This window comes from Dysidea avara, chromosome 5 (genome assembly GCF_963678975.1).
Source record: "Dysidea avara chromosome 5, odDysAvar1.4, whole genome shotgun sequence".
In the NCBI taxonomy this organism is placed as follows: domain Eukaryota; kingdom Metazoa; phylum Porifera; class Demospongiae; order Dictyoceratida; family Dysideidae; genus Dysidea; species Dysidea avara.
The window spans coordinates 16790677-16931071 of record NC_089276.1 but is presented as its reverse complement, the minus strand read 5'-3'; the positions used below and the strand labels follow the sequence as shown (position 1 = coordinate 16931071).

The window sequence follows — 140395 nt, the reverse complement described above, 5'->3', positions numbered from 1 at the left end:
CTTTGGGGTATACAAATACAAAAAGAAGTGAAATCTACTCAAAAATAGCCAAGCTGTAAAAAAAGGAGTGCGGCCCTTGAAAAGGCTATGGTGAAAAAAGATGTGAAATCCAAGGTGGCGGCCAAGAAATGGCTGTGATGGTAGGTTAATGGTAAAAATTTTAATAACGACAATTCAGGTGAATTTTGTGCCAATTGACCAAACGGCACCAAATTCACCTGAATTGTCATTATTAAAATTTTTACCATTAACCTACCATCACAGCCATTTCTTGGGTGCCACCTTGGATTACACATCTTTTTTCACCATAGCCTTTTCAAGGGCCGCACTCCTTTTTTTACAGCTTGGCTGTTTTTGATTAGATTGTATTATCTGCTTTGGTTTGTTACTTAACTGCATAATATACTATAAGTACACACAGCATGCTAAGCTGGAGGGGTTAATGGGCATGCTCCCCCAGGGAAACTTTTGAAAATAGATACTCTGAAATGGCATCTTGACTATGCAAAGTCTCTTCTTTTTGTTAACATCAATGGTAATTTTGTGCTACGTTACCAATTAATTGAGTTTCATATCTGACTATTATAGCTAGTAGCTAGTTTTGTTTTCATGATGTATACAAAAAAAATTCCCAATGTGAAAGTTTAGTTTTAGATTGTAACTGCATGCTAATGCATGACATGCATGATCAATTAGCTCAATGCAGTGTGCCATGCAGATAACTCACTTGGTAATTTAAGACAGTTAACACTGATGTCATGGCTTAGACTATAAGTACTGAGTGTTTCATTAGAGTATCACGATGACTGTTCTATTAGAGTGCATTTTGAATGCTGCTCTATTAGAGTATCTCAATCTTTTTTCACTAAAATCAAGTAGCTGAAAAGTGATTGGCCGGACTGTGGGCTCTGGCCCTGACCCATTGCACAGCATTTCGAATCAAGAACTGTTCGTAAAGCACTTCTGCAATCCACACATATACCAATAGAAAGAAATCGTGCTGCACACCCCAATTACCAAGACACACGGTAGTGTGTCGTGCGGCCCAAGAAGCCGGCGCGTAACACCCGTGAGTATATTGACAGGAAGAAAGAAAACGCAATTTTCGCACCTCCGTAGCTCTGTGCTTCCTTGATGAAACAAGACGATTTTTGCTGTGGACATTCCCTCCAACTGCAGCACTCCACATTCCAAATTTGAGCAAAATCGCTTTGCGCGTTCCCCAGATATGCGACTTCAAAAATTGGCTCAGTTTCTTGGTTTTTTTTTTCTTCTTATTTTTCTTTTTCTTGTCGCACACTTACAAAAACTGCTATAAAACGCGAACGCGTTATCCGATTGCCTTGAAATTTGGCACACAGAAGGGGGATATAAAGGCGCATCTCGGTACCAACTTTGGCTGGAATACCATAAACAGGCAAAGAGTTATGAGCGATTATTAATGAAAAATAACACCAATATGTTGTCACGCCTACAGGGTAAACCGCGTATGGGAAGAAGCTGAAAATCGGTGGGTGAATAGGTTAACTATTGAACCTCAAACCTTTTGTGGTTTGAAAGAAATCGAGCTAAAAACCAGGAAGATACAACGAAAAAACAAACAGTGTGTAACAATTACGCAATCGAGATCAGCTAATAAAAAAAACGACTGCTTGCCACGCCTACCAGATAAACCGCTTAGGGTAATGCTTTGAAAATCTTTGTACAGATGGAGTAATCATCTTAGAAAGGCTCATCAATGGTGTAGAAGAATCAGACTTAAAGCCACGGAGTTATAACACGAAATCCAACTTGGTGCGGCAAGTGCGAGATCGAGATACTCTAATAGAGCAGTCATCCTAATAGAGCAGTCACCCTGAAGAGAATTCAAGAGATCAGCTAGAAATAAGAAACCTGTATAGAGATCAGCTACACACAAGTCACCCTGTAGAGAGATCAGCTAGAAGAAGTTACCTTGTAGGGAGTTCATGCAACTATGGAAAGAGATAGTTCAGCTAGAAAAAATCACCTTGTAGAGTTCAGCTACAAAGAAACCACCATGTAGAGAGTTCAGCTACAAACAAATCTCCCTGTAGAGAGATTAGCTAGAAGAAGTTACCTTGTAGAGAGTTCAGCTACAAAGAAACCATCATGTAGAGAATTCAGCTACAAACTAGTGACCCTGTAAAGACATCAGCTAGAAGAAGTTACCTTGGGAGAGTTCAGCTACAAAGAAACCATTATATAAAGAGCTCAGCTGCAAACAAATCATCTATACAGAATTCAGCTACAAACAAATCACCATGTAGAGAGATCAGCTAGAAGAAGTTAACTTGTAGAGAGTTCAGCTACAAAGAAACCATCATTTAGAAAGTTCAGCTTCAAACAAATCACCTGTAGAGAGTTCAGCTACAAACAAATCTCCCTGTAGAGAGATCAGCTAGAAGAAGTTACCTTGTAGATCGTTCAGCTACAAACAAATCACCCTGTAGAGAGATCAGCTAGAAGAAGTTACCTTGTAGAGAGTTCAGCTACAAAGAAACCATTCTGTAAAGAGCTCAGCTGCAAACAAATCACCTGTACAGAATTCAGCTACAAACTAATCACCCTGTATAGAGATCAGCTAGAAGAAATTACTTTGTAGAGAGTTCAGCTACAAAGAAACCACCATGTAGAGAGTTCAGCTGCAAACAAATCACCCTGTAGAAAATACAGCCACAAACAAATTGCCCTGTAGAAAGATCAGTTAGAAGAAGTTACCTTTTAGAGAGTTCAGCTACAAAGAAACCACCCTGTAGAGAGATCAGCTAGAAGAAGTTACCTTGTAGATCGTTCAGCTACAAACAAATCACCCTGTAGAGAGATCAGCTAGAAGAAGTTACCTTGTAGAGAGTTCAGCTACAAAGAAACCATTCTGTAAAGAGCTCAGCTGCAAACAAATCACCTGTACAGAATTCATCTACAAACAAATCACCCTGTAGAGAGATCAGCTAGAAGAAGTTAACTTGTAGAGAGTTCAGCTACAAAGAAACCATCATTTAGAAAGTTCAGCTTCAAACAAATCTCCCTGTAGAGAGATCAGCTAGAAGAAGTTACCTTGTAGAGAGTGAAGCTACAAACAAATCACCCTATTGAAAGATCAGCTAGAAGAAGTCAACTTGTAGAAAGTTCAGTTACAAAGAAACCACCATGTAGAGAGTTCAGCTACAAACTAGCCACCTTGTAGAGACATCAGCTAGAAAAGTTACCTTGTAGAGAGTTCAGCTACAAAGAAACCATTCTGTAAAGAGCTCAGCTGCAAACAAATCACCTGTACAGAATTCAGCTACAAACAAATCACCCTGTAGAGAGATCAGCTAGAAGAAATTACCTTGTAGATAGTTCAGCTACAAACAAATCTCCCTGTAGAGAGATCAGCTAGAAGAAATTACCTTGTAGAGAGTTCAGCTACAAAGAAACCATTCTGTAAAGAGTTCAGCTGCAAACAAATCACCTGTACAGAATTCAGCTATGGACAAATCACCCTGTAGAGAGATCAGCTAGAAGAAATTACCTTGTAGATAGTTCAGCTACAAACAAATCTCCCTGTAGAGAGATCAGCTAGAAGAAATTACCTTGTAGAGAGTTCAGCTACAAAGAAACCATTCTGTAAAGAGTTCAGCTGCAAACAAATCACCTGTACAGAATTCAGCTACAAACAAATCACCCTGTAGAAAGATCAGTTAGAAGAAGTTACCTTTTAGAGAGTTCAGCTACAAAGAAACCATTTTGTAAAGAGCTCAGCTGCAAACAAATCACCTGTACAGAATTCAGCTACAAACAAATCACCCTGTAGAGAGATCAGCTAGAAGAAATTACCTTGTAGATAGTTCAGCTACAAACAAATCACCCTGTAGAAAGATCAGTTAGAAGAATTTACTTTGTAGAGAGTTCAGCTACAAAGAAACCATTTTGTAAAGAGCTCAGCTGCAAACACATCACCTGTACAGAATTCAGCTACGGACAAATCACCCTGTAGAGAGATCAGCTAGAAGAAGTTACCTTGTAGATAGTTCAGCTACAAACAAATCTCCCTGTAGAGAGATCAGCTAGAAGAAATTGCCTTGTAGAGAGTTCAGCTACAAAGAAACCATCATGTGGAGAGTTCAGCTGCAAAGAAATCACCACTGCCCAAATTTCAAGGCAATAGCTCTTTCCAATCTGAAGTTATCAATTGTCAAAGTTGGCAAATTGGATGTGTGTGGAAGGCCCCTTTTTGCAAATCCGGTCACATATGTATTATCTAATCCAAAACAGCCAAGCTGTAAAAAAAGTGTGCGGCCCTCAGAAAGGCTATGGTGAAAAAAGATGTGAAATCCAAGGTGGCGGCCAAGAAATGGCTGTGATGGTAGGTTAATGGTAAAAATTTTAATAATGACAATTTAGGTAAATTTTGTGAAGCGGCACAGAAATTCACCTGAATTGTCATTATTAAAATTTTTACCATTAACCTACCATCACAGCCATTTCTTGGCCGCCACCTTGTATTTCACATCTTTTTTCACCATAGCCTTTCTGAGGGCGCAACACTTTTTTTACAGCTTGGCTGTTTTGGATTAGATTTCATTTCTTTTTGTATTTGTATACCCCAAAGCCGGCCTATGGCCAGCTTTGGGACTTTTTTAACCTATGTTTTTTTCTTTACTACAGGAAGAAGAAAAGATGAAGTAGATGTACTTTAAATATTTTATCAGTAAATGTACAAATTATATATACTGTATAATACATATGTGACCGGATTTGCGAAAAGGGGTCTTCCAAACACATCCAATTTGCCAACTTTGACAATTGATAACTTCAGATTGGAAAGAGCTATTGCCTTGATATTTGGGCAGTGGTGAGCACCACTATAGCTGAATACTTGGTGAAAGTTTCAGGTTAATATGTTACTTGAACACTGAGTTATGGTCTCCAACCTTTACGGAATTGGATGTGTGTGGAAGACCCCTTTTCGCAAATCCGATCACATATATTGATTACAGAAATCTCCATGGTGGTTTCTTTGTAACTGAACACTCTACAAGGTGATTTCTTCTAATTGCTCTCTCTACAGGGTGAATTGTTTGTAGCGGAACGATCTACAAGGTAACTTCTTCTAGCTGATCTCTCTACAGGGTGGTGTGTTTGTAGCTGAATTTTGTATAGGTGATTTGTTTGCAGCTGAGCTCTTTACAGAATGGTTTCTTTGTAGCTGAACTCTCTAAAAGGTAACTTCTTCTAACTGATCTTTCTACAGGGCAATTTGTTTCTGGCAGCATTTTCTACAGGGTGATTTCTTTGCAGCTGAACTCTCTACATGGTGGTTTCTTTGTAGCTGAACTCTCTACAAGGTAATTTCTTCTAGCTGATCTCTCTACAGGGAGATTTGTTTGTAGCTGAACTATCTACAAGGTAACTTCTTATAGCTGATCTCTCTACAGGGTGATTTGTTTGTAGCTGAATTCTGTACAAGTGATTTTTTTGCAGCTGAGCTCTTTACAGAATGGTTTCTTTGTAGCTGAACTCTCTACAGGGTGATTTGTTTGTAGCTGAACTCTCTACAGGTGATTTGTTTGTAGCTGAACTCTCTACAAGGCGATACTTCTAGGTGATCTCTCTACAGGATTCCTTGTTTCTAACTGAACTCTCAACAGGGTGATCTGTTCATAGCTGAACTTTCTACTGGGTGATTTGTTTGCAGCTGAACTCTCTAAATGGTGGTTTCTTTGTAGCTGAACTCTCTACAATGTGACTTCTTCTAGCTGAACTCTTTACAAGGTGACTTGTTTCTAGCTGATCTCTCTACAGGGTGACTTGTTTCTAGCTGAACTCTCTACAGGTGATTTGTTTGTAGCTGAACTCTCTACATGGTGGTTTAATTGTAGCTGAACTCTCTACAAGGTAACTTCTTCTAGCTGATCTTTTTACACTGCATATTTGTTTGTACCTGAGTTCTCTACAGGGTGATTTGTTTGCAGCTGAACTCTCTACATGGGAGTTTCATTGTAGCTGAACTCTCTACAATGTGACTTCTTCTAGCTGAACTCTTTACAGGGTGACTTGTTTCTAGCTGAACTCTCTACAGGTGATTTGTTTGCAGCTGAACTCTCTACATGGTGGTTTCTTTGTAGCTGAACTCTCTACAAGGTAACTTCTTCTAGCCGATCTTTCTACAAGGTGATTGAGTTTTTTGCAGCTGAACTCTTTACATGGTGGTTGCTTTGTAGCTGAACTCTCTAAAAGGTGACTTCGTCTAGCTGAACTCTCTACAGGATGATTTGTTTGCAGCTGAACTCTCTACATGGTGGTTTCTTTGTAGCTGAACTCTCTACAAGGTAACTTCTTCTAGCCGATCTTTCTACAAGGTGATTGAGTTTTTTGCAGCTGAACTCTTTACATGGTGGTTGCTTTGTAGCTGAACTCCCTATAAGGTAACTTCTTCTAGCTAATCTTTCTACAGGGCGATTTGTTTGTAGCTGAGTTCTCTACAGGGTGATTTGTTTGCAGCTGAACTCTACATGGTAGTTTCTTTGTAGCTCTACAATGTGACTTCTTCTAGCTGAACTCTCTACAAGGTGACTTATTTCTAGCTGATCTCTCTACAGGGTGACTTGTTTCTAGCTGAACTCTCTACAGGTGATTTGTTTGCAGCTGAACTCTCTACATGGTTTATTTCTTTGTAACTTAACTCCCTGCAAGGTGACTTCTTCTAGCTGATCTCTCTACAGGGAGATTTGTTTGTAGCTTAACTCTCTACAGGTGATTTGTTTGCAGCTGAACTCTCTACATGATGGTTTCTTTGTAGCTGAACTCTCTACAAGGTAATTTCTTCTAGCTGATCTCTCTACAGGCCGATTTGTTTGTAGCTGAACTCTCTACATGATGGTTTCTTTGTAGCTGAACTCTCTACAAGGTGATTTCTTCTATAGCTGATCTTTCTACAGGGTGATTTGTTTGTGGTTGAACTCTCTACATGATAGATTCTTTGTAGCTGAACTCTCTACAAGGTGATTTCTTCTATAGCTGATCTGTCTACAGGGTGATTTGTTTGTACCTGAACTATCTACGTGATGGTTTCTTTGTAGCTGAACTCTCTACAAGGTAACTTCTTCTAGCTGATGTCTCTACAGGACTATTTGTTTGCACCTGAACTCTCACATGATTGTTTCTTTGAAGCTGAACTCTCTACAAGGTGATTTCTTCTGGCTGATCTTTCTACAGGGTGATTTGTTTGTAGCAGAACTCTCTACAAGGAAACTTCTTCTAGCTGATCTCTCTACAGGGAGATTTGTTTGTAGCTGAACGCTCTATACATGATTTGTTTGCGGCTGAATTCTCTACATGATGGTTTCTTTGTAGCTGAACTCTCTACAAGGTAACTTCTTCTAGCTGATCTCTTTACAGGGTGAATTGTTTGTAGCTGAACGATCTACAAGGTAACTTCTTCTTACTTATCTCTCTACAGGGTGATTTGTTTGTAGCTGAACTTTCTACAAGGAAACCTCTTTTAACTGAGCTCTGTACAGGGTGAATTGTTTGTAGCTGAACTATCTACAAGGTAACTTCTTCTAGCTGATCTCTCTACAGGATGATTTGTTTGCAGCTGAACTATCTACAAGTTAACTTCTTCTAGCTGATCTCTCTACAGGGTGATTTGTTTGTAGCTGAATTCTGTATAGGTGATTTGTTTGCAGCTGAGCTCTTTACAGAATGGTTTCTTTGTAGCTGAACTCTCTACAAGGTAACTTCTTCTAGCTGATGTATCTACAGGGTCACTAGTTTGTAGCTGAATTCTCTACATGGTGGTTTCTTTGTAACTGAACTATCTACAAGGTGACATCTTCTAGCTGATCTTTCAACAGGGTGATTTGTTTGTAACTGAACTCTCTACAAGAAAACTTCTTCTAACTGATGTCTGAACAGGGTGAATTGTTTGTAGCTGAACTCTCTACAGGGTGATTTGTTTGTAGCTGATCTCTATACAGGTTACTTATTTCTAACTGATCTCTTGAATTCAGTTTCAGGGTGACTGCTCTATTAGGATGACTGCTCTATTAGAGTATCTCGATCTCGCACTTGCTACACCAAGTTGGATTTCGTGTTATAACTCCGTGGCTTTAAGTCTGATTCTTCTACACCATTGAAGAGCCTTTCTAAGATGATAACTCCATCTGTACAGCGATTTTCAAAGCATTACCCCAAGTGGTTTATCTGGTAGGCGTGGCAAGCATAATAATAATAATAATAATAATAATAAAAATTAGCTAATCTCGATTGCGTAATTGTTACACACTGTTGATTTTTTCGCTGTATCTTCCTGGTTTTTAGCTCGATTTCTTTCAAACCACAAAAGGTTTGAGGTTCAATAGTTGACCTATTCACCCACCGATTTTCAGCTTCTTCCCATACGCGGTTTACCCTGTAGGCGTGACAACATATTGGTGTTATTTTTCGTGCATAATCGCTCATAACTCTTTGCCTGTTTTTCGTATTCCAGCCAAAGTTGGTACAGAGATGCGCCTTTATACCCCCCTTCTGTGTGCCAAATTTTAAGGCAATCGGATAACGCGTTCGCGTTTTATAGCAGTTTTTGTAAGTGTGCGAAAAGAGGAAGAAAAATAAGAAGAAAAAAAAAAACGAAGAAACTAAGCCAATTTTTGAAGTCGCATATCTCAGAAATGCCTGAAGCGATTTCGCTCAAATTTGGAATGTGGAGTACTGAAGTTGGAGGGAATGTACACAGCAAAATTTGTCTTGTTTCATCAAGGCAGCACAGAGCTACGGAGGTGCGAAAATTGCGTTTTGTTTCTTCCTGTCAATATACTCACGGGGTTGCGCGCCGGCTTCTTGTGCAGCACGACACACTACCGTGTGTCTTGATATATATAATTTGTACATTTACTGATAAAATATTTAAAGTATATCTACTTCATCTTTACTTCTTCCTGTAGTAAAGAAAAAAAACATAGGTTAAAAAAGTCCCAAAGCTGGCCATAGGCCGGCTTTGGGGTATACAAATACAAAAAGAAATGAAATCTAATCCAAAACAGTCAAGCTGTAAAAAAAGTGTGCGGCCCTCAGAAAGGCTATGGTGAAAAAAGATGTGAAATCCAAGCTGGCGGCCAAGAAATGGCTGTGATGGTAGGTTAATGGTAAAAATTTTAATAATGACAATTCAGGTAAATTTTGTGAAGCGGCACAAAAATTCACCTGAATTGTCGTTATTAAAATTTTTACCATTAACCTACCATCACAGCCATTTCTTGGCCGCCACCTTGTATTTCACATCTTTTTTCACCATAGCCTTTCTGAGGGCCGCACACTTTCTTTACAGCTTGGCTGTTTTGGATTAGATAATAATTATCATCAGAAAAATGAAGTATCCATTACGCTTCGCTGTTAGCTATGTTCAACCTGTTACACAGCAGTACAAACCAAGAACTGTTTGAAAAGCACCTCCACTTTCAAAACAGTCACTATGAAAAATACGGACGATTTCCGTTACGAAGGGAAGCCATCACGTGCTATCACCAAATTGACACTTTTCGCTGTCAGCAAAGATGAATGGAACACAAAAGAGCTCACTGGTAAGTCCATGAAGAATGCACTGTATGTACTGCGGTATGCCAAAAAGCACCTGTCGGGCTGCAGCAATGTCAAACAGTGAAAAAATCAAGCCCGTAGCCTTAGCCGTTATCGAGTTATGCTTGTCTGAGTCAGTTACTCAGTCAGTCAGTAGAAAATTCTGCTGCATAAAAAAAATTAAATTTCATAGCAACTTGTTGAAAGTGTTTTGGGTCGATCTGAAAGCTTTTTTGGGCTTTGTTTTACCTAACCAATACTGCTTCATCATCGTCTGGGAAAATTGAGGTTGGTTTTCGGGTGATATTATTTCGTGGGTAACACCTACTCTTTGTGGTCCCTACTATATAGTACTGTCATACTGTATGATGTGACAGGATTTGCAAAAACCCTACATAATTGTGCATTTTTTGAATTCTTGATTATTACTGTACATAATTATAATCTACTTTAGCCAAGTGTATGAGAGTAAATCTGCATGGCAGATATGATGTCCTTTGTAGATTCTCGAATACATTATTGCTGTTGCTAAAGAGTCCAAGGACACATGGTACATACAAAATAGACAATTTAGTGACTGAAGACTTTTAAAAACAGATATATAGTCCTTCAACCTTAATGACTATGACTAATGTTACTGAGCAATCTTTCACTACCATTCCATTCCATATTCCTTTCCATTCCACATTCCATGTTTTACAGCTACCCACATCATCACAGGAAGTCATTATACCAGGCTAAGGATTTGGCCAATACATCAAGCTAATGTACTGCTCTGGGATGAATATTGATATTCACAGCTTACTTGTCTGAATGAATAAGAAGCAGTACAACCACTGGGCCAAATCGGTATCCATATACCACATGCTTGTTCATCAATAAACTAAGCAACTCCACCTGGGCCTGCAGCCCTCGGGTGTCTTGTTTACAAATCACAACCATTGCAACTATAACTTGTAAACAATCTGCCTTCAGGTGTTGTGTTTTAATATAGATTTCATGAGTGTGTTATAACTATTACTAACATGCTGTAATAATTAATATAGATTTTTGATATGTTCCAACTGCAGTTTTGTATGTTTAAATTTACTTCTTATAGGCAACAATTACTACATTGGATTTTTTCAGAATTACAATGGTGGTTCAACAATATCTCTCTATTTAATCAATACTGGATCATTAGATTTGTTTTATACCATAGAAGCTCCTGGAGTAGGATATTATACTAGTGGTTCTATTTCAGGTACACAGTCAACAATTGTAAGTCTTTCTTCAAGTCTCATTACTGATTCATATGATGATCAAAATAAGGGGATTTACCTTGAGACCAACAGTACTAATGTAGTTGTGATTGGTCAAAATGATGTATCTCAGAGTAGTGATACATTCCTTGCCTTACCCACTGTAAAAGTGTGCTGCACTCAGTACATTTATTATGGAATTTCAGTATCCTCTGGTGTATCATATTATGATAATGCAGTTATGATTGTTGGCACAGAGGATAGCACATTGATGAATTTAACAGTAACACAATCTGTTAATGTCAAGATTAATGATACTGTTAGCTCCTTAACACGTGGTAGTCAATACTCCTTCATAGTCAGCAGGTTACAAACAGTGTATATTGGATCATCAAGTGACTTGACTGGGACCAGAATTATCACAGACAAGCCAGTGTCTGTGTTTAGTGGTCATGAGTGTGGATATGTACCATCATTGAGTTCTGGCTATTGTGATCACTTAATAGAACAGATTCCACCTACCACATACTGGGGTAAAACATATTACATTGCACCACTACAAGGTAGAAGTGGTTACACCATTAGAGTTTTAGCATCATATAACTCAACTGAAGTCATTACAGACTGTAACAATACAAGGAATTCCTATACTATTAATGCAGGTAATAGTTTTACAGTAACTCAACAATACTATTGTGTAATCCACTCTAACAAGGAAATCTTAGTAGCTCAGTATAGTCCTGGTTATGGTTATGATAGGAGAACTGGTGATCCAATGATGATGCTTGTGCCAGCTACAGTTCGTTACAGTAATGAAATCAACCTATCCACAATATCATCAGGTTACAGTAACTATATCAACATTATAGTATTGAAGGAGTATTACCAGCCTAGTATGATGTATTGGATAACAGGAGGAGTGAAGAGGTCATTACAGTCACAATCTTGGAACACAATAACATTCAACCAGGTCACTGAGGCATATTATACACAACTATCTGTATCAAATGGTCCAGTAACAATTATGCACACAACAACCAATGCATTGATGTCAGCTGTAGTGTATGGATTTGAATACGACAAAGCTTATGGTCACCCTGGAGGATTCAGTGTTCAGAAAAATATTCAAGGTTAGAAATTCATGGAAAGCAATCTAAATATAACTAGTTTATTAATTCAACTACTTTACTAATTCAGAATTCATGTAATGATCCAAGTATAATGAAACGGTATATGAATGATGGTATTACAGCATAGCTGTTTGGGAAAATTCTGTTGAATACCAAAGTACATAGAGATCTCTCAGATAGTTCATATGATACAACAGCTATAGGGATTTCTGATATGATGCAACAGCCTAATTAATTACTTATGAAACAATGAGGAATGTTTGGACAGAGCTTCCAATCCCATGTTATTAGTATCTAATCCAAAACAGCCAAGCTGTAAAAAAAGAGTGCAGCCTTGATAAAGGCTATGGTGAAATAAAAGTGAAATCCAAGGTGGCGGCCAAGAAATGGCTGTGATGGTAAGTTAATGTAAAAATTTTTAATAACAACAATTCAGGTGAATTTTGTGCCGCTTGGTCTTGGCACCAAATTCACCTGAATTGTCGTTGTTGAAATTTTTACCATTAACCTACCATCACAGCCAGCTCTTGGCCGCCACCTTGGATTTCACATCTTTTTTCACCATAGCCTTTCTCAGGGCCGCACTCTTTTTTTACAGCTTGGCTGTTTTGGATTAGATTTCACTTCTTTTTGTATATGTATAATCTATCTTTTTTTCTTTACCCCAGGAAGGAGAAAAGATGAAGCAGATGTTAAATACTTTAAATGTTTCTGATTTATCAGTAAATGTACAAATTATATATGTATATGTTAAAGCATAGCCTTGCTCGTGCTATATGAAAAATAAAGTACAAGACATGCAGCCGAGTACTTTATTTTTCATATAGCACGAGCAAGGCTATGCTTTAAATGATTTATGGAACTTTCTAGTCGTGTAGCTTCACCATACACTAGGACTCGTAATTAACAAGCGTTGCACGAACTATTAGCAGCCTGAATGCACACAAACTAGTTTAACAAAGTAACTCACGTGTATTTCACCATAGTTTGGCATAGTAGACGTTCATTGTGTCTTTTGGCAGGTTTTGCTCGCAACCCACAATCGATTCTATTGTGAGTCACATGGTGAAGTATTTCCGTGATATCTCCAGGACTTGTCCGTTTACATTAACAAACATAACAGCAACGTTACCTTCTCCCACCCATCATCGAAGCATTTAGGTATGTCTATAAAAGCAATCCAGTGGTGGAACTCGTATTGGCTGGGGGTGATTGATCACTCAGCGCAGCAAGGCTATCAGCCTTCACCGGCTTGAGTGCTTTATTGAACGAATAAAGCACTCTTTGCGGTGCAATAAAGCACTCTTTGTGGTCGATGAAGCAGTTGGCTGGCTGAGAGTGTACTTTATGAAATTTAAAGTATATTTTTCCTTTGATCTCGCTCACGTAAATTTCTATAAAATATATAATACATGTATTTATTACAGAACTCTCTAAATGATGGTTTCTTTGTAACTGAACACTCTACAAGGTGACTTCTAGCTGATGTTTCTACAGGGTGAATTGTTTGTAGCTGTACTATCTACAAGATAACTTCTTCTAGCTGATCTCTCTACAGGGTGGTTTGTTTGTACAGCTGAACTATTTACAAGGTAACTTCTTCTAGCTGATCTCTCTACAGGGTAACTTGTGTGTAGCTGAACTATCTTCAGGGTGATTTGTTTGCTCTCTACAAGGTGATCCTTCTAGCTGATTCCTCTACAGGGCGATTTGTTTGTAGCTGAATTCTCTACAGGGTGATTTGTTTGAGGCTGAACTCTCTACATGGCGGTTTCTTTGTAGCTAAGCTCTCTACAAGGTGACTTCTTCTAGCTGAACTCTCTACAGAGTGATTTGTTTGCAGCTGAACTCTCTACATGATGGTTTCTTTGTAGCTGAACTCTCTACAAGGTGACTTCTTCTAGCTGAACTCTCTACAGGGTGATCTTTTTGTAGCTGAACTCTCTACAGGGTTATTTGTTTGCAGCTGAACTCTCTACATGATGGTTTCTTTGTAGCTGAACTCTGTACAAGGTGACCTCTTCCAGCTGATCTCTCTACAGGATGATTTGTTTTTAGCTGCATGAACTCTCTACAGGTGATTTGTTTGTAGCTGAACTCTCTACAAGGTGGTTTCTTTGTAGCTGAAATCTCTACATGATGGTTTCTTTGTACCTGAACTCTCTACAAGGTAACTTCTTCTAGGTGATCCCTCTACAGGGCAATTTGTTTATAGCTGAATTCTCTACAGGGTGATTTGTTTGTAGCTGAACTCCTTACATTGTGTGTAGTTTCTAGCTGATCTCTCTACAGGGTGATTTGATTGAAGCTGAACTCTCTACATGGTGGTTTCTTTGTAGCTGAACTTTCTACAAGGTGACTTCATCTAGCTGAACTCTCTACAGAGTGATCTTTTCGTAGCTGAACTCTCTACAGGGTGATATGTTTGCAGCTGAATTCTCTACATGATGGTTTCTTTGTAGCCAATCTTTCTGCAAGGTGATTTGTTTGTAGCTGAACTCTCTACAGGATGATTTGTTTGTAGCTGAACCCTCCACAGGATAGTTTCTTTGTAGCTGAACTCTCTGCAAGGTGACTTGCTTGTAGCTGAACTGTCTAAAATATTAACTGGTTGCTGCTGAACTCCCTACAGCATAACATGCTATCTATAATGGAGTAAGTCATGAACTGGGTGAATGGTCTATTAGGGTGACTGTTGTATTAGAGTATCTCGATCTCGCATTTGCTACCCGGAGTTGGCTTTGGAATCATAAGTCAGTGGTTTGTAACTGATTGTTCTGTACTACTGCAAGGACTTTCTAAGATGACTATTGCAGGTACATACCAATTTTCAGCTCACTGCTCTAAGTGGTTTTCCTGGTAGGCGTACACGAATCTCGATCGTGTAATTATTACACACCTTCGGTTTCATATCAAATCTCCATGATCTTAATTTAGATTGTTTTCAAACCATCAAAAGGCACTCCTACAATGGTTGATCTATCCGCAAACCGATTTTCAACTCATTCCATGAAGCGGTTTACCCTGTAGGCGTGACAGCAAATCGATCTTGTTTTACGTGAATAAGCGATCATAACTCCTGAACCATTCACCAAATTTGCACCAAATTTGATACTAGGATTCGCCGTAGAACTCCTTTTATGTGTACCAAATTTTAAGGTGATCGGAACACTATTTGTGTTTAATAGCAATTTTTAAAAGTGTGCGAAAAGACGAAGAATAAGGAGAAAAAAAATGAAGAAATAAAATCGAACTTTTGGGCGCTCATAACTCGGAAATGGCTAAGGCGATTTTTTTCAATTTGGTATGTGGGGTGGCCTACCTGGCGGGCACCTCTGCAGTAAAACTGGTTCCAATCGGATGAAGGATCACGGAGCTACAAAGGTATGAAATCATGTTTTCTTTCTTCCTGTCAATATACTCACGGTGTGGCTCACCAGCTTCTTGGGCTGCACGACACACTACGTGTGTCTCGATATAGAGTTAATATTATGAGAGGAAGGGGTTATACCTTCCAGATGCTATAGACATTTAGTTGTCATTTTGTGTAGTGATTTCTATAAGTAGTAAATTAATTTGTGGTGTACAGTTATGGTATGCACAAACAGCCTCTGCTCTGTATTTATTGTACTGGAATATTTAGCCTCCTAAGAATTTTTATAACTAAATAGACCAGTTTATTTAAGGACCTTAAAATGCAATGAGTGTTAATTGCATATAATGTGACAACTGGATGCTGTGTATTCCCAAAATACATTGAAGTCATTGGGAAAACGATGATAATCTGATGGTTAAATCTCCGTTACTTACAAAATATACTGTATGTTCGAATTCTTTGTACATAGAAAGAAACTGCATCATACAGAACTATTGTACTGTATAGTAGGGACCACAAAGGTGTGATCATGGTCAAGAGTTCATAATAATTATATATATAATATGTACTAGTAATAGCATGGGTAGCAGTGAAATTTGGGATAAATACCACGAGTATTATACTGGAAATTTACCATTTCCAATACAACAAGAGTGGTATTTATCCCAAATTTCACTGCTACCCATGCTATTCCCAGTTAATACCATACTCATACGCATGTTGTGTATAATTAGTGTTGCCATGTACACAATTTGTCACTATGTACTAAACACGCGTCAACACTAATTGGCGCTGCATTGTTAACATAAATTCTAGCCAATGAAATTGCAATTACAACTTTTTCACTGCTACCAGTGAAATACAGGATAAATTTCACTTTTGTATGGGCAGTGAAACAGGTATGGTATATATATATATATATATATATCTAATCAAAAACAGCCAAGCTGTATAAAAAGGAATGCGGCCCTTGAAAAGGCTATGGTGAAAAAAGATGTGAAATCCAAGGTGGCGGCCAAGAAATGGCTGTGATGGTAGGTTAATGGTAAAAATTTTAATAACGACAATTCAGGTGAATTTGGTGCCGCTTGGTCAATTGGCACAAAATTCACCTGAATTGTTGTTATTAAAATTTTTACCATTAACCTACCATCACAGCCATTTCTTGGCCTCCACCTTGGATTTCACATCTTTTTTCACCATAGCCTTTTCAAGGGCCGCACTCCTTTTTATACAGCTTGGCTGTTTTTGATTAGATTTCACTTCTTTTTGTATTTGTATACCCCAAAGCTGGCCTATGGCCAGCTTTGGGGCTTTTTAACCTATATATGTTTCTTTACCACAAGAAAAAGAAAAAGATGAAGCAGATTTTATAAACACTTTAACTCATTCTGATTTTATCAGTAAATGTACAAATTATATATATAATGCATATATCAAAAGTTCATAATATAAAAAGAGAGCATATATTTATTACATGTCAATTAATCTCCACAGGATAATTTGCAGCTGATCTCCCTACTGGGTGACTTGAAATGTAGCTGAAATCTTTACAGGGTGATCTGCTTGTACGTAGATGAACTCTTTACAGGATTCTCTCTACAGGGTGACTTGACTCTAGCTGAACTCTCTGCAGGGTTATCTGTTTGTAGTTGAATTCTCTAGAGGGTGACTTGTTTGCAGCTGAACTCTCTACAAGGTAACTTCTTCTAGCTGATCTGTCTACAGGGTGACTTGTTTCTAGCTGGTCTCTCTACAGGACGATTTGTTTGTAGCTGAATTATCTACAGGGTGATGTGTTTGCAGCTGAACTCTCTACATGGTGGTTGCTTTGTAGCTGAACTCTCTAAAAAAGGTGACTTCTTCTAGCTGAACTCTCTACAGTGTGATCTTTTCATAGCTGCATGAACTCTCTACAGGATGATTTGTTTGCAGCTGAACTCTCTACATGATGATTTCTTTGTAGCTGAACTCTCTACAGGGTGATTTGTTTGTAGCTGAACTCTCTACAGGTGATTTGTTTGTAGCTGAACTCTCTACAAGGTGATACTTCTAGGTGATCTCTCTACAGGATGACTTGTTCCTAACTGAACTCTCAACAGGGTGATCTGTTCATAGCTGAACTTTCTACTGGGTGATTTGTTTGCAGCTAAACTCTCTACATGGTGGTTTCTTTGTAGCTGAACTCTCTACAAGGTAACTTATACTACCTGATCTCTCTACAGTGTGACTTGTTTCCAGCTGATCTGTGATTTGTTTGTATCTGAACTCTGTACAGGCTGATTTGTTTGCAGCTGAACTATCTACATGGCGGTTTCTTTGTAGCTGAATTCTCTACATGGTGACTTCTTCTAGCTGATCTCTCTACAGGGTGACTTGTTTCTAGCTGAACTCTCTACAGGTGATTTGTTTGCAGCTGAACTCTCTACATGGTGGTTTCTTTGTAGCTGAACTCTCTACAAGGTAACTTCTTCTAGCTGATCTTTCTACAGGGTGATTTGTTTGTAGCTGAATTCTCTACAGAGTGATTTATTTGCAGCTGAACTCTCTACAAGGTGACTTCTTCTAGCTGAACTCTCTACAGAGTGATTGATTTTTTTGCAGCTGAACTCTCTACATGGTGGTTTCTTTGTAACTTAGCTCTCTACAGTGTGATTTGTTTGTAGCTGAACTCTCTACAGGGTGATCTGTTCGTAGCTGAACTCCCTACAAGGTAACTTCTTCTAGCTGATCTTTCTACAGGGCGATTTGTTCGTAGCTGAATTCTCTACAGAGTGATTTATTTGCAGCTGAACTCTCTACAAGGTGACTTCTTCTAGCTGAACTCTCTACAGAGTGATTGATTTTTTTGCAGCTGAACTCTCTACATGGTGGTTTCTTTGTAACTTAGCTCTCTACAGGGTGATTTGTTTGCAGCTGAACTTTCTACATGGTAGTTTCTTTGTAGCTGAACTCTCTACAATGTGACTTCTTCTAGCTGAACTCTCTACAGGATGACTTGTTTCTAGCTGATCTCTCTACAGGGTGACTTGTTTCTAGCTGAACTCTCTACAGGGGATTTGTTTACAGCTGAACTCTCTACATGGTGGTTTCTTTATAGCTGAACTCTCTACAATGTGACTTCTTCTAGCTGATCTCTCTGCAGGGTAATTTGTTTGTAGCTGAACTCTCTACAGGTGATTTGTTTGTAGCTGAATTTTCTACAAGGTGATACTTCTAGCTGATCTCTCTACAGGATTACTTGTTCCTAACTGAACTCTCAATAGGGTGATCTGTTCATAGCTGAACTTTCTACTGGGTGATTTGTTTGCAGCTTAACTCTCTAAATGGTGATTTCTTTGTAGCTGAACTCTCTACAAGGTAACTTCTTCTAGCTGATCTTTCTACAGGGTGATTTGTTTGTAGCTGAATTCTCTACAGGGTGACTTGTTTCTAGCTGATCTCTGTACAGGGTGACTTGTTCCTAGCTGAACTCTCTACAGGTTATTTGTTTGCAGCTGAACTCTCTTACATGGTGGTTTCTTTGTAGCTGAACTCTCTACAAGGTGACTTCTTCTAGCTGATCTCTCTACAAGATGACTTGTTTCTAACTGAACTCTCTACAGTGTGATATGTTCATGATTTGTTTGCAGCTGAACTCTTTGCATGATTGTTTCTTTGTAACTGAACTCTCTACAAGGTAACTCCTTCTAGCTGATCTCTCTACAGGGCAATTTGTTTGAGCTGAACTCTCTACATGATGGTTTCTTTGTAGCTGAACTCTCTATTAGGTACCTTCTTCTGGCTGATCTGACTACAGGGTGACTTATTTGTAGCTGAATTCCCTACAGAATAACTTACAATGTAATATAATTGAGTAAATTATAAATGCAGCTGAATGCTTTATTAGGGTGACTGTTCTATTAGAGTATCTCGATCTCGCATTTGCTACACGTAGTTGCGTTTCGAATCATAACTCAGTGGTTTGTAATCCGATTCTTCTGTACTACTGCAAGGACTTTCTATGATAATTATTCCAGCTACATACTGATTTTCAGCTCATTGCTCTAAGCGGTTTGCCTGATAGACACGAAAACTAATAGTATTTTTATTCATAAAAATCGATCGCGTAATTTTGACACAGGTTTGATTTTGTGTCATATCTCCCCGGTCTTTATCCCGATTCCTTTCAAACTACAAAAAGGCACTCCTACGATGGTTGCTCCATCTACATAGCAATTTTCAACTGATTCCTCAAAGGAGTTTACCCTGTAGGCGTAACAGACCTTCGACCTTATTTTACGCAAATAATAGGTCATAACTTCGTGAATGTTCATTGGATTCCTACCAAAGTTGGTACAAAGATCCGCCTTAATGAGCCCTTTAAGTGTGCCAAATTTCAGCCCGATCCTAGCACACATTCGTGTTTTATGGCGGATTTTGCGAAGTGTGCGAAATGAAGAAGTAGAAGAAGAAAACGAAGAAATTAAAACGAAATTTTGTTCGCTCGTATCTCGGAAATGGCTGGTGCGATGTTCTTCAAATTTGGTGTGTAGACACCCCTTGCTGGCCGGCACCTCTCTAGCAAATTTGGTTCCAATCGGATAAGAGATCACAGAGCTACATAAGTGTGAAAATTGCGTTTTCTTTCTTCCTGTTAATATACTCACGGGTGGCACGCCGGCTTCTTGGGCCGCACGACATACCGTGTGTCTTGATATATATATATATATATATATATATATATATATATATATATATATATGTATGTGACCGGATTTCACATAACAAGGCTCCACGCACGCAAAATCAAACTTACATTTTTACCAGAAATGGATTGCTGGCCTAATACACTATCATATTCCACACTGTACTTCCTTCAGGACTGGCAAGTCTGGTTTCTGTGGCAGCTTTCTTCCAATCCTATCAAAGCCATGAGTGGGAGATTGGCGCCATGGCCTTGTGATAATGGTACGTAGTGAGCTGGGACTTCACAGAGAGCTCGCCAATAGTGTTCTCAGTCAATTTGGAGTGATTTGAGGGCCATGGAGGGCCATGAAACTTGGCCTCTGGATTCCAATCTTCTTCTTGCTTCATTTTATACCCCTATATTAAGCCCACCCCCCACCCTCCCACCCTATTACTACCACCTGTGATATTACACCTGTGATTATTACCCGCTCAAGGAAAGCTGCCCAAAACAGGGCTAATTTTGGGTATCAGAAATGTATACACCCACTCAGTGATAGCTAGTAAATAGATGCATACTTGGTGCAAATTTTGTTTGCACATCTGTGGGCACTGGGAAGTTATTACACAATGATTACTTAAAATCGCCATATCTCCAAACGAAGCTTTGTGCGTCGAAGCCTGGTTTTGTCAAATTCAGTCACATATATAATTATCTAATCCAAAACAGCCAAGCTTTAAAGAAACAGTGCGGCCCTCGAAAATGCTATGGTGAAAAAAGATATAAAATCCAAGGTGGCGGCCAAGAAATGGCTGTGATGGTAGGTTAATGGTAAAAATTTAAATAACAACAATTCAGGTGAATTTTTGTGCCGCTTGGTCTTGGCACAAAATTCACCTAAATTGCCGTTATTAAAATTTATACCATTAACCTACCATCACAGCCATTTCTTGGCCGCCACCTTGGATTTCATATCTTTTTTCACCATAGCCTTTTTGAGGGCTGCACTGTTTTTTTTACAGCTTGGCTGTTTTGGATTAGATTTCATTTCTTTTTGTATTTGTATACCCCAAAGCCTTTGAAACCTGTGTTTTTTTCTTTACTACAGGAAGAAGAAAAGATGAAGCAAACGTACTTTCTGATTTTATCAGTAAATGTACAAATTATATTTAAATAATACATTTATTTATTACAGAACTCTCCATGGTGGTTTCTTTGTAACTGAACACTCTACAAGGAGACTTCTTCTAGCTGCTCTCTCTACAGGGTGAATTGTTTGTAGCTGAACGATCTACAAGGTAACTTCTTCTAGCTGATCTCTCTACAGGATGATTTGTTTGTAGCTGAATTATCTATGAGGTAACTTCTTCTAGCTGATCACTATACAGGGTGATTTGTTTGTAGCTGAATTCTGTGCAGGTGATTTGTTTGCAGTTGAGCTCTTTACAGAATGGTTTCTTTGTAGCTGAACTCTCTACAAGGTAACTTCTTCTAGCTGATGTCTCTACAAGGTCACTAGTTTGTAGCTGAACTCTCTACATGGTGGTTTCTTTGTAACTGAACTCTCTACAAGGTAACTTCTTCTAACTGATCTTTCTACAGAGCAATTTGTTTGTGGCTGAATTTTCTACAGGGGGATTTCTCTGCAGCTGAACTCTCTACATGGTGGTTTCATTGTAGCTGAACTCTCTACAAGGTAATTTCTTCTAGCTGATCTCTCTACAGGGTGATTTGTTTGTAGCTGAACTCTCTACAGGTGATGTGTTTGCAGCTGAACACTCTACATGATGTTTTCTTTGTAGCTGAATTCTCTACAAGGTAACTTCTTCTAGCTGATATTTCTACAGGGTGATTTGTTTGTAGCTGAACTTTCTACATGATAGTTTCTCTGTAGCTGAACTGTCTATAAGGTAACTTCTTTTAGCTGATGTCCCTACAAGGTCACTAGTTTGTAGCTGAACTTTCTACATGATGGTTTCTTTGTAACTCTCTCTGCAAGGTGACTTCTTCTAGCTGATCTCTCTAAAGGGTGATTTGTTTGTAGCTGAACTCTCTACAAGGAAATTTCTTCTGGCTGATCTTTCTACAGGGAGATTTGTTTGTAGCTGAACTCTCTACAAGGTGACTCCTTCTAGCTGATCTCTCTACAGGGTGATTTGTTTGTAGCTGAACTCTCTACATTGTGGTTTCTTTGTAGCTGAACTCTACAAGGTGATTTCTTCTAGCTGAATTATCTCTTTCTATAGTTGCATGACTTCCCTACAAGGTAACTTCTTCTAGCTCATCTCTCTACAGGGTGAATTGTTTGTGGCTGATCTCTCTACAGGGTGACTTGTTTGTAGCTGATCTCTATACAGGTTACTTGTTTCTAGCTGATCTCTTGAATTCTCTTCGGGTGACTGCTCTATTGGGATGACTGCTCTATTAGGATGACTGCTCTATTAGAGTATCTCGATCTCGCACTTGCTACACCAAGTTGGATTTCGTGTTATAACTCCGTGGCTTTAAGTCTGATTCTTCTACACCATTGAAGAGCCTTTCTAAGATGATTATTCCATCTGTACAGCGAATTTCAAAACATTACCCCAAGCGGTTTATCTGGTAGGCGCGGCAAATAGTCGTTTTTTATTAGCTAATCTCGGCTGCGTAATTGTTACACACTGTTGGTTTTTTCGTTGTATCTTCCTGGTTTTTAGCTCAATTTCTTTCATACCACAAAAGGTTTGGGGATCAATAGTTAACCTATTCACCCACCGATTTTCAGCTTCTTCCCACACGCGGTTTACCCTGCAGGCGTGACAACATATTGGTGTTATTTTTTCGTGAATAATCACTCATAACTCTTTGCCTGTTTATCGAATTCCAGCCAAAGTTCGTACAGAGATGCGCCTTTATACTCCCCTTCTGTGTGCCAAATTTCAAGGTTATCGGATGTGGCGTTCACATTTTATAGCAGTTTTTGTAAGTGTGTGAAAAGAGGAAGAAAAATAAGAAGTAAAAAACGAAGAAACTAAGCGAATTATTGAAGTCACATATCTTGGGAACGCTTGAAGCGATTTTGCTCAAATTTGGAATGTGGAGTGCTGAAGGTGGAGGAAGTGTCCACAGCAAAAATCGTCTTGTTTCATCATGGCAGCACAGAGCTACAGAGGTGCGAATATTGCATTTTCTGTCTTCCTGTCAATATACTCACGGGTGTTACGCGCCGGCTTCTTGGGCCGCACGACACACTACCGTGTGTCTTGATATGCCTATCCGCCTATAATTACATATGTAGTAGTAATAGTATGGGTAGCAGTGAAATTTGAAATAAATACCATTAGTGTTGTATTGGAAATTTACCATTTCCAATACAACAAGAGTGGTATTTATCCCAAATTTCACTGCTATACCCATGCTATTCCCAGTTAATACCATACTCGCTGCATATACGCATGCTGTGCATTAGCATTGCTATGTATGCAATTTGTCACTATGTACTAAACATGCATAAACACTAATTGGCACTACATTGTTAACATAAATTCTAGCCAATGAAATTGCAATTACAACTTTTTCACTGCTACCAGTGAAATACGGGATAAATTTCTCTGCTACTATTGAGACTTTTGTATGGACAGTGAAACAGGTATGGTATTAATATATGTGACCCTATTTTGGAAAACCACACATCTGGGCACATGCTAAATTTGTGGGAACTCTCAATTGAAAATTTCAGTTATTTTTTTATATTTAAGTTTTTTTGCATATTCTGATAAAGCAACTATTAGGCCTTCTTGCTGTGAAATTTCACACCTATAGCTTCTTTTATCTAGGAGATATACTCAATTATATCAGACCATGTAGTAGTTTCAAAATGCATGGGACAACAATTAACTTACAAATTGGGTGATTTGTTCATTCCCAAAACCAAACATTTTCTTGCCTTTAGACAATAATACAAGTGATTTAATTGAGAAAAAGCACAAAGAACACATGAATGATTAAACTCTAAAAGATCTTTTTTCATTAATTTTAGATTGTAAGAATGGTGATCTTTGTCAAGAAAGTGATTTGTTATCAATTTGTCACATCTGATCACTATACAGTTCTATTAACTGATAATGAAAAGTTAGTTTGTAATGCATTAGACAGTAAATTGGCCATATCTTTGGAATGCTTCAACGTATCACCACAAAATTTTCACACAAGGTAGACAACCATTCAGCGCTTCATTGTAGCTATAAAAAGAAAAATTAGCCAATGTGCCCAAATGTATGGTTTTCCAAAATAGAGTCACGCACATATATATATATATATATTCACACACACATATATATATGTGTGTATATGTAATAGGATGGATGGCTGTGGTATTCGGGATTAATAGTGCGAGCATTGTAAACAGGAAGGAGTAAAATGGTATGAGGTGAAGGCGAGCACTATTTCCTTCCTGTTTACAATGCGAGAACTATTAATCCCGAATACTACAGCCATCCGTATTATTGCAAATTAATCTGACAACCATAGCAACTGTTACTAGGCAACAGAAATTCGAAAAATAACCGCTGCAAAAGACCAGTCACACATAGCAACCGTTGCCTAGCAACCATTGCTAAAATCTCAATGTGATGTTTATCCTAGCAACTGATACTTAGCAACCATTGCTAAGCAACCATATCATTGCTATGCCATGTTCATCTATCACTGTGGTAACACTAGTTGTCAAGTCGGACATCTACTTCTAATAGAAACACACCACACTATTTTAGCCAATCAAATTGTGACCGGATCTGCGAAAACAGGACATAATTGTATATTCTTCAAACTCCTGGTTTATAAATATTTATAATCTACTTAGCCAAGTGTACCTACTGGCAACGTTTCAGCTTCATATGCCAATAGATTTGGGAGTTACAGCCCTACAAAGTAGCAACAACAGAAAAATCGATTTGTACAGCAAGTATAGGGAAAATAAATTACATGCACTTACAAAAACGGTTGTAACTTACCAACGGATTGAGGTATGGAGTTACACTTTTAACCATCGTGTTTGCCATGAACAGGGGAGTCAATTACTGGTTAAGTTTGTCCTTTACTCACCCTTCTTCACTGAATACAAAGGCTAAATTTGTGAAGAAAAATCGATCACGTACGATCACTTCGACATGATGTAAACAAATGCTCCTAACTTACGTATCCTTGGGTCTACTGCAACAAAACAAAGATTTTCCAACTCCTCTTGGGCAGGTGAATAAGATGATATATAGGTATTTATTGTTAGTCCCTTCCTTCACTAAGAGACAGGGGTAAATAAAAGGTTTGGAATTTTTTTCAATAATATGCAAGTATTTCACCCAATGTATTCAATGCTTTATACTGTAAATTTAGGCTTCTGTGATTATGTCCCTTTTTCGCAGATCCGGTCACAATTAGTATTACAGGTTGTTGTTAAGGGACATTGATAAACAAGTGTAATACTAATTCTATTGGCTAATCGCTTGACGTATTTTAAAACAATACGTCAAGTTGCCATTGAGAGTATTATACAGTAACACATTCAGTTGTTGGATTAGTATGTGTTATATTACAGATATCATGGTGTCCTAAAGATATACATATTTAGGAAAGGGTGCCATAGTGTGAGGCTTTGCCTCGCACTATAACATCTTTTCTAAGTTTGTATATCATTTGGTATATATTTTGAATACCATGATATCTGTAGTATAATATGTGACCTGATTTGCGAAAAGGGGTCTTCCACACACATCCAATTCTATGAACTTGAGAGACCATAACTTGGTATTCAAGAAAGATACAAAGCTGAAATTTTCTATAACCATTAACCTATGATGGTGCTCACTACTGACCAAATTTCAGGTTAATAACATTATCCAATCTTAAAGTATGGATTGTCAAAGTTCATAAATTGGATGTGTGTTAAAGACCCCTTTTTGCAAATCGGGTCACATATGTTAATACAACATCTCGTCTCCCGCTTGGAAGCAGTAACAGCAATTTCTACAGTTTTTGTACCATTATTAGGACTGGTAAGTAATTCTTTGTGATTAGCATGTTGAAGGAGTATGCACATGTGTTGCAGCCTGTAATCTTCTTGAAAATTGGTCCAACAATTCATAGCAACTGTTGGTAGGCAACAAAATTTGAACCTGACATAGTTACTTGCTTTTTGGTGGTTGTTTAGCAACCATTGCTATGGTGTCAAAATCATTTTTAGAATTAGTAGTGGTTGCCTAGCAACTAGGCAACAATGTTGTTGCTATGTAACAGGTGTTGGTTACTATGGTACCAGTAGTTGTCAAGTCGGACATGCCTAACTGGTAAAACAACCAAACACTGTCAAAAAATTAAGCCAATCATATGGGTATATCAACTGTACAAGTGATTATACTGATTCTATTGGCTAGTTTGCTGTAGTGTATAAAAATATACCACAAGCTGATATTGGAGTTTTTGTACAGGACACGATATTGATGTTGTATTAATATATGTGACCCAGTCTGAGAAAACCGGTCTTATCGCCCATGTCAGCATATTCGATTTTTCACCCAGGACACACAGCTACATGAATAAACTATCTAATTCCACATTCAAAATCAGCTAGACTTGAGTGGTCTGGTTTTGCTGGCTGCTTTTCCCAAACCCAGTGGCGATCCATACGTGTGTTGTAGGGCCTTACTGGAGCTCTGGTCAGCCTGGGAACAACTGTATGTAGCTGTACAGCTCTGTGGTGTTGAATAACTACCTCTGCTGTGAATTGCCTAACATTTTAGCCAGTTTTGAGACCTCAGTGGCTCAAAACTTGGCCTAATTCATCCCTTGGCCTTCCTTTTCAATTTTTGAACACCATCTTGCCCGCCTTCCAGGGCCCCCACCTCCCACTCAATTTGCAGCTCGGCTGATACAGTCAACCTCGGTTTAAAAACTATCGAAGATGGCGAGGAACTTAGTTGTTGCTACTTGCACAGTGGATGCTCTGGAAGGTAAGGAATTGGTGTAAAATGTGTGAAAATTTGGTACACATAGCTTCAACCATTGGCGAGCTACAACACACTAAATACTTAAAACCGGCATTTCTTGATACTTTTAAATAGGCGATAAGCCCGGTTTTGTCAGACTGGGTCACATATATCTAATCGAAAACAGCCAAGCTGTAAAAAGGTGTGTGGCCCTCAAAAAGGCTATGGTGAAAAAAGATGTGAAATCCAAGGTGGCGGCCAAGAAATGGCTGTGATGGTAGGTTAATGGTAAAAAATTTAATAACGACAATTCAGGTGAATTTTTGTGCTGCTTGGTCTTGGCACAAAATTCATCTGAGTTGTCATTACTAAAATTTTTACCATTAACCTACCATCACAGCCATTTCTTGGCCGCCACCTTGGATTTCACATCTTTTTTCACCATAGCCTTTTTGAGGGCCACACATTTTTTTACAGCTTGGCTGTTTTGGATTAGATTTCACTTCTTTATGTATTTGTATACCCCAAAACCGGCCTATGGCCGGCTTTGGGACTTTTTTAACCTATCTTTTTTTCTTTACAACGGGAAGAAGAAAAGATGAAGCAGATGTACCTTAAATATTTCTGATTTTTTTTCAGTAAATTTACAAATTATATATATAATACATATATTTATTAAAGAACTCTCCATGGTGGTTTCTTTGTAACTGAACACTCTACAAGGTAACTTCTTTTAACTGATCTCCCTACAGGGTGATTTGTTTGTAGCTAAACTATCAACAAGGTAACTTCTTCTAGCTGATCTCTCTACAGGGTGATTTGTTTGTAGCTGAATTCTGTACAGGTGATTTGTTTGCTGCTGAGCTCTTTACAGAATGGTTTCTTTATAGCTGAACTCTCTACAAGGTAACTTCTTCTAACTGATCTCTCTACAGGTGATTTGTCTGCAGCTGAACTATCTAGATGATGGTTTCTTTGTAGCTGAACTCTCTACAAGGTAATTTCGTCTAGATGAACTCTCTACATGGTGGTTTCTTTGTAGCTGAACTTTCTACAAGATAACTTCTTCTAACTGATCTTTCTACAGGGCAATTTGTTTGTGACATAATTTTCTACATGGTAATTTCTGTGCAGCTGAACTCTCTACATGGTGGTTTCTTTGTAGCTGAACTCTCTACAAGGTAATTGCTTCTAGCTGATCTCTCTACAGGTGATTTGTTTGTAGCTAAATTCTTTGTAGGTGATTTGTTTGCAGCTGAGCTCTTTACAGAATGGTTTCTTTGTAGCTGAACTCTCTACAAGGTAACTTTTTCTAACTGAACTCTCTACAGGGAGATTTGTTTGCAGCTGAACTCTCTTCATGATGGTTTCTTTGTAGCTGAACGCTCTACCGGATAACTTCTTCTAGCTGAACTCCCTACATGGTGGTTTCTTTGTAGCTGAACTCTCTACAAGGTGACTTCTTCTAGCTGATCTTTCTAGTGGGTGATTTGTTTGTGGCTGAACTCTCTACAATGAAACTTCTTCTAGCTGATCTCTCTACAGGGAGATTGGTTTGTAGCTGAACTCTCCACAGGTGATTTGTTTGCAGCTGAACTCTCCACATGATGGTTTCTTTGTAGTTGAACTGTCTACAAGATAACTTCTTCTAGCTGATCTCTATACAGGGAGATTTGTTTGTAGCTGAACTATCTACAAGATAACTTCTTCTAGCTGATCTCTCTACAGGATGATTTGTTTGTAGCTGAATTCTGTACAGGTGATTTGTTTGCAGTTGAGCTCTTTACAGAATGGTTTCTTTGTAGCTGAACTCTCTACAAGGTAACGTCTTCTAGCTGATGTCTCTACAAGGTCACTAGTTTGTAGCTGAACTCTCTACATGGTGGTTTCTTTGTAACTTAACTCTCTACAAGGTAACTTCTTCTAGCTGATCTCTCTACAGGGCTATTTGTTTGTAGCTGAACTTTTTTTTCTTTGTAGCTGAACTCTCTGCAAGGTGACTTCCTTTATTGATCTCTCTACAGGGCAATTTGTTTCTAGCTGAACTTTCTACAAGGTAACTTCTTCTAGCTGATCTCTCTACAGGGTAATTTGTTTGTAGCTGAATTCTGTACAAGTGATTTGTTTGCAGCTGAGCTCTTTACAGAATGGTTTCTTTGTAGCTGAACTCTCTACAAGGTAACTTCTTCTAGCTGATGTCTCTACAAGGTCAATAGTTTGTAGCTGAACTTTCTACATGGTGGTTTCTTTGTAACTAAACTCTCTACAAGGTAACTTCTTCTAGCTGATCTCTCTATAGGGCTATTTGTTTGTAGCTGAACTTTGATTTCTTTGTAACTGAACTCTCTGCAAGGTAACTTCCTTTATTGATCTCTCTACAGGGCGATTTGTTTCTAGCTAAACTTTCTACAAGGTAACTTCTTCTAGCTGATCTCTCTACAGGATGATTTGTTTGTAGCTGAACTATCTACAAGGTAACTTCTTCTAGCTGATCTCTCTACAGGGCGATTTGTTTGTAGCTGAGCTTTGATTTCTTTGTAGCTGAACTCTCTGCAAGGTAACTTCTTTTATTGATCTCTGTACAGGGCGATATGTTTGTAGCTGAACTCTCTACATGGTGGTTTCTTTGTAACTGAACTCTACAAGGTGATTTCTTCTAGCTGAACTATCTCTTTCTATAGTTCCATGAACTCCTTACAAGGTAACTTCTTCTAGCTGATCTCGTTACAGGGTAAATTGTTTGTGGCTGATCTCTCTACAGGGTGACTTGTTTGTAGCTGATCTCTATACAGGTTACTTGTTTCTAGCTGATCTCTTGAATTCTCTTCAGGGTGACTGCTCTATTAGGATGACTGCTCTATTAGGTTGACTGCTCTATTAGAGTATCTCGATCTCGCATTTGCTACACCAAGTTGGATTTCGTGTTATAACTCCGTAGCTTTAATTCTGATTCTTGTACACTATTGAAGAGCCTTTCTAAGACGATAACTCCATCTGTACAGGGATTTTCAAAGCATTACCCTTAGTGGTTTATCTGGTAGGCGTGGCAAGCAGTCGTTTTTTATTACCTAATCTCGATTGCATAATTGTTACACACTGTTGGTTTTTTCGTTGTATCTTCCTGGTTTTTAGCTCGATTTCTTTCAAACCACAAAAGGTGTGAGGTTCAATAGTTAACCTATTCACTCAACGATTTTCAGCTTCTTCCCATACACGTTTTACACGGTAGGCGTGACAACATATTGGTGCTATTTTTCGTGAATAATCGCTCATAACTCTTTGCATGTTTATCGTATTCCAGCCAGAGTTGGTACAGAGATGCGCCTTTATACCCTCCTTTTTGTGCCAAATTTCAAGGCGATCGGATATGGCGTTCGCGTTTTATAGCAGTTTTTGTAAGTGTGCAAAAAGAGGAAGAAAAATAAGAAGAAAAAGAACGAAGAAACTAAACCAATTTTTGAAGTCACATATCTCGGGAAAGCTTGAAGCGATTTCACTCAAATTTGGAATGTGGAGTGCTGAAGTTGGAGGGCGTGTCCACAGCAAAAATCGTCTAGTTTTATCAAGGCAGCACAGAGCTACGGAGGTGCGAAAATTACATTTTCTTTCCTCCTGTCAATATACTCATGGGTGTTGCGCGACGGCTTCTTGGGCCGCACTACACACTACCGTGTGTCTTGATTGTATATCCACCTTACTTACTTTACGAAGGAACCGTAGTAGCGTGCACGCAGACAGCCAATTTGACAACCAACACGCGCACGCGTGATGTATATGGTGCACGGGCGTTGAAAAATCTACACGTGTGCACTAGCGTATTAACGCGTGGCGTGTAACGTGTAATTTATTCTCCACGCGTGTAATGTTAAGCTGCACGCGTTTAGGTGTTCAGTACCACGCGTTTTTACTCCACGCGTGCATGAAGTTGTATTTGAGCTGTACTGTAGGCTACAATTGACTTATCAGGCCAAAAAGCAAACACCATGTTTAACGAGTCAGCAAACTCTATCCAGGTGATCCTAACACTTGTTTTAGTGTTGTTATTCCATATAGGTGAAGTTACTGCGCTCTTGTGTTACGATCAAATAATCACAGAATTGTAGAAATATCAAATAAACAAACTATATGCTTATATCCTGCCCAGCTTAACCCTTAAACCCACAGAGAATGTTTGAAGATTGAGTGTTTAAACAATATGGGCATGCATGGAGACATTAGGTAGGGTAACTTAATTCTTACAGCTTACAACTACACAACGATTAATAGTGTGTTAACTGCACTACGGTACAGCTCAACTATAACTTCATCATATCACGTGTGAACATGCATGATTCCACGCCATGTTAGTACGTGGCTCACGTCTGTGTACTCACCTCACTTCTAGTGGAAGCACGCACGTAGAGCAGAAAGTCTCGTGGAAACACGCAATATTCTTTTGGAGTATACAGTGGAAAACCAGTAAACCATGTAGTGAAACGGGCTCGCAGTGAAAGATAAGATACGCATACCACAATTTAATGACTAGTACTCAGTTAATCTTTGTATGTAAGTACAGTAGCAGACAAAAAATGTTCCGTTCCACCAGTGTTTAACGTTTTGCGCAACACCTCCTGTTGGCGTAGCGTCTCCGTTTTGGCTGGCATTTTACAAGCGTTTTCGTTTTGGCTAACATTTATCATGTGTTTGTGCATTCCTACTGTATGTGCGATTAACTAATAGAGTCTTCAAGAGCATCATCAGTGGGACTGGCCTGCCAGAAAAGGCTCCTAGCTACGTACACAGAAGACAAGGCTACCAAAGACGTTGGACTGAAAGCCAACACGCGTACAGTGTACAAGCATAACATAATACACTATAAAATAATTTGTGTAGTATATTTTTAACTTTCCAGGTTGTCTATATGAGCGATTTGCGCCGAGCGAGTTGGCACTGGCAAGCGCTGCTCAAGTACGTACTACTTACTAGACTATCCACAAAGTTGTATGAGATACAGAATGAGTAAAGCTAACCTTTAAAAGCCCAAGAGAATGAGCCGTTCTGTCCGAGCTCTGATTCAGGCAGCTGAATGGGGGTTTAAACGGTAAGTAGACTACTACAATTTGCTGAAATCAGCGGATAACCATAGTTTCAAGAGATTTTATCTCGGGTTTTATGTGAAGTGTGTAGCTACTGATATGAGCTGAGCTACGAACAAGGAACTGTTCTGAGACACTAAATGTGATGCATACAAATAATATTATTCTACATAAAATAAAGGCTTGATCTCTGTTTTTATTGTCTTCATCAATGTCAGTAGCTAGCCAGTGGGCTCCGGCGCTGCTCTGCTGCTGGCAAAGTAAGTTGTGGTTATCTAGCTGGATAAAACGAAATGGACACACACGGGTAAAAAACAAGTATACTGTGTAGGCTGCACCGTGCGCCTGTAATAAGGTATAGGCTACAGCTACGTAGCTAATTAATAACAATAATTATAATAATCTTTGCTACTGCCTAAACCAACATTGTACTGCTGTAGTGTAACAGGATATAATTCTTTTTGCTAGTGTTGTGCTTTGTTTTTGCCGGTGTTATTTAATTGTTTTTGTTTTGCTTGGCGTTCTTCAAGCGTTTCCCCAAGCGTTGTGCCTTAGCTAATGCCATAGCTACAGTAAGGATAAATCATGAAATACGTAGCCCCGCAACTGATGTCTCAGTCGTAGAAGGTATCTCGCGAGTTGACAACATACAATGTATTATCACTGAAGTTTGCATGGATATTTTTACGTGGAAATTATATTTTAATGAGTGGTTAATTGCAGTTCCACGCGAAATCACGCGTGTTATGCGTGGGGTACCATGCATGTGTGAAGTTATAGTTGAGCTGTACCGTACTTGGAGAAGGTTAAATCAATATTGTAACTACAGTGACTTACTTGTTATGAACCAATGAACATCGATAAGTCATGTATCCGTGTTTCAAAATTCTTGCCACATGTGTAATATTGATTGTATTTTAGCTCATGTAAGTTATGGTCTGATAGAAAATTTAGTGGTGAATCGAACAGAAGTTGTTGTAAGGTGATAGGAGTAACCACCATCAAGTTATGGACCATTTTATAAAGATATGTAATGGGTTTGCATGTTTCCTTACTAAAAAGTTACTTTCATGGCTAGTTTTTGCCTTACTATTTAGCATTATGTTAAAATCTAGGTATCATTTAATCCTTGTCACATCACAAGTACAATGACGTGAATTGCATAGCCTTAGGACAGACGTTTTGAAAATTACAGAGCTTTGTGCAAGTCATACATATTTATTAAATTTAAATCCAATTATCTGGATTATGCGGTTTAAGGGTTAATGTAATAGCTATCTATGCTGTTATTATAATGTACATCTACATATTGTTTATTGTTACTTGTTTTATTTCTATTTTGTACCCAGGGGAGAATGTCACAACTCCAATCTGTATTATTATTCCACTCAACCCCTATATTCCTGCTGATGGTTCAAATGTGATTATCAAATGTAAATGTCTTAATGTTGACTATCAACAGATCAGGTGGTATTCTCCATTTCAGAGAAAAGTTCCTTTTAGTTATACAGAGACAGAAGATCTACCCTATGTCATAAATGGAACTTTGATTATTCCCATATTCAATGACTCATATCAAGGAACCTACTATTGTGGAGTTGGAAATGACTCAGTATTTGGTGCTAATATTAGTCTTACACTCTGGACTGGTATGTGTGTGTATTTGTGTGAGTGTGTGTGTGTAGTGTGTGTGTGTAGTGTGTGTGTGTGTGTGTGTGTGTGTGTGTGTGTGTGTGTGTGTGTGTGTGTGTGTGTGTGTGTGTGTGTGTGTGTGTGTGTGTGTGTGTGTGCGTAGTGTGTGTGTGTGTATGTAGCTGAACTTTTCATGCAGTCTACTGAATGACTTGTTTGCAGCTGAACGCTCTATGGGTGACTTCTCGGTAGCTAAATTCTCTATCAGGTGACCTGTTTGTAGTTAAATTCTCTACCAGATGACTTGTTTGTAGCTGAACTTTTTACTGGGTGATTTGTGTGTAGCCGAACTCTCAACAGGTGACTTGTTTGTAACCGAATTCTCTACTGGGTGACTTGCTTGTAAAAAACTATCAATTTGTAGTTGAGCTCTCTACAGAGTTACTTGTTTGTAGCTGAACTCTCTACAGGGTGACTTGTTTTGTAGCTGAATTCTCTGTTGGGTGACTTGTTTGTAGCTGAATTCCCTACTTCTTAAAAATGGCTTGGGTGATTTTCTTCAAATATGGTATCTACCAGGCAGGCTTCTCTGCTGTAAACTACGTTGCAATGGATAAAAGATCACAGAGCTACATAAGAATGTGTGAAAATTGCATTTATTTTCTTCCTGTCAGTATACTCATGGTATAGTGTGCGGCTTCATGGGCTGCACAACACACTTGATAACCATCATACATAGTAGTACGGTTTGTACCTTTCCATGAAAAATATTGACCAGAAACAACCTCACGATACCATCATGCCACCTTGGCAGTATTAGCTAGTTATAATAAAACCCAAAAGTTCAAATACTTTCAAATGAAATTTTATAATTTGTAATGAAATTTTAAATTTTAACCCTCTCACCACCACAACCGCCATATGGCAGCTTTTATATATGTACCATGAAGCCACCTAAATTCAAAGGCAAATTTCAGGGTACATATCTTATAAACCCTGGCTGGCCATGGCACATTTAAGTGAAACCATGGCACGCGTACATTAATGTACCATGGCCTTGATGTGGGAGCACTACTGCCAAATTCTTTATATAAAAACTCAAGCCGAAATCGATTGTGGGAATGTATTATTAGTCATGTGATGAAAACCATGCTTATGACTTTGTATCCTATAGCAATTATACCGAAGCAGTTTGTCACCCTTGCCATCCTATGAGTTGAGAAACGTTGGTTTAAGGTGAGAACTAGTTCTATAGCATATTCATATGTGATTCGCCGCATTTTCGAATATGGACAAGCCTGCTTTTCGAGTAACACAAGATAAACACTCTACAGTGAAGCTTACCCCTCTGGATGTTTAGTAAATGTTGTAAACAGTCTGTAAAACAATGCAGCGGGTTTTAAATACTTGCAAAATTGCTACATTGAATTTTTCAGTGATACTTTTAGGACTTGCCCGTTCATGTTAACAAACGTAATCACAACGTTGGTTGCTACTGTCCCATAATCGAATTTCATGAGTTGGTCTATAATGAATTTGGTGGTCGGTCTTGTATTGGTTTGGGTGATTAATTGCCCACAGGCTCTTAGCCTACATTGGAATAGTACATATCAGTTGTATGTGATTTGCCTGATATGCGTGATATGCATGATTTGCCTATGTACACCCACGCTCTTGGGCCTGACAGCCCTTGAGCTTAAGTGTACATAGCAGGCAAATCACTCGGGTACATGATACAACTATTACATAAACACTCATAGCAACACATTCTAAGTGCTCTGTAACTGCAGTCCAGCATTTTAGTAGCTCCTGCACTTATCCTGTAGTGGTCACACCATTAAGTGAATGGGAACAGGGATATCTGGTCTCTTGTGCACTATTGCACGGTTAGATGATGCAATCGCCTACTTTCGGAATGTACATTGTAGACAATTCTTCGAAGTGATAATTGTACTATACCAATGAAGAGAAACAGTACAGAGAAGGATTATATGTGACCATCTTAGTGAAAATCTGTCTAGTTTGCACAACTTCTGAATTTCCTTTAATTCTCTTAGCATTATCTGCATAGTCCAAGAAATGTTTTACCTAAGTTTCAGTTGATTATGGTGACTAGGTTTGGAATTACAGTGCTAGAAAGTAGGAAAAGAAAGGAAATTGATTTGTATAGTGACTATACTAAAAATAAACTACAAGTGCTTACATTACCAGCCATAACTTCCATTTGGATTGGTCTGAAAAGCGGGGATTTAGCATATAATGTTCACCATAGATTGGCAGATCAGCCAAGGTGTAGTTTTAGCCCTGCAGTCATTGCACATAGGAGTATGAAAGCAGTTTTATTGAAGAAACAGTGACAATTTTGTTTACATCTACCGCATTGTAAACAAACATACATGACACACAAACCATTAGGGTTACAGTGTGAAACAAAGACTTATGAACTCCCCATAAGTTGGTGAATAAGATGGTATATAGGTTTAAATGATTTAGCACTTCCTTTCCTGAGTAATGGCTTGATTAAAACTTGTGTAAAATTTTCATTGTAATGTGTAATTTCACCAATTTTTTTTAATTTTGTTTTTCTCAATACATATGATTGTGCGAACTAGACAGGTTTTGGTCACATATAGGTTGAAGTTACGTGTTGCTACTTTTTATGGCTCGAAACAGTGACCTCGTGTCTGTATGTGCATGTGCACTTGCTCAAATGCTGGAAAGCAAGACTTGGTACTCATCACTTCAGCTGTAAACAGGTTAGCGATGTTTGTTGTGTTATTATAAACAGTCCTAGCCTGTAAAGTAGTGAAATTTCATGTTTGGTTTCTCTTGGGCCTATCTTAGCACTTTAAAGTTATATAATGGCTTTGTGGTTGCTCTTGTGTAAACCACAAAGGGTAGGGCTTCAATTAAACAGTAATCCATCAGTTGAGTGAGTCAATGTCACTAATTGCAATTACATCACGAGCACACGTGTGTGCACTTATTGGAATTATATGTGTGATAAGTAGCACCATGTGTCATAGCAGGGGCGTGGACAGCTTGTAATCTCCCTTATTGGAATTATAAGTATGATAAGTAGCACCACGTGTCATAGCAGTGGCCGTGTGGAGTGAAGACAGCAGCCGTCTGCGAACGCGCCAACATATTTTGAATCCGGTGAGCCCATTCCATGTAGCTATGTCAGTTTTATGATAGTGTGAATGCATGCCCATGCGAGTGTGCATGGGACAATCATTGGTACATTGGTAGGCCTCTAAAGCGCTGTGTAAATTAAAGTTGTGACCAAGGTTGTTGCGAACAAGCTAGATAAATAGCCACCTGTACACGTATATAAGGTGAAAGAGCCACCTTTAACCCTTAAACCCGCAGAAAACTTTTCAGAAATGCGTGTTTACACAATATAGGCATGCATGGCGACACTAGGTGGGGTAACTTAATTCTTACAGCCTACAAATACACATAGATTAAAAGTGTGTTTACTGGGCTACTTGGAGAGGGTTAAATGAACACTGTAACTACAGTGGCTTACTTTGTTATGAAGTGGTGAACAGCGACGAGTCACGTCTCCGTGTTTCTAAATTCTTGCCACGTGTTTAATTTTGATTGTGGGTTTACTCACATGAATCATACATGGCCTGATGCAGAATTTCACGAAGAGTTGAATGAAAGTTGTTGCAAAGCGATAGGATCAACTACCATCATGTTATCGACCATTTTATAAAGGTATGTAAATGGTTTGCATGCTTCCTTACCGAAAAGTTATTTTCACAGCTAGTTTTGGCTTCACCATTTAGCGTTAGGGTAAAACTCTAGGTATCATTTTGATCCTTGCTACATCATGAGTAGAATGACATAAATTGCATAGCCGTAGGATGGACGCTTCGAAAATTACAGTGGTTTGTGCAAAGCGTGCATATTTATTAAGTGTAAATCCAGTTTTCTGGATTATGCAAGTTTAAGGGTTACAAGTGCTATGGGAAGCCATAAAATGTACATATGGTTGCTTTTAGTATTCAGGGTTTACCATCAGCACAGCAAACACGTGCATCCTTGGTCAGTCTTGAGAAGTGCCACGGGAGAAACAAGTGAACACAACATGAAATCACTAGACAATCTAAACTAGTTATCACAGTAATCTGAACTAATATTAGCAGGGAATCTAATGAAATATTTGTGGGGACTTTGTTGTCTATGGTGTTAATACAGGCCACATCCTCATTGGCAACCAACCACAGTGGCATTAAGTTGTCCTAAGTGCAATATAAATCAACAACCCATTTAGCTCCTTTAAACTGCTTGGCTACAAGTAGGGTTGCTAGTATATCAGTCTAACTATCAGTTTTTTCTATGTTCTCTTACTACACTGATTTGATTCAACATTGCCAAACTTGTTGGCACTTTACACTATGGGTGCTATCATGTGATGCCAGTGGCTAATAAAAAAGGAGGTGGATATCATCTTGTTCTTTTCAGGCAACCAATAAACAAAACAACAACAGCAAAAAATGCTGTACCAAAAGGATATACTTCTAACTATTAAGCAGATTTCTTCTGCTAAAGGTGCTATCTGGAATGTGCTGAGTTGCATAGGTGAGCTTGGTGTCGTCTGGAATGGGCTGAGTGTACAGGGATGATCAATGATACAACTGTGCAATCATGGAATGCATTAAGTGTGAGCATGACATAATGATATGTGTGAGGAATGTGTTGAGTGTATACGTTTATTTGGTGGTCACCATCCATGCATAAGATACTGTTTACTTGCTGAAGAACGTGGGAAAGTGCTGGTATAGTGTTCTCTCTCCAAATTTGTTGCTGCAAACTGCTCAATAGTATGAAAACCAGCTACTGTTACTGCCTACTTAGTGCTCAATGGGTAATCATGAACCACGATAGTGGGTTCATAATAGGGATCGCCCATGTTTTTTGCAAAAGTCCTAATAGAATGCACACCTCAAAACCACCTTGAAAAGCATCTTTCAACTCAAAACAGCCTTCTGGTGGTTCTTTGCAATGAGTATTGGTCCACTAGTAAGTATCAAGTGAAAAAGAAACAGTATGTGTATTTCAGACAAAACTGAAATATGCCCGTTTGTTAATATCAAGACAACTCAGTACTCCACAGTCCAAATTTGAGCGAAATTGCTTCAAGCATTCCCGAGATATGCAACTTCAATAATTGGCTTAGTTTCTTCGGGTTTTTTTCTTCTTATTGTTCTTCCTCTTTTCTCACACTTACAAAATCTGCTATAAAACACGAACGCAATATTCAGTTGCCTTGAACTTTGGCACACAGAAGGGGGGTATAGGCTAAAGGTGCATCTCTGTACCAACTTTGGCTAAAATACGATAAACAGGCAGAGTTATTAGCGTTTATTCACGAAAAATAACACCAATATGTTGTCACACCTACAAGGTAAACCACTTATGGGAAGAAGCTGAAAATCAGTGGGTGAATAGGTTAACTATTAAGCCACAAACGTTCGTGGTTTGAAAGAAATCGAGCTAAAAACCAGGAAGATACAGCGAAAAAACCAACAGTGTGTAACAATTATGAAATCGAGATTAACTAATAAAAAAATGACTACTTTCCACGCCCAGCAGAAAAACCGCTTGGGGTAATGCTTTGAAATTCACTGTACAGGTGGAGTAATCATCTTAGAAAGGATTGTCAATGGTGTAGAAGAATCAGACTTAAAGCCACGGAGTTATAATACAAAATCAAACTTGGTGTAGCAGGTGCGAGATCGAGATACTCTAATAGAGCAGTCACCCTAATAGAGCAGTCACCCTGAAAACATTCAAGAGATCAGCCAGAAACTAGTGAACTGTATAGAGACAGCTACAAAAAAATCGCCCTGTAGAGAGTTCAGCTACAAACAATTCACTTTGTAGTGAGATCAGCTAGAAGAAGTTACCTTGTAGAGAGTTCAGCTACAAAGAAACCGCCATGTAGAGAGTTCAGGTACAAACAAATCGCTCTGTAGAGGGATCAGCTAGAAGAAGTTACCTTTTACAGAGTTCAGCTACAAAGAAACCATCATGTAGAGAGTTCAGCTGCAAACAAATTACCCTGTAGAAAGGTCAGCTAGAAGAAGTTACCTTGTAGAGAGTTCAGCTACAAATAAATCATCCTGTAGAGAGATCAGCTAGAAGGACTCATCTTGTAGGGTGTTCAGTTACAAAGAAACCATCATATAGAGTTCTGTAATAAATATATGTATTATATATATATATATAATTTGTACATTTATTGATAAATCAGAAACATTTAAAGTATTCATCTGCTTCATCTTTTCTTCCTATAGAAAAAAAAAGAAAGTTAAAAAAGCCCCAAAGTTGGCCATAGGCCAGCTTTGGGGTATACAAATACAAAAAGAATTGAAATCTAATCCAAAACAGCCAAGCTGTGAAAAAAGAGTGCGGCCCTCAAAAAGGCTATGGTGAAAAAAGATGTGGAATCCAAGGTGGCAGCCATGAAATGGCTGTGATGGTAGGTTAATGGTAAAAATTTTAAAACAACAATTCAGGTGAATTTTGTGCCAAGACCAAGCGGCACCAAAATTCACCTGAATTGTTATTAAATTTTTTACCATTAACCTACCATCACAGCCATTTCTTGGCCACCACCTTGGATTTCACATCTTTTTTCACCATAGCCTTTTTGAGAGCTGCACTTTTTTTTACAGCTTGGCTGTTTTGGATTAGATTATTATTATTATTCATAATATTATTATCTAATCCAAAACAGCCAAGCTGTAAAAAAAGTGTGCGGCCCTCAGAAAGGCTATGGTGAAAAAAGATGTGAAATCCAAGGTGGCGGCCAAGAAATGGCTGTGATGGTAGGTTAATGGTAAAAATTTTAATAATGACAATTCAGGTGAATTTTGGTGCCGCTTGGTCTTGGCACAAAATTCACCTAAATTGTCGTTATTAAAATTTTTACCATTAACCTACCATCACAGCCATTTCTTGGCCACCACCTTGGATTTCACATCTTTTTTCACCATAGCCTTTCTGAGGGCCGCACACTTTTTTTACAGCTTGGCTCTTTTGGATTAGATTTCATTTCTTTTTGCATTTGTATACCCCAAAGCCGGCCTATGGCCAGCTTTGGGACTTTTTTAACCTATGTTTTTTTTCTTTACTACAGGAAGAAGTAAAGATGAAGTAGATATACTTTAAATATTTTATCAGTAAATGTACAAATTATATATATAATACATATGTGACCGGATTTGCAAAAAGGGGCCTTCCACACACATCCAATTTGCCAACTTTGACAATTGATAACTTCAGATTGGAAAGAGCTATTGCCTTGAAATTTGGGCAGTGGTGATTTCTTTGCAGCTGAACTCTCCACATGATGGTTTCTTTGTAGCTGAACTCTCTACAAGGCAATTTCTTCTAGCTGATCTCTCTACAGGGTGATTTGTTTGTAGCTGAATTCTGTACAGGTGATTTGTTTGCAGCTGAGCACTTTACAGAATGGTTTCTTTGTAGCTGAACTCTCTACAAGGTAACTTTTCTAGCTGATGTCTCTACAAGGTGGCTAGTTTGTAGCTGAACTCTCTACATGGTGGTTTCTTTGTAACTGAACTTTCTACAAGTTGACTTCTTCTAGCTGATCTTTCAATAGGGTGATTTGTTTGTAGCTTCACTCTCTACATGGTAACTTCTTCTAGCTGATCTCTCTACAGGGAGATTTGTTTGTAACTGAACTCTCTACAGGTGATTTGTTTGAAGCTGAACTTTCTAAATGATGGTTTCTTTGTAGCTGAACTCTCTACAAGTTAACTTCTTCTAGCTGATCTCTCTACAGGGTGATTTGTTTGTAGATGAATTCTGTACAGGTGATTTGTTTGCAGCTGAGCTCTTTACAGAATGGTTTCTTTGTAGCTGAACTCTCTAAAAGGTAACTTCTTCTAACTGATCTTTCTACAGGGCAATTTGTTTTTGGCAGAATTTTCTACAGGGTGATTTCTTTGCAGCTGAACTCTCTACATGGTGGTTTCTTTGTAGCTGAACTCTCTACAAGGTAACTTCTTCTAGCTGATCTCTCTACAGGGTGATTTGTTTGTAGCTGAACGATCTACAAGGTAACTTCTTCTAGCTGATCTCTCTACAGGGTGGTTTCTTTGTAGCTGAACTCTCTAAAAGGTAACTTCTTCTAGCTGATCTCTCTACAGGGTGATTTGTTTGTAGCTGAACGATCTACAAGGTAACTTCTTCTAGCTGATCTCTCTACAGGGAGATTTGTTTGTAGCTGAACTCTCTACAGGTGATTTGTTTGAAACTGAACTCTCTAAATGATGGTTTCTTTGTAGCTGAACTCTCTACAAGTTAACTTCTTCTAGCTGATCTCTCTACATGGCGATTTGTTTGTAGCTGAATTCTGTATAGGTGATTTGTTTGCAGCTGAGCTCTTTAAATAATGGTTTCTTTGTAGCTGAACTCTCTCAAGGTAACTTCTTCTAGTTGATGTCTTTACAGGGTCACTAGTTTGTAGCTGAATTCTCTACATGGTGGTTTCTTTGTAACTGAACTCTCTACAAGGTAACTTTTTCTAGCTCATCTTTCTACAGGGTGATTTATTTGTAGCTGAATTCTTTACAGGTGATTTGTTTGCAGCTGAGCTCTTTAAAGAATGGTTTCTTTGTAGCTGAACTCTCTACAAGGTACCTTCTTCTAGCTGATGTCTCTACAAGGTCACTAGTTTGTAGCTGAGCTCTCTACATGGTGGTTTTTTTGTAACTGAACTCTCTCCAAGGTGACCTCTTCTAGCTGATCTTTCTACAGTGTGATTTGTTTGAAACCGAACTCTCTACAAGGTAACTTCTTCTAGCTGATCTCTCTACAGGGAGATTTGTTTGTAGCTGACTCTCTACATGATGGTTTCTTTGTAGCTGAACTCTCTACAAGGTAACTTCTTCTAGCTAATCTCTCTACAGGGAGATTTGTTTGTATCTGAACTCTCTACATGATGATTTCTTTGTAGCTGAACTCTTTGCAAGGTAACTTCTTCTATTGATCTCTCCACAGGGCGATTTGTTTGTAGCTGAACTCTCTACATGGTGGTTTCTTTGTAGCTGAACTCTACAAGGTGATTTTTTCTAGCTGAACTATCTCTTTCCATAGTTGCATGAACTCCCTACAAGGTAACTTCTTCTAGCTGATCTCTCTACAGGGTGACTTGTGTGTAGCTGATCTCTATACAGGTTTCTTATTTCTAGCTGATCTCTTGAATTCTCTTCAGGGTGACTGCTCTATTAGGATGACTGCTCTATTAGAGTATCTCGATCTCGCACTTGCCGCACCAAGTTGGATTTCGTGTTATAACTCCGTGGCTTTAAGTCTGATTCTTCTACACCATTGATGAGCCTTTCTAAGATGATTACTCCATCTGTACAAAGATTTTCAAAGCATTACCCTAAGCGGTTTATCTGGTAGGCGTGGCAAGCAGTCGTTTTTTTTATTAGCTGATCTCGATTGCGTAATTGTTACACACTGTTGGTTTTTTCGCTGTATCTTCCTGGTTTTTAGCTCGATTTCTTTCAAACCACAAAAGGTTTGAGGTTCAATAGTTAACCTATTCACCCACCGATTTTCAGCTTCTTCCCATACGCGGTTTACCCTGTAGGCGTGACAACATATTGGTGTTATTTTTCGTTAATAATCGCTCATAACTCTTTGTCTGTTTATCGTATTCCAGCCAAAGTTGGTACCAAGATGCGCCTTTATATCCCCCTTCTGTGTGCCAAATTTCAAGGTAATCGGATAACGCATTCGCGTTTTATAGCAGTTTTTGTAAGTGTGCGACAAGAAAAAGAAAAATAAGAAGAAGAAAAAGAAGAAAAAAAAACCGAAGAAACTGAGCCAATTTTTGAAGTCGCATATCTCGGGAACGCGCGAAGCGATTTCGCTCAAATTTGGAATGTGGAGTGCTGCAGTTGGAGGGAATGTCCACAGCAAAAATCGTCTTGTTTCATCAAGGAAGCACAGAGCTACGGAGGTGCGAAAATTGCGTTTTCTTTCTTCCTGTCAATATACTCACGGGTGTTACGCGCCGGCTTCTTGGGCCGCACGACACACTACCGTGTGTCTTGATTCTTTCACAGGCATAGCAAAGTTTACGAGGAGAATTCTGGGATAAAAAGTAGCAAGGCTTGCTGAATGGATCATTGCGCATGTCCATGACCTATTTTTGATTTCATTTTATGGAAACAGTTCAAACCAGGCCATTTTCCTTCTTGCCTAAATGCCATTACGTTCAAGAAGCCATACTAGATCACACTCAGTTAGGTTTTTGGTGTGTGCTGCTTGTGGCTAATAGAATCTGTCTTTATTAAGGCCAGGAAGCTTAATCTGGGATGATGACTTGGTTGCAAGGTGTTTTTTTTTTCGCTCCGTGATTTTTGTACATGGGCGGAATATCCAGATCAAATGCTCTAATAGAGCAGTCATGTAAATACTCTAATAATACAGTCAAATGTATAACAACAATCCTTGCACTGAATTGACAGCTATTAAAGGCACCAGTAATGTGAATTGTAGTTCATATTGACAGACTCTCAGTCTGTATGCACATTCAGTTTCATGTTTGTACTGAAACGTTGATGGTGTTACTATGCAGAATGCAAAATTACACTATTCACCACAGTCTTCATTATCAATCAAAGAAATCCATGTTAATTTGCATTTCTTGTATACTGGTGTTACATATGCCCTCTTCCAGTCTGAAAGGAGTTCACCCTGATGTATATTGCAGTTAAGTGTATAACAACAATCCTTGTCCTGAATTTGACAGCTAGAAAGCTTACAGCATGAGGAATCTGAAAATCAATGTTTACATTTGCACAGATTCCTGCAAGGTTAGCATTTTATAATTTTAAGGTGACAAATAATAATATAAGAAAATTCTAGCAGATCAAGTTTAATTTGAGATAAATGAACTCAACAAATTCTTTAGTTCTCTAGTGACATTTTTACACCTCTATTCATTAGAGGTGAGACAGTTAATCACGAATAATTGAAAAGTTTTACAAAGGGAATAGAAGAACATCTATTATAGTGCAATAATTCAGGAATAATATATAGTGAACAAATATTCTGAATTATTTGGGTATAACTGGTGCAAAGTAGCTATAACTAGTGCAAAGTATAATTTGACTTCTGCTAAAAAAGTTCATACCTAAAAAAAGCTGAAAATTTAGATACTCTAATAAAGCAGTCACTTATAAGCAGTCAAATTTTGAGCCCATTTTTTTTGCTAATGTGCTTACGTATGTTTAGCATAATTAACACTAGATGAATTTTGAAACTATTTCATTTTAAAATTACAGTAATTGGAATTAGCTCTCCCCTAAAAAGGAAGTTTCCTTTTTACATAAACAATAGACAACAGTGAATTTACTCTGATCACCAAGAGCAATTTTATGCACCAGATAGACATGCATTGGCAAGTTAAAATTGATACACAATCTTTGAAAATTATTTTACCTAACTGTTAATCCAGTGACAGAATGATTGCATAATTCCGGAATAATAGGATGGTTACAGGCGTAATTTTTAGAATTATCGGACATCCATGGGAATAATCAGTTAAATCAAGGGCGTGTCTATTCTTGATTAGCTAGAAAAAAAAATCCGTGACGTTGATGACAGCTTCATCGAGTCTTCTTATCCCTAACCGTAAATACTGTTGTACCGTGGTAATTTGGACTCGTCTAACGGTACAAACAAAGGTCAACCACTCTATACTGTCAGTATTGTTGTTTTTGTGCGTCTTTCCATCGACCCGTAGACTGGACGTGGAGCATTAATTGGAAGAATGCCCCTCAAGCGTGGTGCAGCTTCTCCCCTAGAGAAAGATAATAAAAAACCAAAGGATGAAAATTGCGTGGTTTGCTGCGAGCCTGCCAATGACGATGTATTAGAATGTACATGGTGCGAAGGACGTCTACATGGGAAATGTGTTAAGTTGAGTAAGGAACAGTGTATTATATTGGGTAATACTATTAGAAACGTTGTGTTCTTTTGTACTCCTTGCTTGGAAATGCTTCCTACTGCCCTGAAATTTCATGACGGCCTTTCATCTATGAATTCACGTGTTACCTCTATTGAAAATTCAATAAATGAGACACAGCATACTGAAAATCATCTGAGTACAGTTAGTGAAGAGGTTAAAACAATTTTCAAAGCAACACCATGAAGTAGTTAGCCAAATGTCCGACCTAACAGCAAGAATCAATCAACTAGTTTCACATAATAACAAAATACCGAATCAGATAGAAGATATCAACACAGCCATACATAAAAAGTCTCTTGCAGAAGTAGCTCAGCAATCTGTTTCAGAGGTGAATGCCAACTCACCTACTTCTGAAATACCTTCAACCAGCACAACACTAACTATCCTTGACGAACTTGCTGATAGAGAGCATAGACGAAAAAACCTAATTGTATACAATATGCCAGAGTCTTCTGATTCTCAATCAGATCAACAGAAATTCAAAGAACTATGCTCAACTGTTTTCAGTAATGTTATGACTACAAACCTAAGCAAAACAGTTTGTCTTGGTCGGAAAACTGATACCAAGCACAGACCATTGTTGGTCTGTCTTGATGATATGTCTGTTCGAGATGCAATCCTGTATCAATCTGGAAAGCTCCGTAACCATGATCAATTTAAAAATGTGTATGTTGCACCTGATTGGACTAAATTTGAAAGAGACAAGCACCAAAAACTTGTTAATGAATTGAAGCAGAGAAGATCAAATGGCGAACAAAATCTGGCCATCCGTAATGGTAGTATTGTTGTTATAAATCGTCGTTCACAACCTACTGGTCCTGTTTCAGATAAATCTGCTAAACATTCCTGACAACCCTACTGAATTAATGAACAATGTAAATGTAATGAATGATTCCTCTATTAATTTACCTTCAAATCCCACTATAACAATACCCACTAAAACTCAATGTAATAATCTTAAGTGTCTTAGTTTAAACTGTTGCAGCCTCAGAAGCTCAAGTAAGAAGGCTTGCCTTCTAGCACTGATTGACGAATCCAACCCAGACATCATCTGTGGCTGTGAATCCCACCTTAACCAGTCCTATTACTCCTCAAGAAATTTTTCCTGATTTGTACATTGTAATAAGAAAGGATCGGGATGAGGGAGTTGGGGGGGTCTTCATTGCTGTGAAAAGGCAATTTAATGTTTCAGGAGAATGTGAACTAAATACTAATGCAGAGCTAGTTTGGGCTAAGGTATCAATTCCTAATACACAACCTATCTATGTTTGTTCATATTATCGTTCACCTGACAACAATTTAAATCCTATTTTACAACTTCAGATATCTCTAAACAAATTAGTAGAAAAGTCACACAGCATACCATCAATTTTACTTATGGGCGACTTTAATTTTCCTAGTGTTGTGTGGTCAGATGGTTATGGTCTACTAAACCCTAATCCAACTTATGGCAGTGAACTTAATAATGTATTTCTTGAGACCATGAATGATGCTAGTTTAGAGCAGTATGTCACTGAACCCACCCGCCAGAACAACATATTAGACTTGGTCTTATCTAACAATAACAATATTCATAATTTAAATGTAGTTCCAGGAATCTCTGATCATGATGCTATTCAGTTTCAACTCTCAGTAACACATAAATCAGCCATACACAAGCCTCCACACAAGGTAGCATTATACCATAGATGTGATCTCACCAATATTAAAAGGGACCTACAGGATTTTGCGAACTATTTCCTACAAAGTGACTCAACTTCCAAATCCGTTGATACAATGTGGTCGGAATTTAAAGACGCTATTCATGAATGCATAGACAAACATGTACCACATAGAACAGTTCGATCTAACAAGAGTCTACCTTGGATTAACCATGAGATTAAAAAGGATATGAAAACTAGAAAACATCTATATAATGCTGCTAAGAAGAATAATAGGCAAGATGACTGGAATGCTTATAAAAAAATAAAGAATTTGATTAATGTAAAGTTAAAAGATGTCCACAATAATTACTATGGAAGACTATTTGACAACTCCTTTGGTGGGAACAAAAGACAATTCTGGAAGTATATAAAAGCAAAAAGAAAAGACACTAATGCAATCTCCACAATCATGATTGATGGGTCTCCCCACACAGATACGTTAAGCAAGGCTGAAGCACTCAACAAACAATTTAAGTCAGTTTTACTCATGAAGATATCGACAATATTCCAACAATGGCCACATCTTCTGATACTGGAAATTCATTTCCCATCATGTCTGATATCACATTCTCCTTAAATGGAATACAGCAAGCACTCTGTAATCTTCAAGTAAATAAAGCAAGTTGTCCTGATCGTATTCCTCCCTATATTCTTAGAAACTGTGCTGAAGAAATCTCTCCAGTGCTAAAAGTGATATTCACCAAATCATTCACAACAGGTATTTTACCTAAAGACTGGCTTACAGCTAACATATGTCCAGTTCACAAAAAAGGAAGACGTGATGATGCTTCTAACTATAGGCCCATCTCTCTGACATCTATTTGCTCCAAAGTCCTTGAGCACATCATATATCACAACATCATGAATCACTTAAACAACAACAATATTCTCATAGAGAATCAACATGGGTTCATTCCTGTGTCACCCAGTTACATCACCGGAAGCAAGTTGATGTAATCCTTCTCAACTTTGCTAAAGCTTTCGATACTGTTCCCCATCAACGACTCCTTACCAAACTTCATTTTTATGGAATTCAGAATGACACTTATAACTGGATTAAGGCATGGCTTTCCAACCGCACCCAGCAAATCCTTCTTGATGGTATAACATCTAGCTCAGTAGCTGTAACATCTGGTGTCCCTCAGGGCACAGTCCTCGGTCCTCTTATGTTCCTGTTGTACATAAATGACATCACCACCAACATAAAGTCGCCTTTACGAATATTTGCAGACGACTGTCTTTTGTACAGAGTTATTAACTCTCCAGAAGACACCATCATTCTCCAACAAGACCTAGATCAAATCTCACATTGTGTCAAAATATGGCAGCTTAGACTAAATGTTACAAAATGTGCACTAATTTGATGTAGCAGATCCCTAACACCAATAGTTCATCACTATACACTTAATAATTCTTTCCTAAAAGAAACTGACCAGCATCTCTACCTGGGGATCATGTTGAATAAGACATTGTCATGGTCGTCACACATATCAAACATAGCTAAGAAAGCATCTAATACTTTAAATTTTATAAAGCGTAATCTGAGTGATTGTTCAAGAGAAGTAAAAACACAAGCATATCTTACCATGGTAAGACCCCAAATGGAGTTTGCCTCAGTTGTTTGGGACCCCTGTTATAATGTTGATGTAGACAAATTGGAAAAAATCCAGCGTAGAGCAGCCAGGTGGGTCATCAGTGATTACAACAGAACTAGCTCCGTGACACAAATATTAAATCAACTATCCAGGCCTACCCTACGGACATGACGAAAGATATCTAGACTGCAACTGCTCCACAAAATCCTCCATCAAGACAAATCCCTATCAATTCCCCCATATTATCAATCTGTAGAGAGACAAACAAGACACTATCATCCCTTGCATTTTATCCTGCCCACACCATCAACAACATCTTATCAACAATCATTTTACTCAAGATCAATCAAAGAATGGAATGAACTGCCTGTATTTATTATAGAGATGACAAACTATGATGAGTTTACAACTAACTTGATATCACACTTTACAAACAATCAACACCACATTAGTTAGTATATAATTGTACCTAATACTGTGATTCCCTTTTTTTTTCCTGGGCACACCAGCTGTGCTGGCTGCCCAGTAATCATAAATAAAAAATAAAAAAATAAAAGAACAAAACTACTAAGAATGATAGATAGCTGGCATTATTATACGAGTGCTGGCTGAAAGGAGCTGAAAAACCGCTAAAAGATCGATATACTCTAATAGAACATTCAAATACTCTAATAGAGCAGTCAGATTGTTTCATGTTAACAATCTGCAGACAGCATCAGGGATTTAACTGCATGATTATCAGCAATTCTGAAACTTGCACATCTTATACCAGTGTATCTTCTTTAAGTTTTTCAACAAACATATTGATATACACTGATAATTGAAAACTCTTTTGTTATACTCCTGATAACTATTTTACATCTGTTGTAATGGCAAAACAGCCAAGCTGTAAAAAAAAGTGCAGCCCTCAAAAAGGCTATGGTGAAAAAAGATGTGAAATCCAAGGTGGCGGCCAAGAAATGGCTGTGATGGTAGTTTAATGGTAAAAATTTTAATAACGACAATTCAGATGAATTTTGATGCCGCTTGGTCAATTGGCACAAAATTCACCTGAATTGTCGTTATTAAAATTTTTACCATTAACCTACCATCACAGCCATTTCTTGGCCGCCACCTTGGATTTCACATCTTTTTTCACCATAGCCTTTCTGAGGGCCGCACACTTTTTTTACAGCTTGGCTGTTTTGGATTAGATTTCATTTCTTTTTGTATTTGTATACCCCAAAGCCGGCCTATGGCCAGCTTTGGGACTTTTTTAACCTATGTTTTTTTCTTTACTACAGGAAGAAGAAAAGATGAAGTAGATGTACTTTAAATATTTTATCAGTAAATGTACAAATTATACATATAATACATATGTGACCGGATTTGCAAAAACGGGTCTTCCACACACATCCAATTTGCCAAATTTGACAATTGATAACTTCAGATTGGAAAGAGCTATTGCCTTGAATTTTGGGCAGTGGTGAGCACCACTATAGCTGAATACATGGTGAAATTTTCAGGTTAATATGTTACTTGAACACTGAGTTATGGTCTCCAACGTTTACGGAATTGGATGTGTGTGGAAGACCCCTTTTCGCAAATCCGGTCACATAATATTATATTGATTACAGAAATCTCCATGGTGGTTTCTTTGTAACTGAACACTCTACAAGGTGACTTCTTCTAATTGCTCTCTCTACAGGGTGAATTGTTTGTAGCTGAACGATCTACAAGGTAACTTCTTCTAGCTGATCTCTCTACAGCGTGATGTGTTTGTAGCTGAATTCTGTATAGGTGATTTGTTTGCAACTGAGCTCTTACAGAATGGTTTCTTTGTAGCTGAACTCTCTAAAAGGTAACTTCTTCTAACTGATCTTTCTACAGGACAATTTGTTTCTGGCAGAATTTTCTACAGGGTGATTTCTTTGCAGCTGAACTCTCTACATGGTGGTTTCTTTGTAGCTGAACTCTCTACAAGGTAATTTCTTCTAGCTGATCTCTCTACAGGGAGATTTGTTTGTAGCTGAACTATCTACAAGGTAACTTCTTATAGCTGATCTCTCTACAGGGTGATTTGTTCGTAGTTGAATTCTGTACAGGTGATTTGTTTGCAGCTGAGCTCTTTACAAAATGGTTTCTTTGTAGCTGAACTTTCTCCAAGGTAACTTCTTCTAACTGATCTTTCTACAGGGTGATTTGTTTGTAGCTGAACTATCTACAAGGTAATTTCTTCTAGCTGATCTCTCTACAGGGTGATTTGTTTGTAGCTGAATTCTGTACAATTGATTTGTTTGCAGCTGAGCTCTTTACAGAATGGTTTCTTTGTAGCTGAACTCTCTACAGGGTGATTTGTTTGTAGCTGAAATCCCTACAAGGTAACTTCTTCTAGCTGATCTTTCTACAGGGCGATTTGTTTGTAGCTGAGTTCTCTACAGGGTGTTTGTTTGCAGCTGAATTCTCTACATGGTGGTTTCTTTATAGCTGAACTCTCTACAAGGTGACTTCTTCTAGCTGATCTCTCTACAGGTTGATTTGTTTGTAGATGAACTCTCTACAGGTGATTTGTTTGTAGCTGAACTCTCTACAAGGCGATACTTCTAGGTGATCTCTCTACAGGATTCCTTGTTTCTAACTGAACTCTCAACAGGGTGATCTGTTCATAGCTGAACTTTCTACTTGGTGATTTGTTTGCAGCTGAACTCTCTAAATGGTGGTTTCTTTGTAGCTGAACTCTCTACAATGTGACTTGTTTCTAGCTGATCTCTCTACAGGGTGACTTGTTTCTAGCTGAACTCTCTACAGGTGATTTGTTTGTAGCTTAACCATATACATGGTGGTTTCGTTGTAGCTGAACTCTCTACAAGGTAACTTCTTCTGGCTGATCTTTTTACACTGCATATTTGTTTGTAGCTGAGTTCTGTACAGGTGATTTGTTTGCAGCTGAACTCTCTACATGGGAGTTTCATTGTAGCTGAACTCTCTACAATGTGACTTCTTCTAGCTGAACTCTCTACAGGGTGACTTGTTTCTAGCTGAACTCTCTACAGGTGATTTGTTTCCAGCTGAACTCTCTACATGGTGGTTTCTTTGTAGCTGAACTCTCTACAAGGTAACTTCTTCTAGCCGATCTTTCTACAAGGTGATTGAGTTTTTTGCAGCTGAACTCTTTACATGGTGGTTGCTTTGTAGCTGAACTCTCTAAAAGGTGACTTCTTCTAGCTGAACTCTCTACAGGATGATTTGTTTGCAGCTGAACTCTCTACGTGGTAGTTTCTTTGTAGCTGAACTCTGTACAATGTGACTTCTTCTAGCTGAACTCTCTACAGGGTGACTTGTTTTTAGCTGATCTCTCTACAGGGTGGCTTGTTTCTAGCTGAACTCTCTACAGGTGATTTGTTTGCAGCTGAACTCTCTACATGGTGGTTTCTTTGTAGCTGAACTCTCTACAAGGTAACTTCTTCTAGCTGATCTTTCTACAGGGTGATTTGTTTGTAGCTGAATTCTCTACAGGGTGATTTATTTGCAGCTTAACTCTCTTCAAGGTGACTTCTTCTAGCTGAACTCTCAACAGAGTGATTGATTTTTTTTGCAGCTGAACTCTCTACATGGTGATTTGTTTGTAGCTGAACTCTCTACAGGGTGATCTGTTCATAGCTGAACTCCCTATAAGGTAACTTCTTCTAGTCAATCTTTCTACAGGGCGATTTGTTTGTAGCTGAGTTCTCTACAGGGTGATTTGTTTGCAGCTGAACTCTACATGGTAGTTTCTTTGTAGCTCTACAATGTGACTTCTTCTAGCTGAACTCTCTACAAGGTGACTTGTTTCTAGCTGATCTCTCTACAGGGTGACTTGTTTCTAGCTGAACTCTCTACAGGTGATTTGTTTGCAGCTGAACTCTCTACATGGTGGTTTCTTTGTAGCTGAACTCTCTACAAGGTAACTTCTTCTAGCCGATCTTTCTACAAGGTGATTGAGTTTTTTGCAGCTGAACTCTTTACATGGTGGTTGCTTTGTAGCTGAACTCTCTAAAAGGTGACTTCTTCTAGCTGAACTCTCTACAGGATGATTTGTTTGCAGCTGGATTCTCTACGTGGTAGTTTCTTTGTAGCTGAACTCTCTACAATGTGACTTCTTCTAGCTGAACTCTCTACAGGGTGACTTGTTTCTAGCTGATCTCTCTACAGGGTGACTTGTTTCTAGCTGAGCTCTCTACAGGTGATTTGTTTGCAGCTGAACTCTCTACATGGTGGTTTCTTTGTAGCTGAACTCTCTACAAGGTAACTTCTTCTAGCTGATCTTTCTACAGGGTGATTTGTTTGTAGCTGAATTCTCTACAGGGTGATTTATTTGCAGCTTAACTCTCTACAAGGTGACTTCTTCTAGCTGAACTCTCTACAGAGTGATTGATTTTTTTTGCAGCTGAACTCTCTACATGGTGGTTTCTTTGTAACTTAACTCTCTACAGGGTGATTTGTTTGTAGCTGAACTCTCTACAGGGTGATCTGTTCATAGCTGAACTCCCTATAAGGTAACTTCTTCTAGCTAATCTTTCTACAGGGCGATTTGTTTGTAGCTGAGTTCTCTACAGGGTGATTTGTTTGCAGCTGAACTCTACATGGTAGCTTCTTTGTAGCTCTACAATGTTACTTCTTCTAGCTGAACTCTCTACAAGGTGACTTGTTTCTAGCTGATCTCTCTACAGGGTGACTTGTTTCTAGCTGAACTCTCTACAGGTGATTTGTTTGCAGCTGAGCTCTCTACATGATTGTTTCTTTGTAGCTGAACTCTCTACAAGGTAATTTCTTCTAGCTGATCTCTCTACAGGCCGATTTGTTTGTAGCTGAACTCTCTACATGATTGTTTCTTTGTAGCTGAACTCTCTATAAGGTGATTTCTTCTATAGCTGATCTTTCTACAGGGTGATTTGTTTGTACCTGAACTATCTACATGATGGTTTCTTTGTAGCTGAACTCTCTACAAGGTAACTTCTTCTAGCTGATCTCTCTACAGGACAATTTGTTTGTACCTGAACTCTCACATGATTGTTTCTTTGAAGCTGAATTCTCTACGAGGTGATTTCTTCTAGCTGATCTTTCTACAGGGTGATTTGTTTGTAGCAGAACTCTCTACAAGGAAACTTCTTCTAGCTGATCTCTCTACAGGGAGATTTGTTTGTAGCTGAACTCTCTATACATGATTTGTTTGCGGCTGAATTCTCTACATGATGGTTTCTTTGTAGCTGAACTCTCTACAAGGTAACTTCTTCTAGCTGATCTCTTTACAGGGTGAATTGTTTGTAGCAGAACGATCTACAAGGTAACTTCTTCTTACTTATCTCTCTACAGGGTGATTTGTTTGTAGCTGAACTTTTTACAAGGAAACCTCTTTTAACTGAGCTCTGTACAGGGTGAATTGTTTGTAGCTGAACTATCTACAAGGTAACTTCTTCTAGCTGATCTCTCTACAGGATGATTTGTTTGTAGCTGAACTATCTACAAGGTAACTTCTTCTAGCTGATCTCTCTACAGGGTGATTTGTTTGTAGCTGAATTCTGTATAGGTGATTTGTTTGCAGCTGAGCTCTTTACAGAATGGTTTCTTTGTAGCTGAACTCTCTACAAGGTAACTTCTTCTAGCTGATGTATCTACAGGGTCACTAGTTTGTAGCTGAATTCTCTACATGGTGGTTTCTTTGTAACTGAAGTATCTACAAGGTGACATCTTCTAGCTGATCTTTCAACAGGGTGATTTGTTTGTATCTGAACTCTCTACAAGAAATCTTCTTCTAACTGATGTTTTAACAGGGTGAATTGTTTGTAGCTGAACTCTCTACAGGGTGATTTGTTTGTAGTTGATCTCTATACAGGTTACTATTTCTAACTGATCTCTTGAATTCTGTTCAGGGTGACTGCTCTATTAGGATGACTGCTCTATTAGAGTATCTCGATCTCGCACTTGCTACATCAAGTTGGATTTCGTGTTATAACTCCGTGGCTTTAAGTCTGATTCTTCTACACCATTGAAGAGCCTTTCTAAGATGATAACTCCATCTGTACAGCGATTTTGAAAGCATTACCCCAAGCGGTTTACCTGGTAGGCGTGGCAAGCATAATAATAATAATAATAATAAAATAAAAATATTAAAAATTAGCTAATCTCGATTGCGTAATTGTTACACACTGTTGATTTTTTCGCTGTATCTTCCTGGGTTTTAGCTCGATTTCTTTCAAACCACAAAAGGTTTGAGGTTCAATAGTTAACCTATTCACCCACCGATTTTCAGCTTCTTCCCATACGCGGTTTACCCTGTAGGCGTGACAACATATTGGTGTTATTTTTCGTGCATAATCGCTCATAACTCTTTGTCTGTTTATGGTATTCCAGCCAAAGTTGGTACCGAGATGCGCCTTTATACCCCCCTTCTGTGTGCCTAATTTCAAGGCAATCGGATTACGCGTTCGAGTTTTATAGCAGTTTTTGTAAGTGTGCGACAAGAAAAAGAAAAATAAGAAGAAGAAAAAAAACGAAGAAACTCAGCCAATTTTTGAAGTCGCATATCTCGGGAACGCGCGAAGCGATTTCGCTCAAATTTGGAATGTAGAGTGCTGCAGTTGGGGGACATGTCCACAGCAAAAATCGTCTTGTTTCATCAAGGAAGCACAGAGCTACGGAGGTGCGAAAATTGCGTTTTCTTTCTTCCTGTCAATATACTCACGGGTGTTACGCGCCGGCTTCTTGGGCCGCACGACACACTACCGTGTGTCTTGATATAATACATAATTATATTTCTTACAGAACTCTCCATGGTGGTTTCTTTGTAACTGAACATTCTACAAGGTGACTTCTTCTAGCTTCTCTCTCTACAGGGTGAATTGTTTGTAGTTGAACAATCTACAAGGTAACTTCTTCTAGCTAATCTCTCTACAGGATGATTTGTTTGTAGCTGAACTATCTACAAGGTAACTTCTTCTAGCTGATCTCTCTACAGGGTAATTTGTTTGTAGCTGAATTCTGTACAGGTGATTTGTTTGCAGCTGAGCTTTTTACAGAATGGCTTCTTTGTAGCTGAACTCTCTACATGTGGTTTGTTTGCAGCTGAACTCTCTACATGATAGTTTCTTTGTAGCTGAACTCTCTACAAGGTAACTTCTTCTAGCTGACCGCTGAACTCTCTACATGATGATTTCTTTGTAGCTGAACTCTCTACAAGGTAGCTTCTTCTAGCTGATCTCTCTACAGGGCGATTTGTTTGTAGCTGAACTCACTACATGGTGGTTTCTTTGTAGCTGATCTCTATACAGGTTACTTGTTTCTAGCTGATCTCTTGAATTCTCTTCAGGGTGACTGCTCTATTAGGATGACTGCTCTATTAGAGGATCTCGATCTCGCACTTGCTACACCAAGTTGGATTTCGTGTTATAACTCCGTGGCTTTATGTCTGATTCTTCTACACCATTGAAGAGCCTTTCTAAGATAATTACTCCATCTATACAGTGATTTTCAAAGCATTACCCCAAGCGGTTTATATGGTAGACGTGGCAAGCAGTTGTATTTTATTAGCTAATCTCAATTGCATAATTGTTACCCACTGTTGGTTTTTTCGTTGTATCTTCTTGGTTTTTAGCTCAATTTCTTTCAAACCACAAAAGGTTTGAAGTTCAATAGTTGACCTATTCACCCACCGATTTTCAGCTTCTTCCCATACGCGGTTTACCCAGTAGGCGTGACAACATATTCAGTGGTGGATCTAGGAATTTATAAAGGGGGTTTCCAGTTTAGAAGGTGGAGACATGAGATGTGCAAAAGTCTGCACTGCATTGTCTGGTTTGGTAAGGTGAGACCAAAAAAAAAGAAAGGTCTCAGCCTATTGACAGACCTTCTACACACTGTATAATAGCTACTGTGACTGCTTTATTAGAGTATCTCAATCGAGGTGCACGCCGCATTAATTAAAACATTAAATTGTTATATAATCATTTTTCAAAGGGGGTTTCCATGGAAACCTTGAAACCCCCCTAAATCCGCCACTGGTATTGGTGTTATTTTTCGTAAATAATCACTCATAACTCTTTGTCTGTTTATTGTATTCCTGCCAAAGTTGGTACCGAGATGCGTCTTTATACCCCCCTTCTGTGTGCCAAATTTCAAGGCAATCGGATATGGCATTCACATTTTATAGCAGGTTTTGTAAGTGTGTGAAAAGAGGAAGAAACATAAGAAGAAAAAAAATGAAGAAACTAAGCCAATTTGTGAAGTTGCATATCTCGAGAACGCTTGAAGCAATTTCGCTCAAATTTGGATTGTGGAGTGCTGAAGTTGGAGGAAGTATCCACAGCAACAATCGTCTTGTTTCATCAAGGCAGCACAGAACTACAGAGGTGCGAAAATTGCATTTTTTTCTTCCTGTCAATATACTCAAGGGTGTTGCACGCCGGCTTCTTGGGCCGCATGACACACTACCGTGTGTCTCGATAACCATTTTGTGTAAGGTGGAATGCTTCATTTATGGCTAGCTATTAATTGATTAATTAATTCTGACAAAACTACTTATATCAGCATCTTGAGAATTAAGTGACTATAGCTACAGAAACTAAGTGAGTATTATTATGGAATAATGGCTAGATATAAGAATAAAAGAAAGTATAATAACAGAAAATTTTGGGAAATTCTGGAAAGAATAATAGGTAAAATTTAGAGCATATTAGGCTCAGGCTTAGTCTATAACCAAATAGATCTAATTTTATTAGATTTCTCAAAAGCTTTTGACTCAGTTCCTCATAAACGATTATTACAGAAACTATCACACTATGGAATACAAGGAGACCTTCATCAATGGATTAAGGCTTGGCTAACACAACGCAAACAAAGAGTAGTGCTAAATAATGTAACTTCCAGGTTTGTTCCAGTAAAGTCAGGTGTCCCACAAGGCACTGTACTTGGGCCATTAATGTTCCTACTTTACATCAATGACATATCTACAAATATCAACTCCTCGATTCGTCTCTTTGCCGATGACTGTATTATTTACAGAATTATTGATTCAGAAGAAGACAATAGCATCCTACAACAAGATCTAAATAAAGTCTTCCACTGGGCTAAAACTTGGCAAATGAAACTAAATGTTGAAAAGTGTGTTTTTCTACGTTGTTCAAGAAGCAAAACTCCCATGCTCACCACCTACAGCATTGACAATAAAGCTCTGGAACTGAAGAGTCAGCATCCATATCTAGGGGTCATATTCCACCAATCAATGTCTTGGTCCCACCACATCGATCATCTTTGCGGCAAAGCAACTAAAAGTCTCAACTTTCTTAAACGTAATATAAGTAAATGCTCCAAAGAAGTTAAGATAACAGCCTATTTAACATCAATACGTCCTCTGCTGGAATATGCTAGTTGTGTCTGGGACCCTCACCAGCTATACTTAATCAATACTTTAGAGAAGGTACAACGTCGTGCTGCAAGATGGGTAGCATCGGATTACAATCCAATGAGTAGTGTCACTTACCTGTTGGATCAACTGCATTGGAAGAGCCTACAGAGCAGAAGATGTATTGATCGTTTGAACTTACTATATAGAGTATTACATCACGCTTTGCCATCTATCCAGCTCCCTGAGTATTTCAAGCCTACTTCATATCCAACTAGATTGCATCACCAATACAGATATATAATTCCTCCAACTAGAACACTTGCTTACCAACAGAGTTACTTTCCAAGAACTATCAAGCAATGGAATAACCTCCCTAATCACATCATCGATACAGAGTCACTAGAACAGTTTAATAATTGTATTTTTGGACTAGATTTGTTGTAATTAACCCCCTTTTTGTTTTGAGGGTCCCCCCCCCTCCTGGATGTAACCAGCACTGAGTGCTGTCTTTCCAGTATCTAATCATAATCATAATCATAATCATAACCACGACTGAATTAGGGCTTAAATGTCCACTGCAGCATATATGCAATCTCTCTTTTTTTCACTACTGTATTAGACTGAAGTATGGGGATTAAATGTAGGATTGTTGTTGTAACATAATTATGACTAGTGAACTTGCGCATATACTGCATCAAAAGGAAGGAGGGCACCTGACAAAATATATGTCTGGTCGCATGCCCCAACTATCAATTATGAAGCAAAAATGATGGTAGCTATTACATTTCATGTTCAGCTATGCTTTTACCATTACACAGCATTGCAAACAGAGAACAGCATAAGAAGTGTCTCAACTATCAATCATATTGCTATGGAAAATACCGGCGATAAGCTTACACAGCCACAGTTGAGCTGTACCACACTATATAGTGTGAATTGACACCTTGCATTGTCAACAAAGAGAACTAGAACACAAAGACAAAGGCAAGCCCATGATGTATGCATTGTATGTTTGCGGTTGGAAAAATCAATTCTGTATGTTAAGTTATATTTGGTTGTCAGTCAGTGTAAAATTCTGTTAAATAGAAAAAAATTTAAATGCTATAGAATGAGTTTGGGGTTAGTCTGAAGACATTTTTGAGCTTGGCTGTGTCTAACCAATGCTGCTAAGCTGTCATGAAGGGAAATTGAGACTGGTTTAGGGTGATACTTTGAACTGGAAAGCTCCTGCATGATCCCTAATATATAGTACTATCGCACTGTATATTGCGTCGAAAATGACAAAGTAACAGTGCTAATCATTTGTAAGCTCAAATTTTTGAATTAACTGTATTAGATATTATATATATGTATGTAGATACATAGCTGTGATGTTTCTATATGTAGCTATACCCTACATATTAATGTTAATAATTCACTTTGTTTCATGCAATAACTATCTGCCAAATTAAGTTTCTTAGCACTATTGAGGCTATCAATGGATTCTATATGGGCATGAGAACATAGAAATAGTGCTAATTTGTTGCAAATAAGAGGCTGACATATGGAGAAATTTGCACTATATGGACTGATATTTCAAACCGCTAATGGACTAACATGTAGGCATCTGTATAAATGTAAGCAATGATTTTCACTGATTTGCTTGCTCTCAGCTTTCTAATAATAATCATGAAGGCCCATAAATTTTGAGCAAAGTTAGCTTTGACATAATTAACTGTGTCAATGCGTGCCATCAACTGGTGCAAAAGTACTCTTGGATCTAGTCAAGGTAAATCATAGTAGCCAATTGCTAATTTTCAAAGTTACCTTTTAATGGAGCATGTTTTATGCAAATTACAATTTTTCTTTCAAACCTAGTATTAGCTAATCTCCTGAAATATATGCCTAACATAAGCACACTAGCTAGGATTTTCACAAAAGTGACTGCTACATTAGAAATATGGACTCAAAATTGACTACTTCATTGGAATATCTGAATGCTCTATTAGAGTGACTCAATCTTTTGTGCTGTTTTTTAGGCTTGAATTGTTTCAGTGGAATCCAACTTATACTTTGCACCAGTTATACATAGATCTCATCCATCATACAGTACGATAGTAACTGTATAGTAGGGACCACAAAGCAGTAGGCGTGGCCCACGAAATAAAATCACCAAAAAACCAGCTTTAATTTTCTCTGACGACGATGAGGCAGTATTGGTGAGGTAAAACTAAGCCCAAACAAGCTTTCAGTTTTATTCAACGGAGTTTTCTACTGACTGAGTAAGTAGGTAACTGACTGATGCCTTCAGACAAGTGTGACTCAATATCGGGTAAGGCTACGAGCTTGATTTTTTCACTGTTCGACATCGCTTCGGCCCAACAGGTGCCTTTTGGCATACCGCAGTACGTACAATGCATTCTTCATGGACTTACCAGTGTCCTCCTTTGTGTCCCCATTCATCTTTGCTGACAGGGAAAGGTGTCGATTTGGCACGAGCACATAATGGCTTCCCTTCGAAACGGAAATCGTCCGTATTTTTCATAGTGGTTATTTTGATTGCAAAGGCGCTTTTCAAGAAGTTCTTGATTCGTATTGCTGTGTAATGGGTTGAACATAGCCGACAGCGAAGCGTAATGGATACTTCACTTTTCAGACGATAATTGATATAGCTGGGATGCGCGGCGCCATTTCAGATGAGGTATGCGTGGATTCACCAGTCATAATAAAATTATTTACAAAAAAAGTTAACAAACAAGTACATAAAATAATTTGGAATCAAGACACACGGTAGTGTGTCGTGCGGCCCAAGAAGCCGGCGCACCACACCGTGAGTATATTGACAGGAAGAACGAAAACGTCATTTTCACACCTTTGTATCTCGGTGATCACTTATCTGATTGGAACCAAATTTGCTACACAGTTGCCCGCCAGCCAAGGGAGTCTACATTCCAAATTTGAAGGAAATCACTCCAGCCATTTCCGAGATACGAGCTGCCAAAGTTTCGTTTTTTTTTCTTCTTCTTCTTCGTCTTTTCGCACACTTGCAAAAATTGCTATAACAAGCAAACGCGTACTCCGATCGCCTTGAAATTTGGCACACCGAAAGGGAGTCCAAAGGCGAATCCTAGCATCAAATTTGGTACAAATCCGATGAATGGTTCAGGAGTTATGACCGATTATTCGCGTAAAACAAGATCGATTTGTTGTCACGCCTACAGGGCAAACCGCTTCATGGAATGAGTTGAAAATTGCTATGTAGATGGAGTAACCATCGTAGGAGTGCCTTTTGGTGGTTTGAAAGGAATCGAGATAAAGACCACGGAGATATGACACAAAACCCAACCTGTGTCACAATTACGCGATCGATTTTTATGAATAAAAAAGTATTAGTTTTCACCCCTACTAGGCAAACCGCTTAGAGCAATGAGCTGAAAATCGGTGTATAGCTGGAATAATCTTCATAGAAAGTCCTTGCAGTAGTACAGAAGAATCGGATTACAAACCACTGAGTTATGATTCGAAAGCCAACTCCGTGTAGCAAATGCGAGATCGAGATACTCTAATAGAACAGTCACCCTAATAGAGCATCCAGCTAATTTATTTACTCCATTATAGAATTTTATTACATCACAAGTTATTCTGTAGGGAGTTCAGCTGCAAACAGTTAATCTTATAGACAGTTCAGCAAGAAGACAGTCACCATGTGGAGAGTTAAGCAAATATACCACTATAGAGATTCAGAACATTACAAGTCACACTGAAGAAAGTTCAGCTATAAACAAGTCATGCACTGTGTAGAGAATTCAGCTACAATTAAGTCACTCTCTAGAGAATTCAGTTACACAGAATTCTGCTACACACAAGTCACTGTGGAGAGAGTTCAGCTACAAACAAATTACCCTTTAGAGTGATCAGCTACAAACAAAACACTTTGCAGGGTGTTCAACTGCAACAAATCAATTACCTTTAGAGCGATCAGCAATGAACAAATCAACACAAATCTACCTGTAGAGAGATCAGCTAGAAACAAACCACCTTGAAGAGAGTTCAGCTACAAAAAATCACCCTGTAGAGACATCAGCTAGAAACTAGACACAATGTAAGGAGTTCAGCTACAAGCAATCACCCTGTAGAGAGTTCAGCTAAAACAAATCAACCTGCAGTGAGATCAGCTACAAACAAATCACCTTATAGAGAGTTCAGCTACAAACAGATTACCTGTAGAGAGATCGGCTACAAACAAATCAACCTGCAGAGAGATCAGCTATATACACACAAATCAACTAGTAGAGAGATCAGCTACAAACAAATCACCCTGTAGAGAGATCAGCTAGAAACTACACACAATGTAAGGAGTTCAGCTACAAACAAATCACCCTGTAGAGAGATCAGCTACAAACTAGACACAAAGTAAGGAGTTCAGCTACAAGCAAATCACCCTGTAGAGAGTTCATCTACAAACAAATCAACCTGTAGAGCAATCAGCTAGAAACAAATCACCCTGAAGAGAGGTCAGCTACAAAAAATCACCCTGTAGAGAGTTCATCTACAAACAAATCAACCTGTAGAGCAATCAGCTAGAAACAAATCACCCTGAAGAGAGGTCAGCTACAAAAAATCACCCTGTAGAGAGATCGGCTACAAACAAATCAACCTGTAGAGAGTTCAGCTAAAACAAATCAACCTGCAGAGAGATCAACTACAAACAAATTACCTTATAGAGAGTTCATCTACAAACAAATTACCCTATAGAGAGATCGGCTACAAACAAATCAACCTGCAGAGAGATCAGCTACACACAAATCAACTTGTAGAGAGATCAATTACAAACAAATCACCCTGTAGAGAGATCAGCTAGAAACTGGACACAATGTAAGGAGTTCAGCTACAAGCAAATCACCCTTTAGTGAGTTCAACTACAAACAAATCAACCTGCAGTGAGATCACCTACAAAAAAGCACCTTGTACAGAGTTCAGCTACAAACAAGTTACCCTGTAGAGAGATCGGCTACAAACAAATCAACCAGTAGAAAGATCAGCTACACACAAATCAACTTGTAGAGAGATCAGCTACAAACAAATCACCCTGTAGAGAGATCAGCTAGAAACTAGTCACAATGTAAGGAGTTCAGCTACAAGTAAATCACCCTGTAGAGAGTTCAGCGAAAACAAATCAACCTGCAGAGAGATCAGCTACAGATAAATCACTTTATAGACAGTTCAGCTACAAACAAATCACTCTGTAGAGAGATCAGCTAGAAACTAGATACAATGCAAGGAGTTCAGCTACAAGCAAAATCACCCTTTAGTGAGTTCAGCTACAAACAAATCAACCTGCAGTGAGATCACCCACAAAAACGCACTTGTACAGAGTTCAGTTACAAACAAATCACCCTGTAGAGAGATCAGGTAGAAGAATTCACCTTGTAGAGAGTTCATTTACAAAGAAACCATCATATAGAGAATTCAGCTACAAAGAAATTACCCCGTAGAGAGTTCAGCTAGAAGAAGTCACCTTGTAAAGAGTTTAACTACAAAGAAACCATCATGTACAGAGTTCAGCTACAAAGAAACCACCTGTACAGAATTCAACTACAAACAAATCACCCTGTATAGAGATCAGCTAGAAGAAGATACCTTGTAGATAGTTCAGCTACAACAATTCACCCTGTAGAAAGATCATGCTAGAAGAAGTCACCTTGTAGAGTGTTCAGTTACAAAGAAACCATCATGTAGAGAGTTCAGCTGCAAACAAATCACTCTGTAGAGAGTTCAGCTACAAAGAAACCGCCATGTAGAGAGTTCAGCCTCATACAAACCACCTAGTAGAGAATTCAACTACAACAAATCACCCTGTAGAGAAGAAGTTACCTTGTAGAGAGTTCAGCTACAAAGAAACCACCATGTAGAGAGTTTAGCTGCAAACAATTCACCTGTAGAGAGTTCAGCTAGAAACAAATCACCCCGTAGAGAGATCAACTGGACGAAGTCACCTTGTAGAGAGTTCAGCTACAAAGAAACCATCATGTAGAGAGTTCAGCTGTAAACAAATCACCCTGCAGAGAGTTCAGCTACAAAAAAATCACCCTGTAGAGATTTCAGCTAGACGAAGTCACCTTATAGAGAGTTCAGCTACAAAGAAACCATCATGTAGAGAGTTCGGCTATAAAGACACCACCATGTAGAGAGTTTAGCTGCAAACAAATCACCTGTTACAGAGAGTTCAGCTACAAAGAAACCATCCTGTATATAGTTCAGCTACATTTCAAGTCACCCAGTAGAGAGATCAGCTGCAAAAAAAATCCTGTGGGGAATAATGAGCATGTAATAAATATATGTATATAATTTGTATAATTACTAATAAAATCAAAAATAATTGAAGTACTAAAATTCTTCTTTAAGTTCTTTTCTTCTTCCTGTAGTAAAGAAAAAAACACATGGGTTAAAAAAGCCCCAAAGCCAGCCATAGGCTGCTTTGCAGTATACAAATACAAAAAGAAGTGATATCTAATCAAAAACAGCCAAGCTGTAAAAAAAAGGTGCGGCCCCCATAAAGGCCATGGTGAAAAAAGATGTGAAATCCAAGGTGGCGGCCAAGAAATGGCTGTGATGGTAGGTTAATGGTTACATTTTAATAACGGCAATTCAGGTGAATTTTGTGCCGCTTGGTCTTGGCACCAAATTTACCTGAATTGTTGTTATTAAAATGTAACCATTAACCTACCATCACAGCCATTTCTTGGCCGCCACCTTGGATTTCACATCTTTTTTCACCATGGCCTTTATGGGGGCGCACCTTTTTTTTACAGCTTGGCTGTTTTTGATTAGATTTTAATTTTCAACTAGAGTAGGGACCATAGCACATCGATAAAAAGTACTGAAACAAGTTGGAGTAGTCCATGATATTAAATCACAGTAAAACAGTAAGAAGTGTTATATCCCTACTGTGCATTTCCGTTATAGTATCTTGAGCACAGTAAGGATATAACACTTCTTATTGTTTTACTGCGATTTAATATCATGGACTACTCCAACTTGTTTCAGTACTTTTTATCGATGTGCTATAGTCCCTACTCTAGTTGAAAATTCCAAAAATTTTTATGTACTTGTTTAATCTGGAATATTTCCCAATACTTTTTTGCTAAAAAATTATTGCTACATTATTAAAGCATAATGGATGCTCTTCTATTCTGTTTGTAAAAAATTCTAATTATTCATGATTAACTATCACCTATAGTGAATAGGGATGTGAAAAATGTCACCAAAGAATCCGTTGAGTTCATTAATGAACTTTTATGTTAAATTATAATTGATATCTAATCCAAAACAGCTTTGGTCTTGGCACCAAATTCACCTGAATTGTCGTTATTAACATTTTTACCATTAACCTACCATCACAGCCATTTCTTGGCTGCCACCTTGGATTTCACATCTTTTTCACCATAGCCTTTTTGAGGGCCGCACTGCTTTTTTACAGCTTGGCTGTTTTGGATTAGATCTCACTTCTTTTTGTATTTGTATACCCCAAAGCTGACCATAGGCTTACTTTGGGGCTTTTTAAACCTATCCTATTTCTTTACCGCAGGAAGAATAAAAAGACAGAGCAGATTTTTAATACTTCAATTGTTTTTGATTTTATCAGTAATTATATAAATATATTTATTACATGTCTATTATTCCCTACTGGATAATTTGTTCGCAGCTGATCTTTCTATTAAGGGACTTGAAATGTAGCTAAACTCTCTACAGGTTGATTTGTTTGTAGCTGCACTCTCTACAGGGTGATTTGTTTGCATCTGAACTCTTTACAGGGCAATTTGTTTGTAGAAGAACTCTCTACAGGATAGTTTCTTTGTCACTGAACTCTCTACAAGGTGACTTGTTTCTAGCTGGCTCTCTACAAGATGACTTCCTCTAGCTGATTTCTCTACAAGGTGACTTGTATCTAGCTGAACTATCTACAGGATGATCTGTTTGTAACTGAAATCTCTACAGGGTGACTTGTTTCTAGCTGATCTCTCTATAGGGTAACTTATTTCTAGCTGATCTCTCTATAGGGTGACCTGATCTCTCTGTAGGGTGACTTTTATCTAGCGGAACACTCTACAGGGTGATTTGTTTGTGGCTGAACTCTCTACAGGGTAATTTATTTGCAGCTGAACTCTATGCAGGATGATTTGTTTGTAGCTGAACTCTCTACAGGATGGTTTCTTTGTAGCTGAACTCTCTACAAGGTGACTTGCTTCTAGCTGACCTCTCTACAGGGTGACTTGTATAGCTGAACTCTCTACAGGGTGATCTGTTCATAGCTGAACTCTCTGTGGGTGATTTGTTTCTTGCTGAACTCTCTACAGTATGGTTTCTTTGTAGCTAGTCTCTACAAGCTGACTTGTTTCTAGCTGATCTCTCTACAAGGTGACTTCTCCTACTACAGGATGACTTGTATCTATAGCTGAACTATCTACAGGATGATGATCTGTTTGTAGCTGAAATCTCTACAGGGTGATGTGTTTGTAGCTGAATTCTCTACAGGTTGACTTGTTTCGACATATAGCTGATCTCTGTATAGGGTAACTAGTTTCTAGTTGAACTCTCTACAGAGTGGGTTCTTTGTTGCTGAACTCTCTACAAGGTGACTTCTTCTAGCTGACCTCTCTATAGGGTAACCTGATGTCTCTGCAGGGTGATTGTTATCTTGCTGAACACTCTACAGGGTGATTTATTTGTATCAAAACTATCTATAGGGTGATTCTTTTACACCTGAACTTTCTACAGGGTGATTTGTTTGTAGCTGAACTCTCTACAGGGTGATCTGATCTCTCTACAGGGGGTGATTTGTTTGTAACTGATATCTCTATGGGTAGATTTGTTTGTAAGTGAACTCTCTACAAGGTGATTTGTTTGTAGCTGATTTCTGTACAGGGTAATTTGTTTGTAGCTTAACTCTCTACAAGGTAATTTGTTTGTAGCTGAACTCTCTACAGGGTGATTTGCTTGTAACCGAATTCCCTATATTGTGTCTAGTGTCTATATAGCTGATCTCTTTACAGGTTGATTTGTTTGTAGCTGAACTCTCTACAGGGTGATTTGTTTGTAGCTGATCTCTCTACAGGGTGATTGTTTGTAGCTGATCTCTCTACAGGGTGATTTGGTTGTAGCTGATCTCTCTATAGTGGGTGATTCGTTTGTAACTGAAGTCTCTACATGGTGTTTTGTTTGTAGCTGATCTCTCTACAGTGTAATTTGTTTGTAGCTGATCTCTCTACAGGGTGGTGTGTTTGTAGCTTAACTCTCTACAAGGTGATTTGTTTGTAGCTGAACTTTCTACAGGGTGATTTGTTTGTAGCTGAACTCTCTACAGGGTGATTTGTTTGTAGCTGAACTCTCTATAGGGTGATAGCTGAACTCTCTACAGGGCGATTGTTTGTAGCTGATCTCTCTACAGTGTGATTTGTTTGTAGCTGATCTCTCTACAGGTTGATTTGTTTGTAACTGAAGTCTCTACATGGTGTTTTGTTTGTAGCTGATCTCTCTACAAGGTAATTTGTTTGTAGCTGAACTCACTGCAAGGTGATTTGATTGTAGCTGATCTCTCTACAGGGTAATTTGTTTGTAGCTGAACTCACTGCAAGGTGATTTGTTTGTAGCTGATCTCTCTACAGGGTGATGTGTTTGTAGCTTAACTCTCTACAAGGTGATTTGTTTGTAGCTGAACTCTCTACAGGGTGATTTGTTTGTAGCTGAACTCTCTACAGGGTGATTTGTTTGTAGCTGAACTCTCTACAGGGTGATTTGTTTGTAGCTGAACTCTGTACAGGGTGATTTGTTTGTAGCTGATCTCTCTAGAGGGTGATTTGTTTGTAGCTGATCTCTCTACAGGGTGATTTAGTTGTAACTGATCTCTCTACAGTGGGTGATTTGTTTGTAACTGAAATCTCTACAGGTTGATTTGTTTGTAGCTGAAGTCTCTACACGGTGTTTTGTTTGTAGCTGATCTCTCTACAGGGGAATTTGTTTGTAGCTGAACTCACTGCAAGGTGATTTGTTTGTAGCTGATCTCTTTGCAGGGTGATTTGCTTGTAACCGAATTCCCTATATTGTGTCTAGTTTCTAGCTGATCTCTCTACAGGTTGATTTATTTGTAACTGAACTCTCTACAGGGTGATTGCTTTGTAGCTGAACTCTCTACAGGATTGTTTCTTTTTCACTGAACTCTCTACAAGGTGACTTGCTTCTAGCTGATCTCTGTAGACGATGACTTCTTCTAGCTGATCTCTCTACAAGGTGACTTGTATAGCTGAACTCTCTACAGGGTGATCTGTTCATAGCTGAACTCTCTGCAGGTTGATTTGTTTGTAGCTGAAATCTCTTGTTTCAAACTGATTTCACTGTACGGTAACTTTGTAGCTGAACTCTCTACAGGATGGTTTCTTTGTAGCTGAACTCTCTACAGAGTGATTTTTTTTTGTAGCTGAACTCTATATAGAGTGATTTGTATGTACCTGAACTTTCTACAGGGTGATTTGTTTATAGCTGAACACTCTGCAGGGTGATTTGTTTGTAGTTGATCTCTCTACAGGGTTTTTTTTGCAGCTGAGATCTCTACAGGGCAACTTCTTCTAACTGAGCTCTCTCTTGTTTCTAGCTGTTCTCTCTACAGAGTAACTTGTTTGTATAGCTGAACTCTTTACAGGTGGTTTTTTGGTTGCTGAACTCTCTACACTGTGACTTGTTTGTAGCAAAATTCTCTACAGAGTGACTTGTATGTAGCTGAATTCTCTACAGAATGACTTACTTGTAGCTGAACATTGTATAAACTATAAAGTGACTTGTCTGTAGCTGAAATCTCTACAGGGTTATTGTTTGCAGCTGGTCTCTATAGGTTAACTTGTTTGTATAGATGAACTCTCTACAGGGTAGTTTCTTTGTAGCTGAACTCTCTCCACAGTGACTTGTTTGTAGCTGAACTCTCTAGAGAGTGTAGCCAAACTCTCCACAGGGTGCATGACTTGTTTATAGCTGAACTCTCTTCAGTGTGACTTGTAATGTTCTGATTCTTCTGAATCACTACAGCGATATATCTGTAGCTGAACTCTCTATAGGGTGACTTGCTTCTTGCTGAACTGTCTATAAGATTAACTGTTTGCAGCTGAACTCCCTATAGAATAACTTGCAATGTAATAGAATTCTATAATGGAGTAAATAAATTAGCTGAATGCTCTATTAGGGTGACTGATCTATTAGAGTATCTCGATCTCGCATATGCTACATGTAATTGGCTTTGGAATCATAACTCAGTGGTTTGTAATCCGATTCTTCTGTACTACTGCATGGACTTTCTATGATAATTATTACAGCCACACACCGATTTTCAGCTCACTGCTCTAAGCGGTTTGCCTGGTAGGCGTGAAAACTATTAGTTTTTTATTTATAAAAATCGATCGCGTAATTGTGACACAGGTTGGGTTTTGTGTTATATCTCGATGGCCTTTAACTGGATTCCTTTCAAACCACAGAAAGGCACTCCTACGATAGTTACTTCATCTACATAGCAATTTTCAGCTCATTCCTTCAAGTGGTTTACCCTGTGGGCGTGACAAACCTTCGGCCTTATTTTACGCAAATAATCGGTCATAACTCCGTGAATGTTCATCGGATTCCTACCAAACTTGGTACTGAGATTCGCCTTAATGATCCCTTTAAGTGTGCAAAATTTCAGCCCGATTGGAGCACGCATCCGTGTTTTATTGCGGATTTTGCAAAGTGTGCAAAAAGAAGAAGAAGAAGTAGAACATTCAAGAAGAAAAGAACGAAGAAAAAAAACCCAAACTTTGGCCGCTCGTATCTCGGAAATGGCTGGAGCGATTTTCTTCAAATTTGGAATGTGGACTCCCCTACCTAGCCGGCAATTCTTTAGCAACTTTGGTTGCAATCGAATAAGGAATCACGGAGCTACAAAGGTGTGAAAATCGCGTTTACTTTCTTCCTGTAAATATACTCACATTGTGGCACGCCGGCTTCTTGGGCTGCACGACACACTACCGTGTGTCTTAACACAGGAGCTTTTTACTTTATTAGCTACCATTTGAAATATAAAAATTCTGACCTTGCAGAAATCTGTGCAAATGTAAATATTGATTTTCAGATTCCTCATGCTCTAAGCTTTCCAAAAATGTATAGGTTTGCTAATCCCCATAAAATTTGAACAAAAGTACACAGTGAACTTGGCTAGAATGCAAAATTACACTATTCACAATAGTCTTCTTCATAATCCATTACTGGATTAATAAAAAGTACACAAACTACATGAATAAAAAATTGGAAATTTTAAAACGGGAATAGGGATCACTGAAAAAAGCGCAAAACAAGAAGGGATCACTGGGTGGTAATGTAAACCACAAATCCCTATTTTGACTCTGTCGGTGGTAATGTAATCTACAAATCCCTATTTTGACTCACTTCAAAATGACAGAGCATGTAACTAAAGATTTATGACAGAGAGTCAAAATAGGGATTTGTGGCTTACATTACCCCCCAGCGATCCCTTCTTGTTTTGTGGCTTTTTTCAGCAATCCCTATTCCCATTTTAAAGTTTCCAATTTTTTATTCATCTAGTGTCTTTTACATGATTTGACAGACCAACATGTGGTGTGGTCAGATGGTGGTGGGTAATGTACATATGTAGTGTTTATTGGGAGCTTATGTGGTAGGTCATAATGTCAAAGTTTAAATCCAGTTATAGTTGTTGTGACAGGTTGGAAATACCAGTATGCCAACCACATTATTATAACTTATCTTGTGTAGGCATATATTACTCTCCCAATTGCAGAAGTATTGATAACCAAGAAACGCATGTTAGTATGCCAACTTAATAATAATGCAAGTACTGTTATTATAGAGTGCTATGTAGCTTAGTAGGTAGAATACAAAATGGTTAGTCATCTCCCTGTGCCGTAAAACTGTATGCTTGGCTGTAAATTGTACTAATAATTTACTGAGGTAGTAATTGGAATAAGAAGCCACCTAACAGCTAAACATCACCTTTTTAGACCTCCTCTTTCTATTTCCCAAACCTCAATAGGCTACAAACTACGTGCTTTCTAGGACAAAGCCCTGCACACCAGACAACCAAAAACCTAAAGGGTGCAAATGTAACAATCCAAATGCTCTAGTTGAATGTTGTATTAGAGCATTTTACATTGTATACTAAAATATACAGTGGACCTTTTAATCCAGATCTCCGTTATCTAGGCACATCTGTTGTCCATTGACTATGCCAATCACAATATAGAAGCATTCACTTGTCCTCTCATTCTGCTAAATCATGCCTATATGTAAATCTAAATCAAAACAGCCAAGCTGTAAAAAAAGAGTGCAGCCCCCAAAAAGGCCAACGTGAAAAAAAGAAGTGAAATCCAAGGTGGCAGCCTACAAAATTAATGGCTGTGATGGTAGGTTAATGGCAAAAATTTTAATTATGGCAATTCAGGTGAATTTGGTGCCGAATCCAAGTGAAGGAGGCAACGCAAACTTACCTGAATTGTCATAATCAAAATTTTTGCCATTAACCTACCATCACAGCCATTTCCTGGCTGCCACCTTGGATTTCACATCTTTTTCACCTTGGCCTTTTTTCACTCATTTTTTTTACAGCTTGGCTGTTTTGGTTTAGATATCACTTCTTTTTGTATTGCAAACCACGGAGCTGGCCATATGGCTTTAGTGCTTCCTTTTAACTTGTTTTTTTTCTTTACTGCAGGAATTGTGGAACAAAGGAAGTAATTGTGTGTATAGCTTTTGTCTGATGAAATATTTGTATATTTAACATTGAATAATGATCAAGACACATGATAGTGTGTCGTGTGGCCCAAGAAGCCAGCGTGCCACACAGTTGGTATATTGACAGGCAGATAGAAAAAGTCATTTTCACACTTGTGTATCTCAGTGATCCTTTATCGGATTGGCATCAAATTTGCTACAGAGTTGCCTGCCAGCCAGGGGAGTCTACATACCTAATTCGATCCAGCCATTTCTGAGATACGAGCTGCCAAAATTTTGATTTTTTTTCATGTTTTCGCACACTTGCATAAATTACTATAAAATGCAAACTCGTACTCCGATCACCTTAAACTTAGGCACACAGAAAGGGAGTCCTAAAGCAAATTCTATTTGGGGCAAATCCGATGAATGGTTCGGGAGTTATGACCGATTATTTGCATAAAACAAGATCGATTTGTTGTCATGCCTACAGGTAGGCATTCCAGCCTGATTTTTAAATTGTGGAAAAATGGGCTTTTTATATGCTCAATAGATAGAGTATTGATTGCCGACCTCAGAAATATATAGTTTGTTGGGTTGGAATTAGCTACTTTGGAATGCACAGTGCTTAAAAACTAAAATAAGGTACATTTTTTCTCTTGGGCTCCCCTTACATTTTAAAGGGAAAAATGGCACGGTTGAATCAGGAAGCCATCTAGCAATCTGTACTATCTTGAAACTGCAGTTGTTTCTAGCTGCAAGTTTGTACATGTAGTGAGAGTAACTTCAGATTGTATCGGATCTCAGCAATCTTTGTATGCTGTGTGGTGAGAAAATATGTTTCACCTACTGTACACTTCTCAATACAATGGTGTATACCCATAGGCAAGAGGCTATGTCAAGTAAGTAAAAACATCAAGTTAACAACTTATAAAGGTAACAACTAAAGTGGAGGTGTCACAATGATGCAACAATATCTAAGGTGGAGTTGTGGTTTCAATTATGGCATTATGGCATTGTTATGCCAACTTTGAAGTGGTTTATACTTTGGAGCTGATGACACAGCAATCGGAAAATTGCTCTGGAGCTGAAAATCGCTAACCCAAGCGAAGTAACTACGCACTTAAAAGTAAGCACCAGTGACTATCTTCCACCCGACAGTACGTTTTTTAAAGTTTTAAAGTATTCTACATGGATTACAAGGCTTGAAAAGATTACAAAACAACACAAAACTTACTTATATGTAACACGCACGATAAAACTAAGATTTTCATGATGATCAGCGTGTGGACAAACCCCACAGCAATTTTCATCCTCATTGGAGCTCGGACGATGGAGCAATCCCGAGTTAAACACGAGTTGTTATTTTGTGCCAGGGTTCTATTGGGGAATATACGGAGAATTTTTTTATTAAAACATCTTGGATAGTGGAATGTCTACTACAGGGTGAATCGCTTCATGGAATGAGTTGAAAATTGCTATGTAGATGAAGTAACCATTGTAGGAGTGCCTTTTGGTAGTTTGAAAGGAATCGAGATAAAGACCATGGAGATATGACACAAAACCCAACCTGTGTCACAAATACGTGATCGATTTTTATGAATAAAAAAGTAGTAGTTTTTACGCCTACTAGGCAAACCGCTTAGAGCAATGAGCTGAAAATCGGTGTATAGCTGGATTAATCTTCATAGAAAGTCCTCGCAGTAGTACAGAAAAATCGGAGTACAAACCACTGAGTTATGATTCGAAAGCCAACTCCATGTAGCAGATGCGAGATCAAGATACTCTAATAGAACAGTCACCCTAATAGAGCATTCGGCTAATTTATTTACTCCATTATAGAATTCTATGTTATTCTGTAGGGAGTTCAGTTGCAAACAGTTAATCTTATAGACAGTTAAGGTACAAGCAAGTCACCCTATAGAGAGTTCAGCTACAAATATATTGCTGTACTGATTTAGAACATTACAAGTCACACTGAAAGGAGTTCAGCTATAAACAAGTCATGCACCCTGTGGAGAGTTCAGCTACAAACAATTCACTCTGTAGAAGTTCTGCTACAAACAAGTCTTCATGCAGAGAGTTTAACAGCCAAAATCCACCATGTAAAGACTTCAGCTTTACTAAGAAGTTACTGTGTAGAGAGATCAGCCAGAAACTAGAGAGAGCTCAGCTAGAAAATGTCACCTTGTAGAGAGTTCAGCTACAAAAAATCACACTGTAGAGAGATCAGATAGAAGAAGCCACCTTGTAGAGGGTTCAGCTGTGAAGTGATCACCCTTGAGAGAGTTCAGTTAGAAAAAACCACCCTGTAGAGAGTTCAGCTACAAAGAAACTATCCTGTAGAGAGATCAGCTAGAAACAAGTCACCTGTAGCAATATCAGCTACAAAGAAACCATCCTGTAAAGAGTTCAGCTACAAACAAATCACCCTGCAGAGAGTTTGGCTACAAAAAATCACCCTGTAGAGTATTCAGCTACAAAAAATCACCTTGTAGAGTGTACAACTAGACACAAGTCACCCATTAGAGAGATCAGCTACAAGAAGTTACATTGTAGAGAGATCAGCTAGAAAAAATCACCTTGCATAGAGTTCAGCTACAAAGAAACCATCCTGTAGAGAGTTCAGCTACAAACAAATCACCCTGTTTCAGCTACTACTACATCATCCTGCATAGACTTTAGCTACAAATAAATCATCATGTAGAGAGTTCAGCTGCAAGCAAATCATCCTGTAGAGAATTCAGCTACAAACAAATCGTCCTGTAGAGAGATCAGCTAGAAGAATTCACCTTGTAGAGTTCAGCTACAAAAAACCACCCTTTAGAGAGTTCAGCTACAAAGAAACCATCCTGTAGAGAGTTCAGCTATAAACAAGACACCCTGTAGAGAGATCAGCTAGAAGAAGTTACTTTGTAGAGTTCAGCTGCAAACAAATTACCTTGTAGAGAGTTCAGCTATAAACAGTCACCCTGTAGAGAGATCAGCTACAAAGAAACTATCTTGTAGAGAGTTCAGCTACTAACAAGTTACCCTATAGAGATATCAGCTAAAAACAAATCATCTTGTAGAGAGTTCAGCTATGAAAAGATCACTGTGTACAATGGCGGATCCAGGATGGGGCATTAGGGGTAAATTCCCCCTCCCCCATCCCTAACCTTGTGGAGGAGCCAGCTATACTTCTGATTAAAATAGCTACTAAACTTTGTCAGACCAAGAAACTCATGATAATATGCCCATTTTGCTAGCAGTTATTACAAATTCACCTGAAATTAAAGTGAACCAAAGCCAAACTAGCCGTGAAATTATCATTCAGCACCTTCGTACGTACTAAGCTCCTCTAAAAATAATTATCGTATTGCAGTTGTTTAAGACATTCAGGGCCTTTAAAACAGCTTTTAAGAATTTACAACCATCTGAAAACGCCATAATGACAAAAATCAACAGTGAGACTCTACTAAGAGGTGATTATTTGCTACTTCAAAATGCAGCACTGAACTAGAGAATCTGGCTCTCCCCAACCACTTACAACTTAGCCTGTTTGTGCCCCTCCCCTTGCCAACTCCTGGATACGCCCCTGGTGTAGATAGTTCAGCTATAAGAAGTGACCTTGCAGAGAGTTCAGCTACAAAGAAACCACCATGTAGAGAGTTAAGCTGCAAACAAACCACCCTGTAGAGAATTCAGCTACAAATAAATCGCGCTGTAGAAAGATCGGCTAGAAGAAGTTACCATGTAGAAAATTCAGCTACAAAGAACCATCATGTAGAGAGTTCAGCTACAAACAAATCGCCCTGTAGAAAGATCAGCTACAAACAAGTCACCCTGTAGAGATATCAGCTAGATACAAGTTACCTTATAGGGATCAGCTATAAACAAATGTGACCAGATTTTACAAAACCGATCCAAATCGCACATCAGGCAAAATCAAACTAACACCACCAGTGGATAGCTACACTATCGTACTTGTAGTTTTGACACTCAGTACCACTCAAACTACTCGAGGTTGGTTTCAACAGACGTCTTATCTGGGGGGGGGGGGGGGGGGGGGTGTAGAGCTCGAATGACGGTTTTAGGCCTTGTGAAGGACCTGGCTTGGCAAGAATTAGTGGTTTACTGGTGGACAGCCTGATAATGTAGGCCAGACGCTTTTTCTGTGGATTTTGTTACATATCAACCACTAAGGTGCCAGCACAGCCCTGTAATCTCGTATCTGGACTCCAATCTTGGTCTGCCTCCATTTTGAAGTCCAACTCTTGCCCATCCCGCCACCCTCCACCCCTTTGTGAGCATTCGTGACACTACTTCGCTCATCCAATAGCTCAGATTTTCTATCTTATTTGGCAGGAAACTCTACAAGCAGCTGCAAGTACTGGAAGTGGTCTGAAAGGTAACAGATTGATGCATCTTTAGTGTAAGTTTCATACGCGAGCTTGCTATCCTTGGAGAGTTATGCTGGCTTGAATTCTTTAAACCGTTTATCTCGAAACTTCTAATGTGCGATTTGGATCGTTTTTTCCAAAATCCAGTCACAAATCACCCTGTAGAAATATGTGTTGGAAACAAATCACCATGTAGAAAGTTCAGCTAGAAGCAAGTCACTCTGAAAAAAGTTCAGCTACAAACAATGAGAGTTTCAGCTACAGTTCAGTTATGTATAAGAAGTCACCTTATTACCTACAGTATGATCATCTTTCATTTAGGCTCTGGCCTATTATGCCCAAAATTTTACCTAATATGCTTTTGAGTAATGTTCGAAAATTAAGCCTATTATGCTAAAATTTGTGCTTTCAAAATCAAGATTATGCTCTAGAGCTGACTGTTTTATTAGAGTATATTAGCCTTTCCTGACTGCTGTATTAGAGTAAGTGACTGCTGTATTAGACTATCTCGATATTATTTCTGCAAAGGGTGAATAACCAACAAAGAAACGGTTTAGTAAGTTGTATTACGTGTTTTTAAATATGAAATGTACTAGTAATATTATTGGCAGTGAATATTTGCTTTCTTTCAGGCGCGTGTATTGCACATTTTAATTAAATTTTCTAATATCATCCCTATTATGCTGGCATTATGCTTGATGCTTTTGGTCTCATATTATGCTTTAAATTATGCCGGCATAATCAGCCAGTGCCTACTTTCATTGTTAAACATACAAATATTATTAATCAGACAAAAAATTGTACACATTTCTTCTTGTTCCAATATTCCTGCAGAAAAGAAAAAAAACAAGTTAGAAGGAAGCACCAAAGCCAGTTAATGGCCGGCTTTGTGGCTTGCAATACAAAAAGAAGTGATATCTAAACGAAAACAGCCAAGCTGTAAAAAAAGAGTGCGGCTCCCAAAAAGACCAGGATGAAAAAAGATGTAAAATCCAAGGTGGCGGCCAAGAAATGACTGATGGTAGGTTAATGACAAAAATTTTAATTACGACAATTCAGGTGAATTTGTTGCTGAATCCTAGTGGAGGAGGCAATGCAAATTCACCTGAATTGTCGTGATTAAAATTTTTGCCATTAACCTACCATCACAGCCATTTCTTGGCCGCCACCTTGGATTTCACATCTTTTTTCATCCTTGCCTTTTTGGGAGCCGCACTCTTTTTTTACAGCTGTTGTATGGAATGTATTGAATTACATTGTGTAATATGTGTACATAAAGAGGTGTATGTATATATGGGTGCTACTCAAAGGTGAGTACACATAGATCCAGTTTGAGTACACTTGTGTACAGATATGATCAGTGTACATGCATTAATCACAGTGATAAAATGCATATTCTCCATAATAAAAGTACCTTTCACAGTGATTTTTTACTGTAGCTGTCTGCCTATTGTTTGCTGTTACTTCAATAATATGTGTGGTGTGTCATCTGCTGTCATTATGGCATCCACCTTATGACAACAAAAAACCAAAAAAAAAAAACCAACAGCCTCATGCCAATAGACAAACAGCACACTTTCCTTGGTTAGACTTTTAAAATCGATCACATGTTCCTTACCGATAATAGATGTGCAGCTTTGTTTGACAATATAGCTGTACATAGTTACAGGTGTAAATTATACGTATATATGATGCCCGTAAGTAGGTACAAATGACACGGTTTGATCATAATGGGTAGATAACGTGTCTGAATAATTGGACTATCATGTATTGAATTTTATTTGTGATGTTGCTGCTCATTTCTTGCCACTGTGGGCGTGTGTGTTTTTATGCATATGTGTATATTTCTTATCGTTGGTAGATTTACAGCTGCATGACAACATAGTAAAACAGACCTTGTATGCCTATATGCACCTGTGAATGATACATGCAGGCTTATTGAATTGCTGTGTATATTACTTTCTGCTGTGTATTGTTTGCTGCCTCCAAATTCTGTGTGCGCCACTACTGTCAGTTTCTTTCAAAAAAGAATACACAACCTATTCAGCTGCAATGTGCATGACACCACACCTGTATGTATACAGGCACAAATATATATTAATGTCGATGCTACTGCTGTATGAGGCTGCTTGCTGTTGTTCATTGTTTGTTGCAAGGTTACCCAGATATGTGTGTATGTGCTATTAGCTGCTATTGCAGGATTCGCAATGAGAGAATGAAAGACCTTTTATACCTATGCAGCTGCATGGCAACCTAGTTGCAGTTATATGTGTGTGATTTTTGCTGCTATTTAGGTCCTAGCCAGCATTATTTAAAGCATAGTAGTAGCCAAAAGCATCAAGCATAATACTAGTATAATACCAACAATATTTTAAAATTTGATTATAAAGTGCAATGCGCACGCTTAAAAGAAAGCCAATTATCACAGCTGGTACATATTATTAGTGCATTTCATATTAGAAAGAATAAAATTAAAGAAAAAATACATAATATAGCTTAATTAACATTGCTTGGTTGGTGCAAAAATAAGATCAAGATACTCTAATAGAGCAGTCACTCACTCTAATACAGCAGTCAGGAAACACTAATAATAAGACAGTCAATACTTGTGCATAATTTTTATTTTGAATGCATAATTTTGAGCATTACTCAAATGCATAGTAGGTAAAATAGTGAGCAGGGCTTACTCCTATTGCAGGATTATCAATGAAAACTTCTATACCTATGCAGCTGCATGGCAACCTAGCTGCAGTTATGGATGTGTGTTATTTGCTGCTAATTCAGGATTTACAATGAGAGAATGAAAGAACATCTATATCTATGCAGCCGCATGGCAACCTAGCTGCAGTTATGGCTATGTGTTATTTGCTGCTATTGCAGGATTATCAATAAGAGAATGAAAGAACTTCTATACCTATGCAGCTGTATGGCAACCTAGCTGCAAACAGTTGTTCATAATTGTTTAGCTCATTAAAAAACAAAAATAAATAAAAATATAAAATAAAATACTAAAAAATAACAAATAAACAAACAAAAAGTAAAATAAATAAAAATAAAAATTAAGGATTGAGCGAACTTTACAGAACAAATTATATAAGTGAGTTCGCAGCTGCATGGCAACCTACCTGCAAATTACATTCATAATTGTATGCTAACTTGGCCCATAGAATTGTGAATTGAACCTTTACAAAGCAGATTGTAGATAGGTCCGCAGCTGCATGGCAACCCAGTTGCAAATGGCTTGCATAATTGTATACTAACCTGGCACACAGAATTGTAAACTGAACAAACTTTACAAAACAAATTGCTTATAGTATGTAGGTCCGCAGCTGCATGGCAACATAGCTGCAAATGGCTGTACACTTGTTTGGCCCATAGAATAATGTACAAACTAGCTACTAGCTACACAAAAAATGAAATAAATGAATAAATAAAACTGTGTGTAGCTGTGATTCGTAGGACTACAGCTGCATGGCAACATAGCTGCACAAGGCATGGCCGGTAGAGTAAAACAGAAATACAGTCATATGGTCACCCATGTGGCTGTAGTAGGTCTGCAGCTGCATGGCAACATAGCTGCAAACTCGTCCGTTCCCTTGTGGAATGTGACAGTACAGGATCCTAATAGGGTCTTACTGCAGCAATCCTCCTACAATCTATTTGTTCGTATGCACTAGTAAATATGGACAGGTCATCCCCAAGCCATTAGGTTGGTTGGTAAATGAGACCAGTGTGGTACTTAGGTTTGTAGTATTACATCAATAGAAAGGGAGAAAGGACTTTGCGAATACTGGAAGTGCTGCAGTGGGACACTGGGAACTTGTACATTTACCAAACCCAACCACAATCCTAGGACGGGGGTTGTATCCAAGGACCATTAGTCCTACTACTAACATTAAATGGGATTATATTATATGGTGTGTATTTTATAGCAGTTTAGAAGCAGTAGATTGTAAGCCTCTACAAATTTGGCGGTGGGAGGTGGAGGTAAAGCCACTCATTTATGCAAAACTGAGAAATTGTTTACCGATACATTAACAAACTACCAATACAGTAACATAATTACTTGGACAGGGTTATCAGAAATAGCAAATGTAAAGATAGCCTTAATAGCATTCTTTCTCCTATCATGTTACAAATGGGAGTCCTTAATCCATGCATCCCACATCCCACAAAACAATAATACCTTAGTTTGTATTCTAATTAGTAGTATGGTGTGTAGGCGGATCAAAGGCTGCCACCAGTGATACAAATCAGCTATAACAAATGGTTGTAACATAGCTGAGTATGTACTTCCCTTTAGCCACACAATCTGGCAACTAATTAGTTAAATACGTGGCTAATGAATGACGCAAGTTAATGAATGAATATTGCTATCCACAGCTTACTTGTCTGAATGAATGGGAAGTGGTACAACCACTGGATCCATATACCATGTGTCTGCTTGTTTGCCAATAAATTAAGCTGACAAAGTATAGTCTAAACCACTCAGCAGTGACTGTCACGTCAGCTACACATGTGAAGGTGAAGCAGTACAATGGCTGGACTAATTGGCCACATACTTGTTCTTAGGAAACATGCAAATTAGCTACCAATGGATTAACTAATCATCAAGACAGTTATTGAGTAAAATCATTCCTTGTGTACAGCACTCTAGCTTTCTTGTTTCTTCCATGTTACAAATGCATGCCTTGATCTGCACATGCTTCATATCATGAATCAGTTGAACACATCCATTTTGTTTGTATCCGATTTGTAAACAGTCAACCCCAGGCCTGTGGCCCTCAGGTGTCGTAATTACAAATCACAAGCCTCACAACTATAACTTGTAAACACTCTGCATTCAGATGTAATGCAAACCTCATGAGTGTGTTATAATTACTACGGACATACTACTAATAATTACATTTTTATATGTTCTAATCGCAGTTTTGTAGGTTTAAATTTATTTTATTATAGGTAACAGTTACTATATTGGATTTTTTCAGAATTACAATGGTGGTTCAATATCTCTCTATTTAACCAATACTGGATCACTAGAATTGTCTTATACCATAGAAGCTCCTGGAGTAGGATATTACACTAGTGGAGCTATTTCTGGTACAAGTTCAAAAGTTGTAAAACTTTCTTCAAGTCTCATCACTAATTCATACAATGATCAAAATAAGGGGATTCACCTTGAGACCAACAGTACTAATGTAACTGTGATTGGTCAAAATGATGTATCTCAGAGTAGTGATACATTCCTTGCCTTACCCACTGTAAAAGTGTGTTGTACTCATTGCATTTATTATGGAATTTCAGTATCCTCTGGTGTATCTCAGTATGATAATGTAATACTGATTGTTGGCACAGAGGACAACACAATGATGAATTTAACAGTAACACAATCTGTTAATGTCAGTATTAATGATACTATTAGCTCCCTAACACATGGTAGTCAATACTCCTTCATAGTCAGCAGGTTACAAACAGTGTATATTGGATCATCAAGTGACTTGACTGGGACCAGAATTATCACAGACAAGCCAGTGTCTGTGTTTAGTGGTCATGAGTGTGGAAATGTACCATCATTGAGTTATAGATATTGTGATCACTTAGTAGAACAGATTCCACCTACCACATACTGGGGTAAAACATATTACATTGCACCACTACAAGGTAGAAGTGCTTACACCATCAGAGTTTTAGCAGCATATAACTCAACTGAAGTTTTCATGGACTGTAACAATGTGAAGAATTCCTATACTATTAATGCAGGTAATTGTTTTACAGTAACTCATCAATACTATTGTGCAATCCACTCTAACAAGGAAATCTTAGTAGCTCAGTATAGCATTGGTAATCCAATGATGATGCTTGTACCAGCTACAATGCATTACGATAATGAAATCAACCTATCCACAATATCATCAGGTTACAATGACTATATCAACATTATAGTATTGAAGGAGTATTATCAGCCTAGTATGATGTATTGGATAACAGGAGGAGTGAAGAGGTCATTACAGTCACAATCTTGGAACACAATAACATTCAACCAGGTCACTGAGGCATATTATACACAACTATCTGTATCAAATGGTCCAGTAACAATTATACACACAACAGCCAATGCATTGATGTCAGCTGTAGTGTATGGATTTGACTACAGTGACGCTTATGGTCACCCTGGAGGATTCAGTGTTCAGAAAAAGATTCAAGGTTAGAAATTCATGGAAAGCAATCTACATATAACTAGATTATTAATTCCACTACTTTACTAATTCAAAATTAATTATGCCATAATCAAAGTATAATGAAATGATATATGAATGATGGTATTACAGCATAGTTGTTTTGGAAAATCCTGTTGAATACCAAAGTACATAGGGATCTCTCAGATAGTTCATATGATGCAATAGCTATAGAGATTTCTCATATGATGCAACAGCCTAATTAATTACTTATGAAACAACAAGGAATGCTGGTTCCATTTTCATGTTATTAGTATCATAGACCACGGTAGTGGTTCATAATAGAGATCGCCTATGTTTTGTTTCCAAAATCCTAATAGAACACTCAACTAAACACCTTAGAATTTTTTCCAACCTCAAAAGAATCCACAGAAGTTAATTTGCAAGATGTTTAGGTCTACTAGCAAATATGAAGTAAAAAGGACCTGAAAAAAGTACTTTTTAAAAGAACTTTTGCTGTTAGAACCATAAACCGCCAGTCAGATCCTGTTGTGAGTCAGTTGCCACTGTCAGCAGATGGTGGCTGTTTTGGTAAGGTGTGCAGGGCTTCACGGATTCTCCTTTAAGCCTTGTAATAGGTGCATGTTCAGAACACTTTTTCTAAACCCTATTTAATACTGCATGTGTTACTAAGATGGCTTGGAGGTAGGAATTCTTGGGGATTCTAGTAATTCTGTGGAAGCCACAAGAATTGCAACAAGTCCCTAGGTAAAGCACCTGCACTTTCACACCCTGAGCAAATCTCAGGATGGATAATGAGGGAAATGGAATTGCCTATAAGTCTCCCTAATGAGACTTCCTGTGGTGCACTTATTCCCCCACACCCCCATTAGAAATCTGAACTGAGAAATTCCAGGTTACACTTTAAATAATCTATTTTGTTGGGTTCTAAGGTAGTCCCATGTCCAGACCCCTTTGTTATTTAATGTTTTTAATTGCCAGTACCAGGGGTGGATACAGGGGGTCAAAGGGGGCTCTTGACCCCCCTCCAAAAATTTTTAGTATACCAAGATCGAGATACTCTAATAGAGCAGTCACTCTAATAAAGCAGTCACAGTATTAGAACAGTGTGTAGTGAGCTATTTAGGGATTTTTATGTACTTTATCAGCTATAAATACGTGGTTGGTGAGGTGGGCAGCTATTGTCAGCTGGCTGTGACCTTTTTTTTTCTTTTCTTTGGTCTCACCTTATCAAACCAGACACAATGTAGTGCCTCAGTTCATTTTTGACCCCCCCTTTCCATAAGTCTGGATCCGCCCCTGAGTACCAAAGGGAGAGAGTTAGGGAGGGACAAACAGCCTTACCATCCCTTTCCATCCTTGATCACAAATGTTGGTGATACCAGCTGTTCCCGCTAGACTGGAAGTGCCTCACACCTAACCCACTACCATCAGGTCAGTATCACACCATCAAAGAAAACCCCATTGTATACAGTTGCTAGTTTAACTGGCTAAACTTCATAAATCTGCTAGAATCGAATCTGCTATCATGAACCACGGTAGTGATTCATAATAGAGATTACCTATGTTTTTGGCCAAAATCCTAATAGAATACACACCTAAACATCACCTTAGGAAGTTCCCCCAACCATAAAAAAGCCTTAGAAGTTAATTTGGAAGAACTTTAGGTACACTGGAAAATATGAAGTCAAAAGGAGTGAATAAAAGTACTTTTAAAAAACATTTTCATGGATTTTTCCGGCACGATGGTATAAAACACACGCTGAGTGCAATTCCAACATTCTAGCACTTCTTTTGTACATTTCATAGTACGATGTGCTAATCCTGAAGTGGGCATGCCCACAGAAGTCCCATTTCTGGGATAACTGGATAGTTAGTGCACTATTGCAATTTTATTACATAACCCGGTAATACTTTTCTTTTGAAAATAGGGTTGATAGTCACGTTTTTAACAATGATGCATTGTTATAGATAGGCTGAGACATATGATGAATGATTTTTAAGAGGTGTGGCGTGATTCAGTCATGTACATATATGCATGCGTGACACTGGGTTTGTGATAAAACTTGAAGAAACCAGCTGTGAAGACAATGATTCTGTAAGGAGCGATATAAAGTAGTTTCAGACATTGTAACACTTATTTCTAGATAGTGGCCAAATGTTTCTCAAGGCTGCTTTTAGCATATTTTGTAGTTTTGTTTTCTTGTAATTACTTTGTGGTTGTGTTTACATAAACAAAAACAACCTAGAAAAGATTATTAGTACACAGTGTTTGCGTAGAGGTATAGTAACCAAGTGGTTTAGTGTACAGTGAGGCTTACACAGTGTGATTTGGTGTGCCTTGTAAAGTGCAACGGGAAATTCAGCCGTGAATTAATAATTATAAATTTTCTGAAAAATGCCATTTTGTTCATCTTATTATTATTATTATCTAATCCAAAACAGCCAAGCTGTAAAAAAAGTGTACGGCCCTCAGAAAGGCTATGGTGCAAAAAGATGTGAAATCCAAGGTGGTGGCCAAGAATGGCTGTGATGGTAGGTTAATGGTAAAAATTTTAATAACGACAATTCAGGTGAATTTTTGTGCCGCTTCACAAAATTTACCTAAATTGTCATTATTAAATTTTTTACCATTAACCTACCATCACAGCCATTTCTTGGCCGCCACCTTGGATTTCACATCTTTTTGCACCATAGCCTTTCTGAGGGCCGCACACTTTTTTTACAGCTTGGCTGTTTTGGATTAGATTTCATTTCTTTTTGTATTTGTATACCCCAAAGCCGGCCTATGGCCAGCTTTGGGACTTTTTTAACCTATGTTTTTTTCTTTACTACAGGAAGAAGAAAAGATGAAGTAGATGTACTTTAAATATTTTATCAGTAAATGTACAAATTATATATGCTGTATAATACATATGTGACCGGATTTGCGAAAAGGGGTCTTCCACACACATCCAATTTGCCAACTTTGACAATTGATAACTTCATATTGGAAAGAGCTATTGCCTTGAAATTTGGGCAGTGGTGAGCACCACTATATATAGCTGAATACATGGTGAAATTTTCAGGTTAATATGTTACTTGAACACTGAGTTATGGTCTCCAACGTTTATGGAATTGGATGTTTGTGGAAGACCCCTTTTCGCAAATCCGGTCACATATATTGATTACAGAAATCTCCATGGTGGTTTCTTTGTAACTGAACACTCTACAAGGTGACTTCTTCTAATTGCTCTCTCTACAGGGTGAATTGTTTGTAGCTGAACGATCTACAAGGTAACTTCTTCTAGCTGATCTCTCTACAGGGTGATGTGTTTGTAGCTGAATTCTGTATAGGTGATTTGTTTGCAGCTGAGCTCTTTACAGAATGGTTTCTTTGTAGCTGAACTCTCTAAAAGGTAACTTCTTCTAACTGATCTTTCTACAGGGCAATTTGTTTCTGGCAGAATTTTCTACAGGGTGATTTCTTTGCAGCTGAACTCTCTACATGGTGGTTTCTTTGTAGCTGAACTCTCTACTAGGTAACTTCTTCTAACTGATCTTTCTACAGGGTGATTTGTTTGTAGCTGAACTATCTACAAGGTAATTTCTTCTAGCTGATCTCTCTACAGGGTGATTTGTTTGTAGCTGAATTCTGTACAAGTGATTTGTTTGCAGCTAAGCTCTTTACAGAATGGTTTCTTTGTAGCTGAACTCTCTACAGGGTGATTTGTTTGTAGCTGAAATCCCTACAAGGTAACTTCTTCTAGCTGATCTTTCTACAGGGCGATTTGTTTGTAGCTGAGTTCTCTACAGGGTGTTTGTTTGCAGCTGAATTGTCTACATGGTAGTTTCTTTATAGCTGAACTCTCTACAAGGTGATTTCTTCTAGCTGATCTCTCTACAGGGTGATTTTTTTGTAGCTGAACTCTCTACAGGTGATTTGTTTGTAGCTGAACTCTCTACAAGGCGATACTTCTAGGTGATCTCTCTACAGGATTCCTTGTTTCTAACTGAACTCTCAACAGGGTGATCTGTTCATAGCTGAACTTTCTACAGGGTGATATGTTTGCAGCTGAACTCTCTAAATGGTGGTTTCTTTGTAGCTGAACTCTCTACAATGTGACTTGTTTCTAGCTGATCTCTCTACAGGGTGACTTGTTTCTAGCTGAACTCTCTACAGGTGATTTGTTTGTAGCTGAACTCTCTACATGGTGGTTTCGTTGTAGCTGAACTCTCTACAAGGTAACTTCTTCTAGCTGATCTTTTTACACTGCATATTTGTTTGTAGCTGAGTTCTCTACAGGTGATTTGTTTGCAGCTGAACTCTCTACATGGGAGTTTCATTGTAGCTGAACTCTCTACAATGTGACTTCTTCTAGCTGAACTCTCTACAGGGTGACTTGTTTCTAGCTGAACTCTCTACAGGTGATTTGTTTGCAGCTGAACTCTCTACATGGTGGTTTCTTTGTAGCTGAACTCTCTACAAGGTAACTTCTTCTAGCCGATCTTTCTACAAGGTGATTGAGTTTTTTGCAGCTGAACTCTTTACATGGTGGTTGCTTTGTAGCTGAACTCTCTAAAAGGTGATTTCTTCTAGCTGAACTCTCTACAGGATGATTTGTTTGCAGCTGAACTCTCTACGTGGTAGTTTCTTTGTAGCTGAACTCTGTACAATGTGACTTCTTCTAGCTGAACTCTCTACAGGGTGACTTGTTTTTAGCTGATCTCTCTACAGGGTGACTTGTTTCTAGCTGAACTCTCTACAGCCGACTACAGGTGATTTGTTTGCAGCTGAACTCTCTACATGGTGGTTTCTTTGTAGCTGAACTCTCTACAAGGTAACTTCTTCTAGCTGATCTTTCTACAGGGTGATTTGTTTGTAGCTGAATTCTCTACAGGGTGATTTATTTGCACCTTAACTCTCTACAAGGTGACTTCTTCTAGCTGAACTCTCAACAGAGTGATTGATTTTTTTTGCAGCTCAACTCTCTACATGGTGGTTTCTTTGTAACTGAACTCTCTACAGGGTGATTTGTTTGTAGCTGAACTCTCTACAGGGTGATCTGTTCATAGCTGAACTCCCTATAAGGTAACTTCTTCTAGTTAATCTTTCTACAGGGCGATTTGTTTGTAGCTGAGTTCTCTACAGGGTGATTTGTTTGCAGCTGAACTCTACATGGTAGTTTCTTTGTAGCTCTACAATGTGACTTCTTCTAGCTGAACTCTCTACAAGGTGACTTGTTTCTAGCTGATCTCTCTACAGCGTGACTTGTTTCTAGCTGAACTCTCTACAGGTGATTTGTTTGCAGCTGAACTCTCTACATGGTTTATTTCTTTGTAACTGAACTCCCTGCAAGGTGACTTCTTCTAGCTGATCTCTCTACAGGGAGATTTGTTTGTAGCTTAACTCTCTACAGGTGATATGTTTGCAGCTGAACTCTCTACATGATGGTTTCTTTGTAGCTGAACTCTCTACAAGGTGATTTCTTCTAGCTGATCTCTCTACAGGCTGATTTGTTTGTAGCTGAACTCTCTACATGATGGTTTCTTTGTAGCTGAACTCTCTACAAGGTGATTTCTTCTATAGCTGATCTTTCTACAGGGTGATTTGTTTGTAGTTGAACTCTCTACATGGTAGTTTCTTTGTAGCTGAACTCTCTACAAGGTGATTTCTTCTATAGCTGATCTTTCTACAGGGTGATTTGTTTGTACCTGAACTATCTACATGATGGTTTCTTTGTAGCTGAACTCTCTACAAGGTAACTTCTTCTAGCTGATCTCTCTACAGGACAATTTGTTTGTATCTGAACTCTCACATGATTGTTTCTTTGAAGCTGAACTCTCTACAAGGTGATTTCTTCTAGCTGATCTTTCTACAGGGTGATTTGTTTGTAGCAGAACTCTCTACAAGGAAACTTCTTCTAGCTGATCTCTCTACAGGGAGATTTGTTTGTAGCTGAACTTTCTATACATGATTTGTTTGCGGCTGAATTCTCTACATGATGGTTTCTTTGTAGCTGAACTCTCTACAAGGTAACTTCTTCTAGCTGATCTCTTTACAGGGTGAATTGTTTGTAGTTGAACGATCTACAAGGTAACTTCTTCTAATTGATCTCTCTACAGGGTGATTTGTCTGTAGCTGAACTCTCTCCAAGGAAACCTCTTTAACTGAGCTCTGTACAGGGTGAATTGTTTGTAGCTGAACTATCTACAAGGTAACTTCTTCTAGCTGATCTCTCTACAGAATGATTTGTTTGTAGCTGAACTATCTACAAGGTAACTTCTTCTAGCTGATCACTCTACAGGGTGATTTGTTTGTAGCTGAATTCTGTATAGGTGATTTGTTTGCAGCTGAGCTCTTTACAGAATGGTTTCTTTGTAGCTGAACTCTCTACAAGGTAACTTCTTCTAGTTGATGTATCTACAGGGTCACTAGTTTGTAGCTGAATTCTCTACATGGTGGTTTCTTTGTAACTGAACTATCTACAAGGTGACATCTTCTAGCTGATCTTTCAACAGGGTGATTTGTTTGTAACTGAACTCTCTATAAGAAAACTTCTTCTAACTGATGTCTGAACAGGGTGAATTGTTTGTAGCTGAACTCTCTACAGGGTGATTTGTTTGTAGCTGATCTCTATACAGGTTACTTATTTCTAACTGATCTCTTGAATTCTGTTCAGGGTGACTGCTCTATTAGGATGACTGCTCTATTAGAGTATCTCGATCTCGCATTTGCTACACCAAGTTGGATTTCGTGTTATAACTCCGTGGCTTTAAGTCTGATTCTTCTACACCATTGAAGAGCCTTTTTAAGATGATAACTCCATCTGTACAGCGATTTTCAAAGCATTACCCCAAGTGGTTTATCTGGTAGGCGTGGCAAGCACAATAATAATAATAATAATAAAATATAATAATAAAAAATTACCTAATCTCGATTGCGTAATTGTTATACACTGTTGCTATTTTCGCTGTATCTTCCTGGTTTTTAGCTCGATTTCTTTCAAACCACAAAAGGTTTGAGGTTCAATAGATAACCTATTCACCCACCGATTTTCAGCTTCTTCCCATACGCGGTTTACCCTGTAGGCGTGACAACATATTTGTGTTATTTTTCGTGCATAATCGTTCATAACTCTTTGCCTGTTTATGGTATTCCAGCCAAGGTTGGTACCGAGATGCGCCTTTATACCCCCCTTCCGTGTGCCAAATTTCAAGGCAATCGGATAACGCGTTCGCGTTTTATAGCAGTTTTTGTAAGTGTGCAAAAAGAGGAAGAAACATAAGAAGAAGAAGAAAAAAAACGAAGAAACTAAGCCAATTTTTGAAGTCGCATATCTCAGGAATGCCTGAAGTGATTTCGCTCAAATTTGGAATGTGGAGTACTGAAGTTGGAGGGAATCTACACAGCAAAATTTGTCTTGTTTCATCAAGGCAGCACAGAGCTACGGAGGTGCGAAAATTGCGTTTTGTTTCTTCCTGTCAATATACTCACGGGATTGCGCGCCGGCTTCTTGGGCCGCATGACACACTACCGTGTGTCTTGATTTCTAGGCCTGGGGCAAACACAACCAAGTACAATCACCAATGGGACAACCTACTAATGAGGCATGTACAAACAGTACATGGCCAACACAGTGTGTGCAGGCTTGCTTGCAGAAAAAAGTGGAGGGTGAAAGTGAGGATTTCAACACTTGGCTATAGCTTACCCTAGTGAGACAACATAAATGAGTACTAAAGCTTGAGAAGATTCTGAAGTAGGCAAACTTTCCCTCCCCTACATTATCTTTTCCCCGCCCCCACACAAAAGAAGTGGTCTGGCTAAGCGAGACTAATCTACTGCGTGTGGCCGATACAGTTTTATTATGTAGTCCCCGTCCACTTTGTCTGGTAAAGCTTAACAAAACTGATACAAATACATTTGGGTTTCAAGTAAAAATCAGCCCTATAAAACTAGAGTTAAAGTTGTGTTATGCTAGAGTTAAAACCCTCTTTTTGAAACATGATGTATACAGAATATAAAACATAAATGTTAAGCATAGTTACCTTGTTTAATTGTCGAAGCACAATCTGTCAAACCGGAGACTAATAGTGCATTTATATTAGCAGTTGGGCACAACATGGCACAGTACAGCACGGCATGGCATGCTTAATTTTGCTAGTGTAAACGGGTATCAATCTGAGTCAAACCATTACGTGCCGGGCTTGCTGGGCCCTGCTACTTCAACCGTGCTGGCTCGGTATGGCACGGCACGGTAGACAAATTGGAACAAACCTTGCTATATCCTTGGCTGCTGTACGTAAATACGATGGCTTCTACCATGGCCAAACGAGAAACAAAGTCCAGTTACCATGTTCGACTTGAAATAAGCTGTCCATTGTGTAGTGATAGACTTTGACAGAACTTGCACATGCACACACCATGATTGTAACACTGAGGTTATTTTTAGATTGTGCACGTGATGTACGGATTGACACGTTTCCAATTATAACACTATACATGGTGGCAGCGTGCTCTGCAACTCATGGCACAAATCCGTCTCCAGCCTCTCGATCCCTTTGATTTCAAGACGCCCGATGACTGGCCGCGATGGAGAAGGAAATTTGAACAATTTCATTCTGCTTCTGGCCTCCAGGACGCCTCCGCAGCGAAGCAGGTGAACACACTTCTATACTGTCTAGGAGAGGAGGCGGAGTCCATCTTAACTTCCACGAACATTAGTGAAGATGGACAGAAGGACTACGCAGCAGTTCTGGCGAGGTTTGATGGGTTCTTCCAGGTTAGGAGAAACGTTATCTTCGAAAGAGCACGATTTAATCATCGATGTTAACTTCCTGGCGAGTCAGCAGTGCAATATATTGTGGAACTATACAACCTAGCTGAACACTGTAACTATGGAACTTTCACATCTGAAATGATCATTGATAGACTCATTGTGGGCATACAAGATGCTTCATTGTCACAGCGACTCCAGCTAGATCCCGAGCTGACTCTAGAGAAGGCGAAGAAAATTGTCCATCAGCTTGAGGCGGTACAGGAGAAGCAGCAGGTGCTCAAGGGAGCAACATCAGGTGGTCTGGATGAACTGCAATGAGGCTACCATAGAACACCAAGCTATGACACAAGACAACCACAGCAGCAGAACCCAAACAGAGACAATCTGAGGGCAAACCTTGTTTTCGGTGTGGAAAGGGACAACACCCAAGGGAGAAATGTCCTGACAGAGATGCAGTCTGCCATCGCTGTCAGAAAAAAGGCCATTATGGAGCCTGTTGTCTTACGAAAATAGGTGAGGTAGCTTCAGACCATTGTTGCACCTGTGGCAGTAGGAATATGGACATAATCTCAACCATACAAGGCCTTAGCCTAGAATCAGCCTTTTTGGATGCCATTGAGGACACACAGGCCACTACTTGGACAACCACAGTGAAACTAAACAATGTGGATGCACTATTTAAGCTGGATACTGGGGCAGAAGTCTCTGCCATTACAGTTGAAACCTACCGAAAGCTAAATGTCAAGCTGGCAAAGCCATTGAAGACCCTCTATGGACCATCACAGGCCACTCTGACAGTGAACGGACAATTCGAGGGGAAACTTGAGCACCAGGGTAAGCAAACCATTCAATTAGTGTATGTAATACAAAACCTGCAGAGAAACCTACTAGGCTTACCTGCTATCGAGGCTTTAAACCTTGTAGTTAAAGTAGACTCTATGAGTAAAAACACCCAATGTGCAGTAGTAGAGAAATTTCAGTCCCTATTCCAAGGACTAGGGAGCTTTGGTGATGAGTACACAATTACACTGAAAGAGGGAGCCACCCCCTACGCTATATTCACACCACATCACGTCCCTATGCCACTGCATACCAAGGTGAAAGATGTACTTGATAGAATGGAGTCATTGAACGTTATCTCTAAAGTAGAAGAACCATCACCTTGGTGCGCAGGGATGGTGGTTGTACCCAAGAAAACAGGTGCTATCCGAATCTGCGTAGACCTAAAGCCGCTTAATGAAAATGTACAACGTAAGGTGCACCCTCTACCTTCTGTAGACGACACACTGGCTCAGTTGGCTGGCACCAAAATCTTTAGCACACTCGACGCCAATAGGGGCTTTTGGCAAGTCCCCTTAGATCAGTCATCAAGGTCATTGACAACCTTTCTAACCCCATATGGACGGTACTGCTTTAACAAGTTGCCATGTGGGATCTGCAGTGCCCCAGAATATTTCTAGCATCAAATGGACAAAACCTTAGTTGGGGTTAGAAGGCGTGCTTTGTCACATGGACGACATAATTGTTTTTGGCGCCAACTAAGAGGAACATGATACTCGATTAGAACGTATCCTTCAGCGACTTCAATCTGCGGGTGTTACACTTAATGCAGACAAATGTAGGTTTGCTAAAACAGAACTCAGGTTCTTGGGCCACCTAATCACACAGCAAGGGATCCAGCCAGACCCCGAGTAAACGGCCGCTATTGCTAAGATGCCTGCCCCTACAAATGTCACAGAATTGAAACGATTCATGGGGATGGTTAACCACTTAGGAAAATTTTCTAGCTGTCTTGAAAGTCTTAGTCAACCACTTCGCGAGTTAATTAGCAAGAACAATGCATGGACCTGGGATGACGCACAAGTAGCTGCTTTTAACCAAATTAAAGAGGAGTTAACAACGTAAATGCAGACTTAAAAGTCTCTGCTGATGCCTCTTATGGTTTAGGTGCAGTGTTGCTTCAGCGCAGTAACCAGGTGTGGCTCCCAGTAGTCTATGTATCCCGTGCTTGACCGACACGGAACGTCACTATGCACAAGTTGAAAAAGAAGCCCTCGCCATCACCTGGGCTTGTGAAAAATTCTCCTCCTACATTCTGGGCAAGAAGTTCCAGATTGAAACAGACCACAAGCCACTGTTACCTCTTATAGGAAACAAAAGCCTGCATAGCCTTCCACCAAGAATAGTTAGATTTCGATTAAGACTGGCACGTTTCGAATACGACATCTCACATACACCAGGCAAGCAGTTGATCACGGCAGATGCATTGTCTCGTTCTCCACAGGGGTCCACAGCCACTGCAATGGTCTGCTCCCTACAGGAAGAAGCAGAATGTATTTTAGAGAGCTGTGTTGCTATGCTACCAGCCAGCACTCACCGGCTTAATGAATTTTGCGAAGCCCAAGCCAGTGACCCAGTTTGCTCTAACCTGATCGACTGCTGCAAGAATGGTTGGCCATCCAAATGGAATGTCCCACTTGAACTCAAACTATACTGGCAAGCTAGGAGTCATCTTACATTACATAAGAACCTACTACTGTACGGGCCAAGAATAGTGATTCCCAAGTTGCTGCAAAAAGAGATCCTTTCAAAGATTCATGAAGGCCACCAGGGTATACAGAAGTGCCGCCTTAGAGCAAATATATCATTATGGTGGCCTGGTATTACCAAACACGTTAAGTACATGGTAGAAAACTGTCCAACTTGTGTGAGAGTCTCAACACCAAGGAGAGAACCTCTTCTACCAACAGATCTCCCTGACTACCCCTGGCAAAAGATTGGGACAGACCTATTTTTCTTGAACGGAGCCAACTATCTTGTTGCAGTCGACTACTTTTCCAGGTACATTGAGGTTATCAAACTTAAAACTACGACATCACAAACCATTACTGAGGGACTCAAATCCATGTTTTCACGACATGGCATCCCAGAAATGGTTATCAGTGACAATGGGCCTCAGTACTCTTCTCACAAGTTTGCTGAGTTTGTCTCATCGTACAAGTTTCGTCACATCACCAGCAGCCCGCATTACCCGCAAAGCAACGGACAAGCTGAATGTGTTGTTCAAACTGTAAAAAGCTGCTTAAAAGTTCGGATGACCCATATCTGACTTACCGCACTACCCCCCTACCCTGGTGCAACTTGTCCCCAGCACAACTACTGATGGGACGTTCCCTGAGCACCACTTTACCACAGGTGGAGGACCAATACAAACCACACTGGCAATACCTTGAATCATTTAAAGAGCTAAACACCAAATTTAAATTCAAACAGAAGACGGCTTATGGTAGACGCCATCGAGCTCACTCTCTTTCTCCCATCCCGAAAGAGGAGGAGGTGTGGGTAACATCTGGCCAGTCAACAACATCCGGCTAAGTCAGGTCTCAAGCTGACACCCCTCGCTCCTATATTGTAAACACACCTCAGGGGCCAATCAGGCGTAACCGCTGCCATCTTCGTGTGGTCCCAAACAGTAGCAATGCTAATGCTGTACTACAAGATTGCACCAATCCTGTGGGCACAGTAAACCCCACTATGGAGGACACACAACAAGATAGTGGCAATCCCTCATGAACTGTTACCCAATCAATGACTGGAACGGCTATACGTCCACCAGATCGACTACGATTCTGAACCTTAAAGGAGGGGAGATGTAGTGATAGACTTTGACAGAACTTGCACATACACACCATGATTGTAACACTTAGGTTATTTTTAGATTGTGCACGTGATGTACGGATTGACACGTTTCCAATTATAACACTATACACATCGAACGGTAGCCGCTGATATTGTCCCTCAAATGGATTGCTGGTAACTTGTACGACAGCTTGAACGAGCTTGAAAACAGTGAAGACATCTCGTAGAATGATACTTTAGCCATCACGTACTTATGTATAAACTTGCCCAGCATGGTTATTTCCTTACCAGTGTAAACATGCACTTAAATCATAGCATACCGTGCTGTACCGTACCGAGCTGGAGCCACTAGTGTAAACACACTATTATTAGAAGATCCAAATACCAGAAGCACTTTTGAAAATACGAACGGTGAGGTCAATAGTTGCTTCTTTATATTCTAAGTAGCTGGCACCGTTACTTGCACGTGCTAACCATGTTTTATATGAAAGGAGTTATATGGAAAATCATTTTTCTTATTGACGGCATAGATACGTCTACTGATTATACGTTGAAAAGGACATCTATCTGCGATCATGTTTCAGATTAGTGCGTAGTGCTAGGCCTTGTACTTTTCTCAAACATTATTTATTATTTATTAATTATTATTTATTCATGAAGTAATTTTCAACCGCATTTCTTATTATCCTTAGTACTTGGTTGTGTAACTAGGACCGGGTCACATATAACCAAGTACATTCGCTGATTTGACAAACTTTACTTTCACAGTCAAAAAGATGTGCTAATGGAGATGATGTACCATAGCTATCCAGTGACATTCAGTAATAGGCCAAAAGATTATATGAAACAGTACGTAAAGGCAAAGTATGAATGGGAGCAGTAAAAAGTCCTGAATAAAACAGCGATATGTGGGTAGTCTAATATCAAGACACACGGTAGTGTGTCGTGCGGCCCAAGAAGCCGGCGCGCCACACCGTGAGTATATTAACAGGAAGAACGAAAACGTCATTTTCACACCTTTGTATCTCGGTGATCACTTATCTGATTGGAACCAAATTTGCTACACAGTTGCCCGCCAGCCAAGGGAGTCTACATTCCAAATTTGAAGGAAATCGCTCCAGCCATTTCCGAGATACGAGCTGCCAAAGTTTCGTGTTTTTTTCTTCGTTTTTTTTTTTCTTCTTCTTCGTCTTTTCGCACACTTGCAAAAATTGCTATAACAAGCAAACGCGTACTCCGATCTCCTTGAAATTTGGCACACAGAAAGGGAGTCCAAAGGCGAATCCTAGCATCACATTTGGTACAAATCCGATGAATGGTTCAGGAGTTATGACCGATTATTCGCGTAAAACAAGATCGATTTGTTGTCACGCCTACAGGGTAAACCGCTTCATGGAATGAGTTGAAAATTGCTATGTAGATGGAGTAACCATCGTAGGAGTGCCTTTTGGTGGTTTGAAAGGAATCGAGATAAAGACCACGGAGATATGAAACAAAACCCAACCTGTGTCACAATTACGCGATCGATTTTTATGAATAAAAAAGCATTAGTTTTCACGCCTACTAGGCAAACCGCTTAGAGCAATGAGCTGAAAAGCGGTGTATAGCTGGAATAATCTTCATAGAAAGTCCTTGCAGTAGTACAGAAGAATCGGAGTACAAACCACTGAGTTATGATTCGAAAGCCAACTCCGTGTAGCAAATCCGAGATCGAGATACTCTAATAGAACAGTCACCCTAATAGAGCATCCGGCTAATTTATTTACTCCATTATAGAATTTTATTACATCACAAGTTATTCTGTAGGGAGTTCAGCTGCAAACAGGTAATCTTATAGACAGTTCAGCAAGAAGACAGTCACCATGTGGAGAGGTAAGCAAATATATCACTATAGAGATTCAGAACATTACAAGTCACACTGAAGAAAGTTCAGCTATAAAAAAGTCATGCACTGTGTAGAGAATTCAGCTACAATTAAGTCACTCTCTAGAGAATTCAGTTACACAGAATTCAGCTACACACAAGTCACTGTGGAGAGAGTTCAGCTACAAACAAATTACCCTTTAGAGTGATCAGCTACAAACAAAACACTTTGCAGAGTGTTCAGCTACAATAAATCAACCATTAGAGCGATCAGCAATGAACTAATCAACACAAATCTACCTGTAGAGAGATAAGCTAGAAACAAATCACCCTGTAGAGAGTTCAGCTACAAAAAATCACCCTGTAGAGACATCAGCTAGAAACTAGACACAATGTAAGGAGTTCAGCTACAAGCAATCACCCTGTAGAGAGTTCAGCTAAAACAAATCAACCTGCAGTGAGATCAGCTACAAACAAATCACCTTATAGAGAGTTCAGCTACAAACAAATTACCCTGTAGAGAGATTGGCTACAAACAAATCAACCTGTAGAGAGATCAGCTACACACAAGTCAACTTGTAGAGAGATGAGCTACAAACAAATCACCCTGTAGAGAGATCAGCTAGAAACTACACACAATGTAAGGAGTTCAGCTACAAACAAATCACCCTGTAGAGAGATCAGCTACAAACTAGACACAAAGTAAGGAGTTCAGCTACAAGTAAATTACCCTGTAGAGAGTTCATCTACAAACAAATCAACCTGTAGAGCAATCAGCTAGAAACAAATCACCCTGAAGAGAGGTCAGCTACAAAAAAAACACTTTGCAGAGAATTCAGCTGCAAACAAATCAGCTTGTAGAGAGATCAGTTACACACAAATCAACCTGTAGAAAGATAAGCTAGAAACAAATAACCCTGTAGAGAGTAGCTACAAGCAAAACACCCTGTAGAGAGTTCAGCAACAAAGAAACCACCATGTAGAGAGTTCAGCTGCAGACAAATCACCTTATAGAGAGTTCAGCTACAAACAAATCACCCTGTAGAGAGATCAGCTAGAAACTAGACACAATGTAAGGAGTTCAGCTACAAGCAAATCACCCTTTAGTGAGTTCAGCTACAAACAAATCAACCTGCAGTGAGATCACCTACAAAAAAGCACCTTGTGCAGAGTTCAGCTACAAACAAATTACCCTGTAGAGAGATCGGCTACAAACAAATCAACCAGTAGAAAGATCAGCTACACACAAATCAACTTGTAGAGAGATCAGCTACAAACAAATCACCCTGTAGAAAGATCAGCTAGAAACTAGACACAATGTAAGGAGTTCAGCTACAAGTAAATCACCCTGTAGAGAGTTCAGCTAAAACAAATCAACCTGCAGAGAGATCAGCTACAAATAAATCACTTTACAGACAGCTCAGCTACAAACAAATTACTTTGTAGAGAGATCGGCTGAAAATTAATCAACCTGCAGAGAGATCAGCTACACACAAATCAACTTGTAGAGAGGTCAGCTACAAACAAATCACCCTGTAGAGAGATCAGCTAGAAACTAGATACAATGCAAGGAGTTCAGCTACAAGCAAAATCACCCTTTAGTGAGTTCAGCTACAAACAAATCAACCTGCAGTGAGATCACCCACAAAAATGCACTTGTACAGAGTTCAGTTACAAACAAATCACCCTGTAGAGAGATCAGGTAGAAGAATTCACCTTGTAGAGAGTTCAGCAACAAAGAAACCACCATGTAGAGAGTTCAGCTGCAAACAAATCACCCAGTAGAAAGATCAGCTAGAAGAAGTTACCTTGTAGAGAGTTCAGTTACAAAGAATCCATCATATAGAGAGTTCAGCTACAAAGAAATTACCCCGTAGAGAGTTCAGCTAGAAGAAGTCACCTTGTAAAGAGTTCAGCTACAAAGAAACCATCATGTACAGAGTTCAGCTACAAAGAAACCACCTGTACAGAATTCAACTACAAACAAATTACCCTCTATAGAGATCAGCTAGAAGAAGTTACCTTGTAGATAGTTCAGCTACAACAATTCACCCTGTAGAAAGATCAGCTAGAAGAAGTCACCTTGTAGAGTGTTCAGTTACAAAGAAACCATCATGTAGAGAGTTCAGCTGCAAACAAATCACTCTGTAGAGAGTTCAGCTACAAAGAAACCGCCATGTAGAGAGTTCAGCCTCATACAAACCACCTTGTAGAGAATTCAACTACAACAAATCACCCTGTAGAGAAGAAGTTACCTTGTAGAGAGTTCAGCTACAAAGAAACCATCATGTAGAGAGTTCAGCTGCAAGCAAATCACCCTGCAGAGAGTTCAGCTACAAAAAAATCACCCTGTAGAGAGTTCAGCTAGACGAAGTCACCTTATAGAGAGTTCAGCTACAAAGAAACCATCATGTAGAGAGTTCGGCTACAAAGACACCACCATGTAGAGAGTTTAGCTGCAAACAAATCACCTGTAGAGAGTTCAGCTAGAATCAAAATACCCTGTAGAGAGACCAGCTAGAAGAGGTTACCTTGTAGAGAGTGCAGCTACAAAGAAACCATCCTGTATATAGTTTAGCTACATTTCAAGTCACCCAGTAGAGAGATCAGCTTCAAAAAAATATCCTGTGGGGAATAATGGGCATGTAATAAATATATGTATATAATTTGTATAATTACTAATAAAATCAAAAATAATTGAAGTACTAAAATTCTTCTTTAAGTTCTTTTCTTCTTCCTGTAGTAAAGAAAAAAACACATGGGTTAAAAAAGCCCCAAAGCCAGCCATAGGCCGGCTTTGCAGTATACAAATACAAAAAGAAGTGATATCTAATCAAAAACAGCCAAGCTGTAAAAAAAGGTGTGGCCCCCAAAAAGGCCATGGTGAAGAAAGATGTGAAATCCAAGGTGGCGGCCAAGAAATGGCTGTGATGGTAGGTTAATGGTTACATTTTAATAACGACAATTCAGGTGAATTTTGTGCTGCTTGGTCTTGGCACCAAATTCACCTGAATTGTCGTTATTAAAATGTAACCATTAACCTACCGTCACAGCCATTTCTTGGCCGCCACCTTGGATTTCACATCTTTTTTCACCATGGCCTTTTTGGGGCCGCACCTTTTTTTACAGCTTGGCTGTTTTTGATTAGATTACAATATCAAGACACACGATAGTGTGTTGTGTGGCCCAAGAAGCCGGCTCGCCACACCGTGAGTATATTAACAGGAAGAAAGAAAACGCAATTTTCATACCTATGTAGCTCTGCGCTCCCTTATCCGATTGGAACCAAATTTGCTACAGACATGCCGGCCAGTTATGGGAGTCTACATACCAAATTTGAAGAACATCGGTCCAGCCATTTCCGAGATACGAGCAAACAAAATTTTGTCTTAATTTCTTCGTTTTCTTCTTCTTCTACTTCTTCATTTCGCACACTTCGCAAAATCCGAAATAAAACACGAATACGTACTCCAATAGGGCTGAAATTTGGCACACTTGAAGGGCTCATTAAGACGGATCTCAGTACCAACTTTGGTAGGAATCCGATGGACATTCACGGAGTTATGATCGATTATTCGCGTAAAATATGGTCGAAGGTCTGTCACGCCCACAGAGTAAACCCCTTGAAGGAATGAGTTCAAAATTGCTATGTAGATGGAGTAACCATCGTAGGAGTGCCTTTTTGTGGTTTGAAAAGAATCGAGATAAAGACCATGGAGATATGACACAAAACCCAACCTGTGTCACAATTACGCAATCGATTTTTATGAAATAAAAAAAACAACTATTAGTTTTCACGCGTACCAGGCAAACCGCCTAGAGCAATGAGCTGAAAATCGGTGTGTAGCTGGAATAATCATCATAGAAAGTCCTTGCAGTAGTACAGAAGAATCGGATTACAAAACACTGAGTCAGAATTTGAAAGCCAACTACGTGTTGCAAATGCAAGATCGAGATACTCTAATAGAACAGTCACCTTAATCTAATCCTAAAGAGCCAAGCTGTAAAAAAAGTGTGCGGCCCTCAAAAAGGCTATGGTGAAAAAAGATGTGAAATCCAAGGTGGCGGCCAAGAAATGGCTGTGATGGTAGGTTAATGGTAAAAATTTTAATAACAACAATTCAAGTGAATTTGGTGCCGCTTGGTCAATTGGCACAAAATTCACCTGAATTGTCATTATTAAAATTTTTACCATTAACCTACCATCACAGCCATTTCTTGGCCGCCGCCTTGGATTTCACATCTTTTTTCACCATAGCCTTTATGAGGGCCGCACACTTTTTTTACAGCTTGGCTGTTTTGGATTAGATTTCACTTCTTTTTGTATTTGCATACCCCAAGGCCGGCTTTGGGACTTTTTAACCTATATTTTTTTCTTTGCCACAGGAAGAAGAAAAGATGAAGCAGATGTACTTTAGATATTTCTGATTTTATCAGTAAATGTACAAATTATATATATAATACATATATTTATCACATAACTCTCCATGGTGGTTTCTTTGTAACTGAACACTCTACAAGGTGACTTCTTCTAGCTGCTCTCTCTACAGGGTGAATTGTTTGTAGCTGAACGATCTACAAGGTAACTTCTTCTAGCTGATCTCTCTACAGGGTGATTTGTTTGTAGCCGAACTATCTACAAGGTAACTTCTTCTAGCTGATTTCTCTACAGGGTGATTTGTTTGTAGCTGAATTCTGTACAGGTGATTTGTTTGCAGCTGAGCTCTTTACAGAATGGTTTCTTTGTAGCTGAACTCTCTACAAGGTAACTTCTTCTATCTGATCTTACTACAGGGCAATTTGTTTGTGGCTGAATTTTTACAGGGTGATTTCTTTGCAGCTGAACTCTCTACATGGTGGTTTCTTTGTAGCTGAACTCTCTACAAGGTAATTTCTTCTAGCTAATCTTTCTACAGGGTGATTTGTTTGTAGCTGAATTCTGTACAGGTGATTTGTTTGCAGCTGAGCTCTTTACAGAATGGTTTCTTTGTAGCTGAACTCTCTACAAGGTAACTTCTTCTAGCTGAGCTCTCTACATGGTGGTTTGTTTGTAGCTGAACTCTCTACAAGGTGACTTCTTCTAGCTGATCTTTCAACAGGGTGATTTGTTTGTAGCTGAACTATCTACAAGGTAACATCTTCTAGCTGATCTCTCTACAGGGTGATTTGTTTGTAGCTGAACTATCTACAAGATAACTTCTTGTAGCTGATCTCTCTACAGGGTGATTTGTTTGTAGCTAAATTCTGTACAGGTGATTTGTTTGCAGCTGAGCTCTTTACAGAATAGTTTCTTTGTAGCTGAACTCTCTACGAGGTAACTTCTTCTAACTGATCTTTCTACAGGGCAATTTGCTTGTGGCTGAATTTTCTACAGGGTGATTTCTTTGCACCTGAACTCTCTACATGGTAGTTTCTTTGTAGCTGAGCTCTCTACAAGGTAATTTCTTCTAGCTGATCTCTCTACAGGGTGATTTATTTGTAGCTGAATTCTCTACATGGTGGTTTCTTTGTAACTGAACTCTCTACACGGTAACTTCTTCTAGCTTATCTTTCTACAGAGTGATTTGTTTGTAGTTGAATTCTGTACAGGTGATTTGTTTGCAGCTGAGTTCTTTACAGAATGGTTTCTTTGTAGCTGAACTCTCTACAAGGTAACTTCTTCTAGCTGATGTCTCTACAGGTGATTTGTTTGTAGCTGAACTCTCTACATGATGGTTTCTTTGTAGCTGAACTCTCTACAATGTAACCTATTCTAGCTGATCTCTCTACAGGGTGATTTGTTTGTAGCTGAACTATCTACAAGATAGCTGATCTCTCTACAGGGTTATTTGTTGGTAGCTGAACTCTCTACAAGGTAACTTCTTCTAGCTGAACTCTCTACAGGTGATTTGTTTGTAGCTGAACTATCTACAAGATAGCTGATCTCTCTACCGGGTTATTTGTTGGTAGCTGAACTTTCTACAAGGTAACTTCTTCTAGCTGATCTCTCTACAGGGAGATTTGTTTGTAGCTGAACTATCTACAAGGTAATATCTTCTAGCTGATCTCTCTACAGGGTGATTTGTTTGTAGCTGAACTATCTACAAGATAGCTGATCTCTCTACAGGGTTATTTGTTGGTAGCTGAACTCTCTACAAGGTAACTTCTTCTAACTGATCTTTCTACAGGGTGATTTGTTTGTAGCTGAACTATCTACAAGGTAATTTCTTCTAACTGATCTCTCTACAGGGTGATTTGTTTGTAGCTGAATTCTGTACAGGTGATTTGTTTGCAGCTGAGCTCTTTACAGAATGGTTTCTTTGTAGCTGAACTCTCTACAAGGTAATTTCTTCCAGCTGATCTCTCTACAGGGAGATTTGTTTGTAGCTGAACTATCTACAAGGTAACTTCTTCTAGCTGATCTCTCTACAGGGTGATTTGTTCGTAGCTGAATTCTGTACAGGTGATTTCTTTGCAGCTGAGCTCTTTACAAAATGGTTTCTTTGTAGCTGAACTCTCTACAAGGTAACTTCTTCTAACTGATCTTTCTACAGGGTGATTTGTTTGTAGCTGAACTATCTACAAGGTAATTTCTTCTAACTGATCTCTCTACAGGATGATTTGTTTGTAGCTGAATTCTGTACAGGTGATTTGTTTGCAGCTGAGCTCTTTACAGAATGGTTTCTTTGTAGCTGAACTCTCTACAAGGTAACTTTTCTAGCTGATGTCTCTACAAGGTCACTAGTTTGTAGCTGAACTCTCTACATGGTGGTTTATTTGTAACTGAACTTTCTACAAGGTGACTTCTTCTAGCTGATCTTTCTACAGGGTGATTTGTTTGTAGCTGAACTCTCTACAAGGTAACTTCTTCTAGCTGATCTCTCTACAGGGAGATTTGTTTGTAGCTGAACTCTCTACAGGTGATTTGTTTGAAGCTGAACCCTCTAAATGATGGTTTCTTTGTAGCTGAACTCTCTACAAGTTAACTTCTTCTAGCTGATCTCTCTACAGGGAGATTTGTTTGTAGCTGAACTCTCTACAGGTGATTTGTTTGAAGCTGAACCCTCTAAATGATGGTTTGTTTGTAGCTGAACTCTCTACAAGTTAACTTCTTCTAGCTGATCTCTCTACAGGGTGATTTGTTTGTAGCTGAACTATCTACAAGATAACTTCTTCTAGCTGATCTCTCTACATGGTGATTTGTTTGTAGCTGAATTCTGTATAGGTGATTTGTTTGCAGCTGAGCTCTTTAAATAATGGTTTCTTTGTAGCTGAACTCTCTACAAGGTAACTTCTTCTAGCTGATGTCTCTACAAGGTCACTAGTTTGTAGCTGAGCTCTCTACATGGTGGTTTCTTTGTAACTGAACTCTCTACAAGGTGACCTTTTCTAGCCAATCTTTCTACAGGGTGATTTGTTTGAAGCTGAACTCTCTGCACGGTAACTTCTTCTAGCTGATGTCTCTAGAGGGAGATTTGTTTGTAGCTGAACTCTCTACATGATGGTTTCTTTGTAGCTGAACTCTCTACAAGGTAACTTCTTCTAGCTAATCTCTCTACAGGGAGATTTGTTTGTAGCTGAACTGTCTACATGATGGTTTCTTTGTAGCTGAACTCTCTGCAATGTAACTTCTTCTATTGATCTCTCCACAGGGCGATTTGTTTGTAGCTGAACTCTCTACATGGTGGTTTCTTTGTAGCTGAACTCTACAAGGTGATTTCTTCTAGCTGAACTATCTCTTTCCATAGTTGCATGAACTCCCTACAAGGTAACTTCTTCTAGCTGATTTATCTACAGGGTGACTTGTGTGTAGCTGATCTCTATACAGGTTTCTTGTTTCTAGCTGATCTCTTGAATTTTCTTCAGGGTGACTACTCTATTAGGATGACTGCTCTATTAGGGCATCTCGATGTCGCACTTGCTGCACCAAGTTGGATTTCGTGTTATAACTCCGTGGCTTTAAGTCTGATTCTTCTACACCATTGATGAGCCTTTCTAAGATGATTACTCCATCTGTACAACGATTTTCAAAGCATTACCCGAAGCGGTTTATCTGGTAGGCGTGGCAAGCAGTCGTTTTTTTTATTAGCTAATCTCGATTGCGTAATTGTTACACACTGTTGGTTTTTTCGTTGTATCTCCCTGTTTTTTAGCTCGATTTCTTTCAAACCACAAAAGGTTTGAGGTTCAATAGTTAACCTATTCACCCACTGATTTTCAGCTTCTTCCCATACGCGGTTTACCCTGTAGTCGTGACAACATATTGGTGCTATGTCTCGTGAATAATCGCTCATAACTCTTTGCCTGTTTATCGTATTCCAGCCAAAGTTGGTACCAAGATGCGCCTTTATATCCCCCTTCTGTGTGCCAAATTTCAAGGCAATCAGATGTGGCGTTCGCGTTTTATAGCAGTTTTTGTAAGTGTACGACAAGAAAAAGAAAAATAAGAAGAAAAAAAAATGAAGAAACTGAGCCAATTTTTGAAGTCGCATATCTCGAGAGCGTGTGAAGTGATTTCACTCAAATTCGGAATGTGTAGTACTGCAGTTGGAGGGCATGTCCACAGCAAAGCTCGTCTTGTTTCGTCAAGGGAGCACAGAGCTACGGAGGTGCGAAAATTGCGTTTTCTTTCTTCCTGTCAATATACTCACGGGTGTTACGCGCCAGCTTCTTGGGCCGAACGACACACTACCGTGTGTCTTGATAGAGCATTCGGCTACGTTTATAACTTCCTCCATTAAAGAATTATATTACATTGCAAGTTATTCTGTAGGGAATTCAGCTACAACCAGTTAATCTGATAGACAATTCAGCTACAGGCAAGTCACCCTGTAGAGAGTTCACCTAGAAACAAATCACCCTGTAGAGAGATCAACTAGAAGAGGTCACCTTGTACAGAGTTCAGCTACAAAGAAACCATCATGTAGAGAGTTCAGCTGAAAAAAATCACTCTGGAGAGAGTTCAGCTACGAAAAGATCACCCTGTAGAGAGTTCAGCTAGAAGAATTCACCCTATAGAGAGTTCAACTGCAAATCAATCACCCTGTAGAGAATTCAGCTACAAACAAACTGCCCTGTAGAAAGATCAGCTAGAAGAAGTTACCTTGTATATAGTTCAGTTACCAATAAACCATCATGTAGAGAGTTCAGCTGCAAAGAAATCACCCTGTTGAGCTTTTAAATCACCCTGCAGACAGTTCGGCTGCAAACAATTCACCCTGTAGAAAGATCAGCTAGAAGAAGTTACCTTGTAGAACGTTCAGCTACAAAGAAACCATCATGTAGAGAGGTCAGCTGCAAACAAATCATCCTGTAGAGAAATCAGCTACAAACAAATTGCTCTGTAGAAAGATCATCTAGAAGAAGTTACCTTGTAGAGAGTTCAGCTACAAAGAAACTATCTTGTAGAGAGATCAGCTACAAACAATTCACCCTGTAGAGAGTTCAGCAAGAAGAAGTCACCTTGTATAGAGAGTTCAGCTACAAAGAATCCATCATGTAGAGAGTTCAGCTACAAACAAATCACCCTGTAGAGAGTTTCAGCTACGACTCTGTAGAGAGTTCAGCTAGAAGAAGTCACCATGTAGAGAGTTCCGCTTCAACCAAATTTCCTTGTGGAGAATTCAGCTACAAACAAATCACCCTGTAGAAAGATCAGCTAGAAGAAGTTACCTTTTAGAGAATTCAGTTACAAAGAAACCATCATGTAGAGAGTTTAGCTACAAACAAGTCACTCTGTATAGAGATCAGCTAGAAGAAGTTACCTTGTAGAGAGTTCAGCTACAAACAATTCACCCTGTACAGAGATCAGTTTGAAGAAGTTCTTTTTAGAGAGTTCAGTTACAAACAAATCACCCTGTAGAAAGATCAGCTAGAAGAAGTCACCTTGTAGAGAGTTAAGTTACAACGAAACCACCATGTAGAGAGTTCAGCTACAAACAAATCACCTGTAGAGAGTTCAGCTACAAACAAATCACCCTGTATAGAGAGATCAGCTAGAAGAAGCTACCTTGTAGAGTGTTCAGCTAGAAACAAGTCACCCTGTAGAAAGATCAGCTAGAAAAAAGCCACCCGTAGAGAGTTCAGCTAGAAGAAGTCACATTGTAGAGAGTTCAGCAATTTAGCTGCAAACAAATCACCCTGTAGAGAATTCAGCTACAAACAAATCACCCTGTAGAAAAATTAGCTAGAAGAAATTACCTTGTAGAGAGTTCAGCTACAAACAAATCACCCTGTAGAACGATTAGCTAGAAGAAATTACCTTGTAGAGAGTTCAGCTACAAACAAGTTGTCCGGTAGAGAGATCAGCTAGAATGATCACCTTGCAGAGAGGTCAGCTACAAAGAAATCACCCTGCTTCATCTTTTCTTCTTCCTGTATTAAAGAAAAAATGGCACGTTAAAAAGCCCTAAAGCCAGCCATAGGCAGCTTTGGGGTATACAAATACAAAAAGAAGTGAAATCTAATCCAAAACAGCCAAGCTGTAAAAAAAGAGTGCGGCCCTGAGAAAGGCTATGGTGAAAAAAGATGTGAAATCCAAGGTGGCAGCCAAGAAATAACTGTGATGGTAGGTTAATGGTAAAAATTTTAATAACAACAATTCAGGTGAATTTGGTGCCGCTTGGTCTTGGCACAAAATTCATCTGAATTGTTGTTATTAAAATTTTTACCATTAACCTACCATCACAGCCATTTCTTGGCCGCCACCTTGGATTTCACATCTTTTTTCACCATAGTCTTTCTCAGGGCCGCACTCTTTTTTACAGCTTGGCTGTTTTGGATTAGATTAATTTAACTACTACAAAGGATGGTTCTAGTACATAAGGTAACCTAGCTGCTCGACCTCTAAAGCCACCTTGTCCTCTTTGAAGTCGTCGTCTTTGTACGTATGGGTCTCTGTTGATTTGAAGGGAGTCTTCTACCCCTACCAGGAGGGGGCCTGATTGCATTGGTGGCTAGAGGGATCAGCGGTGGATCCAGGGTGGGGGGAACAGGGGGCACGTATCCCCTCCCCCTTTCCTTCATCCCTTTCAAAAAATTCATACAAGATCAAAGATAGTCTAATAGAACAGTCACTGTAATAAAGCAGTCACAGTGTTCATGAGGCAGTGTAGCTTAACTATGAAGCTATAAATAAGGATCTGAATAAGGATCTTTATCAAGACACATGGTAGTGTGTCGTGTGGCCCAAGAAGCCGGCATACCACCCGTGAGTATATTAACAGGAAGAAAGAAAACGCAATTTTCACACCTATGTAGCTCTGTGATCCCTTATCCGATTTGAACTAAATTTGCTAAAGAGATGCCGGCCAGCAAGGGGAGTCTACACACCAAATATGAAGAAAATCGCTCCAGCCATTTCCGAGATACGAGTGAACAAAATTTCATTTTAATTTCTTTGTTTTTTTTCTTCTTCATCTTCATTTTGCACACTTCGCAAAATTCGACATAAAACGTGAATGCATGCTCGGATTGGGCTGAAATTTGGCACACTTAAAGGGCTCATTAAGGAGGATCTCCGTACCAACTTTGGTAAGAATCCGATGAACATTCACGGAGTTATGACCAATTATTTGCGTAAAATAAGGTCGAAGGTCTGTCACGCCTACAGGTAGAGGTTTCCAACTAAATTAAATAATTAACATTCCATACATTCATTGGTATGACAAATATTGTGCATTTTGTCAGGGTCATTTTAGTACAAACCCCACCTCAATCAGTGGTTCCTATCAAAAGATATAAGGAAAAGAAGTTGAAAGTGTGATGATTTTTGTGTACAGCATTTCAATACTTTTTATGTATATTGCATGGCAACAAAAACACAATATACAAAGTGTCATAAATCTAGATAGGAAACTAATAACGACATGAAATTTTCACCACATATCTATTTTATGAAGAACAGCATATGAACTAAGTAAAACCTCTCAAAAGTGACCACTTCTTTGTAGACTGACCACTCAGAATATTACAAGTGATTCACAAATAAAACTGTGTGTATTGTGTAATACTAAGTATACACAGGTACTTAATACAATTTCAAGGATAACTAACTAGACAAATCAGTAATATTTTAAAAATGGCAAGTTTTAAAGGATAACTAACTAGACAAATCAGTAATATTTTATAAATGGCAAGTACTGGCATCACAAGTCACAATTAACACGTACTTCGGAAACATGACAATCACGTAACACTCTGTAAGAGTAACATTATTTTTAAAATAGATTTGTTTGGACACTGCTCAGCTTTATTTGTCACATTGTAAGCACTAAGGATGATAATTATTACATAACACAATGACATCACTATACTACAAAGAGAAATTATAAATAGTTTCTGATCAAAATTACAATTACTGAAGCTGCTATAAAATGGATCAAAACAGCAGTAAATACACCAGAATATAACAACAGGTATGTGTGAAGCCATGTAAGGTTGGTATCACATGCCAGTCTCCACTTTTGAAAAGATTATGCTCAACCTTGAACCTTATTTTGCAATTCCGCGCAAGACAACAAACTGCTCACCTTCAAACTATACTTGCATCGATGCAGGGGGATGCCTTGAAACCCAGGGTGATTGTAATGCTGAATTCTGAGCAGTGTTAGATGGCGATTTACCTTTAAAAGGGCCATATTTCCATCGTAATCCAACATCAATCGTCCTACAATCAAAAAACACATGGCAAAATCGAAATGAGCATATACATTTTGCCCAGAACCACTTTCTTCGTCCTCATCAGCAGCAGATTCACGCGGAAACACTCAGAAACTTCGGCTATCACAGGTGCCACATTCTTCCAATTAGAATTACGTACGCAATTATTTGTATGGGCTCCCTATGGGGATTTTTATTTCTCAAACTTTGATTTGCTGTATTTCAATAAATACCGCATAGATTTTAATCCAGTAAAGTGCAATACAAAGAACGAAGCATTGGCTACTATTTACTGGAACGGCAGCTTGTGAAACGTTTATTGAAGGTGTATAATTTAAGTAGCAAAAATATGTGTGAAAAAATGGTAGGTTGGAAATCGCTACTACAGGGTAAACCCCTTGGAGGAATCAGTTGAAAATTGATATGTAGATGGAGCAACCATCGTAGAATTGCCTTTTTGTAGTTTGAAAGGAATCGAGATAAAGACCATGGAGATATGACACAAAACCCAACCTGTGTCAAAATTACGCGATCGATTTTATGAATAAAAAACTATTAGTTTTCGTGTCTACCAGGTAAACCGCTTAGACCAATGAGCTGAAAATCAGTATGTAGCTGGAATAATCATCATAGAAAGTCCTTGCAGTAGTACAGAAAAATCGGATTACAAATCACTGAGTTATGATTCGAAAGGCAACTACGTGCAGCAATTGCGAGATCGAGATACTCTAATAGAACAGTCACCCTAATAAAGCATTCAGCTGCATTTATAATTTACTCAGTAATATTACATTGCAAGTTATTCTGTAGAGAATTCAGCTACAAACAAGTCACCCTGTAGTAAGATCAGCTAGAAGAAGGTACCTAATAGAGAGTTCAGTTACAAAGGAGCCATCATGTAGAGAGTTCAGCTCAAATATATCACCCTGTAGAGAATTCAGCTACAAACAAATTACCCTGTAGAGAGATCAGCTAGAAGAAGTTACCTTGTAGAGAGTTCAGTTACAAAGAAACAATCATGCAAAGAGTTTAGCTGCAAACAAATCACCCAGTAGAAAGTTCCGCTATGAACAGATCACACTGTAGAGAGTTCAGTTAGAAACAAGTCATCCTGTAGATAGATCAGCTAGAAGAAGTCACTTTGTAGAGAGTTCAGCTACAAAGAAACCACCATGTAAGAGAGTTCAGCTGCAAACAAATCACCTGTAGAGAATTCAGCTAGGAACAAGTCACCCTGTATATAGATCAGCTAGATACAAGTCATCCTGTAGAGAGTTCAGCTAGAAGAAGTTACATTGTAGAGAGTTCAGTTACAAAGAACCACCATGTAGAGAGTTCAGCTGCAAACAAATCGCCCATGTAGAGAATTCAGCTACAAACAAATTACCCTGTAGAAAGATCAGCTAGAAGAAGTTACCTTGTAGAGAGTTCAGCTACAAATAAATCACACTGTAGAGTGATCAGCTAGAAACAAGCCACCCGTAGAGAGTTCAGCTAGAAGTAGTTACATTGTAGAGAGTTCAGTTACAAAGAAACTACCATGTAGATAGTTCAGCTTCAAACAAATTGCCCTGTAGAGAATTCAGCTACAAACAAATGACCCTGTAGAAAGATCAGCTAGAAGAAGTTACCTTGTAGAGAGTTCAGCTACAAACAAATCACCCTGTATAGAGTTCAGCTACAAACAAGTCATCCGGTAGAGAGATCAGCTACAAAGAAACCATTCTGTAAAGAGCTCAGCTGCAAACAAATCACCTGTACAGAATTCAGCTACAAACAAATCACCCTGTAGAGAGATCAGCTAGAAGTAGTTACCTTGTAGATAGTTCAGCTACAAACAAATCACCCTGTAGAGAGATCAGCTAGAAGAAGTCACCTTGTAGAAAGTTCAGCTACAAAGAAACCACCATGTAGAGAGTTCAGCTGCAAAGAAACCATTCTGTAAAGAGCTCAGCTGCAAACAAATCACCTGTACAGAATTCAGCTACAAACAAATCTCCCTGTAGAGAGATCAGCTAGAAGAAGTTACCTTGTAGATCGTTCAGCTATAAACAATTCACCCTGTAGAGAGAGCATCTAGAAGAAGTCACCTTGTAGAGTGTTCAGTCACAAAGAAGGAGATTTCTGTAATCGATATACATGTATGTATTATATATATAATTTGTACATTTACTGATAAAATATTTAAAGTACATCTTCTTCATCTTTTCTTCTTCCTGTGATAAAGAAAAAAAGATAGGTTATAAAGTCTTATAGCCGATAGGCCGGCTTTGGGGTATGCAAATGCATAAAGAAATGAAACCTAATCCAAAACAGCCAAGCTTTAAAAAAAGTGTGCGGCCCTCAAAAAGGCTATGGTGAAAAAAGATGTGAAATCCAAGGTGGTGGCCAAGAAATGGCTGTGATGGTAGGTTAAATAAAGTTTAAGTATTAAACACAGTTAATGTTGTGAAGCGTAGGCTGTGCAAATACCCAAAATATTAGCATGCAACAGTGGGCTCTAATAAGAACAACGCATGCGCAACAAAGTGAGCAGAACACGTTGGCAGTAATTCATACCTGTTGTAACAAATCTTGCCAGTTACAGTGGCTTTAAATCTTCAAGATGAATACTCGTAGTTCTCGCCGGCTGAGGAAAGGGAGGGTCGTCGTCCTTGGGAAGGTCAACTGCTGGATTGAGCAAGTGAAGAGCTTTGTCACGCCGGAGGAAGGGCCGCCTAAAGGAACAAGTATTCCGGACAGGACGACGACGCGACAAGATGCGATACTACAATGCTAGTAGCCGCCTTCAGGGTCGTTTCTACAAGTTGCTTACCTTGGCCCACGCACGGTGTCACTGTCGCCTGGAACAGCTCCGACGCCGCTGGACTCAATACCAACAGTAACTACAGCTCCACCTCATACCATAGCCAGCTCGTCGGACGCCACCTAATCAACAAAAAATGTAGGGAAATCACGTGGTGGGCATCAATCAGAATCTTCGAGGTCAAACACCACGACTATCGCGAAACGGCCTCAGACAAGATGCTGCATCGGCTGTAGTTCTGACTGGATTCCTTCACTGTGCCAGCCTGGATCCCTTCACCGTGCCAGCTGCTACCACAAGTAGAGATTGCTATTGAGGGATGCTCGCAGTTCAAATCTTTGTCAGGAGAGATGCTCTTTTATCCTGCCTGCAGTCACAGAGAAGCCCCTCCAGTTCAGAGTGCCATCAGGAAATTGGGTTGCTAACAGCTTCTTGCTTCTCCCATCCAGATCAGTATCAGGAGACGCTCTCCCAACCAGATTATTAGCTGAAGATACTCTCCCATCCAGATCATTATTAGGAGATGCTCTCCCATTCAAACTGCCAACTAGAGATGCTCTCCCAACCAGATTGCTAGCCGGAGACGCTCTCCCATCCAGATCACTACCAGGAGACGCTCTCCCAACCAGATCACTAGCTGAAGATGCTCTCCCAAACACCACGACTATCGCGAAACGGCCTCAAACAAGATGCTGCATCGGGTAAGCAACAATATAACACCAATTGGTGTACTAGTATAATCTTGCACACTGTCCCCACACACACTGTATATATTTGCATGCAATCAGTGGGGATGTACCGGTACATCGTATTAGTGGCCAATATGGCGATTTTTTTTTTTTGCCAATATCGGTTGGTCTCAATATAGCCGCCAAAATCAATATAATATACCGAAATAGTCTTTGCCATGGTAAAGCCGCATTATACCCTCTGTTATATAGCAAACAAAGCTGGGGAAACAGTAGTTTTATCCTTGAAAAGAAGTGCTACGCTATGAGAAGCCATAGAAATACGCGCATAGCAAACATCCTTTGTTATAACCATACAAAATGATCATAGTGGAGAGCTATAAAAAAAATAATAATAATAAATAAATTTTTTAAAAAAGCAACCATGGGATGAATAAACTAGAAACACAGCTTGAAACAACCAGCCATCTCTACAAACCATTAAAAATACGGAGTGATTTGGAGCACACACTAAATAATAATAATAAATAAACTTGTGGGTGCCTCACGGTCTGGGCTGTTAATTGAGGCCACACCACCACAGGCAATCAACCATTGGCAGCGATTGTTAGGACTTGGAACTACTTACTAAGTGTATCTTATGGCAAGTTAAAGTTTCTCAGTTTCCTCTAATCTAAATCTTTATTATATTGGGTCGGTATCGGTGTTCTGACTCAGTATATCGCTTTATATTGGATCGGTTCAGAAATTTCTCTATTGGTACACCCCCAGTAAAAAGGTCAAATAATAAGAGTTGCTTTGTATAAACAACAACACAAACACATGGTTATCATAAATTGTATGTTGAAAAGCAGCCAAGTACATGTTAGAACTTTGCATAGTAGTTTCACGGTGTTGTGCCAGCTTCTTGCACATCATATCCCTTGAGTCTTATTATAGTCCCAAAGAAAAGTCCATTTTATTGTCATTAAAGGAAACTTCAACCTATACATCTTCAACAGGAATTGTTTCAAAACACAGTGCTTGCTCTAATGTGTACACGATACAGTGTCTTCGTCATATATCTGTAGTTCTATGGTTAGGATCTGTTCCACAACTTTGCCAGGCAATTGGTACGGGGCACACCATTGGATTGTTAGTTGCATGTTAGTTTGCGTGTACGTTATGTCCTCCTAATGTTTATGTTGTCACACTTGCTTGATATGTATGTCGTCACCATTGCTTGTCCGTATACCAACGTATGTCACTGCCACTGCTTGTTTTGTATGTCACCATTGCTCAGCTTGCACATCATCTTCTGTATGCTGCAAGCATAGCTTATCTTGCATATTACTAGATGTTGCCACCATCATCATTTCTGCACATTGCATGGTCTAAATAAATAACCTTGATGCTTGGGGGGGGTAGATCACGATATACATAATACATATCATGACCTACCTATGGCCTCTATTGTAAAGAGTTTAGGACAGAGACGCTTCTCTGCTCTAAACTCTTTCATTACCCAAGCATCAATAAACCAAAAGTACTGCCTACTTTGGCCCCGCTGGAATTACATAACCTTGCCTAGGCCATATACCATGGCAGATGAGGCCCCCTGGCACTTACCACACTCCCTCCTCAATCAATGGATTGCTGGAGGTGAAGAATGAAGATCCGAGGAACAGAGCACGTAAATAGGTAAGTGGTAGCGTAACTAAACATTAAATAAAGTTTAAGTATTAAACACAGTTAATGTTGTGAAGCGTAGGCTGTGCAAATACCCAAAATATTAGCATGCAACAGTGGGCTCTAATAAGAACAACGCATGCGCAACAAAGTGAGCAGAACACGTTGGCAGTAATTCATACCTGTTGTAACAAATCTTCCCACCCTGTCCCTACCCACTGAACAGTTCACAAACTTCACTACACACAGGTACTCTATTTTAATTGGCATGGTATGCTGGCAGTTAAAAAATTCTAGTCAGTATCCCATTGTCAATAGTGGTACTTACATACATATGTAGTGTAAGCAGTGGAGCAAGCTAAGTAGACACATAATGTTGTTGTTGTTGTACTCTAAACATTTACATGAAAGACTGTACTATCATACGCATTTTGTTGCGAGTTCTTCAGCTGTAGGTCTTACTGGATTCCTTCACTGTGCCAGCCTGGATTCATTCACCGTGCCAGCTGCTACCACAAGTAGAGATTGCTATTGAGGGATGCTCGCAGTTCAAATCGTTGTCAGGAGAGACGCTCTTTTATCCTGCCTGCAGTCACAGAGAAGCCCCTCCAGTTCAGAGTGCCATCAGGAAATAGGGTTGCTAACAGCTGCTTACCTCTCCCATCCAGATCAGTATCAGGAGACGCTCTCCCAACCAGATTACTAGCGGAAGATACTCTCCCATCCAGATCATTATTAGGAGACGCTCTCCCATTCAAACTGCCAACTAGAGATGCTCTCCCAACCAGATCGCTAGCCGGAGACGCTCTCCCATCCAGATCACTACCAGGAGACGCTCTCCCAACCAGATCACTAGCTGAAGATGCTCTCCCACCCAGATCATTATTAGGAGACACTCTCCCATTCAAATCGCCAACTAGAGACTCTCTCCCAACCAGATCACTAGCTGAAGATGTTCTCCCATCCAGATCAGTATTAGGAGAAGCTCTCTCATTCAAATTGCTAACTAGAGATGCACTCCCAACCAGATTGCTAGCTGGAGACGCTTTCCCATCCAGATCAGTGTTAGGAGACACTCTCCCATCCACAAGAAGACACTCTCTGTCATGAGCACTATCAAACATTTCCCAGCTATAGAGTACCAACCAGCTAACCACCATAGAGAGACCTCAGTGCTACTATCACGGGTCAATGCTATTTCACACAGTGCCACTCTCAACAGTGGATATTGACAACTCTGAAAAAAAAAACCGTCACGTCCTAACCATTGTACCACCTGCGCACAGGTGTTGATGCTGTCATCACAATCTGGCACCTACACATAGGTGTTGATGCTGTCATCACAATCTGGCACCTGCACACAGGTGTTTGATGCTGTCATCACAATCTGGCACCTGCACACAGGTGTTGATGCTGTCATCACAATCTGGCACCTGCGCACAGGTGTTGATGCTGTCACAATCTGGCTAAAGCCACGTGACACAAATTAGTGGTGACCCGCAGGTCAACACATCATCTACTGCTGCTATAAGCAGTTCGTCCATTCTCCTTAGAGGAGTCTGAGACAGCCAGGGGGCCTCACTTAGGATATCTGCCTTATCCACTAGGTTCTCCCGTTTGCCTCTATTGTAAAGAGTTTAGGACAGAGACGCTTCTCTGCTCTAAACTCTTTCATTACCCAAGCATCAATAAACCAAAAGTACTTCCTACTTTGGCCCCGCTGGAATTACATAACCTTGCCTAGGCCATATACCATGGCAGATGAGGCCCCCTGGCACTTACCACACCCCCTCCTCAATCAATGGATTGCTGGAGGTGAAGAATGAAGATCCGAGGAACAGAGCACGTAAATAGGTGAGTGGTAGCGTAACTAAACATTAATGGTAAATAATTTAATAACGCAATTCAGGTGAATTTTGTGCCAAGACCAAGCGGCACCAAATTCACCTGAATTTTCATTATTAAAATTTTTACCATTAACCTACCATCACAGCCATTTCTTGGCCGTCACCTTGGATTTCACATCTTTTTTCACCATAGCCTTTTTGAGGGCCGCACACTTTTTTTACAGCTTGGCTGTTTTGGATTAGATATACTTTACAGTAAATACATTTGGTAAAGGGCAGCTATTATTGCTGTGACCTTTTTTTTTTTTTGGTCTTCAACTTTTCAGCAAAGTGCACCCCCCTTTCCAAAGTCTGGATCCGCCCATGGTGTTATGTGGGTGGGAGTACTCCTGGGTGGTGGATTAGGTGCCCTTATTACTCTACGCTGATGGGATGGCAGGGGGAGGGGGGTAGGTTGCAGCATTCTACGCTGTGGTGGGATAGGTGGCCTTATTACCCTACACTCAGGTGGGGTTGGTGCTCTTCTCTTCCTGTTGGGCAGTGGAGTAGGAGGTGTTGCTCGAGAAGTTGCTGTTTTTCTGTTGTTAGATGCGGCTGCTAGCAAAAGCAGTTTGGATGTAGCTTGAGGTGATACCTCCATGTTCAAGAGTTCTTCTTCAAACTCAGTCATATCTTGCTGTAGAGAGACAAAATAATGGTAGGCTAACTCTATGCGCGTATTACCAGAGGCACAGGAACGGACAAGAAACAGCAAACTCTAGCTCAGTAAGTCGTTTGTATCAAAACCAATTTAGCAGGTTTATATTAACCAATGGAATTAAACATAGCATCTCTTGTTGGCGGTACAAGCAACTTAGGCGGTCTCTGAGTGCGGGAAGAAATGCGTCACGTATGTACTACCATAATAGAGTACATGGGGATGCATGTAGCTGTTTAGTCTGTTTATCATATGTGACCCTATTTTGGAAAACCATACATTTGGGCACATTGGATAATTTTCTTTTTTATAGCTACAATGAAGCACTGAGTGGTTGTCTACCTTGTATGAAAATTTTTGATGATACATTGAAGCATTCCAAAGATAAGGCCAATTTACTGTCTAATACATTATAAACTAACTTTTAATTATCAGTTTATAGAACTGTATAGTGATCAGATGTGACAAATTGATGGCATATCACTTTGTTGACAAAGATCACCATTCTTACAATCTAAAATTAATGAAAAGAGATCCTTGAGAGTTTAATCATGTGTTCTTTGTGCTTTTTCTCAATTAAATCACTTGTATTATTGTCTAAAGACAAGAAAATGTTTGGTTTGGGAATGAACAAATCACCCAATTTGTAAGTTAATTGTTGTCCCACGCACTGTGAAACTACTACATGACAGAGTGGATTATAATGGTTGGCCATCGGACATTTACCAACCAATTAGCTCCAAGACCGCCCAATTACCTACTAAACCGGTCAAGGATGACCGACCAATTTCCACTAAAAAAGATTGATATACTCTAATAGAACAGTCAGTTACTCTAATAGAACAGTCAAACAGCTTTTTAAAAGGTGTACCTAAAAGGCTCAAAAAAGTGCAAATAAAATTAACTGTCTGACTCAGGGAATCGAACCTGCACCTTTCAATGAAGTGCAATCTGCACCATTCTACCACATGCTCACACACTGTTTTAGTGGTTTCTAAAGGGGTTTTAAATGTCCTGCAGTTAAAACCATGACTGATTAAGACTCACGGTAGTGAGGCGCGTGGCCAAAAAACTACAAAGCGCACGCCCAATTAAAATACGCGCGGCCACTACTGTGAGTTATTTACGTGTAGGGACGGTTTTGCAATATTAACCCTGAATTATGCAATATCTCTCAATAGGTTTGTATTGGTTACGTAATAAAAAAATCTTTTTTCGTGGTAGTAGTAGTAGTTTTCTTGCGATCAGTATTAAACGCATATGTAGACATATTTCGCTTCATTTCTCAACCTTGTGTTACACCTAGTGTCACCTTATACCAGTCAGCTTACTACCAGTCAGCTTACCCATGTTTGTACAGTCCATCTAGCACTGACATTATCTAATCCTGGTTTGTTCTTACGCATATTTTCTTCGATCAAAACTCTAATCCATACAATAACTTTTAAAGTCACGATGTGGACGAAAGCTCTAATGTCTGATAAACAAGTTGTAAAAGCGTGTAGAACTGTAAGTTCCCTAGGGAAGGTGTTTTAAGCAGAAATCTTTTAAACTCCATTTGTGACCGGATTTCACATAACAAGGCTTCCACACACAAAAAATCAAACTTACGATTTTACCAGAAATGGATTGCTGGTCTAATACACTATCATATTTCACACTGTACTTCCTTCAGCACTGACAAGTCTGGTTTCAGTAGCAGCTTTCTTCCGACCCTGTCAAAGCCACGAGTGTGAGATTGGCACCATTAAATGGCCATGGCTTTGTGATAATGGTGTGTAGTGAGCTGGGACTTCACAGAGAGCTCGCCAATAGTGTTCTCAGTAAATTTGGAGTGATTTGAGGGCCATGGAGGGCCATGGAGAGCCCAAACTTGGCCTCTGGATTCCAATTGTCTTCTTACTTCATTTTATACCCGTATATTAATACCACCGTCCACCCCCACCCTCCCACCCTATTACTACCGCCTGTGACATTATTACCCGCTCGAAAAAAGCTGCTCAAAACAGGGCAAATTTTGGGTATCAGAAATGTATACACCCACTCAGTGATAGCTAGTGAATAGATGAACAATTGGTGCAAATTTTGTTTGCACAGCTGTAGGCACTGGGAAGTTATCACACAATGATTCCTTAAAATCGCCATATCTCCTAACAAAGCTTTGTGCATCGAAGCCTTGTTTTGTCAAATTCAGTCACATTTAATGCCACACCTCATGAGAGGCAGAAACAAGGTGTGGAAGCGTAAAGAACGTATGATCACTAGAGAAGGTGTTCCAAGCATAATTCTTGTTGCCACACCACACATGGTGTATTGTGTGTTCTGGTGGTGCTCAAATTAGCTTGTTACATAGCATTACCCACCCTAACAGCAAGTAGCTAGTCACTCCCATTGTGGCTTTCATCATGCATGTCATTTAATTAATACACATGTTACATAACAAAATATATCACAGTAATTGTTTGTGACATTAACAATAAAATTCTGACAACAAAATGGGATACAGTGGAAACTGTCTAAGCCGATCACCTTTGGGCCACGATTTCTTGGCCTTAATAGGCAGGTGGCTGCTTTAAACAGGTAAATTGGTGTATAAACTTCTCACTAGGGGAATTTAAAGCTGGTCTTTTTAAAGACATGGCCTTTCTATACAGGTGGCCACTAAGACAGGTTCCACTGTAGTTAGTCCCATTGCAACTGTACGCCTCATCCTGGAAATTCAGAAGATTGTAATCAACTGAGGTATAATGCCAAGATCTTATCAGGCCTCATCGTCCATGTACACTTGACAATTGAGAACTAAAGAACACACATAACATTATATAATTCCTCTGTCTATATAAATTACTCCCCAAACCTTGATCTTTACATATGTACCACTGCTAGTGAGAGAACCACATTCTATGACCAAGTACCCTGTACCTGTAAAATTGACAGGGCATTAAATACAATACAGCTAAAAATCTGTCACTTTTTATGCAAATGACAGATTTGGGGATCTGAAAATTCATCACACCCTTGAGGTAATACAAAAATTTCTTAGTATACACACAGACAGACCTGAAGATCCACAATGTCCGCACACTTGACAATTGAGAACCAAAGAACACATAACATTATAAAATTCCTTTGTCTACTTACCCCCCCAAACCTTGATATTAGTTGCCAAGTTTAGAGCAGGTTACGTATGTAGCACTACTGACCTGAAGATCCACAACATCCTTGACGTTACTACAGTCCACGCACACTTGGTGTACAGTCCACGTACACTTGGTGTACAGTCCACGTACACTTGACAATTGAGAACTAAAGAACACAAATAACATTATAAAATTCCTTTGTCTACTTACCCCCCGAACCTTGATCTTAGTTGCCAAGTTTAGAGCAGCTCTAGCCAAGTTATGTATGTAGCACTGCTAGATAGAGAACCGCATGCTATGACCAAGTACCCTGTACCTGTAAAATCGACAGGCGGGCATTAAATACAATACAGCTAAAAATCTGTCACTTTATGTAAATGACAGATTTTGGGAAATGAAAATTCATCACATCTTGAGGTAATACAAAATTTGAGGACCTGAAAATTCATCACACCCTTGAGGTAATACGTTTGAGGATTCACAAGTTGGCCCAGCAGTGACCTTACTACACAGTGTCCTGATTAGACAGGTTTCACTGTACATAAAGACCAGTATGCAATGTGAAAGAGTATTTTTTTTGTACAAGCATCATGTAGATTACCTTACTTCTTCCACCTAGTTCTGGGACTTCTAAATTGGCACTACAGTGACAATACTGAAAGCTGTTTGATCTGTATGAGTACACCTTGTTGACAATCCATCCATGAGATATAATTTCAAGTTGGAAAATATTGGTATTTGCTGCTACTCAACTTGGTACCATCACAGAAGTTTTCAGTTTGGTCTCAGTGAGCTTGCACTAGTCAGTGCAGACGTCTGACAGTCTAAAAACCAATCACATACACGCGGTTAATCAGTGTGAATAGATGTGGCACTTTGTACACTAGCCTCATTTCTTTCACTGCTCCTTTCGTTACTGAACCTCCACTCCTCGTTTCATTACTGAACTTACACTCCTCATTTCATTACTGAACGTCCACTCTTCTTTTCGTTACTGAACCTCCATGAAGAGCTGAGGACATCAGTATTCTCGTTGGCGACTCTTTAATATCCACTCAACGTTCTTCTTCAATTGGTGTAGTCTCTACGTATCTTAGTTTCAAATCAGTTAAGTACGCTACGCCACTCCAATGAAATCCAATTACAATATTACAAATATTAGTAGTATTCAGTCCTCTCAAGACATGGACTGCTATCAATAGTTAATGTAAACTGTGTATCACGTGTATTCACTTGAGGTGTTACAGGGACTTTCCAAGAAATTTCCCCTAAATAGGCCACGTGATCATTGTCAGTCAAGTGGAACTTGTTCTTGGTTATGGCTCTACAATGTAGTACTCGTACTTTAATGTATTTTAGTGTTTAATAATATTATTCTTCTTTCTCAAGAGATGGACTGCCATCAATAATAATATAAATTGCGTATCAAGTGTCAATCACTTTTCACTTGAAGTGTTACTGTCCAGGGTCTTTCCAAGGGATATTCCCTAAATAGGTCACGTGATAATTGTCAGTTAGGTGGAACTTATTTATTTCCATTAATGCACCATGGAGCTTGTGTTGTGGCTTTCACATACCATGGTGCAACAAAGTTTGAACCAAATTGCTTGAATGTGGTTCATGGTTTGCTGGTATGAGCTTGTGTTGTGGCTTTCAAATTTTGTAACAGATTGCTTGAATGTACATATGCATGTAGTTTGTGGTTGCCAATGATTGTGTATATGAGTTGGAGTTGTTCCACACAGCTTGCACAATATTCAGATGTCTGCATGACGACACAAGGTTAAGTGAGACCTGTAAAAGAAGAAGCAGGCACTGAATTTAACCTTAAAATTAAACACACATACAACTAACCTGGAACATCAGTCGCAACACCAAAGACACTTGCTTGGATATCCTCATGGCTTAACTATGGAGTGACGTGTTTAATTAACTGGCACTAAACAGTATCTACAACACAATTTTCTTTTCTGCAGGAACTTTTTAGCACAACGTAAGGGCACTACCATCTCTCCTACAAGAGCATTTCACAAGAGATGTGATATTAACTTGAGTACAACCAATATGTGGTGTATGTTTGTGAACATGTGTGTATAGTGCTTGCACATTTTGTGTGCGTCTTGTGCTTGTATATGATGTAAGCATGTGTTTGTATGTAGTGAAATAAAAATAATAGTACGATGTTTGTGATCTCTTTCATAACCCTTAGCAAAGCATCTAGCTCTATGAGTGGGAAACCAAGTTGATAGGTTGTCCTCAGGGCACTATGGTAGTGGTCATAGCAGGTTTTATTCATTGACAAGTACAGAATGATTGATATATTCCAATAGAACAGTCAAGCAATAAATACTCTAATAGAACAGTCAGGCAATAAAATACTCTAATAGAACAGTAATTGAACAATATAGCTGAATATTTACATCTCTGTCTGAAAACACTCCCAGATCCCAGATGCAATCTCAGAGTTGCTATTTCAAGATGGTGGTATTCCCCAAGATCACCTAGAGAAGCATGCTTTGCAAATAAGTGATTTACACACATCTTTGGTTACCCTGACTGTAGCCATTATTGTTTGGCATGACCAGTAATATCCACTGGCCCTTGTCCTAATAAAAAATTAATAGCTACTAGATCTAGAGGAATGTATGTTATATTCACACCACCTATTAGCAGATTTCTGTTTGGTTGCAACACCTCTACAAGGCAGAATTCATCATACATCCCCCATGGCTTGAACATTGGGTCTGTAAATTATATAACTGACACAAATTAGTGATATCCCCCCAAAAACACCTTTGCTGTAAAAAAAGGTGCGTCCAAGAAACTACAAGTATCTGTAATCCCATGTAAAACAGATAAGCTGTAGAAAAACACTCCATGAAATTAATGGGTAACTGAAAGAGCTGATGCGGCCAAGAATCAATAATGTTACTACCACTTGATATGATTACCAAAGAACACCTTGGCTGTAGAACAGGTAAATAAAAGAACTGGCAACCAAAACAGCTGATATCTGAAGCGGCCAAAAATAAAATTTAAGTTGATACAACTTACTACAATTATAAACTTGCAACATTGAATCCTAATCATTCAACTGTGTTCTATACATTCACCCTTGCTACATTCTAAATTAATTCTTTGTAACTCTAATTGGCTGGTAATTTGGCCACATTTTTTCCTTTACTCTGACTATTGAAAAACGGTGGCCAAATTACCAGCCAATTAGAGTTACAAAGAATTAATTTAGGATGCAGCAATGGTGAATATATAGAACACAGTTGAATGATTAGGACTCAATGTTGCAAGTTTATAATTGTAGTAAGTTGTATCAACTTAACTTTTATTCTTGGCCGCTTCAGATTTCAGCTGTTTTGATTGCCAGTTCTTTTATTTACCTGTTCTACAGCCAAGGTGTTCTTTGGTAATCATAGTCAGTTGTAGTAACATTATTGATATCTTGGCCGCTCTAGATATCAGCTCTTTCAGTTGCCCATTAATTTCATGGAGTGTTTTTCTACAGCTTATCTGTTTTACATGGGGTTACAAATACTTGTAGTTTCTTGGACACACCTTTTTTTACAGCAAAGGTGTTTTTGGGGGTATAGATACATGTCACAAAACATCACATTGGATAATTTCATACCAAATCATCATAATGTTTTTATTACAGACTTATATGTATGTGGTTTATCAATGTAACAGTGCATGGCTGCTGAAAGAGTTTTGGGTATCAAAATACTCTTTGAAAATCCTTTTTTTCATGGGGTATGACACAACTTGGCATGGATATGCATGCTGCTAAGCATTGCCATACAATGTCAGATCATGTCAGATCAACTTTGACTTTGATCTGACATAATGTCAGATCAACGAAGACTAGTTATAATCCTCTCTGCTACATGATCTGATATAATTCAGTATATCTCCTAGATAAAAGAAGCTATGGATGTGAAATTTCACAGCAAGAAGGCTTAATAGTTGCTTTATCAGAATATACAAAAAAAAAATCAATTTTGAAAAAATCACTGAAATTTTCAATTGAGAATTCCCACAAATTTTGCATGTGCCCAGATGTATGGTTTTCCAAAATAGGGTCACATATATATAGTCAAGCTCGTTTGTAGGGTAAATTCTAACAATAGAGTTTATGATCATGAAGAGCAAACAGCTAGAACGCTATTCTAGGTTTGGTACAAAATGCACTTGAGATTTACCTGGGGTTTTCCCTTAAACACATTATTAATTAATTAACCAGTATGCTATGGTTTTTTGATTGGAACAACAGATTCCATTCATGTACAACACTAAAGTCCATCAATATTTTTGCACTCGGTTTTGCAAATATTAACATGTCTCAATTACACGTGTGCATAATAATTTCTATCTTGTACAATCCTACAGAGGAAAATTTTTCCTGTAATTCAATGTCACTTCAATGGATTAAACTCACTTTCTCTAGTTTTTTAACATCTCACAGCCATCCTCACACATATAATATCCATCTTGTACAACACTACAGTGGAGTACTACATAGGAAAAATTTATCCTATAATTCAATGTCACTTCAATGGATTAAACTCAATTTTCTCTTGTTTGTTTTGTTAACATCTCACAACTTTCCTCACATGTGTAATTTCTATCTTATACAAGACTACAATGGAGTGTTACATATGAATTAAAATTTTGTAATTCAATGTCACTTCAAAGGATTAAAACTCACTTTTCTCTAGTTAGTTAACATCTCACAACCATCCTCACACATGTAATTTCTATCTTGTACAACACTACAGTGGAGTCTTAAATGTGAAAACTTTTTCAGTAACTAAATGTCACTTCAATGGATTAAACTCACTTTTCTCTAGTTTGTTAACATCTCACAACTGTCTTCACACATATAATTTCTATCTAAACCAAAACAGCCAAGCTGTAAAAAAAAGAGTGCAGCCCCCAAAAAGGCCAGGATGAAAAAAGATGTGAAATCCAAGGTGGCGGCCAAGAAATGGCTGTGATGATAGATTAATGGCAAAAATTTTAATTGCAACAATTCAGGTGAATTTGGGTTGCCTCCTCCACTAGGATTCAGCACCAAATTCACCTGACTTGTCGTTTGCCATTAACCTACCATCATGGCCATTTCTTGGCCGCCACCTTGGATTTCACATCTTTTTTCATCCTGTCCTTTTTGGGGTCGCACTCTTCTTATAGCTTAGCTGTTTTGGTTTAGATATCACTTTTTGTATTGCAAGCCACAAAGTCGGCCATTAACTGGCTTTGGTGCTTCCTTCTAACTTGTTTTTTTTCTTTTCTGCAGGAATTGTGGAACAAAGGAAGAAATGTTGAGTACAGCTTTTTGTCTGATTAAAAATATTTGTATATTTAACAATGAAAGATAATCATACTGTAGGTAAAAAGGTGACTTCTTATACATAACTGAACTGTAGCTGAAACTTGCATTGTTTGTAGCTGAACTCTTTTCAGAGTGACTTGTTTCTAGCAGAACTCTCTACATGGTGATTTGTTTCCAACACATATTTCTACAGGGTGATTTGTTTGTAGCTGATCCCTATAGGGTAACTTCTATTTAGCTGATATCTCTACCCGGTGACTTGTTTGTAGCTGATCTCTCTACAGGGTGATTTGTTTGTAGCTGAACTCTCTCTAGGTTGATCACTTCACAGCTGAACCCTCTGCAAGGTGGCTTCTTCTATCTGATCTCTCTACATTGTGATTTGTTTGTAGCTGAACTCTCTACAAGGTGATGTTTCCTAGCTGAGCTATCTCTTGTTTCTAGCTGATCTCTCTACAGAGTAACTTGTTTGTAAAGCTGAAGTCTTTACATGGTGGATTTTGGTTGTTAAACTCTCTGCATGAAGACTTATTTGTAGCAGAACTTCTACAGTGTGAATTGTTTGTAGCTGAATTCTCTACAGGGTGCATGACTTTTTTATAGCTGAACTCTCTTCAGTGTGACTTGTAATGTTCTGAATCACTACAGCAATATATTTGTAGATGAACTCTCTATAGGGTGACTTGCTTCTTGCTGGACTGTTTATAAGTTAACTGTTTGCAAATGAACTCCGTACAGAATAACTTGTAATAGAATTCTATAATGGAGTAAGTAAATTAGCAGAATGCTCTATTAGTTTGACTGTTCTATTAGAGTATCTCGATCTCGCATATGCTACAAGGAGTTAGCTTTAGAATCATAACTCAGTGGTTTGTAATCCGATTCTTCTGTACTACTGCAAGGAATGTTACTTAGCAACCATTGTTAAGCAACCATATTGTTGCTATGCCATGGGGAATCTATCACTATGGTAGCACTAGTTGTCAAGTCAGACATTTACTTCTAATAGAAACACACCACACTATTTTAGCCAATCAAATTAGTATTACAGGTTTTTGTTAAAGGACCTTGACAAACAAGCATAGGACAATGTAGGCCCTGAAAATGGTACAAAAATCACCTGTAAAATGCTACCATTAAACAAATTATGGTGCACTAATCGGCGAACCCGTTGGCAGTGAAACGGGTTTTTCAAAATTTCCGTAGTGGGACTTTTTTGCGAATGGAAACCCGTAACGTTACCCACATTCAGACTTATCGTCCCTCGTTATATACCTGGCAATCTAGTAACTAATAACCCCCTTGCCCTCTACAATGTTCCCAATACGCCTTCCAAGCCTCCCATCGCATTAAAAGATTGTTTCGAATAAATGCGCATCATTAAATATTCATATGTGACCAGATTTTACAGAACCGATCCAAATCGCACATCAGGCAAAATCAAACTAACACCACCAGTGGATAGCTACGCTATCGTACTACAAGTTTTGACCCTCAGCACTTCTCAAACTACACGAGGCTGGTTTTTACACACGTCTTTTCTGGGTGGTGTGGAGTGCTCAAATGGCGGTTTCAGGCCTTGTGAAGGACCTGGCTTGGCAAGAATCAGTGGTTTACTGGTGGACAGCCTTATAATGTTGGCCAGACGTGTTCTCTGTTGATTTTGCTACATATCAGCCACTAAGGAGCCAGCACAGCCCTGTAATCTCGTGTCTGGACTCCAATCGTGGTCTGCCTCCATTTTGAGGTCTATCTCTTGCCCTCCCCGCCACCCCCCAGCCTCCACCCCTTTGTGAGCACTCGTGATACTACTTTGCTCGTCCAACTGCTCAGATTTTCTATCTTATTTGGCGGGAAACTGTACAAGCAGCTACAAGTACTGGAAGTGGCTTGAAAGGTAACAGATTGATGCATCTTTTGTGTAAATTTCATACGCGTGCTTGCTATCCTTGGAGAGTTATGTTGGCTTCAGTTCTTTAAAACCGTTTATCTCGAAACTTCTAATGTGCGATTTGGATCGTTTTTCCAAAATCCAGTCACATATGATCATGTGCATAAATTTATTAATAAAATCAATTGTTTTCCAGTTTCTTTACCACTACCACCATCACAGTGACTCAACAAGGAGGTCAAAGGGATCAACACTGCAATGGTATTATGATAGATGACAAAACAGTTTCAAAAACACCACTGCTTACTTCTACAAAAAACTATCCAACTACTTTTTATTCTGTCATCATTTCACTGCTCCTGTCCAGCCTCATTTGTTTCAAACAAAAGTGACTACAGAATTTTATTTGATTAAAAAACAGTTTACATAAGCCTACAAAATGCTTACATTTCCACTTGCTCACTATTCTGCCTGTAGTTACTGCACCATTTGTTAGTTATTTCAAGGGAGTACAGAATTACGGCACATTAAAACAGTTAGATAAGCACACCGATACTTACATTTCCACTTGTTCACAACAGAATCTATTCTACTGAAGTTTTGTTATTCCACTGCTCAGTTATTTCAAACAAAAACGGACTAAATAAATATGGCAATTAAAACAGTTAAGATAAGCACGCTTATACTTACATTTCTACTTGTTCACTATTCTGCCTGTAGTTACTGCTCCATTCATCAGTTATTTCACACACAAAAAGCACTACAGAATTACGGCACATTATAAAACTGTTAGATAATCACACCAATACTTACATTTCCAACAGAATCCATTCTACTGGCAGTTTTGTTATTCCACTGTTCAGTTATTTCAAACAAAAAGGGACTACACATTTACGGCAGATTAAAACAGTTAAGATGAGCACACCCATATACTTACATTTCACTATTCTGCCTGTAGCTTCAATATTTCACTGTTCCTGTGCTTAAACGATGACAGACTAATTCTACAACAGAATTATGGTCGGTAACAACACAGTTACATAATCATGCCACCACTTGCGCACATTTCACAACTGTAATCATAGTCGCTGCTCTGTTCTCAGTTCCTCCAAATATTCTACAACAGAATTATGGTCGATTACAAAACAGTTACATGGCACGAGAACACTTACAATTCCACTTGTTCACAACCATTTCTATTCTGGCATTATTTCACTGCCCCACCCTCAGTTACTCCAAACAAACAAGCTTATAGTCTATAACAAACAGTTAGATAAGCATGACAGCACTTATTCTCGCATGTCCAGACTACTATCTTACTTCTTCATTGGTTGGCAAGATAGGGTCTGGTGAACTACTGTTGACAAAATGCATACGTAGACAAACAGTTACCACAGTTTCTTGCTGGGAAAATGCTATGTAGCAATGGTATTAGCTCTGTTACAAGTTTTGCTGTAGCGTTTATGTCCACCATACTAACATACAGCTGGCCAATGAATTAATTTCACTGGATATTGGTTGAAAGTCACCACTACACTTCACCAGGCTCTAGGCTCTATCTCGCTGACAAACAATGCGACAAAGAAAGAGAGGAGGCGGAAGGCAGTCTAGCCACACGAGACTAAACAACACTTACAATCCACTTTTTCGCAACTGTTGCTATGCTTGTAGTTTACTGCTCCCATCCTCTGTGATTCCAAACAATGAAGAAGTGATTCTACAACAGAATTACGGTTGATAACAAAACAGATACATTCACATTTTGGAGATACACATAGGGATTTGACAATATGCCGTGGTTTCAGTTAATGTCTGTACCCTCAGGAATAAATTTAAATCCCTTCATAATGCTGAAAATGTCCTTTACTGGGGGAGATGGGGAATAACATTGATAGCTGCAGGTAAGCACACAGATGATCTAATTTATATAAGCTAAATAATGATGTCAAACAAAGCAGAATTTACTGCACTACAAAAATATTATTATTATAATGGCCATGTCAGTAAGGTGGACTTCATGACCTCTTCACTGAGACCACGTCACTATCAAATCTGCATTATTTTTCTCCAGAGGTGGTTCCATTAATAAAGTTTGTGTATGTAAGTTAACTGCACAAAAATACTATGCACCTTGTGATCACTTTTCTTGAAATTCAGCTACAACATAACGGCAACATAAAAAAATAACTAGTAGTGTGACATCTCTCTCCATACGCACTTCATCAATATTCTTCATCCATTTAAATTATTAACCACTTGCGGTACAAAAAGGTAGATAGTCAGTTTCGGAGGTAAATCTTGTGGAACGTATCTTTGCAGCTACATAGGTCATCAATTTGACTGATGGAGTTTTGCACAGTTGTCCTAAAAATCATGTCAATTATAATATTGTTACATACTACATACAGGATTTCTATATAAAACACAGACATTGCATACATGTCCCCCCAACAAGACCGCTCAAGACTGATCGCTGGTTGGGAAACACAGATACATGAATACAAGTCTAACAGCAAGACCGCTCAAGGTTGACCGCTGGTTGGGAAATACAGACACATGAACACATAACCAACAGCTAGACCGCTCAAGGCTGATCGCTGGTTGGGAAACACAGATACATGAATACATAACCAACAGCTAGACCGCTCAAGGCTGATCGTTGGTTGGGAAACACAGATACATGAACACATAACCAACAGCTAGACCGCTCAAGGCTGATCGTTGGTTGGGAAACACAGATACATGAACACATAACCAACAGCTAGACCGCTCAAGGCTGATCGCTGGTTGGGAAACACATTCATACACTACAAGCACGCCTTGTGTACAAGACCATACAAGCATGAACAATAATATCATCATACATCATGGTCCATTATGTAGTTTTGGGCTCTTCATTTTCTTATTCCATCTTTTTCTTCTTGGATTAGCCATGTCTTATGCACCTAGAAGGAAACAAATCTGGCTAATACTAGTTCACTCTATGCATCAAACAGAATGACTATCTAATAAATGCTCACCATGTAATAAAGTAGACTTCCCAGAGTCGCGTAAATCATGTAGTTCTGTGTAAATCGTAGAATTAGGCCTGGATGACTTGCGTACTTACAAACGATTCTTCCTTCGTGCAGTAGTCCTTTGCTCATGTAAAACTTGCTGAAAACAAAAATGCTGTTCAGTCGATTTGATGGCACATCTTTCTTTATACAATCCGTTCTTTTGTTACTGCGCCTAGCTGAACACTCGTAACTGACCACTCGTAAACACTCCAGCACGTGCTCTGTTCAGCACGCCATTATTTTCTAGTGCAGCTAGTCATACCTGTGGTTACGCGCACGTGTACGAAATCACTTACCGTATATTGCGAACTGGGGTAGCCGCGTTTTGATATATGGAATTGTCTCGTGATTTGGATAATTAACGGTAACTCGTTAACAACTGTTTAGAGGCCTTCAATCTCCTGTGAAGTGTACAAGTCTATTGGCTAATCACTAGACGTATTTCAAACTAATACGTCAAGGTGATATTGAGAGTATTATAATGTAACACAATCAGTTATATATTGGATTAGTATATGTGACCAGATCTGCGAAAACCTGACACAATCGTGCAAGCCTAAATTTCCAGTATAGAGCATTGAATAGAGCATTGAATTCCGTAAAGAATAGAGCATTGAATTCCGTAATAGAGCATTGAATTCCGTAAAGTTTTTGAACACTTCTTTCTTAGTGAAAGAAGGAAGTAACAATAATACCCTGGATATCATCTTATTCGCCTGCTAAAGAGGAATTGGAAAATCTTTGTTGCGTTGCAGTAGACCCAAGGATACGGAAGTTATCAGCATTTGTTTATGTCATGTCGAAGCAATCGTACGCTATCAATTTTTCTTTACGAATTCTGCCTTTGTATGCAGTGAAGATGGGTGAGTAAAGGAAAACCCTACCCAATAATTGATTCTTCTATTCATGGCGAACTCGATGGTGAAAATTGTAGCTCCGTACCGTGATTCGTTGGTAAGTTACATCCGTTTTTGTAGGTTCCTGTAATTTATTTTTCCTATACTTGCTGTACAAATCGATTTTTCTGTTGTTGCTACTTTGTAGGGCTGTAACTCCTAAAGCTATTAGCATATGAGGCTGAAATCTTGCCAGAGGGTACACTTTGCTACGTAGATTATAAATATTCACTAAATAGGAATTTGAATGCGCAATTGTGTCTAGTTTTTGCAGATGCGGTCACATATGATGGATGGCTGTGGCATTCGGGATTAACAGTGCGAGCATTGTAAAAAGGAAGGAGTAAAATAGTGCGAGGCAAAGCCGAGCACTATTTCCTTCCTGTTTACAATGCGAGAACTATTAATCCCGAATATCACAGCCATCCGTCCTATTCTAATTAATCCGACAACCATAGCAACTGTTATTAGGCAACAGAAATTCAAGAAATAACGGCTAAAAAAGACCAATCACACTTAGCAACCGTTGCTATGGTTTCACAGTGAGATTTACCTAAGCAACAATTATTTAGCAACCGTTGCTAAGTGACCATATTGTTGCTATACCATGGGGCATCTATCACCATGGTAACACTAGTTGTCAAGTCGGATCAAGACACACGATAGTGTGTCGTGCGGCCTAAGATTCCGGCGCGCCACACCGTGAGTATATTAACAGGAAGAAAGAAAATGCAATTTTCACACCTATGTAGCTCTGTGATTCCTTATCCGATTGGAACCACATTTGCTAGAGACGTGCCGCCCAGTTAGGGGAGTCTACATACCAAATTTGAAGAAAATCGCTCCAGCCATTTCCGAGATACGAGCGAACAAAGTTTCGTTTTAATTTCTTCGTTTTTTTCTTCTTCATCTTCTTCATTTCGCGCCATAAAAACATGAATGCGTGCTCGGAGTGGGCTGAAATTTGGCACACTTAAAGGGCTCATTAAGGCGGATCTCCGTACCAACTTTGGTAGGACTCCGATGAACATTCACGGAGTTATTACCGATTGTTTGCGTAAAATAAGGTCGAAGGTCTGTCACGCCTACAGGGTAAACCCCTTGGAGGAATCAGTTCAAAATTGATATGTAGATGGAGCAACCATCGTAGGAGTGCCTTTTTGTGGTTTGAAAAGAATCGGGATAAAGACCATGGAGATATTACACAAAACCCAACCTGTGTCAAAATTACGCGATCGATTTTAATGAATAAAAAAACTATTAGTTTTCGTGTCTACCAGGCAAACCGCTTAGAGCAACGAGCTGAAAATCAGTATGTAGCTGGAATAATCATCATAGAAAGTTCTTGCAGTAGTACAGAAGAATCGGATTACAAATCACTGAGTTATGATTCGAAAGGAAACTACGTGCAGCAAATGCGAGATCGAGATACTCTAATAGAACAGTGACACTAATAAAGCATTCAGCTGCATGTATAATTTACACAGTTATATTACATTGCAAGTTATTCTGTAGGGAATTCAGCTACAAACAAGTCACCCTGTAGTCAGATCAGCTAGAAGAAGGTGCCTACTAGAGAGTTCAGCTACAAAGAAGCCATCATGTAGAGAGTTCAGCTCAAATAAATCACCCTGTAGAGAATTCAGCTACAAACAAATTGCCCTGTAGAGAGATCAGCTAGAAGAAGTTACTTTGTAGAGAGTTCAGTTACAAAGAAACAATCATGCAAAGAGTTTAAATCACCCAGTAGAAAGTTCAGATCACACTATAGAGAGTTCAGTTAGAAATAAGTCATCCTGTAGAGAGATCAGCTAGAAGAAGTCACATTGTAGAGAGTTCAGTTACAAAGAAACCATCATGCAAAGAGTTTAGCTGCAAACAAATCACTCAGTAGAAAGTTCCGCTATGAACAGATCACACTGTAGAGAGTTCAGGTAGAAACAAGTCATCCTGTAGAGAGATCAGCTAGAAGAAGTTACCTTGTAGAGAGTTCAGTTACAAAGAAACAATCATGCAAATAGTTTAGCTGCAAACAAATCACCCAGTAGAAAGTTCCTCTATGAACAGATAACACTGTAGAGAGTTCAGTTAGAAACAAGTCATCCTGTAGATAGATCAGCTAGAAGAAGTCACTTTGTAGAGAGTTCAGCTACAAAGAAACCACCATGTAAGAGAGTTCAGATGCAAACAAATCACCTGTAGAGAGTTCAGCTAGGAACAAGCCACCCTGTACAGAGATCAGCTAGAAACAAGTCACCCTGTAGAGAGTTCGGCTAGAAGAAGTTATATTGTAGAGAGTTCAGCTACAAAGAAACTACCATGTAGGGAGTTCAGCTGCAAACAAATCGCCCTGTAGAGAATTCAGCTACAAACAAATCACCCTGTAGAAAGATCAGCTACCTTGTAGAGAGTTCAGCTACAAACAAATCACCCTGTAGAGAGATCAGCTAGAAGAAGTTACATTGTAGAGAGTTCAGCTACAAAGAAACTACCATGTAGAGAGTTCAGCTACAAACAAGTCACCCTGTAGAGAGTTCAGCTAGAAGAAGTTACATTGTAGAGAGTTCAGCTACAGAGAAACTACCATGTAGAGAATTCAGCTACAAACAAATCACCCTGAAGAAATGAAGAAGTTACCTTGTAGAGAGTTCAGCTACAAACAAATCACCCTGTAGAGAGTTCAGCTACAAACAAGTCACCCTGTAGAGAATTCAGCTGGAAGAAGTTACATTGTAGAGAGTTCAGCTACAAAGAAACTACCATGTAGAGAGTTCAGCTACAAACAAGTCACCCTGTAGAGAGTTCAGCTAGAAGAAGTTACATTGTAGAGAGTTCAGCTACAGAGAAACTACCGGGTAGAGAGTTCAGCTGCAAACAAATTGCCCTGTAGAGAATTCAGCTACAAACAAATCACCCTGTAGAAAGATCAGCTTGAAGAAGTTACGTTGTAGAGAGTTCAGCTACAAACAAATCACCCTGTAGAGGGTTCAGCTACAAACAAGTCACCCTGTAGAGAATTCAGCTAGAAGAAGTTACATTGTAGAGAGTTCAGCTACAAAGAAACTACCATGTAGAGAGTTCAGCTGCAAACAGATTTCCCTGTAGAGACGAACAAATCACCCTGTAGAAAGATCAGCTAGAAGACGTTACCTTGTAGAGAGTTCAGCTACAAACAAGTCACCCTGTAGAGAGTTCAGCTAGAAGAAGTTACATTGTAGAGAGTTCAGCTACAAAGAAACTACCATGTAGAGAGTTCAGCAGCAAACAAATCGCCCTGTAGAGAATTCAGCTACAAACAAATCACCCTGTAGAAAGATCAGCTAGAAGAACTTACCTTGTAGAGAGTTCAGCTACAAACAAATCACCCTGTAGAGAGTTCAGCTAGAAACAAGTTACCCTGTATAGAGTTCAGCTAGAAGAAGTTACATTGTAGAGAGTTCAGCTACAAAGAAACTACAATGTAGAGAGTTCAGCTGCAAACAAATTGCCCTGTAGAGACAAACAAATCACCCTGTAGAAAGATCAGCTAGAAGAAGTTACCTTGTAGAGAGTTCAGCTACAAACAAATCACCCTGTAGAGAGTTCAGCTAGAAACAAGTCACCCTGTAGAGAGTTCAGCTAGAAGAAGTTACATTGTAGAGAGTTCAGCTACAAAGAAACTACAATGTAGAGAGTTCAGCTGCAAACAAATTGCCCTGTAGAGACAAACAAATCACCCTGTAGAAAGATCAGCTAGAAGAAGTTACCTTGTAGAGAATTCAGTTACAAACAAATCACCCTGTAGAGAGTTCAGCTAGAAACAAGTTACACTGTATAGAGATCAGCTAGAAACAAGTTACCCTGTAGAGAGTTCAGCTAGAAGAAGTCACATTGTAGAGAGTTCAGCTACAAACAAGTCACCCTGTAGAGAATTCAGCTGGAAGAAGTTACATTGTAGAGAGTTCAGCTACAAAGAAACTACCATGTAGAGAGTTCAGCTACAAACAAGTCACCCTGTAGAGAGTTCAGCTAGAAGAAGTTACATTGTAGAGAGTTCAGCTACAGAGAAACTACCGGGTAGAGAGTTCAGCTGCAAACAAATTGCCCTGTAGAGAATTCAGCTACAAACAAATCACCCTGTAGAAAGATCAGCTTGAAGAAGTTACGTTGTAGAGAGTTCAGCTACAAACAAATCACCCTGTAGAGGGTTCAGCTACAAACAAGTCACCCTGTAGAGAATTCAGCTAGAAGAAGTTACATTGTAGAGAGTTCAGCTACAAAGAAACTACCATGTAGAGAGTTCAGCTGCAAACAGATTTCCCTGTAGAGACGAACAAATCACCCTGTAGAAAGATCAGCTAGAAGACGTTACCTTGTAGAGAGTTCAGCTACAAACAAGTCACCCTGTAGAGAGTTCAGCTAGAAGAAGTTACATTGTAGAGAGTTCAGCTACAAAGAAACTACCATGTAGAGAGTTCAGCAGCAAACAAATCGCCCTGTAGAGAATTCAGCTACAAACAAATCACCCTGTAGAAAGATCAGCTAGAAGAACTTACCTTGTAGAGAGTTCAGCTACAAACAAATCACCCTGTAGAGAGTTCAGCTAGAAACAAGTTACCCTGTATAGAGTTCAGCTAGAAGAAGTTACATTGTAGAGAGTTCAGCTACAAAGAAACTACAATGTAGAGAGTTCAGCTGCAAACAAATTGCCCTGTAGAGACAAACAAATCACCCTGTAGAAAGATCAGCTAGAAGAAGTTACCTTGTAGAGAGTTCAGCTACAAACAAATCACCCTGTAGAGAGTTCAGCTAGAAACAAGTCACCCTGTAGAGAGTTCAGCTAGAAGAAGTTACATTGTAGAGAGTTCAGCTACAAAGAAACTACAATGTAGAGAGTTCAGCTGCAAACAAATTGCCCTGTAGAGACAAACAAATCACCCTGTAGAAAGATCAGCTAGAAGAAGTTACCTTGTAGAGAATTCAGTTACAAACAAATCACCCTGTAGAGAGTTCAGCTAGAAACAAGTTACACTGTATAGAGATCAGCTAGAAACAAGTTACCCTGTAGAGAGTTCAGCTAGAAGAAGTCACATTGTAGAGAGTTCAGCTACAAAGAACAGGGCCGCCCAGAGAAATTAAGGGGCCCAGGGCAAAGAGTTAAAGTGGGGCCCTTGACCCAAGTTGTAAGGTGAAGACCAAAAAAAAAGAAAAGGTCACAACCTGCTGGCAATGACAATAACTACCCATCACCAACCATATCTCCTTATCTATAAGCTTGCTACACTGCTCCTCTGAAGAATACTGTGACTGCTCTATTAGAGTATTTAGATCTGACTGCTCTATTAGAGTATATCGATCTTTTAAACAGGTATTCAGGGGGCCCTTCATGGGGCCTCCTGGGGCCCCTTTCAGGCTGGGGCCCGGGGCAAAATGCCCCAGTTGCCCCCCCCCCCCCCCCCCCTGTGGGCGGCCCTGACAAAGAAGCTACCATTTAGAGAGTTCAGCTGCAAACAAATTTCCCTGTAGAGAATTCAGCTACAAACAAATCACCCTGTAGAAAGATCAGCTAGAAGAAGTTACCTTGTAGAGAGTTCAGCTACAAACAAATCACCCTGTAGAGAGTTCAGCTAGAAACAAGCCACCCGTAGAGAGTTCAGCTAGAAGAAGTTACATTGTAGAGAGTTCAGCAGTTTAGCTGCAAACAAATTGCCCTGTAGAGAATTCAGCTACAAACAAATCACCCTGTAGAAAGATCAGCTAGAAGAAATTACCTTGTAGAGAGTTCAGCTACAAACAAATCACCCTGTAGAGAGTTCAGCTACAAACAAGTCATCCGGTAGAGAGATCAGCTAAAAGGATCACCTTGCAGAGAGGTCAGCTACAAAGAAATTACCCTGCTTCATCTTTTCTTCTTCCTGTAGTAAAGAAAAAATGACAGGTTAAAAAGCCCTAAAGCCGGCCATAGGCCAGCTTTGGGGTATACAAATACAAAAAGAAGTGAAATCTAATCCAAAACAGCCAAGCTGTAAAAAAGAGTGCGGCCCTGAGAAAGGCTATGGTGAAAAAAGATGTGAAATCCAAGGTGGCGGCCAAGAAATGGCTGTGATGGTAGGTTAATGGTAAAAATTTTAATAACAACAATTCAGGTGAATTTGGTGCCGCTTGGTCTTGGCACAAAATTCACCTGAATTGTCGTTATTAAAATGTAACCATTAACCTACCATCACAGCCATTTCTTGGCCGCCACCTTGGATTTCACATCTTTTTTCACCATGGCCTTTTTGAGGGCCGCACCTTTTTTTACAGCTTGGCTGTTTTTGATTAGATATCACTTCTTTTTGTATTTGTATACTGCAAAGCTGGCCTATGGCTGGCTTTAGGGCTTTTTTAACCCATGTGTTTTTTTCTTTACCACAGGAAGAAGAAAAGAACTAAAGAAGAATTTTAGTACTTCAATTATTTTTGATTTTATTAGTAATTATACAAATTATATACATATATTTATTACATGCCCATTATTCCCCACAGGATTTTTTTGCAGCTGATCTCTCTACTGGGTGACTTGAAATGTAGCTGAACTATATACAGGATGGTTTCTTTGTAGCTGAACTCTCTACAAGGTAACCTCTTCTAGCTGGTCTCCCTACAGGGTATTTTGTTTCTAGCTGAACTCTCTACAGGTGATTTGTTTGCAGCTAAACTCTCTACATAGTGGTGTCTTTGTAGCCGAACTCTCTACATGATGGTTTCTTTGTAGCTGAACTCTCTATAAGGTGACTTCGTCTAGCTGAACTCTCTACAGGGTGATTTTTTTGTAGCTGAACCCTCTGCAGGGTGATTTGTTTGCAGCTGAACTCTCTACATGAAGGTTTCTTTGTAGCTGAACTCTCTACAAGGTGACTTCGTCCAGCTGATCTCTCTATGGGGTGATTTGTTTCTAGCTGAACCCTCTATAGGTGATTTGTTTGCAGCTAAACTCTCTACATGGTGGTTTCTTTGTAGCTGAACTCTCTACAAGGTAACTTCTTCTCTACAGGGTGATTTGTTGTAGTTGAATTCTCTACAAGGTGGTTTGTATGAGGCTGAACTCTCTACATGGCGGTTTCTTTGTAGCTGAACTCTCTACATGATGGTTTCTTTGTAACTGAACTCTCTACAAGGTGACTTCTTCTAGCTGATCTTTCTACAGGGTGAATTGTTGTAGCTGAACTATCTACAAGGTAACTTCTTCTAGCTGATCTCTATACAGGGTGATTTGTTTGTAGTTGAATTCTGTACAGGTGGTTTCTTTGTAGCTGAACTCTGTACATGATGGTTTCTTTGTAGCTAAACTCTTTACAAGGTGACTTCTTCTAGCTAAACTCTCTACGGGGTAATTTCTTTGTAGCTGAACTCTCTATATGATGGTTTCTTTGTAACTGAACTCTCTACAAGGTAACTTCTTCTAGCTGATCTTTCTACTGGGTGATTTGTTTGCAGCTGAACTCTCTACATGGTGGTTTCTTTGTTGCTGAACTCTCTACAAGGTGAATTCTTCTACCTGATCTCTCTACAGGGTGATTTGTTTGTAACTGAACTCTGTACAAGTGCGTTTTTGTAGGTGATCTCACTGCAGGTTGATTTGTTTGTAGCTGAACTCACTAAAAGGTGATTTTGCTTGTAGCTGAACTCCTTGCATGGTATCTAGTTTCTAGCTGATCTCTCTACAGGGTGATTTGTTTGTAGCCGATCTCTCTACAAGTTGAATTGTGTGTAGCTGATCTCTCTGCAGGTTGATTAATTTGCAGCCGATCTCTCTACAAGGTAATTTGTTTGTAGCTGAACTGTCTATAAAGTGATTTATTTGTAGCTGATCTCCCTGCAGGTTGATTTGTTTTAGCTGAACTCTCTACAGGGTGATTTACTTGTAGCTGAACTCCTTACATTGTGTGTAGTTTCTAGCTGATCTCTCTACAGGGTGATTTGTTTGTAGCTGATCTCTCTACAAGTTGATTTATGTGTAGCTGATCTTTCTACTGGTTGATTTGTTTGTAGCCGATCTCTCTACAGGGTAATTTGTTTGTAGCTGAACGCTGTACAAGGTGCTTTTTTGTAGGTGATCTCACTGCAGGTTGATTTGTTTGTAGCTGAACTACTTACATTGTGTACAGTTTCTAGCTGATCTCTGTACAGAGTGATTTGTTTGTAGCTGAACTCTCTATAAGGTGATTTGTTTGCAGCTGAACTCTCTACATGGTGGTTTCTTTGTTGCTGAACTCTCTACAGGGTGTTTTGCTTGTAGCTGAACTCTCTACAGGGTGATTTGTTTCTAGCTTATCTCTCTACAGGTTGATTTGTGTGTAACTGATCTCTCTACAAGCTGATTTGTTTGTAGCTGAATTCTCTGCAAAGTGTTTTGTTTATAGCTGACCTCTCTTCAGGGTGATTTGTTTCTAGCTGATCTCTCTACAGGGTGAATTTTTTGTAGCTGACCTCTCTTCAGGGTGATTTGTTTCTAGCTTATCTCTCTACAGGGTGATTTTTTTGTAGCTGACCTCTCTTCAGGGTGATTTGTTTCTAGCAGATTGCTCTGCAGGTTGATTTGCTTGTAGATGAACTCTCTACAGGGTAACTTGCTTGTAGCTGAACTCCTTACTTTGTGTCTAGTTTGTAGCTGATCTCTCTATAGGGTGATTTGTTTGTAGCTGAACTCCTTACATTGTGTGTAGTTTCTAGCTGATCTCTCTACAGGAGATTTGTTTGTAGCTGATCTCTATACAAGTTGATTGTGTGTAGCTGATCTCTCTGCAGGGTGATTTGTTTGTAGCCG

At 39.0% G+C, this 140395-nt stretch overlaps 1 protein-coding gene and 1 long non-coding RNA gene across 2 annotated transcripts; one reads left to right on the top strand and one right to left on the bottom strand.

Annotated features, from left to right (window-relative positions):
• Positions 1 to 47069: 47069 nt before the first annotated feature.
• Positions 47070 to 82679, top strand: LOC136255059 (uncharacterized). The gene is made up of 2 exons (XM_066047777.1): positions 47070 to 47363; positions 81459 to 82679. Exons 1-2 carry the CDS (start codon positions 47070 to 47072, stop codon positions 82677 to 82679), a joined length of 1515 nt encoding a protein of 504 aa, XP_065903849.1.
• A 45785-nt stretch (positions 82680 to 128464) lies between these two features.
• On the bottom strand, positions 128465 to 128952 carry LOC136256940 (uncharacterized). Its single transcript, XR_010701746.1, has 4 exons — positions 128825 to 128952; positions 128717 to 128769; positions 128590 to 128656; positions 128465 to 128535 (listed from the first exon to the last, which is right to left on the bottom strand). It is a non-coding gene; the product is annotated as an uncharacterized lncRNA (long non-coding RNA).
• Positions 128953 to 140395: the final 11443 nt, after the last annotated feature.

Coding starts and splice junctions, on each gene's coding strand:
- LOC136255059 (XM_066047777.1), top strand. CDS start 47,070: ATGGGCGACTTTAATTTTCCTAGTGTTGTGTGGTCAGATGGTTATGGT. Junction 47,364..81,458: donor TACACAAGCCTCCACACAAG/GTAGCATTATAC, acceptor GGATTTTTTCAG/AATTACAATGGTGGTTCAAT.